General features: G+C 45.0%; 1 protein-coding gene and 1 pseudogene across 5 annotated transcripts; both read right to left on the bottom strand.

Moving 5' to 3' along the window:
* Nucleotides 1–625: 625 nt before the first annotated feature.
* On the bottom strand, nucleotides 626–121,400 carry LOC147891380 (zinc ion binding protein). Of its 5 annotated transcripts, XR_015542596.1 has the most exons (14): nucleotides 121,127–121,400; nucleotides 120,901–121,038; nucleotides 67,436–67,492; nucleotides 67,182–67,253; nucleotides 67,025–67,095; nucleotides 66,809–66,887; nucleotides 26,015–26,089; nucleotides 25,755–25,869; nucleotides 16,259–16,316; nucleotides 16,080–16,151; nucleotides 3,150–3,280; nucleotides 2,919–3,051; nucleotides 2,125–2,783; nucleotides 626–990 (listed from the first exon to the last, which is right to left on the bottom strand). XR_015542596.1 is itself a non-coding variant. In XM_087389509.1 (13 exons), exons 1-13 carry the CDS (start codon nucleotides 121,202–121,204, stop codon nucleotides 2,702–2,704), a joined length of 1,161 nt encoding a protein of 386 aa, XP_087245635.1. In that variant the 5' UTR covers nucleotides 121,205–121,400; the 3' UTR covers nucleotides 626–2,701. The 5 variants fall into 5 exon arrangements, 4 of the variants coding, with proteins under 4 accessions (XP_087245635.1, XP_087245638.1, XP_087245636.1 ...); XM_087389509.1 differs by having other exon boundaries at nucleotides 626–2,783; XM_087389512.1 differs by lacking the exon at nucleotides 120,901–121,038 and having other exon boundaries at nucleotides 626–2,783.
* LOC147891381 (uncharacterized) lies at nucleotides 56,658–61,361 on the bottom strand (annotated as a pseudogene).
* Nucleotides 121,401–144,179: the final 22,779 nt, after the last annotated feature.

Genomic DNA, 144,179 nt, shown 5'->3' on the forward strand with positions numbered 1-144,179 from the left:
CACTCCTCCATATGCCTTCCACACGCTTGGCATGTGGCCTCTCTTGTATTATTGGAACACATGGACATGAGCCGACCTCTTTACATGACTCACTCTTTCTATTTTCTAAAAACTCCATAATATCCCATACACAAATAACTCTCACCCCATACCAAGATATTTATAATTCATACCTATGGTATTTACAATGAGCCATTCCACTCATCCTCTTAATCCCATACAATATCATAGAAAATAGAAATAAGTGAGAGCCGCTAGGCTATCACTTGATACTCAAACTCTTATCAAACATAAAAAAAACAATACCAATGCCAAATTAAAAATATCAATTTTCGGCGTCACAGTATGTATTTGCCTCCAAGATAACAACACGAACTTTTCCGTAGAAAAATTTAAAATTCCTCTTTGAAAACCTTCAAACATATTGTAGGCATATACAGCAAGATGTTGATTGGCTAAACCCTAATGTACACAATAGCAATCGAAGACCGAGCAACCATAGTACGTGCAAACTAAGTTCAAGTTAGACTCAATAACAACAATATATTATATTACACAAGAACCTAACCATATAACAACAAACCATACTACACCAAAATTGAATAATTCAAACAAAATAGCACTTGCTACAAGACATTGGCCTTCAAGGCCAGGAGAGTTGAGTTGTGAGACAACAACATGCTCACTCCAAAATCTCACACACTATCTTATGAACTAGACTACTCCCAAAATCCCCACCAATTCTTTAAAAAAGAGGTGATTCTATGGATTGAAGACTACCCCACCACAACAATGGATGCCATCTGCAGCTGTGATCTTGATCATCCTTCCTTGAAGCCAGGAGACATGTGAACCTTTCAAAGTGCCATATAAAAGACAGCTCAACAAACCGGTGAAAAGCTACCACATGAGCAATAAAATCCTTGATCATTTTGATCCTTCATTCCTCCGGCCCTTGCCCCTTCAAGTTGTAGGTGACCTTCACATAAACTTCAATACAACAGGAGGTAAGGGCTTATGATTACCCAACCATGAAAAAAACTAGCTTGAACTTAAAACTTGGGAAGTCTACATATCCCTTCAAGACAATCAAGGGAATTGAAATATGATAACTTGACAAAATTCGTGACCATTTCTACTACAGATAATACTAATAAGAAACTTTACAGCTAACAAAAGGCTACTGACGCAAACAAATTCCTCTAAAAACTTGATAACAAAATCAGCCTTACAATAGGATAGCAGGATTGTACAGTGAATCAGTCTCTCTCCTCCGTATTTACAGTATCAAACCTTGTAACTTCATCCTCATGAATGGCAACAAACTCACCTATCTCTATTTGTGTCAATGTACCTAGTCTTCATGTTCTTTAGTTTTCTGCAATTTTGGTTCTAAAAGCATTGATGTTCTTGGTTGTGCCTCTTGCAGGCACCCACAATTCAGTTTGCTGGACTTAACCTTCAGACTCTTCACCTGCTTGCATAATATCATCTCCATGACCTTCCATCATACTATGTTGCCAATCCCCTCTTCCAAAAGAATAGGGATCTTTCCTTCCAAATCGACATCTATGCTCAACGTAAGGATTTTTAACGTATTTGCATATTCTACTGTAAAGTTTAATGCATATTCCAAGAAATTTCCTTCCAAATCAACATCTATGCTCAACCTAGGGATTTTTAATGTATTTGCATATTCTACTGGCAAGCTTAATACATCCTCCTAAACTTTGAATCCAGTTTTGGCTAAGTGATCAACTGCATAGTTCAAGTGTGTGCCCAAGCTACTACCGTCAACCATCTTGATTTCAAACAATTCATGCTTTACCCCACGATCTTCAAGCTCTTCATCTTCGTTATGAAAAGAATCTCTTCGATTACCCATAATTCTCCCAATCTTCTTCAAATCAAGATGATGATAATAGCTACCACCAACATCTCTTCCCAAAATACCACATACGGGTAAGCATTTGCAGCCCACTTCCAAGGTTATGAAAACTCTCATTTATGAGTGCTATTTCATCACAATCAAATCTGTTTTTAAGCTCAACCTGTTCTTAAGGCATACTCTTAAACAGCTGTAATTTTGCCCTAACTCTTGCAAGAAAATGTGATGAAAATTACCCATGAGAGAAGCAACATGCCTATATTATAAGCATCTTGTAGTGTTTGCCAAGCTTGAGATAAGCATTATCGCCATGCTAGATGGTCCCCATATCAACGGGCATCCAATAAGGAGGATCGTGCCATAGTTAGGCATTCCATTACTATGCAGCGGTAACCTTATGATGATGATTTGGTTGGTCTCCCTTGCAGTGTCTTCTATACATTAGTAACACGACATATCTTATGTTCAGGGAGTTGTATCAGTGAAATGGTAACTTTATCTGCTCTAAAATGTCCAAAGATTTTCTTATCCATTGAGAGTTCACTTGTGAGTTTCCAACATTTTTTTATATTAAAGAGAGATTCATTAACGAACAAAAAAGGAAATCTAGGGCTTGGAAATTCCTATGCTTTCCCTTTTGCGCAAGATACTCCTAGAAAATGAAATGCTCTTTCAACGTTTTGCTGGAGACCCAACCGAACATATGGCAATCCTAAAAGCCTGCTTCATTGGACTGCAGACCTGGACTGCAGACCACATCTTGAATAGAAAAAAATTTATCTACATGCAGATCTGGTAAGTCTTCCCTTCCTTCTATATCTCCATTGTTGACGTGGACTTCAAGGCGATAGGATGAGAGCAGTAAGGGCAATTCCCAAAGAGGACATCGAATGACCTGTAAAACAAGGACAAAAGAATAGCAAGGATATTGGAACAGACCTGGATGAAGAGAATGAAATGAGGAACACAAGGAAGTCAATATATGCCGCAAATCTAATCAGTAATTCAAAGGCAAGAATATGTTTCATACTGCCGAGTTGTTGTAATTGATCGTAGCCACTCAACTAGGCAGTTGCTATGAAAGGGCCTTCCACAATTGCCATTATCACATGTTCTGTCTGGGATAATTCCTTCTTTCCCAAATTTGCTGTTCATGGGGTCATCTGGCATTAAACATATAAGAAAACAGTCTGCATATGGTACTTAGAAAGGGACAGTCTGTTGACAAATTAGATCAGAATTAGTTCAGTTTACAACATACCATCTGACAGACGGAAAGCGTAACAAATTCCACAGGCAACACTGATATCTTCATGTGTAGTATCCTGGTGTGATGGAAACACCATTTGCAAAACCTCCATGAGGTTATCTGTCAAATATCTGTCCATTTTCCTGCATCCAGAGGAACTGTACTTCAGATGCAACTGTGTCCCCTGTGTCATCTCTTCCTTTTTCGGCGGAAACATAATACACGTACCATGGACACCCAATTACCAATAAGCTAAAAATTCATCGTTAATATGGGCATCAAAAGGAGGTCATGATGCAGCACAGGATCCCTCAGTTCATGTGGGAAGCATGAGAAGATGCAGACGATTTTTGTACTTTGGCAACTCTATTCTTCATAACTCAAGTCCCAAAATTATAAGACATCCCATAGTGGACTTGAAAGTAGGAACATTTTGTCATTGCACAAGTAACGAACATGTTCAGAGCAAGAACAAAACCTAGTACATAAGAACAACATTTTTCTAACAGTGGTAACCAGTTTAAAGCAATTATGTTGATCTACTTGCCAATCCATAGCATAGAAGAAATTTCAGAGAACCAGCAGGACTATTTGTCTGGAGTATGCCTGACCTTCATCATCAGAGCACTTAATGATCAAGAATGCCCCCACTTGATGTCTAAGCCTAGGAGAAGATTTGTAAAAATCCGACCACCAAAACATAGCATTTATGTGATCCATTACCATTAGCAAGTAAGAAATACTCCATAAGGTCATCATTGAGCACCTCTGTTATGCAATCTTTTGAAGACCCCATCCAAAGGAGCGCAAGCCAACTTGACCATTGGTAAGTTCCAGCCCTCAGGAATAGTTGCCTCATTACTTCTGTGGAAAATTAATCACTACACAAAGGTTCAAACCATGATCAGAACAAGGTGAACAGTATTGCAAACCTGCCAGCACCTTAGTTATTTATGGTTTAAACAAGGTGAACAATCCTGCCAGCACCTTAGTTATTTGTGGTTTGTGAACATCTCTGTTATGGTTCAATATCAGTGTCATGAATCAACTGACACTACCTTGATGCATCATCACCACAGCTTCATCCGTCACCTGAATTGGCGGCTGCCTTCCTATGGGAGCTAATGATGGTAAGTCCAAGAAAAGAAACTGGCTGTCAACCAAACCTGTTTCTGGGAAGCCCAGCTCACTGCCTAGGGTCTCTCCGAAACAGGGGCTAACAGCCAGGGTGGCGGTCTGTACATCCAGCGAATACCACTCGCAGAAAGTGTGTAAAAGATCCTGCAAGCCAAGCCTTGCAGAGACGCTCCCACCTTTCGATGGTCACACGTGAACCTGGAGTACCGCACTCCCAGATGGCGCACTACGTGAAAATGATGTCTTGCCAAAAGGCAGCTGAGGTAGCCACCAGAGGAACCTGCTGGCCTCCAAGGTCAAGACTTTTGCCTCAACTCCAACCACCAAGGTCTCTTACTCGACCATTGCAGCCCTCCCCTTATGCGAAGATGCTTATGAAGCGGAGGATCATCTCCCTGTGGAGGTACAAAATCAACCTGTGGCTGAATCGGGGCATATAATAGTGGCTGTAGCATCTGAACTACCCATTGAAAAATCTGAAGTGCAAGACAGAAAGGCATGGTGCTCTTCCACAAAGTTGGCTGTAACATCTCCCCCATCATGTGAATGAGGAGCTGATGCATCTGACACAGCCATACCTGAATCCCTTTTCTTTTCTTTAGCTATGCGCTTCTTGCATAGCTAAAGAAATGCCCTTCTTTCTAGGCTTATCTGCATCACCCTTAGCCTTATAAGAGGGCTGTCCTGAATCAGCTTTACGCTGATGTGCAGGCTGATTGGCATGTTGCTTTTGCTGCCCTTTTCCCTTGGGCTTAAACTTAGAAAGAATGGCATGCTTGCTAGCCCGTGTTGCCATATTTCTTCGTGTCTGCTCTTCCTGCAACCGAAGTCCTACCAACTCGTGAAAAGAGAGACGATTGCTGCCCCTCCTCAATGAGAAATTCAGCGAGGTGTGGAAACCAAGATAGGACTCGGGAAGAGAATTCAGAGTGGTGGTAATCATCTCTAAATCTGGAATGACTTCATCAATATTCAGCAATTGCTCCCTCAAATCCCGAAGCTTTGTGAGGTGAGTATTCATGGAATCTCCCTCATCCATATGCGCATGAGAAAGCTCTCTCTTCCGGAAGGAAACTCTGGCATCATTTCTTGCTGCGAACATACTCTCTAATATCTCCCAAGCTGCCTTTGAGGTCTTGCATGACCGAATGGAATAATGAACCTCTTGACAGAAAGAGAAATCACTGATAGAGATTGTGTATCCCTAGAATCCCATCTTTTCTACTCTACAGTGGGAGCCACTGGAGCAGCAGCTCCAATTACTTGTGTTGCATTTTGACCTCTACCCCTGCCTCCAGCTATAGGAGTGACAAGTGTAGCCACAGAATCTGGCCTTGCTTCATCTCCATTGACATAATCCCAAAGATGTCTGCCAACCAAGATGTTGTGAACCATAAAACTCCACAAGGAGTAGTTGGTGCCATCCAACTTATCCTCCTATGTGAGGACTCCAAACACCTCATTGGGGTTGTTCTCAGCCATTTTTGCCAGATAAACTCAAAAATACATCAAACTGAACAAGTAAAATCCCTTTCTGGGATGCAAAATGCACAAGTAAAATCTACCAAAGAAAATCTGCACACAATTACAAATACTGTCACAACCTATCAAAGGCTCGAAATGCACCACAATGCTCTGCTGATTGCCCAAAAATCTGCAAATAAAATCTGCAAAAATTGGCAAAAGTCTGTCACCACCTATCAAAGGCTCGAAATGCACCACAATGCTCTGCTAATTGCCCAAAAATCTGCAAAAAATGGCAAGAGTCTGCAAATTGACTCACACTGAGTCCAGAACTGCTTGCAAATCTGCCAAATGGTCTTTCAACTACCAAATTACATTTAAATGCCAAAAGCCCCAATTTCTTCAGGGAAATTGCATCCAAAAGAGGGCAAATTAACCGAAAGCCCCAATTATGCAATAATTTGCATAATTTGCAGTGCAAAACCAAAAGCCCCAAATTTTGGGGTGAAATTGAATTGAAATTGGGGCAAATCCATGAAAAGCCCCAAATTTTGCAAAATACCCAATTCACAAAATGTGCTCAAATCTGCCAAAAAATCTGCCTAGCCAAACAATGGATCCTTGCAAAATGTACCTGCAAAGAATCACTTGCAAGAGAACCTTAATGCACATGAAAGTTAAACAGGACTGCAGCACTGAGCTGCAGATCTGGCCGTACAGCTGTATGGCGACTGTACGGTATCTTGTACGACAACTTCCTTGGTACGGCCTAGTACGAAGTGCACATACGGCAGACAACCTGGTATGAACACTTGGCAGAGCAGATACAGAACGTACGACAAAGCAGGTATGGATTGGCGCAAGAGTACCGTATGACATGTACTAGCGGCTGGTCAACCGTACGATGTACAGACACCTACTGTACGGGCAGGTAGCGTCTGTTGTACGTATAAAGCTGTCTATTGTATGGGCAACATCAGCAAGGCAAGATGTACGGACGCACACAGAGTGTACGAATATGACGACCTGTACGGGTGAATGGCACGTGAGCTGCTGTACGGACGTAGGTGGTGCCGTACGGACAAGTCTGCAGTACAGCTTGTACAGAAATGGGCTTGGCTTCACCTGCTTTGATACCAAATGTGAGAACAGGAGAGCAAGAGTGAGCAAGAGAGTGAACTGAACGTAGGTCACTCAATAGTGAACTGAAATGAAGTGAAGTACAAAAGAGAGATGAGGTGTTTTGTCTAAGTGACAAAACCCTATCTAATCACTAACCATAGTTAGGGATTAGACTGTGGTTAGGGGAAAAAACCTCTATGAGGGAAAAGTGCCCCTAACCCACTTATTACATTACATTGGCCACTGCCTAGAATATAATAATAATTCTAACAAGGACGTCACCATCTTTCTTAATAGGGAGGTGAGCCTGTAGTAACTGGATTACAACAAGGAAACTCAGCAAATATGTCTTACACGGATGGAGATTGGGATATGGAGGGGCAGTCCTCTCAGGATGAGCAAGAAGAGCAATCTATGCATGAAGGAGCCTCTCAAAATGACCAAAATGTTGAGGCACAGCAAGCTGTAAAGCCTTTTGGTTGAGTGGCTCTTAGTCTAAGTGATCAAAGGAGGCTGAGGATGCACATGATGATGATGCTTTGTTTAAGGCACAGCTGATGCGTGCAATGGGAACACTTTCCCCGTAAGGGGGACCTCTGAAAGATCTGTGTGAATGCTACCACTTCCCCCCCGTACGTGGGGTGTTCCTAAGAAGCCCTCGCTACAAGAGGAGCTTCCAGGGCTCTGCGCCAGGGGTGAGGTCGCACACAACCAACTTGTCCAAGAGGGCTCTGCTCTGCATCTCCAGAGCTATGATGCCCAACCCTCCCAATGCCTGCGGCATGATCACCGTCTGCCAAGTGACTTGAGCTTTGGTATTCCTCGTGCCGTCCGATCCTGCCCAAAGGAAATTCCGAACCAAACATCGGAGCTGTTCAATGCACCCTCTGTGAAAACACCAGCAGGAGGCAATGTACTAGGCCGTGGCAAGAAGGACCTGGTTTGCCACTAAGGCACAACCCGCTAGGGAGAGTTTGGCCGAGCTTCAGTAGTAGAGAAGCTTGCACTCTCGAGGACCGGGGCAATCTGTGGCTCCGCTGTAATATCAATACCCACCTGGCATCCGAGGTATCTCACTATGTCGCCCCACGGAATCTAGCGAAAGCCAAAGGCACTCCCCCACTCTCGAATCTCCTGTGTCTCCTCAGAGCCTGTGAAGAAACCAATGGATTTTGTCCAGTTGATCCGTGCACCTGAGGCCTCACAGCAAATAGTTAGGGCTCCCCTTACTCTCTCCAAGCTCATTGTTGTGCCTCTACGTACAAGGCTATGTCATTTGCAAACTCTGAGTCTAGCAGCTCCTCCTCCTGTCTAATTGGGATCCTCAACCCTGTGAGGCCCACCACCTGCGATCTCCAAGTAGTAGCCCAATGCCTCCGCCACAACAAGGAAAAGGAAGGGAGCTAAGGGACAGCCCTGACGGACCGAGCGAGAGAGAGGAATCCGTCATGTCTCCTCTGGCCAAATGAGAAACGAAGGCTGCTAGGCTTCGTTTCTTTTCTTTTTCCCCACCTGGGTCCACTCTCCCTCTGATGGTGTCACCCATGGGGTCTGGGACTCCTGCTGCTCTTGTCTGGAGGGGTGCCATGCTCTGGTCTACTGACTCTGCCTATCCTACGGTGCTATGGGGGGAGGAGTCCATCCCTGACCACAAGGGCAGTTTCGGGCTAGATGGCCCATCTGCCTATAACAAAGACACTGTCTTGGTAGGCTGGAGATCTCTATTCTCTGACAAAGTGCACCCCTCTCGAGGGTTTCAAGGAGGATCATCTCTGGGAGGGACTCTAGGCTCTCTACCACCAATTTGATCTAGGGTACCCCGTCATGTTCTACCACTGAAGTTGCCGAATCTGAAAGGACTCCAACACCGTGCCAAACACTCTACCAATGGAGGAAAGGATGTCTCTGTATTCCTTTGGAAGTCTCAGGAAGAGGAGCGTCACAGGGAATCAAGGAACATGGTGTGTCGTGTCCATGTCCTCCACTGTGAAGCCATGGTACCAAGGGAAAAGATACACCAGATGCGGGCCAAGGAGGATGGGGCTCTGCTCCACAAGTGTCAAGGTAGTAGTAGGATAGCTCAACTGGATGAGAAAGACATCTCTTCCGTAGATGGTGTCCTGGATGTGGTCTCCTTCTAGTGTCAAGCTCGCCTCGATCCAATCTCTCACCTGTCTCCTTGTGAAGTAAGGCCCATAACTACCTTGTCCTAAAGTGACTGGATTGCATGCTGCACCTGTTGCTTATCTGCTGGAGAAAAGATAACCTTGATGGCTGTGGGATTCGAAGGTGCTGCCATTTGAGCCCTTCTAGCCAGACAAGTGTCACCACCAAGCTTACTTTCTCCAAGGTGCAAGCCAATTTACCCGAAGCTTCTCGGGAGGAAGAAGAGGGGTGGAAAAAGGGCGAAAGAAGAAACCTTAAAAGACGGTCAAGAAGCAAGGGTGGGCAGGAAATGGCACAAGAGGAGAGAAGGGTGGGGGGAGACAAGCAGACGGGGGAGGAGAGGAGAGTACATGGGGAGGGAGTAGAGGCGAAGGGGGTAAAAGCAAGAAGGAAGCAGGGCGGGGGGCAACAGATGGAGGAGGAGCGGGGGTGGAGGTGGGAAGGAAGAAGGGCGGGGGACGGAGGGCAGCCGGGGGAGGAGCGGGGGAGGAGGAGAGACTGCAGGGGTGGAGAAGGAGGCGCGGGGGGGCATGAAGAGGCGTAAGGGGCAGAAGGAGGCGTGGGAGGCGGAAGAGGAGGTGCGGGGGGACAGAAGGAGACACGAGGGGTAGGAAGAGGCACGGGGGAGCAAAGCAGCGCGACGGGAGGAGGCGTGGGGGGGCGGGCAAGGAGCGGCGAGGGAAGTTGAGGCAGGCTGGAGGGGAGGCTAGGCAGGGAGAAGCAGCTTTGGGAGTAGGGGCAGCAGCTGCATGGCTCCCTTCAGGACGTGCATCTCATGGGAAATCTTCCTCCGGCCAGCTCTAGCTGCATAGATCTTAAGAGTATGTATCATCAGATACACATTTGTTAAAAGGATGTGTCCAAGATAGCTTTCAGGACCAACTTTGGGCTGAGCGAGTTCTTGGTTATGCCATTTGGGCTTACGAATGCTCCTACCACTTTTAACCGGATGATGGAGATTATCTTCCGAGAGCACAGATCTTTTGTGGGCACTTTTTTTGATGATATGATAGTGTACTCAAAAGATGAGGCAGAGCGTAAAAGGCATTTGGCAATAGTATTTGCAAAACTCAGCAAACACATGCTGGTCATAAATGCAAAGAAAAGTAAATCCTTTATGCCTAAGATTCACTTTCAGGGATACATTGTCTCCAAGGATGGACTGCGCATGGACCTTGCTAAGATTGAAGCAATCTACAATTGGCCATAGTTGAAAATCTTGCATCAAGTACAAAGCTTTTTGGGCTGGCTTATGCTCATACTACAGGTGGTTCATACACCACTTTGCTGAAATTGCTTCACCCCTCTATGCAACGCAGAAGAAGGGAGCATCTTTCCTATAAGCTGAAAATAAATTGCAGCATTTGAGATGCTAAAGGAAAAGCTTACTTCGGATCTAGTATTGATCCTACCAGATCTCCGAAAATCTTTTGCTGTCCAAGCATATGCATGTGGAACGAATAGCCTTGGCGAGGTCATTATGCACGATGGACAGGTAGTGGCCTATGAGAGTAGGATTTTGCAAAATGATGAAAGACATCTAGGCATTTAGAAGAAGGAATTGCTTTCTGTAATTCATGCCCTTGCTACATGGAAGCACTATTTATTCAGGGCTGATTTCACACTGCAAACAGATCATCAGTCTTTGAGATATTTCCTCACTCAGACGAAGTTATCTAAGAAGCATATGCGTTGGGCCAATTCTTATCCATATTTCACTTTCAGATAATGCATAGGGAGGGAAAGAAGAATTAGTGCCTGATGCATTGTCAAGGAAACCTCAGGTTTCCACAGTAACCATTGCCTACCACAGTAACCTGAGTTGGATGCAATGAAGGACCACTATGCTCAGGATGAGGATTTCTTTTCATCTTCTTTTCATGCTCAGACAGGTGGGCAGTCCAAAGAGGCTAATTCTACTATACTTGACTTGCTGAAATGCTATGTGTCTGAGCATAAGACACAATGGGAGCAGTATCTGCCACTAGTGGAGTTTGCTTACAACAATATTGTGCATACTTCCACTGGAAAAGTTCCATTTGAGATAGTGGAAGAAGGGAGGAAAGTCCCGCCTATCTTGCATACTAAAGATAAGATTTTTGAGGCTGATAAGTATGTTGAGAGCATGGATGTGGCAGATCAGAAGATGAAGCAAGCTCTCCAAAAGATTCACAGAAGGCAGCTTATCGTCACCGCGCAGTGAACTAGTATTTAAAGAGGTGATTGGGTTCTTTTGCATTTTGAAAAGGCAAGGCTGAAAAAGAAGAGGGGCAAGGACAGCTTGCTCAACCCAAGCTGAGTATGCCATACTATGAACCTTTTCAAATTTCAGAAAAGATCAATGATGTAACTTATAGGTTAAAGCTACCAGATCATTGAAGGACTCACAATGCTTTCCATGTGAGTCTCCTTAAGCCTGTCTAGGGGGTTGTGCTTGAGGATATGCCTTTTGAGATGCAACCAGATGTTGAGGAGCTTGTAAAAAACTACACTATTTCAGTTATAGCATATCCTTGTAACATCTAGATGCAATCGAGGTCACTTGCCATGTTTTAAGAGAGGGATATAACACGAGGGTGTGAGTTTGAGCTTGCATGTGGGCAAGACCCTGGAAAACTGATTGTGCAATGCCATGGGATGTGGGTGTGCAAAGTTTCCCCTAGGGATTAGTGCTTTGGGGATGAATTTGGGGATTGGTTCAAACAAGGAGCAAAGTATCTTTGAATTCAAGTTGGTCCATTGGTTAGGTCCTAAAAATTGCTCCACTAGAGAGGGCAATGCGGGGCAAATGAGAAGGGGATGCCACATGGCATTCCCCAAGGCTTGGATTGCTTTTGGCAATGTTCTCTATGAAGGAATACAAAGAAATTTATGTAAGGCTGGTCGGGGGAAGACGGGCGGTGCACGACGAAGGAAACCAAGGTGTTCATGTCGCATGGACAGTACGGACTTCCGTGGCTATACATATCATTTGGCAAGTGCGGGTATGGATTTTCACTGCTGTACAATCAGATTGGCACGGCTGTGTACAGAATAGTCGTACGGCGTGTACGGACTAATCAATTGTCTGCGGACAAGTACGCTTGTGTTCGAATTGCAACTAATTGTATAGATGGCTAGTTGGCTAGTAAAGTTAATGTACGTCTGACGTACAATGCTGCTTTCATTGTGTATTTTTGAGTTCTGCATCGTTGGTCTATACACTCTGTCCCCCCCCCCCCAACTCACATTGCATTTTCACTCTTGGCTATGTGTGTAAACACCGATCTCGATATGTTTTTCTCATTAAAGAAGGTTTCTCCCATTAACAAGTACGATGTCCATTTCAAATCATCAAGCAGCCCTCTTAAAAGAGAAAAAGGAAATAAAGGAAGTCTTGTAGAGGAAAGGGAATCAAGCCAATAAGAAGCAAAAACCAAGAATTTTCAAGAGGGAATTAAGAAGGAAAGGGAATCCAGCCAACAAGAAGCAAAAACCAAGGATTTTCGAAAGGATTGCATCCTTCTTTAATTTATGGCAAATAACCCAAGAATAGAGCAACAATTCTACTATGCTTAATCAGAGGGAAAGATATTGGAACCTTTCTAGAACCTTTCTAGTGTTGGCTATGACAAGCAATGGAAGGAAGCAAAAAGGAGAAAAACGAGATATTGTAATAGATTGCTGCAAAACTAAGAGTGGAGGCTCAAGGGAGAGGCAACATAACAAAACCCTAGGGCTAACTGCCCTAACTGGACTAAATGTCCTAATTGACCTAGGTGGTACATGTACTAACTGTACCAATAGTCCTAACTGACTATAACCAGGCCTACAAGGCACATACCAAGGAATAAGTGGCATCTATGGATAGCCCATAGGATAGCCTACAAACCCCCCTCCATGGTATGCGCTAAAGTATCCTGGACATGGCTCAGGATACCTAAATATCTAATGTCATGGTTGCTGGAACATAAAGCACATGCTCTAGAGTAACAATACCACCAGAGACACTTGCCCAATACCTTTCACGGTATATGATGTATTATTGGCACATGTGACACTGCCCCCCTGAGATGTAAGCTCCAATGAGTTGAATAGCTTCCTGCAGGAAGTGATGTGCTTGCACGCACCACTATCAAAGAACCAGGCATCACGAATATCTGAAACTACCATACAAGCATCATGAACATCAAGATTATACTGACATGTAACCAAGAAAGCCCAATGCTAGTCTTGTGCAAAATTAGCGGACTCATGTCGATCTTCTGCACTAGAAGCACCAGATACTGCAAGACCAGACTCTTTCTTCTTCTTTTCAGATGTATGCGCTTTTTGCATTCAGAAATATCATGCCCAGGTTTCCTACAAAAATTACATCTCTTCTTCTTTTTGTTATCCCCTGAAGAAGAAACACCATGTGAATGATCAGCATGGAAATGAGAGAGGGTTTTCTAGCTGAAACCTTGCCTTTACCTTTGTGTTTGTGATGGGCAGCAAATGCTTGATCACTAGCCAGAGAAGCATTGCGATTCATACGACTTTGCTCCTCCTATAGAAAAAGAGCAACCAGCTGGTCAAATGAGAAATGATTGGCATCACCCCTTGCAACCAACCTCAATGTAAAGCCTTGATATGAATTGGGCAGCCCGTCAAGGGTATTAGAAACAAGCTAAGAATCAGGCATAATCTCACCTGATCCAAAGATGCAAGCTGATCCCATTGCTTAGCTGTCTTGCAAGACCGGATATGAGGGATAATAACCCGTTTCAGTGAAAGAGCAATCAAGGCATGTGCTTTGGCATCACGACCATCCCACTGAATTTGCTCCTGTGAAGGAGGCAAAGCACTTGTAGCAAGAGGTGTAGGTGTCCTGAAAGTAGCATTAGAACCATCACCTGAAGACCCACCGCCTGAAGAAGTAGAGGCTGTAGGTGTAGCACCAGAAGTAACAGTGCGTGTAGGCCTAGCCTTAGAACCTGAAACAATATGCTATAGATTCTTGGCAACCAAAACATGTCCCATCATGTACGAGCACATGGGATAATTGGTGCCATCAAGCTTGTCATCACGACCATCCCACTGAATTTTCTCCTGTGAAGGAGGCAAAGCACTTGTAGCAGGAGGTGTAGGTGTCCTGGAAGTAGCATTAGAACTATCACCTGAAGACCCACCACCTGAAGAAGTAGAGGCTGTAGGTGTAGCACCAGAAGTAACAGTGCGTGTAGACCTAGCCTTAGAACCTGAAACAATATGCTATAGATTCTTGGCAACCAAAACATGTCCCATCATGTATGACTACATGGGATAATTGGTGCCATCAAGCTTGGCATCACGACCATCCCACTGAATTTGCTCTTGTGAAGGAGGCAAAGCACTTGTAGTAGGAGGTGTAGGTGTCCTGGAAGTAGCATTAGAACCATCACCTGAAGACCCACCGCCTGAAGAAGTAGAGGCTGTAGGTGTACCACCAGAAGTAACAGTGCGTGTAGGCCTAGCCTCAGAACCTGAAACAATATGCTATAGATTCTTGGCAACCAAAACATGTCCCATCATGTACGACCACATGGGATAATTGGTGCCATCAAGCTTGTCATCAGCCCCAAGCATCCCAAACCAATCATCTTTGCCACCAGACATGGTGCTGAAATACAAGACAAATGCACCAACTGGCAAAGCAAATGAGAGAAAGGAAACCTCTCAGAATCAAGTAACAAAATTCTGCCCAAGCTTCAAAGCTTATGCCTGCAAGGGACTTTGCTGTCCCAAGGTGTACCTGTTGCAAGAAAAATCCCCAAAGGCAACACGATGCCTTTCCAAAATGCAAATGAAGCAGAAATTGGAAAGAACCAATGCAACAACGGCTTACCCAATGATGTAGCCCAAAAGGACAGCAGTGAAAGGCTCTAAATGCGAGCAAATGAGGGCTGGAAAGAGAATTACAGCAAAAGAAAATGCTCCCGCAAGGAGGAGAGCACCTCAAAATGAATGTAGAAGGATCCAATGGAGAGAATCTCGCAGCCCGAAGCAAAGGATAGCAGAAGGGCTCCAAATGTAGAGATTCGTGGCTGAAAATGCTTAGAACAGCAGTAGCAATATCTGTCCGTACAGGGTGTATGGATGGCCGTACAGGCGCACTTATGAGGCTGAAGCAGGAATCAATGCCGTACTACTGTACGGATTCACTTATGAGGTGGCTGCGGCTCCAAAATGCTCCGAAATAGGCAGCAGGCACTCCATAATGCAAGCTTCCTGCGAATGCTTGGAGAAGCCACAGATGCTCATAGGTGTGTAGAAGACCAGCAAACCAGAAAGAAACAGGATGCCAAACAGCTGCCAATGGCTCTAGAAGGGCTCCGGGTGACTGGAAATGGCTAGAGGGTGGATCCCTAACTTGCTTTGATACCACTGTTGGCTATGACAAGCAATGGAAGCAGAAAAGGAGCAAAACGAGATGTTGTAATAAAATGGTGCAAAACTGAGAGTGGAGGCTCAAGGGAGAGCCAACATAACAAAACCGTAGAGCTAATTGCCCTAACTGGACTAAATGTCCTAACTGACCTAGGTGGTGCATGTACTAACTCTACCAATAGTCCTAATTGACTATAGCTAGGCCTACAAGGCACATACCAAGTAATAAGTGGCATCTATGGATAGCCCATAGGATGGCCTATATCTAGATCTTGCATCCCGTCAATCAATTTTTGTGTTGGTGCAAGACATCATCACATGGCCTAAGCACATTGCATATGCATCAACGCAATGAGGTCCTCTCATGGTCTACCATTGAATTCAATGGCCCATAGGTGGCCCACCAAAAGTTGTGGGTGCTAATGAGATCATGAGGCTAGCACAAAAGTTGTTCATAAAGGAAGATGACTAGCAGAAAAGGTGCATGCTAAAGCATTGAAGATCATAAAACAACAAGCCATGGAAAGTTCTATTCCAAGTAAGATGAAAGCTTCTTAAGTCCTTCCGTTCATTATCATCCATACTCAAAACAAAATTCTACATGTAGAAGCATCACGGTTTAATCAGAGGTAACTTTTGCATGCAAATGGCTTCATTAGCAATTACCATTTCCTTATGTTACTGTTCAATCTCTTCCTTAAAGGAGCTATAGCCATGTCTGAGCCAAAAAAGCGACACCTGTTAAAACAGCAAAAAGTCCATTCAAACTACTACATTAGTTGGTTGTAGTAGCACTTCAACTTGTTTGACAGGTCCTAATGTTTGAGTTAGAACAAGACACATACTCAGGGATGGAGCGTGGTGCAAGTGGGTTAATCGTCAATGAAAGAGAGGAATGACCACCTGCATATTCCAACTTGTCATTGTAATTGTGTTACTAGCATGCAAGCTAACTATCACTACACCATCTCCATGGTAGTTCCATTCAAATATAGATTTAGAGTACAAATGAACAATCAATTGAAATAGCTAGAGCAAGTTCTTTTCTAGATTTATTGTTTAAAAGGAGCTATTTAAAAGAAGTAAAAAACACGGTAGAAACGACTTTAACTATCAAAAGAAAAGTGTAATAGTTCTAGAAAATGAAAAAAAGATGGAACAAAAATAGCTAGCCCCAAACCCAAAATTACAATACGTACAAGCACCTAGATCAACATGTAGAATCACAAAATAATTTGCAGCATTCAGAATTGACCCAAGCCAATGATGAGAAGCGGTTCGATATACTGCCTTCACGGCTGGCTGCTGCTCCTCCCCGTTCCCCTGCTGCTCCCCCTCCCTCAGCCCGTCTCTCTCTCCCCTCAGCCTGTCCCTCGCCCCCTCCCTGCTGCTCCCCCCCCTCCCCCCCTGCTGCTCCGCCCCCTCCCCCTGCCTGTCCCCCGTTCCCTCCCCCTGCCCTTCCGCCCCCTCTCCCTGCTTCCGCCCCCTCCCCCCTGCTGCTCCGCCCCCTCCCCCCTGCCTCCGCCCCCTCCCCCCTGCTGCTCCGCCCCCTCTCCCTGCCTCCGCCCCCTCCCCCCTGCTGTTCCGCCCCTTCCCCCTGTCCCGCCCCCTCCCTTGCTTGCCCCTCGCCTCCCCCCTGCTGTCCCGCCCCCTCCCTGCCTGCTCTCCCGCCCCCTCTCTTCCTCTCACTCCTGCCCTTCCCTTCTCTCCTTCCCCTCTCCTTCTTCTCCTCTCCTTTCCCTCTTAGCCCTCCCCTCCAACGCCCCCTCCCTCCCTCTCAGCTTGCCCCTCTCCCCTCTCAGCCCCAGCCCCTCTCCTCCTTCCCTCCCCTTCCCCCCTGCTTCCTCCTTGCCTCCTTTCCCCTCCCTTGCCCCCCACAGCTTTTTTGGAACAGAAGGAGCCTTTATTCTGTTCGAGTCGGCCTCCTCACCTTGATTGGCGATGGATACCCCGTCAGCCAATCCTACTCCATCTCCACCGGCCGCGAAAACTATCACTTTCTCTAAAGACGAGTTGCAGCAGCTCAAGAAGGATGTAGAGATTGAATGCTCTACCACATTGCTAGCACGCATCTTCGGGTCTCACCCTTCCAGATCCCAAGCCAGAGACTGGATGCTTGCGGCTCTCCCCCCAGACCTCACTCCTCGATTGTTAGATGTTCGCCTTCTGGGACGAGGTTTTTTCCAGGTTGTTTTTGACACTCCAGAGGCTGCGAGCACTGTGCTCAAGGCCGAGTTTTTACACCTGGGACACAGGAAAATCTTCTTTGAAGCCTTTCACCTTGGTTTCGACCCAGTAGAGGCAGATAAGAAAATCTTCTCGCTCTTCATCAGGTTCCCCGGGCTTCCCCAAGTTTACCATCGACTTCTTTCTGTTATTGGGGAGCATTTTGGCGCAGTTGCAGAGATCCCACCCCTCCCTGGGTTGCCATTGACTGCAGCAGAGGCAACCAAGACTGATGGGGTTCCTAGAGTTAGGGTCCTTTGCAAGGATCCTAACCTCAAGATGGACCACGTCATGATCCAGCGCCCGGATGGTTCCTTTTTTCGCCAGAGAGTGGAGATTTCAGGCAGGCAGGACCAGTGCAGGATTTGCAGGACCTCAGGACACTTTGTCAGGGATTGCCCCAGGAAGAAGAAAAGGCCTAAGAAGCCCTCTGGTACAGCTACCGCCTCAGGGCATCGACAGGGGGGACAGGGGGGGGGATTAGACCCGGCACTTGCCCCTCGACCTCGACAGAGGGGTGGTACAGGTCCAGCTCCTGCTCCTCGTTCTTCACGTGGCGGTCCTGCTCAGTCAGGTGCTCAGTCAGGTGGTGGTACAGGTCCAGTACTTATTCCTCGGCCTCGACAGGGGGGTGGTACAGGTCCTTCACCTGCTCCTCGACCCCCACCTCCCTCAGGCACACGCGACGCTTTACAGTGGGTTCCAGTACGTGTGCAGGTCCCTCCTTCAGTTCACGAGGGTACCTTACTAGACTCTGCTTCACCTCGAGCTGTCCTTCCTGTCTCACCTTGCACAGTTCGAGACGCTAAAGCTTCGACCTCCTCCCCAGTTGCAGCTTCTTCCTTAGATCCAGCAGTGCCAGATGTTCCTCTTGAGGACGGAGAGATCTCCGCGGCTGGGCAGACACAGGGTAGAGAGCATTCCTCACTCCCTCCCTTGGATAACACTGTTGATCCTCTTCCCTCACAAGGGATCCTTCGTACTCCGGTGTCTGGATTGCTCCACAGGAACTCGTTTTCAGCCTTGGCAGAGAGTTCAAATTTCCCAGAGGAGGACTTTGTGCCCGCTACTTTTGGGGAGCCAGTGGTTGGGTTTCCTATTGACAGGGCTTCTTCTTCAGGTGCCAGGATTCTTTCCCCTATTGACTTTCCACCACTGGGTTCCTTCCCTCCCTCCTCGAGCAGGAGGTCTTCCCCTGTTGAGGGGTTGTTTCCGCCACTAGGTCGGGTAAGGTGTTCCACTCTACATCCTCCCGTCTTTTAGGATTATCAATTGGAACATACAGGGCCTAGGTGGCGTCCCACATTGCCGCCGTAGACAGCTGATCCGGGATCAGCTTCATCCAGGTGTTACTGGGGGTCCCATTGATATATTATTTATTCAAGAGCACAAGCTGGATTATAGAGATTGTGCCAATTCAGGCAAGTTGCTTTCAGGCCATACTTTTTGGTCGCCTGCATTGGGCACTAGGGGAGGCACTTCTATTTCAGTTTCGCAGTCGGTTCTCCCCTTAGTTGTTGGGCACGGAGTCATTATCCCCTCTAGAGCTCAGTGGATTATTCTTTTGATTGAAGGGCGTAAGGTTGGCTTCCTCAACCTATATGCCTCCAACATTAGAGGGGAACGTGTCCTTATGTGGAAGACTTTGCTCTCCTAGGCCCCCATTGTGGATTCTTGGGTGATTGGAGGTGACTTTAACATGGTCGAGTTACCTTCAGACAAAAAAGGGGGTAGAGAAGGCGGACTTCACTCTTTGGAGAGAGCAGCTTGGGATGCCTTCCTTTTCCATTTCTGTGGCAGAGATACTTGGTGTGATGATGCCTTTCTTATTCAGCCACAGTCCCTCCTGTTCTCTTGGTCGAACAGGAGGCAACAGATGCCTATTCATGCACGCATTGACAGATTTTATGTAGATGACTGGGCACTAGACAGAGGTGGATCGGTATGCATTGCTGCGGGGGTTTCCACTTCAGACCACTTCCTTGTTGTTCTGGCTATCTCAGAGCCTCACTTGAGAGGCCGATCTGCCAGCATCAGGATTCCAGATGCCTTTTACACAGAGGAGGACCTTACGGAGGCAACCCTACGGATATGGTTTGCTCATGTCCAGGGTGGGCAGCCACATCCATCACATTTAGCCGCTGCCCTCTCTGGTATTAGCGACTTTTACTGCTCAGTTGCTTCTACCAGGAGACGAGATATTCTCAGACGTGAGATTGGTGTTCGCCAGCAGTTAGCAGCTTTGCAGAGGGAAGAGCAGAAACGGCCTTCAGATGCTTGGATTCAGGAGCGCCTTGCTGCAGCGAGGGCTCATCTGCAGTTATTGCTTGATCAGAGAGCAGAGTATGCCTTTCATGCACGGGAGTCCTTCTGGATTCAGATGGGTGGTAGAGTCAATAAACACTTTTTCTCTACTCTTGGCCCTAGACATAGTAGAGAGAGTGTATCTCAGCTTATTGACTCACATGGGGTTTTACAAACAGAGCCAGATGACGTCTTACGCATAGCTTCAGATTTTATGCCACCCTCCTTACTGCTGATCCTGAGACACACGATATAGAGGATGCTAGACAGGCTATTTGGCAGAGTATCCCAGTGTTGGTGAATCCGGATATGCATGTTCTACTTGACGCACCTTTCACCAACACAGAGTTCAGGATTGCACTTTCAGCCCTTCACAAGGGCAAGTGCCCAGGTTTAGATGGCCTCACCCCGTCTTTTTTCATTGCATTTTGGGATATGATTGGAGACTATATTACTTCAGCCATGCAGGCCATTTGGGACTCTGGCGAGATGCCTGAGTCGCTTACAGAGGGCCTCATCCACCTTATCCCAAAAGGAGGTAGCAGAAATTTTTTGTCCTAGTGGAGGCCTATCACACTTCTGGGGACTTGTTACAAGATTCTGGCCAAGGCTATCAGCCTCCGATTGCAGCCACTTCTCCCTGATCTTATTCATGACACTCAAACGGGATTTGTGCATGGCAGAAGTATTTTTGATAACATTTTTTCTTTCTGGGAAGCTTCAGAGTGGGCCATGCAGAGTGGCCAGAATCTTGCCATTCTACTGTTGGATTTTGAAAAAGCTTATGACAGAGTAGATTGGAGTTTTTTGGAGGGCACCCTTCTACGCTTTGAATTCACTGATGTTTGGATCAGAGGTGTTTCCTCTTTGTACAGATCAGCCCATAGCCAGGTACTTATTGGTGGGGTAAGGGGTGAGAGATTTCAGATTTCGAGATCAGTCCGTCAGGGATGCCCCCTTGCTCCTTTCCTTTTTTTATTCGTGGCCGAAGCTATGAGCATCTATGTTAGATCTCAAGCTGACATCCTTGGGCTGAGACTTCCCATCAGAAGAGAAGAGGAGCTACTTGACAGTGAGTTGGCTGATGACACAGCGATTTATTTGGATGCCTCTCCACAGACACTGACTTCTTTCAGGACAGCATTGGATTTATTTTGCTTGGCGGCAGGGGCGCAGATAAATTGGCATAAATCCAATGGCTTTTGGATCAGTGATGAGGACACTCCAGTTTGGGGGCTTGACATAGGGTTCACTTGGGTTCAGAGGGGTGTGCCTATCAGGTATTTGGGCTGCCAAGTCGGCTTGGGTATTTCTACCACGCAGCAGTTTTCTCCCGTGTTGGAGAGCATCAGAAGGAAGCTTCTCTTTTGGAGCTCAGCCAAGCTGGATCTTGCCTCTAGAGTTGTGGTGGTCAACCAGGTCCTCCTGGCCACTGCCTGGTTTATTTGTTCATGTTGGTGCCATTCTAGGGACTGCATCATTCAGCTCAGAAGACCGATCAGGAACTTTCTCTGGAGTGGGCTTGATGGCACAGCAGATGCCTTAGCCAGAGTGGCTTGGGAGACCCTCATCCTCCCTACACAGGATGGGGGTCTCAATATTATTGATCCAGATTTACAGTGCAGAGCTTTACTTTGCAAGATAGTGGTGCGAGGACTTATGCCAGGACAGGAACCGTGGAAAGACTTTCTTATCAGCAGCATACAGAGGTGCACACTTCCTCAGGAGGAGACTGGATGAGCAGTGTTAGATGGATCTTCACCACAGCACACCTCAGATCACCTTCATCCCCTCTCATGGTTGCCATTCTGAAAGCTTGGGCTTGTTTCAGAAGCTCTCTTCGGAGGATTCCTCCTTCCTCCCGGGAAGAGATTGATAGGCAGCCCATCATGTGGAACGACAGTATTTTAGATGATCGTGGCAGACCACTGGGTGCCTCACTCTACATGCAGTGGGCCAGGTGGGAGAGGGGACCTGCTTCTTCTTTGGGATCTTGGAAAGCTTTCCGTAGGCTTCCAGAAGAAACCAAGTCAAGGTTGACAGGACATCTCAGAGGGAGTGCAGGGAGGATCTTGCAGATTGAGACAGCCCTTCCAGAGGCTTGGATAGACACAGATGATATGCCTCTCACTTCCTCCACTTGGGCAGGTACTTTCTCGAGAGGCGGGGTTCCACTTCAGGTCTTAGCCTTCCGAGATGCACAGGAGGATGCTTTGGTTTTCAGTGTCCAGGATGGTGGTAGATTGCTCAGATCTACAGATGATATCTTGCTTGAGTCTGCTTTTCAGCCTATCAGGGTCGTAGGCCTTTTGATGCAGGGATCAGATTCAGAGTGGTTCTTAGACCCTGACCCCCAGTTACTCTCCACCGGGTCTTGGAGACTCTGGCTCTATGGAGGAGTTCCCATCAGGTATTTACAGTGGGACCCCGGAGAGTGGGAGTGGATTGACGCGGGGCATCGAGAGAAGACCATCCCCTTCTTTCGTTACACGGTCAGTAATGCCAGGAGATTTCAGCTCAGTAGTAGAGGCTGGAGACCCTCCAGAATTCCTCATTGGGAGACTTTTGGTATTACTGCGGATCAGCAGAGGTACTTCTGGAGGAGGCTCTGGAAATCCCACAGGAATAGAAAGATCACTATCTTCTTTTGGCTTTCTATTCATGGAGGGATTGCAGTGAACCTTTGGAGGTCCAGATTCGGAGCCAACCCTACTTGCCCTCGTTGCCTTTCTGCTTCGGAGTCTATTCAGCATTGCTTATGGGATTGCAGACAGGCGAGATTGATTTGGATGGGGATAGCCAGGATCTTCAGTCACTTTGCCCATTCCCCACTTTTTATGACTTGGGGCTCGGTGGCTTGGCTTTCTCTTACAGGACCTCAGGTTTTCTATGAGGGACTTGACTCCTCTCGGGCCATTTCGGTTCGACGTCATCGGGTTGAGTTCTGCTCGTTGGATGTGGTTCCACACCGTCCCTTTACAGCTGTACATGCCTCTGTGGATACTTCTTGGGAGATTATAGCGAGCATAGCAGCCTGGCATATCTGGAGAGCCAGATGCACAGAGGCTATGGAGGGTACTCAGGTTCATCCCTCGCACACATTGGCTAGTATCTGGACAGACATCGTACACACTCTGATGGCCGTATGGACGGGTATGCAGGGGGACTCCCGTGCAGCCTCAGCTAGGAGGGCTTCTTTCTTCAGGGAATGGAAGGATTCTCCTTTCTTCTCTGAATCTACTACAGGGTTGAGATGGCACTTTCAGCCTCAGCCTTGGTTTCTTTCCACCTCACTCTGAGGGGTTTTTTATTATCCTCATGATTTCATGATGTATTCCGCTTTGAGCTTGCTCTCGCGGGTTTTTGTTCTTACTTAATAGAAGTCTTTTTCATGGAAAAAAAAAAAATGATGAGAAGCATAGTGCTGAACCTATTGTAAAGGTGAGTGACGAACTATATAGTCAGTTCGTTAATCAACTCTTGGGGTGATTTAGGGCTACGATTATTAAATGGTCAAAACAGAGTAGTTAGATTTTAGCTCTTGGGTTAGGCCACCTATGGCTTATCCATCATCATGAAGGGTATCATAGGTCTAATTGAAGTATCTTTGCCAACATGTCACACAAGCAAACACTCAGCACCTCACAACTCTAGGACAACCAATTAGATTTAAGTATTATATCCATGCATATGTTCAATGCATTCTGGTTGGGCACACTCAAGGTGGTACCATACATATGGTGCGAGTACGAGTACATATACAATATTTTGAAAAAAAGGTATGTCAAGTATGCCACGTTTATAAATTAAAATTGTATTTTGTTAGATGAGAGAGAGAGGGAGAGAGAGAGAGAGAGAGAGTTTATTAAAGTCTTCAGAAGACCGATGGGTATATATAGAGTATGAGAAACCTGATACAAAACAAGCTGAGGGTGGAGCTACTAAACGAGTATCAACACCCATACTAAATGCTAAATGCTACATGGTCATAATAACATCAATGATAACATCATATCAATATTGATATGGCCATATCCATCATCACTACCACCACATGTCATCAAAATACAAAGTGAAATCCAGTTCAGAATCAAAGCTACAGCCCCCTCCCCTCCCCCTCAAGGAATCAAAGCTACAGTCCCCCCCCTCCCCCTCAAGGACGGTGGGCGAGTGGTAACATGAAGCCCGAGATAGATTGCCCTCGATTGTTCGTGGGCACACCCATGTGTGGTCTCTTGGCTTTGGCTCTACGTCTGACAAGGGCTATGGTGACCCTTGTCACTCGCGCTCCAACCCTGAACATGGAGGGAATGTCCCCAAGTGTAATATGTGCATCCGTCCTTTGTCAGATGTGCCGCATCACTGGCTTTGGATCACGTCCGTGTTGGAGGCCCGCGGAGCGAGAGCGTGTGTGGTCCAGCTGGAAAAACTCAGTGATCATACTCTGAGAAGAATCTACTAGTGTGCTCCCTGTCTCTGTGATCTAAGTAGGCGCTCTTGGTATCTCATTGTCTCATGAATGTAGGCGGCCAAACATCTCTGGTCTGGGAAGTGGGACAACAACCTGGAGCTATCTCTGAAGAGAAAAAAGTGGCGCCCTCAGATCTCATAGGACACGAGGCATCTAAAAATGAAATGCTCCTCTGACTCCATCTCATGTAGATCACACAAGGTGCATATGCGCCTCTCCCTGGGTACTCCCTCAGCTCAACCACTCTCGCTGCGGAGCCGATATAAAGACACCCGAGAGAGAGAGAGAGAGAGAGAGAGAGAATATACTAGCAGCTATAGTCCATAGAATTTCAATGATCAATCACCATCAACAATCTAGGAGATTCTACCATAGCTGGCTATAGATATACATACATCATACATGGAACCAAACAATATACATAGATTCAAATTGCAAACTGACCCAAACTCTTGGAAGCTGACTGCCCTCTAGGGGTATAATAGCTCTCTCAAAGAAGTCGTCAGATACCACGAAAGACTGCGGTGCCCTCTCACAACGACATAGGTAGGATGCACACAATGAACTGCTGCAAATAGAATGCCACTGACTAGCTAGAATGGATGCATCAACTGAAAATGCAGCAACTTACTGCAAACACACGATGAACCTCACATATGGCAAACCCTAGCTAAAGAGGTGAGGAGGTGAGGAGGTGAGGAGGAGAAGCTTCCTCATGGCTTCTTGCTGGGGTGCCAACCCCATCCTATGGGGCACATTGACATAATGTGCCTTAAAAACCGAACATTCCAGTCATACTATAGTATGATACAACTAACTTGTAAAGCCAGTAACCCTTGTTGGGAAAGAAAACCACACGGAGATGAGCTAAGTGCACCAGGGAACACTGCTGGACGTAAATATCAAGGTAGCAGTACTAAATCTCGTGGTTGCACTAGAAACTAGACACTCAAGTTACAAAATGCCCATCCATATTCAGGCACTATGTGTCATAACAAAGACAAGATTAGCAGCCGGCGTGTATTGGATCCCTAGCACCGGTGGTGGGAGAATTTAAAGGATCTCCTATGGTGGTATCACTCCAAGGACAGGCAAGATGAAAAACCCTATAACGAATGCCAGAATACTATGAAAGAGCTTAAAAGAAGAATTCTCACTAAGCTGTGAAAAACAGAGCAGCCCTTCTATGAAGCCTAGCCAAAAGCTGCAGAAGACCCTTACTTTTTTCAGGATCTAAGTTCTCCTTTGAGGCTAGATGTATGTTTGCATCAACTTCACTACACACACAAAACCCAAGACAAACAGCTGGAGACTTGGTGTAGTAGCATTCAGAAACATACCAAGGGCAACACGCCGAAATGTGTTTGCTCGTGAAGGATGTTCTGGCTCCATGATCCAAAACTTTTTGTCCAGGTCCTCCATTACTGCCCAGAAGTCTTGATACTTTTGAATGGCCTGATAAACATAACATTTCAAAATGCAGATGGGCAAATAAGTTTGAAGAAACATAGATATTCAATTATGCAGTCATATAATAGAGCACTATGATTACATCAATGTATTCTCGGTTCAGCAAATCCATTTGTAATATCGATCATACTTCTTTATACTGCTGCACTAAGAATTTGATGTCTGCTCCTTCCTGCCAGTCAAACTCGACGGTACAAGGTAGATCCTGCCATGGACAATCAACATTCCTAAAATAGCCTATTGCAAAAAATACTCTTAATAACCTGAGGTAATTGCATATTAATTAAAGAGTGGAGAAATTTTTATTGAATCCATGAAAATGGATATTAGTTTTGAGTTAAGAATTAGAAATTCTGTCTATGTTGACCTGACCCGAGGGCCAACAATCCGATCTGCAAGACTACTAGCAAGTTTTAAAGAGGGAAGCCCTATTAACAAATAAACTCGATGATATATGGACTCGTGATTTAGGAGCTGAACTAATCCTAAGGCTCAAAGTGCTTACTCCTTCACCAAGAACTAATTTTCATTTCTTAGTCTAGTGTACTCAACTCACATAGCTAAAGAACTAGTCGAATCTTGCAATATCTGTCCTCAAGTTGCTTAATCTGTCTACTAAAGGGAATAGATAACTGCAGCTCATCATCCTGTGTTTTGACATTCGGCTAATCATTTATACAGCAAAAGTACTCACGCAATTACATATCCTTAACATATACAAGAATACCATAGAGAAGATGACATCAAATGCAGTTGCATTGCGCCTTGCTTTTTACACAATGAGATCGTGAGCATCATATCCTGTTGCTGGGTAAAAACTGCTTACTCGGAGCTCAAGAGACCACTTTGAGGGAAAGAACAATCAATAGAAGAAGAGATACAACCCATAAGAGACCAACATGGAGTGTGCTAAACCTCTTCTTTTCTTAATTTAAGAAACAACTGCAGAAAATTTGTGAACTCTCATCGTAAGATGGCACTGGTCATTTGCCCATAGCCCTCGTACATAACTCGTCTACTCTGCTCGTATCTCTTTGGCTCCCTCTGCTCAACTTAATATCAATAGGCACATGTCTCACAATCTCATGTTATCTCCCGATCCTAAATCCAGAAGCACAGGAGGCTCCCCTATTAGATCCTTGCAGTGGGATCTAGGGGAATGGGAGTGGATAGATGCAGGGCACTGAGAGAAGAGCATCCCCTTCTTTCATTACACGGTAAAATTTGCCAGGAGATTCCAACTCAGTTGTAGACGTTGGAGGCCCTCTAGAGCTCTTCATTGGGATACTTTTCAGACCTCTATAGAGATGCAGAAAAACTTTTAGAGGAGACTTTAGAAATCCCTTAGGAATAGGAAAATCACGTTATTCATCTGGCTTACTATTCATGGAGGGATTGCAGTGAACCTGTGGAGATCCAGGCTCGGGGCTGACCCTACATGTCCTCGATGCCACTCAGCAGTTGAGTCAGTGCAGCATTGCCTTTGGGAGTGCACTCAGGCGAGGACGATTTGGAAGGGTGTTGCTAGGATACTTTGCATTTTTCATAGAGCACCCTTCTTCATGACCTCGGGATCATAAGTACCCCATTCTGTAAATAAAGATTGATCTTTGGAGCTACAGTGATTTGATTATAACCATTGTAACCATCTATAAATGAATGCATTTCATGTCCAGCAACCTGATCTATAATCAAATGAATACATTTTTTTTTCAAGAAAATTACTTCATTAAGTATGAATGAAAACTGCGAGAGCAAGCTCAAATGCGGGAGTACATCATGCAATGCATGAGGAAAAAACAGCTCAAAATGAGCTAATAAAGAACCAAGGCGGAGGTTGACAATACCATCTCAACCCTGAAGGAGACTCGGAGAAGAAAGGAGATCCTCTCCACTATAACCATCTATAATTGAATACATTTCATGTCCTACAACCTGATCTAAGATCCCATCATGGTACTGGAAATGGGCCAGGAATAGTTTGAGCAATCAATTTTTGATAATTCACACATACTCAGAGTTTACCATTTTTCTTTGACACTACCACAGTAGGAAATAATCAATCACTACGGTCAATAGCATAAATGAATCCTCCTGAAGAAGTTGATCTGATTCAGCTTTCACTTGCTTAGCATAATTCAGATTCATCCTGTATGTTTGTTGCCAGATTGGTTTGGTATCTGGAACCAAAGGAATTGTATGTTGACATAACTTAGGGGAAACTCCGTGAAGATCAGCATAATTCCAAGCAAAAACATCCTGTACCTAGTGAAAAGCTCTTTGATAATTTGGAGTTGTGTGGAAGAAAATTGCTCAGAAATAGATCTTTTTGTTCTGCAATTTGCTCAGTTTTCAGTTTCTGTTTAATATCAACAGCCACTTGGAAAGAATCAATTTCACCAACAGGAAGGATCTGCAATTCCATCAAGCATGACTCCACATCTTGGGGAAATGTTTAGGCCGATAACTACTCGGTACCTTTTGAGGGTTATTGGGTAGGCACACGTCTTTACCATCAGTTTTAATGATCATTTCATTTCATCCCCAATCGTGCAGTACCTTTGCACTCTTTAGCCAAGGCCGTCCCAACAAAATAGGATAGGCATTTTGCTCCATGGCAATAACAATAAAACTAATTGTGTAATAAATCCATCGTACAGAAATAACAACATTTTGTGGCATATCTTTGGGATCAATTGGTCGTTGATCTGCCATTCACACTCGGAATGGAGATGGCTTGAATATCTTAAACAGCTGCTTTGCAATATCTTCAGAAATAATGTTAACTCCTGAACCACCATCTACGATCACACCTAGTACTTTTTTATCCACCACAGGTGTGTTGATGACAAGAATAGTAACCAAAGAATCGACCTCCTTTGCTTGCTTTTGAGATTCCTTGATTTGCTGGGCAAAGAATTCACGACAATATGGAGCTATTTGCATCAATTCAGTAAACGTAAGGCTGATTTTCATACTATTGAATATTTTCCATGCTCGGGCTAGGTCTGCACTAGAATTTGATGAAGTGCTTGGCTCCTGTTCCACACTTTATTATTTAGACTTTGAGGACTCGCTTGGTTCAGTTGAAAGTGGTTGGAATTGCTCAAATGGTAATTCAACTGCCGATGCCTTGCCCTTCAATTTTTGGCAATTTTAGCAGCTGCCTCCTTCTGCGTCTTCCAATTAACATCTTTGTTGGATACACCACTATCTGTAGAGGTTGCAGCTAGACCCTTCAACCTGGTGACCACTTGGGCTTCCACTATGTCTGGTAACTCGGCTAAGGACGATTGTTTGGCACTCTAGATCTTCTTCCTGTTGTTCCACATTGGTTTTAAGGAACTTTAGATGTTCAGCCCAAATTAGTCAGTCAAAACGAAGATGATTACTCCACTACACAAAACATCGGATCTTTGAAGGATAGTTATTCTTCTACTTACCATTCTTACCATTGTTGTTATTTTGCTCAGGACGTGGCGGCATGCCACTTGCAGGCCAAGTATCAGTTGTTATCTGGTTGGCAAACACTTGGTGATTTTTGCCATTGAACCAACAATCAGAGTCATCATGCTCAAACTTACTGCGAGTGTTGCAATACTTGGTTTTGCAATCTTCTTCTAAGTGTCCATTCCTAGAACACTTATTGCACCATTTCTCAATACTGCCTGTCTTCCCTTGAATGTCCAATTCGTTCAGCGCTTTCTTTAGCTCGGACTTGAGCTTGTCCCTTTTTGCTGGTGTTTCTTCAGTATCATTGTTTGCATCTTTCTTCTTTACCTTTTGCCCTTAAGGCCTTTACTCTTTTCTAGAGCTATAACTCGATCAAGCAATTCCTCATATGTCTTAGTTGGATTTACTATTTTCGGCTTGCACAAGTCCACCTGAGTGCATGCCATAATCAACAAGGCTCTCATGGACTTGTCAGCTGGCCCAGTAGTCAATTGATCAATGAGAGCTCGCATCCGAAGCACAATGTCTTGGACAGAGTCACCTTTATTTTGTTTTAATTCACTCAGCTTTGTGCGAACGTCTTCCTTATTAATTTTCGTCGGAACCAACGCAGGAATGCTTCAGACATAGCATATCAATCATGGAAATACCCAATTGGAAATTGTTGAACCATCTCTGTGCATTTTTTATCAAAGTACACGAAAAATATCCATGTATTCTTCATCTGTTGTGGCACCGTTTATATGACACACCTGCCGAAAACTTGGAAGATGGCTCACTCGTCGCTGGTCAGCATGAACCTCTCTCAATGACCGTGAACTCAATCCTAGGCTTACTATACTCAATCCACTCAATTCTCCTAACTAGTAGCACGTCAATTTGTAAATTCAATTGACCGTTCCCTAGCAAGATTGCCAAATGTTGACGCTCTGGTTTGCTCACTCCCCAATGGTTAACTTACAAGTGCTCGGTGTGGGTTGCTTGTGAACTATTAACCCAACCCTATGTAGTGCTTGGATAAAGATGCTCGCTCTCGCAATCCTTGGTGAGATGTGTACATGCATGCTCGGGTGTGATGAAAGTAGATGCCAACAAAACAACTTGGAGGTCGGGGTTGCTATTGAAGGGAAAACTGTATGATGACATGTGATTGAGTTCTTAACAATAAACAGACAGAGCAACATCATATGAACAGATTGAAGGAAAAGCCAAATGTGTATTAAAGGAGTTTGTTTACAACCAAGTCGCTTGGGCTTGAACTAAGCTCTCTGTAGCAAGATCCTAACCTAGCAAGTGAGGTGAGAGGGAGAGAGTTTATGAACCACATGTCACTCGTCTCTTCTCTGCTCCCTATTACAACGCTTCTTTCTACCAAGACTACTGCAGAACAGTCTTCTATTGCTAGCATGCTTGGTTCGCTAGACTGCTAGTCGCCCCCTTAGCTCTAGGTTGCCTTTGCTTCAGACATGGGGTCACCGCTTCCTGTTGCTAATGCTCGCCATTCAGAAGTTAACTAATGAGATGCCTCCGGGTTGCCTCTTCTTTAGACTCAGGGTCACCGCTCCAAGATCCAAGAGCCAGGAGAACGGAGTCTGGATCAAGATACCACTGTGAGTCTCCACCCATATCCATGTATCCTGCAATCCTGACAGGCTGAAAAGGAGCCTCCAAGAGAATGTCCTTTGAAGATTTGTGGAGTCTGCCTCCTACATGAACCTGAAAGACAAGGGTATCCTCATGTGCATCCCGCAAGGCTATAACCTGCAGAGGGATACCTGTCCTCGTAAAAGCCCCCAACTAGGTGGACTCTGAAATAGGCAAATGGTCTATATCCATCCACTCCACGGGTATGGCTGCATCTATCTGCTGCATCCTAGGTGACTTCCTCTGAGGTGACTAACTGAACGAGCTCTCTGATCCTCTGGAAGCATCCTGAAAGCTTTCCAAGCACCCACCGTGGATGCAGGTCCCAACTCCCATCTAGACCACTGCATATAGTGTGACATGCCCAGTGATCTGCCATGCTCATCTAGTATGCAATCATTCCACATGACGGGCTGCCTATCAATTTCTTCACTAGAGGAGGGTGGAACTCTCTGAAGAGTACTTCTGAAGCTGTCCCAAGCTTTCAGAATGGCAACCATGAGAGGGGAGGTAGGAGATCTGAGATGGGCTGACGTAAAGATCCCATCTAGGACTGTCCATCCAATCTCCTCCCACTGAGACACTAAATTTATGCAACCTCCTTTTGGGATAAGATGAATGAGACCCCCCAAGAGTGAGTCCGGCATCTCACCAGCGTCCCAAACGCCCTGCAAGGCTGAGGTGATGTAATCCCCAATCTGATCCCAAAAAATAAAAAAAGAAGGTGTAAGTCTATCTGACCCTGGACAAACTACCCTTATGAAGGGTAGTAAGAGCAGTCCTGAACTCTATGTTGGTGAAGCGTGCATCAAGTGAGGCTCTCATACCTCGATCCACCAACATAGGAATATGCTACCAAATAACCTATCTAGCATCATCTCTGGCCTGTGAATCAGGATCTGCAGTCAGAAGGGAGGCATAGTAATCTAAAGCAATCTGCATGATGGCATCTGGATGTGTCTGAAGTACCTTGTCTAAGTCAACAAGCTGCGAAACACTCTCTCTACTATGTCTAGGGCCAAGAGTAGGGAAGAACTGCTTGTTGACTCTACCTCCGATCTACGTCCAAAAAGACTCTCTGGCGTGAAAGGCATACTTTGCTCTCTGATCTAAAAGTGTCTGCTGATGAGCCCTTGTTGCAGCAAGGCACTCCTGAATCCAAGCATATGTAGGCCGTTTCTACTCTTCTCTCTGAAGAGCTGCCAGCTGTTGTCGAATGGCAATCTCTCGCCTGCGAATCTCATCTCTCCTGATACTAGCAACAAAATGATAAAAGCTGCTAATGTCAGTGAGGGCTGCAGCCACATTTGACGGGGACGACTACCAACCCTGCAGGTGAGAAACCCAAATCCGTAGCACTGCTTCTGTGAGGCCCTCCTCTGCATAGAAGGCATCTGGAATCCTAATACTGGCAGAGAGGCCTCTCGCTCGAGACTCTGAAACCACCAAAACAACCGGAAAATTATCTAAAGTGGATACCCCAGCGTTGATGCATACTGTCCCACCTTTGTCCCCAGTGCCCGATCATCCACATAAAATCTGTCAATCCGTGCGTGGATAGGCATCCTTACTCTCCTATTCAACCAAGAAAAAGGAAATCAACTGGTGAAAGAAAACCCACTCCAACAGAGGGGGAAGCCCTATCCAACGGAATCCCAATAACCGGCTCCCCCAGGGTAGAGGGTACCAAACTCCTCCTCTGTCTCAAACTCTGCCAACTCTGGTTGAGACTTTCAAAGGCTATCTCACTGAATTCATAGTAGGCATTTATTTGGATGATTTTTGTGTGTACTCCACAGACAAAGATCATCTATGCTTTCTGGAAAAAGTATTTCAGCGATGCAAGCAAGCAAGTATTTCACTTAATCTAGCTAAGAGTATTTTCTATGTCCAGGTTGGTATTTTACTCGGGCATGTGGTTTCACAAGATGGTATACGAACCGAACCAGGTAAAATTTATGCCATTCAGCAATGCCAGAGCCTGAGAATATGACCCAATTACATTCTTTTGTGGGCTTATAAATTGTAATTAGTGTTTTATCAAAGATTTTTCCAAGATTGCAGCTCTATTATATGAATCAACTAAGAAGGATGCAAAGTTTGAATGGTGGACTACTCAGTTGTCTGTTGTATTTCAAGACTTCAAAAGTCCAGCTACACCCATTTTGAGGCAACCTAGATGGGATATCATTTTCCATGTGCATGTTGATGCCTCTAGATATGCATTAGGAAATATATTGGCACAACCTGATGGTTGATTGGATTACCCAGTGTATTATGCCAGTCGGTTGTTGACACCTACAGAATCTAATTAGAGTGCTACTGAGCGTGAAGCTCTAGGCATGATATTCATTGTGCAAAATTTAAGGCATTATTTGCTCGACAATCCCTTTGTTTTCTATATTCATCATCAGGCCTTGCTTTATTTAATCAATAAGACTATTATTCATTGGTCTAGGCTACCTGCACCAGAAGACACTCCAGGGGTTGTTACTGAGCTTCTTAATGCCGAGCTCTTTGCAATTGATTACTATGAAAATGAGTATGCCGAATTGATGAATTATTTGTCTCCTCGAACATTTCCTGATAGTATGCTGCGAGACAAATGAGGGCAATTAGCCTTGAGGAGAAGTGAACGCTGCCTGGGATCCTAGTAAACTCTGCCTCCCTCCAGGGATCCCTACCGTTGCTGTGCTCTGCTTTGCTGCCGGCATCTCTGCGAATGAAGCCCCACCTGCTTATTCTCCTCAAACTCTAGATTGTTGAGGTCGCCTACAACAATCCATGAGTCCACATCGGGGAGGCACTCTACCAAACATCTCCAGAAGGGCCGGTGCTGTCTGCAGAGGCTGGTACATATACATTCTGGACCCCTATTCAAAGGCCGCCTGTGTGGAGCTCCATCCATACTACCCTGTCAGATATAAGCTCACCCTCGTCAAAAATCTCTGAGGCCACTGTCTGCGAGGCTAAGATACAAACCCCTCCGCTCCTACCAATTGCAGGGGACCAAATCTCGGGCCCCCTACCCGAAAGGAGGTGATGGCTACGATATCAGCCGCGGTGAACATATGCTTATGGATCAGAAGGAGGTCAACATCTGCCTACCACTACTCTCTGCAGCTCCTACCAAAGAATCACGTACTGAGGCTGATTGCGAGCACGATCGTGAAGTCCGTGCACATTCCAACTCACCACTGTCCAACTCATGAGGAGGATGTCGAAGAGAGCAGAGCTCGCCTATGAGTGGGAGCTTGATCTAGAAAGCAAGACTTGGGGCTTGGAGGAAGAGTAGTTTGTGTGTGTGCATCTGCGGACTAGAGGAGCCACCGGCTCAACTCCCACCTTCCGCGCCCACTGCATCATGAACGAAAAGTCAGCACCGAATGCCTCTGCACATTGCAGTAATGTCCTGTGCTGCTGTGTAGGCAGGTGAATCCTCACATCATGTGGCAGCCGGATCACACCTACTGCTAAACCTGATCCTGCTCTCTGGAATGAATCCCAGCTGGAACAAGGCCAATGAGCTATGGACGTACCACAGGTCCAACCCATACGGCCCCATCCACTCGTCCATCATGCGAGACAACTGCTCCTCTATCATGTCATCGAACATCTTTGGCGTCCACTTCTCCTCTCTTGCAGAGAAAAACTCTATGTCCCAGAAGGGATGGGTGCAAGATCCGACCACACTAAATGATCCCCCTTTGCGGGACTGCAGAATCAGAACTGTCAACTCGAGAGGCATGGGGTAGGAATTTGGAATTGCAAGGTAGTTCCATGTTTCCAAATGCCAAAACTCCCTTGGCAAGGGAAGTCCAGTGCAAAGCAACGAGCCCTTAACCTGCGAGACGGGGATCTGATGCTCCCCAATTCTTGTCGTTGTGAGGCAGAGGGCCGCTGAGAGGAGACTCCCACTTGCCGCTTCGAGAGAGGGGATGGGCTAGAGGCTGGTGCCTTGCCCTTGCCCGCAAGCTAAGGGGTAGGGGAGGCATGGGAGGAAGAGGGGGTGGATGGCCTTGCTGTAGGGGGGAAGCGGGGGGGCGGGTAACGAGGGTGATGACCTCTAGGGCAGCGGGAGGGGGGGAGGGGCGAGAGGAGTAGAGGGGGGATCCGGAAGGGGGGGGAGGAGAGGGGCGGGGAAAAGGATCCGAAGGGGGTGGAGGACTAGGTGGCAGGGGGAGGCAAGGCTGAGTGTCGCTGGAGATCCTCCTCGGTCTCCTGAGGGCGTCCCTCTGGAGGAGCCTTTGCCATCAACAACCTACTACGTCGGGCTATCCGGGTGCACTATGCTCAAGGGGTCTAATGTAGAAGTAGGGACCCGCATCTTATGTACCGCTCCTGCGAACTCCCTCCCCTCCCTCGCTCCCATCTACCCCCCCCTCGCGCTGCGTGGCCCTCCCCTCCCCCTCCTCCCTCACCGTCGCCTCCCGCGCGGCCCTCCGCCCCCCTCTCCTCCCCCTCTGCCCGTCGCCCCCCCCCCGCACTCCGCTCCTTCCCTCTCCACTCTCCGCTCCCTCCCCGCTCCCCCCCCCCCGCTCCGCTCCGCTCCTCCCCTCTCCGCTCTCAGCTCCCCCACCCGCCTCCCCCCCCTCGCATTGCGCTACCACCCCCCCCGCCCCCTCCTGCCCCCCTCGCTGCGGGGCAACGCTGCCCCCCCTTTCTCCCCCTCCTTCCTCGCCTCTCCTCCCCACCCCCTCTCGTGCGGCGCTGCCACACCTTTCCCTTTCCCCCTTCCTCTCACCCTCCCTGCACTGCGCTGCCCCCCCTCTTTTTCTCCTCCTCCTTCCCTCCGCCACCCGCCCCTTCGTCACCACCTCTCCCCCCCCTGCTTCCCCGTACCTCTCCATCCCTCCCTCTTCCCTCTCCCGCCTCCGTACCACTCCCCCCACCCTCGTCTCTTCCGTTTCCTTCTCTTTCCCCCGACTTTGGAGCGTTCGCAGTTTGTCAGTGCGGTATGGCGGCCACGAGCCCGGAACCGGTGGCCCAGACGGACCCCCCCCCCTCCATCAGCCTATCGCGTAACACTTGTTGGAATTATAGATATAATTCAGCAGTGATCAATGTAATATAATAAGTTAGTTAGGGGCACTTTTCCCTCATTTAGAGGTTTTTCCCCCTAACTGCAGTTAGTTCACTAACTATGGTTAGTGACTACTAAGGTTTTGTCACTATGACAAAACCTTATCAACTCTACTGTGTGTTGTACTCTTTACACTCTATTTTGCAACTACAGCTTCTAAGCTTTCGACTCTCTCACTCTCTCTAGCTCTCACTCTCTCCATCTCCTTCATTTGGTATCAGAGCAGGTCCAAGAGCCTGGTGCTCCTTGCTCCCTCTAGTTCCAACCTCAGCCTCGACTTTCAGCCTGCGCCAATCTGTCCGTACAGTCCGTACGACTGTACGGAATTCTGACGCCGTACGATTTCGCCTGCCGTACAGCTCCGAGCTTCCGTACATCGACGTACAAATCCGTACCGTCGTCCGTGAAGTGCCGTACACCGTGGCCGTACACCGTACGCCGTCGTACATACCTGTTCACCGTACCTGCGCGCCGTACATTGCCATCCGTACCTGTCGTCGACGTACCAGCCGTACAGTGCCGTACAAACTGTACGGCATCTCCGTACTGTATTCAGTACAGTAAATCTGTACTGAATCTGCTTCAGTACAGCAGCAGGTACCTCCTTGGTTTTGTACAAGAGAATTGGTAGGTGATCTTTGGCAGGTGATCTTTGGCAGGCTAATTTTGCAGACAGCCATTGTTTGGCTAAGTATTCTGCAAGTACATTTGGGGCATTTTGCAGATTGCAGACATTGCAATCATTGGGCAAGTTTGAAGCTATAACAAGAGCAAAATTGCAGATTTGTCTGAAATTTGGGGCTTTTGTATTAAAATTGCAGATTTGGGGCTTTTAGCATTTTTACCCCTTTCTGGCTGCAATTTCTAGCCACAAATTGGGGCTTTTGTGTTTGGAGAGCATTTTTTGGAGTATTCAGTACATACTGCCTTTCTTGGAGTGTTTGGAACACTTTTGGCAGATTTTGGAGAGTGTTTTATGCTTGGACAGATTTCTGACAGCTCAAGTACAGAAATCTAAGTTGCATATACAGCCCGTGCTTGGGTGTGGTTTTTGGGAGTTGTGCATTTTATTCCCAGTAAGGGAATTCAGCTTTGTATCTGCTTCAATCCCTTTTTCAGATATGGCCCATCAAAATCAGAATGATTTTCAGTTCGGTGGTCTTTCTCAGGAAGACAAATTGGATGGTACCAACTACTCCCTCTGGAGTTTCATGGTACGTAATATTCTGATTTCTCGCAATTTATGGGATTATGTCAATGGGGATGAAATCCGACCAGCAGATATTGCACCTGCTACCCCTCCTCACCAAGGAGGTGGAAGAGGTCGTGCACAAGGTGCAGCTGCAGGACAAGTTGTTGGTGCAGCTACAGTCAATACTCCTGAGCAAAAGAGATGGGATTCACGGGATGCCTTAGCCTTGTCTTGCATCTCTCTTTCAGTGAAAAGATCAATCATTCCGCATATCCGGTCGTGTAAGACCTCCAGAGCAGCGTGGGATATTTTGGAAAGCATGTATGCAGCACGGAATGATGCCAGGGTATCTTTTTTAAAAAGAGAGTTGAGCAATACACATATGGAGGAGGGTGACTCCATGTCAGCCCACCTCACTAAGCTACAGGATCTCAGAGAGCAGTTGTTAAACATAGATGAAATTATTCCTGATTCAGAGATGATTACAACCACTCTGAATTCTCTTCCTGAGTCTTATCTCAGCTTTCATACTTCGCTGAATTTATCATTGAGGGGGGGTGCAAATCCTCTTTCTTTTCATGAGCTAATAGGACTTCTGCTTCAGGAAGAGCAGACCAGGAAAAATTTGGCTTCACGTGCAGGTGAACAAGCCATGCTCTCAAAATTCAAATCAAAAACAAAGGGACAGGCAAAAACAGCAGCAAATCAGCCTTCCAGTGGGTCAGGACAGCCTTCACAAAAGGCTAAAAGTGATGCAAGCAAGCCCAAAAAGAAGGGTTTTTGTCACTACTGCAAAAAGCCAGGTCATCACATAGCAGAATGCAGGAAAAGGATTGCAAAGGAAAAGAAAAACAGCTCAGGAATGGCTGTTTCAGATTCAGCCCCTTGTGCATCTGACAGTGGGGATGCTGCAGCCAACTTTGTTGGTCAAGATTATGCCTTTTTATCTTGCATTTCTGATTCTAGGTTGGCTGTTCCAGATGCTCGGGATAGTACAGCTTCTTGCAGTGATGATACATATGCATTTTTGACTTGCAGTTTTGACTCTCCCTCAGATGCATCTGCTTTCAGTGTTGATGAAACACTGAACACATGGTATTTTGACGGCGGTGCATCCAAGCACATCACTTCGAGGAAGTGTCTTTTTACTTCCTTGCATCCACCCCCTGTTGGTAAGAAAGTCACTTGTGCCAACAACTCCTCATATTCAGTATGTGGCACAGGAGAAGTTGAGCTCACTGCAATTGATGGCTCAATTTTCAGACTTTCTGATGTTTTATATGTGCCTGGCATAACCAAAAATCTCCTTTCAGTGTCCACTCTTAACAGAGAAGGATTTCAGGTCATCTTTGAGGATGACAAATGTGCTGTCCGGGACAGGGAAGCTAACTATGCCTTAATGTTATCTGGTACTCTGCTGCGTGGGCTTTTTCAGCTTGATATTTTTCAGAAAAGAGCAGCTCATGCTTTGGCAATTTCTACCCCTACAGTTGCCATGCAAAATGCAGAATTATGGCATGCCAGATATGGCCACATGCATTACAACAGCTTAATGACACTTCAGAAATTTTCAATGGTTGATGCATTGCCACCTCTTGAGATACCTCCTCCACATGCCTGTGAAGGGTGCATTTTAGGTAAAATGCATAGATTTCCCTTCAAGAAGGATGGTTCAGTTAAAGCTGTTCGCAAATTGCAGCTTATACACAGTGATGTCTGTGGTCCCATGAGGACTCCTTCATTGGGTGGTCATCTCTACTTTGTCACATTTATTGATGACTACTCCAATTTTACTTGGGTTTATGGGCTGAAAAAGAAATCTGAAGTGTTCACAGTGTTTAAACACTTTTCAGCCATGGTTGAAAATGAAACCGGACTCAAGATACAGACATTACGCACGGATAGAGGTGGGGAATACCTATCTGCAGAATTTGATGCTTTTCTCAAACAAAAGGGTATTGTGCATCAGCTCACAGTCAAGCTGACCCCTCAGCAAAATGGCAAAGCTGAGAGGAAAAATAGAACCCTCATGGAGATGGACAGATGTATGCTGAAAAGCAAACACATGCCTCATAAATTCTGGTTAGAGGGTTTGATGTGTGCCAATTACATTTTGAACAGGGCTCCCACTAAGGCTTTAAAAACAAAAACTCCTTTTGAGGTCTGGAATGACAGGAAGCCTTCAGTGGATCACTTCCGAGTCTTTGGATGCCTTGCCTATGCACATGTGCCAGTTGAATTTAGGCACAAATTGTCAGATAAAGCCATCAAATGCATATTTGTTGGATACAGTGCAGAAAGCAAGGGGTATCGTCTCTACAATCCTGCTACACGCAAAATCATTGTAAGTAGAGATGTGATATTTTCTGAAAATTCAGCTTACACTCAGGCTGATTTTCAAATGCCTTCACCTTCAGAAGATGTCTTTCAAGGGTTGCTACCCATTGCTTTGGGTTCCCCTGCTGATTTTTCTGATCCAAATCAGAATTTACAGCAACCTTCAAATGCTTCAGTTCCGCCAAGGGATGTCATGCCTCCTCCACAGGAAGTGCAACAAGTGGTACAGCAAGAAATTGCAGACATACATGCAGCAAAAACAGTCCCAAACTGGCTGTTACAGACTCTCCGGGAGAGTAAACTTGATGCTCCGTTACCTGGCAGGACTCGCAGTGCAGCAAGGCACATGGAAGGTGCTAATTCAGTGGAATCAGCATATGCAGGTACTCTCCTTGATGAAGAGGAGCCTGCCACATTTGAAGAGGCACAAGGTAATGTGCATTGGATGAATGCCATGCACGATGAGTTGCAGTCCATTGCAAAAAATCAGACTTGGGATGTTGTGGACTTGCCACAGGGTAAACATGCTATTGGCACACGATGGGTATTTAAAGTCAAACGGAAGCCAGATGGCTCCATTGACAGATATAAAGCCAGGCTGGTTGCTAAAGGCTATGCTCAGAAAAAGGGCATAGATTATGAGGAGACTTTTGCTCCTACATCCCGGATGACTACCATCCGATCAGTAATTGCAATGGCTGCACATTTTGAGTGGAATGTTCATCAGTTGGACATCAAAACAGCCTTCTTAAATGGGGACTTGCTGGAAGAGGTGTATGTCAAACCACCTCCGGGTTTTGGAATTACAACAAATGCACTTCAAGTCTGCAAGCTTAATAAAGCTTTATATGGGCTGAAACAGGCCCCTCGTGCATGGTATGCCAAGATACATGCCTTTTTGACCAGCAAGGGGCTGCACAATAGTCCTACTGAGAGCACCCTCTACATCAAGATGGATGGGGGGGAAATATTAGTCATCCTTCTTTATGTTGATGACTTACTGCTCACAGGGTCCAATGACGACAAAATTGCAGATTTCAAAACTGATTTGCAGACCTACTTTGATATGTCAGATTTGGGGCTGCTTCACTTTTATTTGGGGATCCAGTTCTCTCATGAGAGACGTGGCACTGTTATGTCTCAGTCCAAGTATGTTCAGAAACTTTTGGACAGATTTAACATGCAAGAGTGTAAGCCCATATCTACTCCTATGGAACCGGGGCTGAAACTCACAATGCATGATGCAGGAGAATCAGTTGATGCCACACTTTACAGTCAAGCTGTTGGATGCCTCATATATCTCTGCAATACTAGGCCTAATATTCAGTTTGCAGTATCTCAGGTGAGCAGGTACATGCACAGCCCCAAAACTATGCATTGGCAGGCAGTTAAGCGCATCTTCCGTTATTTGCAAGGCACCAAGTCTTTTGGCTTACTATTTCCCAGGGGGGGTGACTTGCAGATGCATGCCTACAGTGATTCAGATTGGGCTGGTGATTATGACACTAGGCAGTCCACTAGTGGCAATTGTTTCTTTTTGGGAAAATCTTGCATTTCATGGCTGAGCAAGAAACAATCTACAGTGGCTACCTCATCATGTGAAGCTGAGTACAGGGCAGCTTTCACAGCAACAGTTGAATGTGTCTGGCTGAGACGTTTATTTGCTGATCTTCATCTGTCTTTGGAGGGTCCTTCTCCAATTCTCACTGATAGTCAGAGTGCCATTGCAGTGGCAAAGAATCCAATGTTTCATGCTCGCACGAAGCACATTGAGGTTCACTATCAATACGTCAGAGAGAAGTTGCATGCAGGAGAGATCAGTATGATCTTTGTGTCCACACATGACAACGTTGCAGATATTTTCACCAAAGCACTACCACGTGAGAAGTTCGAGGCATTTCGCAGTGCCCTGAACTTATATCCGTTTGGTGATTGATCAGCCTTGTACATGACATTGGCACTGCAGGGGGGTGTTGGAATTATAGATATAATTCAGCAGTGATCAATGTAATATAATAAGTTAGTTAGGGGCACTTTTCCCTCATTTAGAGGTTTTTCCCCCTAACTGCAGTTAGTTCACTAACTATGGTTAGTGACTACTAAGGTTTTGTCACTATGACAAAACCTTATCAACTCTACTGTGTGTTGTACTCTTTACACTCTATTTTGCAACTACAGCTTCTAAGCTTTCGACTCTCTCACTCTCTCTAGCTCTCACTCTCTCCATCTCCTTCAACACTGACAGAGCACCAGGTCTCCTTGGTGAAGCAGGCCGCCACGGACTTCTCCCAGACATCCGTTTATGGGAGAGTCATTGGCTACTCCCCTTCACGAGCAGACATCAGGGACTGGTTGCAGTCCACCCTCTACCTTGAGGACAGCCACATTGAGGAGGTTGCACTCATGGGACGTGGTATCTTCTGGCTCAAGCTCTCCTCAGCACAGGCTTCGAGCGATATGGTCAGGCGATCCCCTTATGGTCCCATGGTATAGGGGTTTCAGTGTAGCGGACTTCCATGCCCGCTTTCGCATTCCTCGCCATCCAGTTACCCTCATCTTCCCAGGTCTCGCAACCGAGCTTCGCCCGATCATCAAGGACCTGGGGGCGCACTTTGGATGGCCTATGCAGGACACCTACGTTGATGCGGCGGCAGCCCAAGGGGTGCCACGTGTCAAAGTGGCAGTCCTAGATCCGCAGAGCATCCCCTCGGAGTTCGAGATCGAGATGGACACAGGTGTGGTGATGTAGCGCATTCTGGTCACTGGTCGCCCAAATCAGTGTCTGAGATGCCATGGCTTCGGGCACCAGGCGCGCTCTTGCCCTCGCTTCATGGGTACAGAACCTCAGAAGGCCCCCATCCAGGCAACTCAGAATCCCCCAACGACACCCCCTCCCGAAGGGGAAGGCTGGACGGAGGTCAAAAAACGGAAGGGAAACAAAGCAGGACCAAAAAAGCCTTCCCATCCACAGCAAGAGCCCCCCCCTGTGGTCACTACTCATCAACAGCCTGGTAAGGGGAAGGAGAAAGGGAAGGAGAAGATCAGCTAGCCTCCCACCCTCCTTCCCCTCCCCCCTCCTCCTCGGTCCCCCAAACCCCACCCCCTCCAGGATCCCCCCCAGCACCGGTGGTTTCCGCTCCCCTCTCTTCCTCGAGCATGATCCAGAGGGAACCCCCCTCTCCGCCTGAGCCACCTGCAGCCCCGAAGCCAACACAGACCTCCCCCGTGCCTATCCCTCCTGGCCCGACGGAGGGGAGAGGCCCTTCCCCGCAGAAGGCCAGCACCCCTCTCTCTGGTTCAGACTCCTCATCCTCGTCCCCACGCCCAAGGGCTGCTCCTAGAGCTCTACCTTTGGAGTTTTATCGAGCAGGACCTTGGGATTATCTGGATGCAGCAGGTATTGGCTCCTTCCCTGCATGCCTAGACATCAGCATCTTCTTCCTCCGCAAAGGGGCGGAGGGTAAGGTGTCCATCCTTGCCCCTCACGATGGTCCTAGCTATTCCTTCACTATCTCCAGTGAAGGGAATGAGCAATGGACGAATGAAAATGTTTGGGAGACGATACGAGATCAGTCCCAGGAGCAGGTGCAGGGATGGATCAGTAGCAGAGCAGCGGAGCTTCTTCAGCAGCAGTGGAAGGAGAGTGACGTTCGTCTGAGATGGCGCCACAGCGCCAAACGTTTCTGCCTCTTGGTCATTATTCGGCCACCTCTGGAGTGGGTCTACGCGGAAGGGCTCCGCCCGTGGAGGACCTCAGAGGTAGTGGGCTTCTACAGTATTTCCCTGGCAGAGGCGTCGAGCTGGTTAGAGAGAGCCTACCACCATGGGACGAAGGGCCTCTCCCCTCTGTTGAAGGTTTTAGAGGATGGGTCCAATGATCCGGCCTCTCCTTCGAAACCCTCACAGAAGCGCCTTCGTCTGCACACTGGACATCTTCCGACCACCTCGACATCGACCGCAAGCAGACAGCTGTTTGTGGCCCACCTTCCCTCCTCATGAGTATACGCATTATCTCTTGGAAAGTCAATGGGTTCCACTCATCAGGAACCCGCGGCCCCAAGAAGATGGTGCTCAGACAGAAACTCCAGCCAGCCTTGGTGGGAAGGGTAGATGTGCTCCTATTGCAGGAACACAAGCTTTCGGCTTCTCAGACCAGTATTTGTGGGAAGGTCCTCACAGGACGCTCCCACACCTACTAGGAACCTTCGATTGGCGAGCAGGGGAGGAGGGGGGGTGTTTGTAGTTCAGCATGTGTGTGGTTTTGGCACTCTGATCCCAGGACGTGCGCTTTGGGTGGGCTTGAATATTGAGGGATCCCATATCGGCATCCTCAATATCTATGCCCCGACCGATCTCAGACGGAGAGCCGTTTTTTGGAGATCCTTGACAGATTTGTTGCCAGAGATGGATTCTTGGATTGTAGGAGGGGACTTCAACACCTTGAGACCCTAGAGGATCAGCAGGGACGGGGCCCTGAGTTCCTCGGTATAGCTCAGGCAGAGCAGGCAGATTGGGACTCCTTCCTATTCGCAGTGGGAGGTCGGGACAGCTAGAGGGAGCCTTCCTTTCGTAGATGGATAGGGAGTCTGGACTCCTCTTGGGGTTACAGGAGGGAGGGAGGCAGACTTCTGGAGCGGCTGGACCGTTTCTATGTCAGCGATTGGGCGCTTGGCAGAGGTGGAGAGTCGGGAGTGGTCCCAGGGACGACACTCTCAGACCATGCCCTAGTCATCCTAGTCCTGGACTCAGCCTCTCACTCCTCACCTCCACGCTCATGCCGGATCCCAGACTCCATCTACTCTAGAGCAGCGGTTCGCAGCAGGATAGTGGACCTGTGGGAGCAGGACTGGGACCCCACGGGGGATATGGCAGCACAGGTAGCTCAGGCGCTTGCTGAGTCTAGCCTCATCTGTCACCAGGAGGCGATTCAGGTCACGCAGCAGTGTTGGGCGAAGGCGAGGGGTCTCAAACGAGATCTCGCCTCGATTAAGCGGATGCAACAGTCTTCTCCAAGCTCTGAGGAGCTCAGACAGCAGGAGGTTCGGCGGGCCCGAGCCATGCTAGAGGAGATCACCCAGCGACGCTTAGAGTTCTCGTTTCATGCTTCCAAGTCCTTCTGGGCTAGAAAAGGCGACAGGATGTGCAGAGAGTTCTTCAGGACTCATGGTCAGAGGTCAACAGGGGAATAGCTCCGATCTCTTAGAGCGCAGGGGATGGTAGTGTCAGGACAGATCCAGACGAGGTTCGGGACTTGGCGACAGATTTCTACAGATCATTGTTCCAGCAGAAGCCCCCAGACCCTCGTGGCCGCCTTTGCAGGGAGGAGGTGTGGAGGTCTACACCGCGGCTCGTGCAGCCTAGCATGAGTGACTCCCTTCTCGCCCCTTTCACCGTGGCGGAGATGCAGGATGCGGTGAGCGCTATTGATGGGCAGAAATGCCCAGGTGAGGATGGCCTCTCCAGAGCTTTCTTCACGAGAGAGATCCCATGTCCCTTAGGCGCTCTGGGCGCGTGGGCCCGCGCGCTCGCTCCGGGTTTGGAGGGACGTCTATAGCCAGCTGAGCCCAGGCGAGCTGGCAGCAGCAGTAGGTACGGCACGTGAGATCCAGGCTCGACGAGCGGAGATCGATGCTGCCATTCCTGCAGGTTGAAGGATTCCCATGGTCACTGGACAGCTCCTCCTGGGAGATGAGAGGTGGCTAGGACAGTTCACTCCACGGGGCATTCCTTTGGTGGTTGCAGGCCTTTTCTCGAACTCCTCGATCCACTTCTTCTTCGTCGTCGATGATAGCCGCCTATGGAGCAGAGAGGCAGTGATCGACCCCCAGCTTCCCTGGCAGCGCCTTCGCATCGTAGGGCTGCAAGGGAAAACGTGGCATATAGACCCTCTGATTATGCAGGACCAGGACTGGAGACTCTGGATATGGGAGGGCCGTTCCTTAACAGAGGTGGAGTGGGACCCAGGGGAGTGACGCTGGCCACCATTGGAGACCTCAGAGAACCCTACCCCCTTCTTCTCTTACAGTGCACGTACTGGTAGGCGTGCTCTTGGGGCTCTCCAGCACGGGCTAGCCACACAGGCACATAGTTGGTATGCCCAGGGGATATCTCTGGTCTTTCTTCGCACTTTTTGGAAGGCTCTTTGGGCAAGCTGGCGGCCGAGGAAGATCTCTTACTTTCTTTGGATGGTGGCACACAAGGGGCTACCAGTTGGCAGCTGGCTGAGGCAGATGGGGCAGGAGGGGCACTGCCAGATGTGTTTTCAGGAGGAGTCGTCCCTGAAGCACTGCCTTTGGAGCTGCTCGCATGCGCAGACAGTTTGGAAGGGAGTCATGAGGATCTTAGCGAGGGCTGCACCCGAGCTAGGACCGATCACTTGGGGAGCCGTTTGCTGGTGCAGCACTGAGATGGGACATCACTTGGCTTATGAGTTCTCTAGGCAGGATCCCGTCTTCTTCATCACGCAGGCCACCTGGGCATACATGGACAGCTTCCCTTGGCATCTGACAGAGACAGATGCAGGAGCGATAACTCGGCACCCAGTTTGGGAGATCATAGGGAGCATTACAGGCTGGCATATCTGGACTTCCAGATGCGCGCAGACTGTAGGAGATCACGCTTCTTCTACTACCTAGACCCTAGCAGACATTTGGAGCACGATCATTCACACGCTCAAGGGTCAGTGGGATCAGATTCAGGGGGAGTCCCGGGCAGGGAAGGAAAAGAGACGGCGCTTCCTTCGCGACTGGGACCACCGGGAGTTATTCTTCCAGCACTCTGCTCAGAGTCTTTAGTGGCATTACGCCCCCCCACCGTGGCTCTTTGTCCACTCTCCGATGATTATGCCTTGAGAGGCTTGAAATTAGCATTTTGGCTCCTCAGGCTGTATCCATTTTGTGATTGCAGCCTGCTGGCCTTTAGGCCCTCTTGTACTCTCGCTTTCAAGTAATATAACTAGCACTACTTTTTGCGCAAAAAAGAAGTAGGGACCCGCTCTGCCTGCTGGGGGGTCCGACCTGAAGGTGAACCATCCACAACTATTGATGCTGCTGTAGCCGGTGGGGACTCCAACATTGTGCCAAAAAAAAAGATGACAGGATGGATCTGTACTCCCTCGGGAGCCCCAAGAAGTGGAGCGTCATCGGGAAGCGGGGGACATGATGTGTCATGTCCATATCCTCCACCGTGAAGCCGTGAAGCTATGATACCAAGGAATAACATAGACCAAGTGTGGACACAGGAAAATAGGACTTTGCTCCACGAGGGCCTATGAGGTGGCTTGAGAGCTCAGCTTAAGGATAAATACTCCCCGCCCATAGATATTGACTTCCAGATGCTAAGCTCGCCTGAAGCCACTCCCAAATTTGCCTTGTCGAGGGTGTCACACCGACGATCCGATCGACCACTGCTCTATCCTGAAGAGACCGAACTGCATGCTAAACCTGTTGCTTGTCTGAGGGGGCAAGAAGAATCTTCACAGCTTTGGGAGTCGAGGATGCTGCCATGAAAGCTCTGTGGGGGTTAAAGGTCACTGTGCCTTTACCCCGGTTATGTACAATACTCAAACACATATATAAATGAATGAAAAAGAAGATTAGGGGATTCTGCACCCACCAAAACTTGGGTGGCTCTCTGTTTCTCTCTCTCCCTCTTCCGTTCTTGCTTCTGTTGAGAGCACTCTCAACTGGTATCAGAGCCCGGGTGATCTAGCTGAGCGTGCGTGAATGCTTAAAGCTCAGCAGCTCTGTGGGAGGAAGGAGAAGCTCTGTGGGAAGCTTTGTGGGTGACTTTACTTGCATCCGAGTGTGCAGAGACCTTGGAGGAAGCTTTGGAAAAGTCACTTTGGCTTTGCGAAGTGGTTTTGAGAGGCTGTTAAGTGTTTTCAAAGAAAAAGTCGTTTTTTGAGCTTTTCCCTGTTCCGTTCGATGACAGAGACTCCATATTGACTTGTAGAGGCAACTATTGCTTGCTTTTGGTGTCCACTTCACTTCAGGAGCTTGGAAACACCTTCATTCTTAAATCTGGGATCATTTCATTGGATTTCTGACTCACTGTGTCAGTTTCTGCGTTTTTCTGCCCGGGTGTTGGAACTCAAGTTTGGAGCAACCATTTGCAAATCTGTAAGTTTCGGTGGACTCAGGAGGTCCTAAAACTTCTATGTTGCTCATCATTCGCACTCCGGTGGAGTTTACAAACAGCTCTGTTTCCAAAAACGTTTTTCAGTCCGTATGTTGGACCTAGTGATTGAGACCACGGTTTCCAAAACCGTCTGTCCCATTGCGTTCCGGACGCCCAAAAACCCCTACCTGTCAGTTCTTACGCGATTCGGTGGAGGATTTTCAGAGTTATAGATCTCTGTGTATTCGATTTCGTCTCTCTGTTATGCATTTTTTCATTCGAAGGTTTTGAAACCTTAGATTTATGCCACATGGCAGTGGATAAGTGTTGACTCCCATTTCTCACTCATCGGTTGGGATTTTGGAGTTCCGACAGAAGAGAGATATTTGTAGATTTTCTTGCTTAGTCCGATTATGCAATGGCGCCCATGTTTTGAGGCATCTCAGGTTCTATTTTCAGTAGCGGTCATTACCGTGGGACCGTGATTTCTTGAGCATACCTTATGCAGATCACTCTAGTTGCAGTTTGAGCAGTGTGCGCTCATTCGTGGTGTGCATTGGGTTGCAGTGGATGATTTATAGGCCATTTGGATGCATTGTGATCCTTATTGAATGCGCTGATAGGCCTAGATTGCCTTGTGGGATGCTATTTTTATGGACGCTTTGCACATGGATGCTATATTATGCTGAGGGACAGCTTTGACACATTGCAGGTGATGCACTGATAGTGTTATGCTCTCTTGGATGAGATATTATTGATGCATATGCCCATGGACGGTGTTTATGCTTGAGTCATTTGGCACTTATTGGCATTTTGGATTGCCATTATAGTTGGCATTTTCTTTTGGGCCAGATTTGCTCATATGGATGCATAGTACATGCACATGAGCCAGCTGCATCTTTTGATGCTTTTGAGTTTTGGTGATATTTCAGTCTATTGTGGCATACACATTTGGGTGCACCTCGTATTTGGTGTGATTCTCTCTTGCAGGCACTAGCATTTGGGAATTCGCTTTATTTGCATCATGGCATCCTCTTCCATGTCTGAAAGAACAAATAAGGGATGTGCTTATTCAAAAGAAGCAGATTAAAGCCTTAGCAGGGATTGAAGCTAAGCCTGGAAATATGTCTGAGGATGATTGGAATGAGTTGGATGCATTAGCAAAATCTACTATTAGACTTCATCTTGCAGAGTCAGTTTATTTCACAGTAGTAAATGAGCAGACTACGGAAGATTTGTGGAAGAAACTGTGTGCCACTTATGAAAAGGAAACTACCTCTAATAAAGTTTACCTCATGAAGAGGTTGTTTGAGCTACAGATGAAGGAAGGGGTCTCCATTGCTTCTCACTTGAATGAATTCAATATTATTTTCAGCCAGCTTCAGGCTCAGAAGATGAATTTTGATGCGGAGACTAAGGCAATATTTCTCTTATGTTCATTGCCATTCTCATGGGATACCTTCCGTACAGCTGTCAGTAACTCTGCACCTGGTGGAGTACTGAAATTTGATGATGTTGTGGGTAGCTTGTTGGCCGAGGAGATTAGACGGAAGTCTATGGACGGCAACAAGCAGGATGCAGCCTTAAATGTGCAAAGGGGCAGATCACAGTTCAGGGGGAAGTCTCGTAGCAAATCCAGGGCAGGGAACATTGAGCGTTACCACTGTGGCAAGAAGGGCCATATGAAAAAGGATTGCTACAAGCTGAAAAGAGAGCAAAAGGATAAGAAAAAGAATGCAAATTGGGGTGCAAATCAAAAGGAAGAGAGTCCAAGGGAGGACAAAGGAAAAGTGAAGATCGAGGAGATCAATGCAGTCACACATGATAGTGACAATGACGTTCTCTTCATGTCTAGTTTATATGCAGAGTTGCTTACCACTTCAGATGATGCATATTCCCATGATTGGATTTTGGATTCTGGTGCTTCATTCCATGTTACTCCCCAAAGGGAATGGTTCTCCACTTATGACAGTGGAAAGACAGGTTGTGTGCATCTTGGAAATGACTATGCATGTGACATAGTGGGAGTAGGTGACATAAAGTTTTCTTTTGCAAATGGGTCTGCATTTATTTTGAAACATGTGAGACATGTGCCTAAGTTGACCAAGAGTCTTATTTCAGTGGGTCAGCTAGATGATGCTGGTTTTCACACCACTTTTGGCTTTCAGAGTTGGAAAATTCAGAAGGACTCTATGCTTTTGGCCAGGGGTGCCAAGTGTGGGACTTTGTATCCCTTACATGTATCAGGGGTATTTGATCATGTTGTTGCAATAACCGAGCAGCCAAGCACTTCTTTGTGGCATTGCAGGTTGGGGCACATGAGCCAGAATGGAATGAAACTCTTATGCCGTTTGGGTTATGTACCGCATTTGAGTTTCTCTGATTTTGAATTTTGTGAGCACTATCTCTATGGGAAGCAGACTAAATCAGCCCATAAAAGAAGGGGAAAGAAAGAGTTTGAAAAGCTTGATTTGATGCATTCAGACGTATGTGGTCCCATGTCTACATGGTCATTAGGCGGCGTTGAATACTATGTGACATTCATTGATGATGCAACTAGGAAAGTGTGGGCTTATGCTATAGCTCGAAAGCGTGATGTGTTCCAGGTATTTCAGAAATGGCTGGCCTTGGTTGAGAATCAGTCAGGTAGAACGCTTAAATGCCTACGGACTGACAATGGTGGAGAGTATCTCTCTCATGACTTTCAGCATTTCTGTGATACACGTGGGATTAAGAGGGAGCTCACATCCCCTCGTACTCCAGAGCAAAATCCAGTTGCATAAAAGATGAACTATACCATTCAAGAAAGGTTGCAATGCATGCTTTCCAATGCAAGTCTTTCTGGTGGTTTTTGGGCTGAGGCAATGAAGACTACAATGCATGTGATCAATAGATCACCTAGTAAGAGTTTGGATGGTGGTATTCCTGAAGAGGCATGGAGTGGCAAGAAGCCCTCTTACTCTCATTTGCGTATATTTGGGTGTGAGGCATATGCACATGTGCCAAAGGAGCTTCGAAAGAAGCTAGATCCTAAGTCTAGGAAATGCATCTTTCTGGGTTATGGTGAAAGTGGAGAGATGGGCTATCGTCTCTGGGATCCAGAAGCAAAGAAGATCATACGCAGCCATGATGTAGTCTTCAATGAGAAGAAGACGCATAAGGCACCCATGAGGGATGTCGAAATGAGGAGAATCACTTTCCAGGATGTGAATCCACCTGCATATGTTGATAGACAGAAAGCTGTCCATGCACCAAATGTGCAAGAAATGGTACCACCAAGTACTCCCACAGGTATACAATCAAGGGTAGATGATGGATCATCTATTGGTGGAAATGATGAGCCAAATGTGGCTGATATGCAGGTGGGACAGCAAGCTGAAATGCCCTTGAGAAGATCATCTAGAGTGTCTAGACTTCCTGATAGGTTTGTTCCAGGGGTAGACTATGTGATGCTTACTGATTGCGGGGAGCCTTCTTGCTATAGAGAGGCTATGATGCGCGAGGATCAACGCAAGTGGGAGTATGCTATGCAATCAGAGATGAGTTCACTTATGAAGAATAAGACTTGCGACTTGGTTTCTTTGCCACATGGAAAGAAAGCATTGCCATGTAAATGGGTCTACAAAATGAAGATCACAGGTGATGATGTGCCTAGGTACAAGGCCCGTTTGGTCGCTAAAGACTAGTGGCATCAGAGGATATGGAGCTTATGCAGATGGATGTCAAGACAGCTTTCTTGCATGGGGATTTGCATGAGGAAATTTACATGGTGCAGCCGGAAGGATTTGAAGAAAAGGGCAAAGAGCATTTAGTTTGCAAGCTGAAGAAGAGTCTCTATGGTCTTAAGCAAGCGCCTAGAGAATGGTATCAGAAGTTTGATGCTTTCATTCGGTCCCAGGGTTTTAGAAGGAGTGAAATTGATCACTGCCTCTACACTAAAAGAGCTAAGGATAATAGCCTGATAATCTTGGCACTATATGTGGATGATATGCTATTGGCTAGCAAGAATACTTATGAGCTAGATGCATTAAAGGCCAAGTTGCATGAGGCCTTTGATATGAAGGATTTGGGACTTGTAGGTCATATTCTTGGTATGTGCATCATGCGTGATCGGAGTAGGAAACTCCTTTGGCTTTCACAAAAAGAGTATGTTACAAAAGTATTGCAATGTTTCAATATGGAGGGGGGGAAGGCAGTGAGTACTCCATTGCCTCCATATGTGAAATTGAGTCATACAGATAGTCCCAAATCAGATGAGGAAAGGGCCATGATGGCCAAGGTTCCTTATGCATCAGCAGTTGGGAGTCTTATGTATGCTATGATAGCTACTGGACTAGACATTGCATTTGCAGTGGGAGTTGTTAGCCGGTATATGGCTAATCCAGGAAAGAGGCATTGGGAGGCAGTTAAGTGCATCATGAGGTACATGAAGGGTACCAAGGAGATGTGCATCTGCTTTGGTAGAGGAGACATGCGTGTACTGAGTTACACAGATTCAGACTATGTAGGGCATGTGGATAGTAGGAGATCCACTTCTGGTTATGTGTTCAAATTTGCAGGTGGTGCAGTGTCGTGGATGTCTTGCGCACAGAAGTGCGTTGCTTTGTCTACCATAGAGGCTGAGTATGTTGCAGCCACAGAGGGTTGCAAGGAGGCTATATGGCTTGATCGGTTAGTGGGAGATTTGGGGATTCATACAGGTGTACCGACATTGCATAGTGATTCCATGAGTGCTATTCAGCTAGCACGGAATCCGGTCTTTCATGCAAAGACCAAACACATTGAGGTCAGGTACCATTTCATCAGGGAGGTACTTGAGGACAAGTGCATAGAGCTTGTCAAGGTTCATACAGATGATAACCCTGCAGATATGCTGACGAAGAGTCTACCTAGTCAGCGGTTTGAGTATTGTCGTTTATTGATGGGCATTGGATAGTATGCTCACTGGTTGTTCTCCCTTAAAGGCACATTGTCCTTTAAGTGGGAGGTTGTGGGGGTTAAAGGTCACTGTGCCTTTACCCCGGTTATGTACAATACTCAAACACATATATAAATAAATGAAAAAGAAGATTAGGGGGTTCTGCACCCACCAAAACTTGTGTGGCTCTCTGTTTCTCTCTCTCCCTCTTCCGTTCTTGCTTCCGTTGAGAGCACTCTCAAGCTCCTCTGGCTACACCAAGTGGTCACCATCAAGACTCTATTCCCAAAGAACAAGCACTAACACTCTACTGCCTTGAAAAGAAAGAGAAAAACCAAAGAGAGACAACTTGCCAATGAGCTACAAGCTGTGTGGGCTGCAAGTGTAGCCCAAAAAGAAAAATAATCCTAGTGAACCCCTCCCTCGAACTTGGGGTGCTCGTCCTCGAACAACCTCCACTCGCAAGAAGAATCCGGCTACTCCCTCTCGATGACTGCCACACCTTTGAATGACCTCAGGGGGCCGTTCTTGAGCTCAAACCTGGCCAAATAGTCGAGGGGGCTGGCTGAGAGCCAAAGAAAGCGTAGTGATTGATAAAAGTGAAATACGTGAAGAATACTTGACCCATGAACCAGAAGGGTGGATAGGGAAGCGAAGGTAGAGCGCTAGGGCAGCACTTTCAGCAGCGTAGCAACATGGAAGAGCCCTAGCGGCAGGTTGAGATAAGGTGTCCAGCAAGAGAGAGAGGAGATGGCAACGAACTGGAGTAGTAGCAGCAGCTTGGAAGAGCTAGATGGCCGCCAAGGGGTGTGGGGAGAGGATTTTCTTTTTTTGGAGGGATGTCTTCTAAAGTCTAGAAAAATACCATAAACAGCTCAGCTTGTTTCTTAGTTGCTTTCTTAAACCTTATGGCCGATATCTCCCATGTAGTGCAAGAAACTTTTCCACAAATATCTATTTCTATTTCTTTTCTTTTTTTTTAAATTAAAGAAATGCAGGTTTATATTATCATGTCGAAAATAGAAACAGTTGTTTTTACGTCAAAAGTTCTCAGCCCCATATCAAGGGTACGTAGTACTGTGAGAAGAAGCAGGGAATTTCCTTTATCAAAAGAAGTAGTGCTGAGCTGGGCCAGGCGGTAGGTACGTCAGTTCATCTCTTCCTTCAGGACACCGTGAGTAACAACCCTGATAACAATAGTACCCGGAATATGCATGTAGGGGCAAGACCGTCTACGCTTCTGAGCCTTACCCACGATTTCTCTGTGTGGTCATTGCATGGACTGGAGGAACTGCTCTCTTGACAAATTCTCGTTGCACACTTTAACAGGGTTAGTACGTGAGACAAGTCTCTTGAAGAGGGGGCAAGGTGAGCTTCAGTGGGTGGCACACATGGCGTTGCGGTGATCTCGTCGTATAAAGAAAAAGGAATAACAAATGATGTTGTATTTTCGCTTAGAGTTTGCTCTAGCGAGTTTCTTTCTTACTTAATAGAAGTCTCTTTTTTGCAAAAAAAAAATCCATGGTTTGTCGGGAATTGTGTGATCAAGGGCTTGCTCTATGATCATGTGTGTGTGTGTGTGTGTAGCACACTAAGTGCTATGATGTGTCTAGACTTGACGTAAGTGATGATGTAATGCAAAGGCCCCCACCTGAGGAGGTGCCTTAGATTTAGGAGTCCCTATGATGTAGGACAGATTGCCTATGATGTAGGAGAGGTTACGATCTAGGCCACCCTCTCTCTCACTTTATAAAAGAGAGGATATCCTCTCAAACTAATGGAACAATTTTGCTCTTGGTTCCCACACTCTCCTCCATGATGTCCATCTTCTCTCCCACTCCCCAACATGTGGTATCAGAGCCTCCTTGAGCCCTTTTCAATTGCCACCTAAGTATAGTTGCAACAGTGGAGCTGATAGGGGCGAGGGCAGCGTCCTGAGTGGGGGCAAGAGGTTGCATTCCTTGAGAAGCCAAATTGCTCTATTCTTGGTGTCGCATCTCCTCTCTTTCTTTCGCCTCTCTCTATACGAGATTATGTAGTTGCGCCACAAGCGTGTTCTCCTCTTTTGCCAAGTTGTCCTCTCTCTGGACGTACACTTGTAGCTGGGAGAATTCTCTGCAAATTATCACTTCGCTCCTAGTTGCATACATAGATTTAGAAAAAAATCTGTAGCATTAACAGTGTTATCGTTAAAAACTTTTGCGCATCGAGTAAACCAATTGACCATAGCGCAGAAGCACAGATAGCATTCCAGTTGGGGTGAACTTTGCTAGGCGAGATAAAATTCCTCCTCACAGATTTTATTTAGCTTTACCTTGCTTCAATCACAAGGAAAATGGGACCATGTACTCTCGATTCCTTGTGCCCTCTATAATCATTGGGGAGTGGAGTTGAATGAGGGACCCCCATGGAATACATTAAAGTGAGAAGATCCACATCCCACATGGAGACTCCGTTAGTGGGATATCCCTACATCATTAGATATATGGTCATGAAGAGGAGTAATACAGGTACAATGGAGGGATGCACTTACCCATAGGAACCACTAAGGACCACTTTGTCCACATCCTTCACATGGTACTAGGTGATAATGAAGAATGTGAGGAAGGACATCCCATGAGGACCACACCTTGAGCTATGGACCGAGCAAGAAGCATAGATACTAGGACTTCAATAGAAGAGTTGGACCATTATGCCATGAAGAGGTGATGGAGTGGTAGTTTTGGAGTGTCGCCCAGTAGCAGGTATGCAAAGTTGAATGGGAGACTGGTGTGTTGTAACTGTGCTAAAGACCACAGAGTTCTAGAGAGTCTACAGTTAAGGAAGAGGTGTGGAATCTCCTCCTGTGCACACCTACATCTCTTGCAAATTCCGTCACCGTGACCTATCCTCTGCGCTCGACTGGCTGTCCAAACTCCTTTGTGCAAGATTAACCAAAGAAGGCAGGACTGTTTCTCTGAGATGCTTTTATCCCACACCTTTTCAAATCTCTTCTTCTCTTTTTCTATTTCCTCTTTATGTTTGACACTAATGACTGGTTTCCACAATCAATTTCAGCTCGAACTCAAGTAATCCAATCCATGCCAATGATGACACTATACTTACTCAAGTCTAAAATCTGAAAATCATTTTCACCCGAGACTTCTCCAATTTGGAAATCGAGGTTCTCTTCTACTCTTCTCAAAAACTCTCTTGCCACTAGTCATCTCAATAGGTCTATTAGGGAGCTCAACAAGATTCCATTCCAAATCTTTTACCACTTGGGGGATAGGAAACAATGGCTACTTCCGGAATCCATTGCAAATTCATAATCATCCCCGTGGATCATTCCTTTCATCCAAATAAGTGAAGCTTGAGTATGGGCCATTCATAAATCTTTCGTGAATCTTAAATTTGCATAGATAAGCATGGAGAAGTACCTTCAACAAAGTCTTCAATTGTCACAGCCTTTGTCTCCGCCTTTGGATGGATTGCCTTTGGTGCGCTCAAATGTGTTCTATGTCCCAAGGTTGACCTTGTGGCTGAATTTTAGGCTGATTGGAAGGGCGTTGGGAATTCTAAATTTGACCAGATGTATCCATCTTTGAGGCTGAACTTTCACTTGGTTTCGCACCTTGTTCTAAACCAACGTTACCATGTCCCCTTCTATCTGCTTGTCCCAAAAATTTATTCCCTCTGCTCATCACTTTGGAGTTTGTAGACTATGCATCTGCTCATCACTTTCAGCCTTTCTAATAGGATACGTAAAATTCATCAGCACCAACCTTTTACCAAAAACGGAATCTAAGGATTCAATCCTTCCACAAGATTACTTGTCCAAGATGCATCATCCATTTCGGGTGTATATTTTTTGAGTTTTAAAAATTTATCTCAATACTCCTCCACTATCATTCCTCTCTACTTCAACACAAGAAAAACCATCGTTTTATTCATCTTAAATTGAAGAGAAAAATACCTTTCTTCTGTGTATTTTTTAATTTTGACCATGTGATCAGATGTACTACCGATCCTTGACTTATTGCGACCTTTTACCACCAAAGCTTTGTTGATCCTTTGAGTTGAAGAATTACCACCTTTGCCTTTCCCACTTCATCAACTCTCAAAGCAAAATAGTCTTCGAGGTCCTCCATCCAGGCTTCCATGTCCTCTCCCGGCTTGCCAATACCATCAAATTCAAAAAGCTTTGCCTTTTGAAAATTTGGTTCAAAGCTTCATCCGTGGGGTCTTCAGATTCTAAAAAATTTCTTTCGACCTCATGTGGCTCTCTGAGAACTGAACCTCTGGGCCCCTTATATAGACTCGGGCCCAATGAGCCAAAAATAGCGAAGACCTCTAATTGGTTCGTACCCTTGCCACTCAACCCGAGAATCAAGCCTACCTAGCCCTACGCCCCAGGCTACCTAAGCTAGTCTTGTGTACCCCAGTACACGTTAGATATCAATCCGTGCACATGACATACTTTCCCTCCTCTAAGAACTCACCCCTGAGTTCGCTAAAAAACCCAGGAATGTCCTCTAGAGGTTCTGTAATGTCTCCCATGTTGCATCCTCCTCAACACGATCCTTCCACTTGATCTTGTATTCCGTGATAGTTCTATTACGAATCTATCTTTCACGAAATTCAAGAATACTCTTAGGTTCATGACACGTGTAGAATAAAAGTCAAATCTGTAACTTCTATTATTTCTTGAGGAGAAACAAGTTGATCATCTGCACCCAGTAACTGTTTCAATGTATCGACATGAAACACTGGATGTACTTTACCATCAAGAGGCAATTCTAGTTTATATGCAACTGGTCCGATTTTTTTAACAACCTTGAACGGACCACAGTATCTGGGGGATAATTTCAGAACCAAACAAGTACTTAGGCTCTTGGATTCCTTGGAAATACGCAAATATACCATGGTTCCTTCAGAGAACTCTTTGGGTGAACGATGTCTATTAGCATAAATCTGTCCCGATCTTGGGCACTTCTAATAGACTCCTTGGCAAATTGCAACATTTCTTGCATGTCTTGCAAGAATGTCTTTACAGCATCATTTTGAATTCCCTTGAACCCAACCATAACTGGTGACTTAGGTTGAAACCCGTACACAAGCATAAAAGGACTGTAACCAATACTCGAATGCTTTGCACTGAATTCTATCATGGGGAGATAATCTTCCCATGAAGACTCTCTTAGAAACATATGCCCGAAGAATATCTTCAACCAATTGGTTGACCTTCTCTGTACTGCCATCAGATTGTGCATGATCTGAGGAACAAGTGTCCAGAAGTTACTTGTAAACTTCGAGTCGCTGACTATGTCAGAAGACAAACCATACAGCTTAAACAAGTGGTCCACAAACTCGTGAGCCAGCTGAACAGCTGAGATGGTTGTTCTAGTGGGTAAGAATGTAGCCATTTTTGTCAGATGGTCTATGACCCAAATGGAGTCATGACCCTTGCGCGTTCTAGGCAATCCGGTAATAAAATCCATGGAAATACTTTCCCATTTATTACCCAGGATTTGCAACGGCTGTAATAAACCTGCGCTTCTAAGACGTTCTGCCTTAGTAACCTGACAAACCTGCCAACCTACCACATAGTTTTCAATAAATGCACGCATCTTAGGCCAATAAAAGGTATGTTTCACAAGAGACAGAGTCCGATGTATACCCGGATGTCCAGCACTAGGAGCATCATGACACTCCCAAAGAATCTTGGATCGAAGATCCGAAACATCTGGCACGCATATCTTTCCATTCCGAAATAGCAAGCCGTTCCTAATCATCCACTGACCTCCCGCCGCATGTACCGTAGGTGGCACAATCCTTGAGTCCTGGACTTTCTGCCAATAAGAACTGAAATGACTATCAGTTGCACAAAGCCCACTTAAGGATTGAAATAGGTCTGAGAATATTTCGTAAATGAATTAGCATTTACAAACTTGACTCGACTTAAGGCTCCGCCACACTATTCATCGAACCCTTTCGATAACATATTTCAAAATCAATCTAGCCTTTCTTCCCCTCAATTCAGACCCGTCACACACATGCTTGATTGACTGATGATCTGTCAATACAAGAAACTTCGAACCATACAAGTAGTGTCTCCAAACCTTTAGAGCATACACAACTATATAGAGTTCTTTTTCTAGTGTGGACCAACGATATTGGGTGTCGTCTAGCTTTTGACTCTCAAAAGCTACAGGTTTGCCCTCTTGGAATAAAGCTGCCCCAATCGCAAAATCACTCGCATCGGTCTCTGAATCACAAGTCCGGGTAGGATCGGGTAATGCAAGAACAGGTGCTTCCTTGATAGTTGACGTCAAGGTTTCAAAATCCTTGTTCAATGCATCATTCCAAGAGATCGACAGGGTAGATCTGCGTCCACGACCTTTCAATATGTTGGTCAGGGGTGCCGTGATGTTCGAATAATCACGCATAGACTTCCATAGAAAAACCATGAATCCTAGGAAAGAACAAAGTTGTTTCACAGTCTGAGGGATAGGCCATTCCAAAACGTTCTGGATACGATCCAGATCAATGCTAATACCTTCAGAAGAAATCTTGTGTCCTAAGTAAATGATCTCCTTCATAAAGAAGTCACATTTACTCATCTTGGCATAGAGCTTATGCTGTCTTAGTATAGCTAAGACAATCCGGAGGTGTCTAATTTGATCCTCTAGCGTTCGGCTATATACCAAGATGTCATCTAAGAACACGACAACGAATTTGCCCAAAAAATCTCAGAACAAATCGCTCATCATTTGCTGCAAGGTAGCAGGAGCATTGGTCAAACCAAAAGGTAATACGAGAAACTCGTAGTGGCCATATCTAGTTCGGAATGCGGTTCTATCTATGTGTTTAGCATAGATACGGATTTGGTGATAACCCGTATGCAAATCAATCTTAGTGAAGTACTTCGCTCCGACCAAACGATCTATCAAATCATCGAAATGAGGAAGAGGGTATTGATTCTTAATTGTCACTTTATTCAATCGTTTATAATCTTTACACATTCTCCACGAACCATCTTTCTTCTTTCTTAAGAGGACAGGTGCTCCCCAAGGTGATTTACTTGGGCGAATATAGCCCATATTCAGATAATCTTATAGCTATGAAGCTAACTCATCCTCCTCAAGCTGGCTCATCCTATAAGGTGGAATACTAATAGGTTGAGTCCCAGGTACTAAATCTATGCGATGGTCTACTGCCCGTTTTGGCGATAAACCTTCCGACAGTTGAGCAGGGAATAAATCCATGAAATCATCCAACAACGTTCTCAATTCACGGTGTTCAAACACACTTAAATCATTTTTGTTAATAACAAAAACAACAAATGAAGAAAGCGGAATCAAAACATACTGATACACATCATAATAAGAACTATTTATTATATTCCGAAGCTGCATTGCAGATACAATGAGTCCCTGAGAAGAGGGGATGTTATCACACTGAATACAAAATTGGGTGTCCTTATCCAAAAAAGAGAGTGTATGCTCTTTCCATCCAATCCAAATATCGTGGGTTTTAAACCATTCTATTCCAATTAACAAGTCCACATGTTCCAAGTGCATGACATAGCACGTAAGAGCAATTGTGTAGTCTTGAATCCGGATAGAAAGTGGGCAAGAAAGTAGGCAAGTAAGTGGGCAAGTAAGTGGGCAAGAAAGTGGGCAACTAATGACATTTACAGAAATACATGTCATCGAAACTTGGTTAGCTCCCTTGGCTTTGGTACCTTGTCCCGCATGGAGCTTCAATCCCAGTGCTTGCATCTGGTTCTTGCGCTTAGGACAATCATTCCGAGTGTGGCCCTGCTCCTCGCCTATGAAGCAACGTCCTTCTTTCTTCAACTTCAATGTGCGTAGGAAACGGGCACGACCATTCTTCGTCTGAGTCAAGTTCTTCTTGGAGGCGTTGTCTATAGACTTCGACTCCCCAGTACTAGTTGTAGACTGGAAGAACTTCCTTTTGTTCTTCCCACTCATGTCGGCAATGGTGGTTCCCTTTGCACTGGCCATGGTATCATCATAGATGCGCGCATAGTTCATGGCCTCTTGCAAAGTGGTACACTTGTTCTTCTTAATCTGAAGCTTGTACGAGTCAGGCAAACCATCCACAAAGAAACCTAACTAGGTAACTGGATCCATCTTTGTAGCTTTGGTCTGCAAATCATGAAACCTCTAAAGATAGACCTCAAAAGTCAAATTCAGCTTAGACATATCGAGGGCCTTCAGCTTGCCTATGATATCGTAATCTTCCTCCTCCTTCAGCAACTCTTTCTTGAAGACCTCTTTGAATTCTATCCATGTTGCAGGCTTGGGTCGGAGTTCCTTCCACCACAATAAAGCCTTCCCTGACATATACCCTGCTGCAAGCTGCATCTTCTTGTCATCTAGGTAAGGGTGAAACTGAAAGTGTAATTGCCACTTGTGTAACCAAGTGTCAATCACCTCCTTGGTACGGGACTTCTGATCTCCGGGATAAAGATCTGGAGTGATATTCGGACCTAACACTGAAGCCAAAGCATCCACATGCATGAGCGCCTGAACAATGCTAGTCAAAAGTGAGAGTGAAGTCTGAATCCCTTTAAATTGCTTTGTCAACCCCGTTTGATTCGCATTAACTTGCTCGAACTTTTCATCGAGAGTGGTGGTGAATTCATTGAAGGCAATCTTCATAATCAAATCATCGTAGAGGCCCTGGTCATCATCTGCATGGTAATTCATATATTGATCATCCATAGCGAGCCTGGGGTCTACTGAATCAGCCATGAAGGAAGTGGAGTAGGGGAAGCTCTGAAGGCCAAAGGAAAAGGAAAGGGAATTGTGAGGAAAGGAGTAGAGCAGCGGAGACGGAATCCAAGAGCACGCAACGAGCAACGAATTGCCACGGGATTGCCTCAGGAGGGAGAAATAGTGAAGCAGAGGGTTAGCGGGCTGACAAACTGGAAGGCGATGAGAGGGGGGCCGTTCCGTACTGAGAACTACAGCGAACCAGCCCACGCTGACAGCTTCTACTCGGAGATGGCGGGTGAATAGCTAGCTGCGCGCACTCATGGGGCTTCGAGTTGGAGCGTGAGAGATGGCCGCTTGAGACAAGAGCGCCATAATCCAGGGCTTATAGTAGCTTGCACGCCTAAAAAGCACACCCCTACTTTCAGTAGGGCCTTTGCTTTTATTAGCTTTCCCAGCCTGAATTGCATCCAAACAAGTCTCGAGAGACTGGCATCTGCTGCGCACCTCTTCCTGCTTCCGCCATCAACACCCGTTCCCTAGTGTTCATCCCAAAGGATGCATGCAACCTTTCATCCCGTCCTAGCTCCTAGCTTTCCCTCTGGCATCTCGCTCCACCCTCATCCCTTGCGCCATCCTCTACAACTAACGATCCACTCCAAAGCTCTTCCCTACCAACTGACCTTTCTCTCAGCCTCTCTTCCACTCCACCCTACTTCCTTCAAATTCACCCCTCTCTCTCTCTCTCTCTCTCTCTCGTTCCTTCTTTCCCAATCCAAGTAACCACAACCCTTAAGCGATGAACCAACAAGCACTTGTAGGGCATGAACATGAATTTCGAAATTGAGGCATACCTAGAGAAAATCACGTCCTAGATTTCTCGTAACAGAGATTCCTACCTTAGGAGTTGGCTCTGATACCAACTGACACATCCCTAGCACTCCTGAAACCTCTGGTCTACAAGCAAACACAAGAACACACCAAACATGAGGAATCTGAGCAAGCTGTTCACCACCCAACCATGACATCTAAGGGATGCGATCCCGAATCAAGAGATGTCCCCTCCAAGCCACGAGCTGAGCTATGGGCACGAACTCCCAACCAGATCCTAACCAGCCTGGTGTCCCATACCACCAGGTGGCGCCTAGAGGCCTGGGATCTGCTGCTGGGCCTTGGGCTACGCTAAGATGTAGGTGCACGTCCGCGACTTCAATCCAAGATCAGACCTAGCACCTGGGAACGAGACTTGCTCCCATTGGCTCTCTGGGCCCCTTATATAGACATGGGCCCAATGCCTTGCTACTCAACCCGAGAATTAAACATACCTAGCCCTAAGCCTCCCCATGCTACCTGAGCTAGTCTTGTGTACCCCAGTACACGTCAGATACCAATCCGTGCACATGATAGAGTCACAGCTGGTAGCTGCTCATAGTTCTAGGTATAGGAGTCATTTGCAGGTTTTGTATTGCCAACAAACCGGATACGAGTGAGGCTCTTTGTGTCAGAATATATCAGTATACTATGTCGCCTCTATTCGAATTTCGGCATCTATGTGGTGGATTTAATTGTATGATCATATTGCAAAAAATTATCAACAATTGTAGCTCCAAAAGCTAACATATCCTTCCCTAGCCGAACTTCGAGTCTTCGAATGGACGTGTACAATGAACTTCGATCAGAAATTCAAGTTGGTTCATGATACTCATATTCATCATCCTCTCTCCTACAATTTCATTCCAACCTATGGTGCTCTTCCTACAATTCGTTTTCTTTTTCAGGATTAACTCTCTCGAGATTTGGCTGTCCCTGAGAACAATATTCCGATGTTCCATCTTCTTGACAGCGGATCCAAGTTCATGCACCCTCTTTGCCAATCTTTCCATTTTCAAGATTGAGTCTTTAAAAGGATTACCAAAAAGTGAGCGAGCCGGAAAAAGCGAGCGATACAAAATAATTAAAGATTTATAAATCACCTATTTGAGTAGCTTAAAAATATATAATTTATTCAAATATGTTTCCTCAATGATAGAAGATTAAATATGTATATAACTTTAAAGATACTAACATTAATTTCACATCCCCCATAAGAGAGTTGGTATGTTTCATTGCCAAGTCATCATTAGTATCAAAGACAAACCCTACTGCAATCAAGTTCTCTCTTTCCACCATAGTAATTAAGATCATCAATGCAACCTTCCACACAAGTTGGGTGTTTCCAAGAACACCTTGAATGGATTAGTCTGCATTCCATGCATATGTAAATGCTTAGCTTTTTAAACTCTACTCACTCTTGGAACAAAATCCATGTTGCTTTGTAACTGTAAAAAAATCCCTCCGCAATGATTCACTCTTACATCTCACTAATCCAACCAGTGCAACAAATTGACCACAAATTCATATTTTGGTATGTGACAGTTTACTAGATGGTGCAAAAAGGCATGATAATCATTTAAATCATGCCTTGCCATTTGATTTGATATGGAGCATGACCCCATTTGGACTTGTAAATCAAAAGATACAGGGATGTGAAAATTTTATCTTTTGGACCAAAATCCGTGTTTTGACCCAAAAGATGACATTTTCTTCTTTCTTTATTCATGAAAAAGACTTCTGTTAAGTATGAAAGAAACCCGCGCAAGCGAGCTCGAAGCGGAAATACATCATGCTAGGCATGAGGAGAACAAAACAGCTCAGAAGAAACCAAGGTTAAAGCTGAAAATTTCACCTCAATCTTACTCTGGTCTCTGAAAAAAAAGGGGAACCTCTCCATCCCCCAAGTACGTCCCTCTTGGCAAAGGCTTCCTGAGAGGACCCCTATATGTTCGTCCGATTGGCCATAAGTATGTGAGCTGTATCATCCCATATACTGGCCAGGGTGTGCGAAGGGTGGACCTATGATCCGTCTAAGGCCTCTATGCATCTGCCCCTCCAAATCTCCCAAACAGTGTCCACATTAGCATGTACCGGTCTGTAGTGGGAGATAGGGACATCCTCCAGTGAGCAAGGCTCGACCAGGTGTCGTCAAATCAAGATGCTCCAAGAAGCATCTTGCCACTCATAGAAGATATGAGCACCCGACAAAGAGAGCCGAGCCACTGATCCCCAAGTCATGAAGAAACGTGAAGAAGCAAAAGTACTGAAGATCTTGGCAGCCCCCAGCCATATGACTGTCGCATGTATGCAGTCCCATAAGCAATGATGAAGTGACTCCTCAGCAGACGAGCACCTAGGACAAGTGAGTTTGCCTCGAACCAGGACCTCCACCTATTCATTGTAATTTCTCCATGAGTAGAAAGCCAAAAAAATAAAGTGATCTTTCTATTCCTGCGGGATCTCCAGAGCCTCCTCCAAAAGACTCTCTGCAAATCAGCTGAAACTTGATAGCTCTCCCAATAAGGGGCTCTCGAAGGCCTCCAACCTTTACAGCTGATCTGAAACCTCTTGGCATTACTTACCATATAATCAAAGAAGGGGAGGCTCTTCTCTTGGTTTCCAGCATCAATCCATTCCCACTCTCCGAGGTCCCACTATAGATACCTTATGGGGACTCCTCCATATAGCCACAACCTCCATGACCCCGAAAGAGTAAGATAAGGCCTTGGATCTATATGCCATGTAGAGTCCTTACCCTGTTCCACATAGCCTAAGATCCTAACAAGCTGAAAGGGCATACCCAAAGGGATATCATCTTAAGAAAGGAAGAGTCTGCCACCTAAATGTACATCAAAGACTAAGGCATCCTCCTATGCTCCCAAGAAAGCAATGACCTGAAGAGGAATTCATGTCCTCGAGAAAGCCCCCATCCACAAAGACCAAACGATTGGCCTGTCATCTGTATCCACCCAATCACGGGGCAAGGCTGCATCTATCTGTTGAATCCTCCCTCTAATTCCTCTTAAGTGACCAATCAACTGTTTTTGCTATTTACAATCTTCTGAAAGCTTTCCAAGAACCTACGGAGGCGGTAGGGCCTCTCTCCCACCTAGACCACTGCATATAATGTGACAAACCAAGCTGCCTACCATGCTCACCAAGTACATTGTCATTCCACATGATCAGTTGCCTATCAATCTCTTCAAGAGAGGGGGGGGGAGCTCTCCGAACTGAACTTTTGAAGCTGGCCCCAAGCCTTCAGAATAGAGACCATAAGTGGGGATGAGGGAGATCTGAGACGGGCTGATGTAAAAATCCACCTATAAAGAAGTTTTTCCACGGCTCATCCGTAGGCAAAAAACCTCTCACCACAAACTTGCAAACCTGGGTCTATGATGTTGACACCCCCCTCTTGCGTGGTAAGGATGAAGGTCTCCCAAGCCACCCTAGTAATAGTGTCTGTTGCGCCATCTAGCCCACTCCATAAAAAATTCCTTATAGGCCTTATGAGCTGAGAGATGCAACCCTAGAGCTGCACCAATACGAGCAAACATACCAAGCCGTGGCCAGCAAAGCCTGGTTAACAACCACCACCCTGGATGCAAGATCCAGCCTGACTAAACTCCTAAAAAGGAGCTTCCTCCTAATGCACTCCAACACAGGAACAAACTGTTGTGAAACGCAAACATGTACGAGAAGATATATAATTTTGAAGAAAGTCTGCACGAGAAAGTTGTAGACTTTTCAGCAGGCTACAGTTTTGGGATACTATAATTCCACATGGTTCAATTGTTTAGATAGTGAAACAGTGGTAAAAAGATCATGGAAAAGCACTTTGGATTTTTGCTAAGATGCAGGTTTGAGACCCAAAACGGTAGAATTTGGAAAATAGAGAATCGAAAGCCAGTTGAAATTCGTCTAATGGATTATCTTCAGATTCTTCACCATTTAGGAGATACGGGTCTTAAAGATGGCTGATTTTTCCAGCATCTCTTTTTTCTTTTTTTAAGATATAAATCAAGATTATGGATCTTACGTTTAGAGAAAAGACCAATCAGTTTCTAACCTCTCAGCTTTTGGAAGAAAGATTAATGCATTTGGGATTGAGAACAAGGTTTCAAGGCACAGATTTCAAGATTGACATTGTGATTTGTTTCTACTTTTGACTGAGGTTGAGGTTGAAATTGTGATTGAGATTGAGATTGAGATATTGGAGATAGAAGCTCCCAAGGGTCTCTTTTTTGGTGCCAAGGGGCCCTGAAAAAGTGGAATCTTGTGACTATTTGTTTGAAAGAAATTCCACCAAGAGAAAAACTATGGCAGAGATGCATTTTCCTGACACTTATAATCTTGTTACTATGTACAGAGGCATATTGTTGAATTTTACCAAAATTATGAAATGGGAAGAAACATATGAGCCTTCACAAAACAATTTTCCTAACACATATAATCTTGTCACTATGTGCAAATTCATATGCTTGAAGTTTACCAAAAAACAAAATGGGAAGAACATACAAGGCTTCACAAAACACTTTTTTATGTTCTAGACAAAGCAGATGTCCAAAACTAAGCAGCTGACTCACAGCTGAAGCCATTGGCTGCACTTTCGGATAACCAGCGGGCAGTATCACCTCCACAATGTGCTCTCGACCAGCCTCATCACTGAAAAATACAAGAAAGGAGCAGCTGTATTTTTTTTCCCCCAGTTTTTCCATACGAGAGAAGCTTCACAAATTGCATGTTGACATTCAAAACTTTAAGGCTGATATGCAACCGAGATGCAATCACAGAAATCTTACAAAATCCGAAAATGTAACTGATTTAGATCTGGTCCAACATGTGCAAGATAATTCCAGCCATTGGCATCTATCTGCCAACACAAAACAATAAGAGTTTTTCAAAAGCCGTCCTCACTAAGAAAACTCATAGAATTATCTATTTACACATGGAACTTACCTCATTAAGAAGGCTTCTGTAAAATTTGGTACGTGGTAAAGAAGCTTCTGGGAAAACAAAGCTAATGCTTTCCTGAAATTCCAATTGTATGACCCTGAGGTAAATTAGTACACTCAACTACTAGTGATGAGAAAGGAAACTCTTTGCTGAAACCAGATGTATCATAAAGCCATTGAAGCTCAGAACGCAAAGCTTAAAAGACAATGATACTCTTGGAAAAACATATAAACTGATGAAGAAAAGAATTATCTTACAAGAGTGTCCTTCAGTTCCAATATAAAAGTCGGTAAATCCACGTTTTCATTTAGACGCTGTCAAGACAGTGAAGTGCATGGATCAATTACGGAAAGCCTTCTTTTAAAAATCCCATGAACCTTGAATTCAGCTCATTAACATCAGTAAAAGACTGTGAACCACACAAGTGAACTAGGACAGAAAAGGACATGCTACAGCTTTCAGAGTTTCGAATTTAAACATGGAAATACTATATATACCTTTAAGACTAGAATAAGTCCAATCATACAAATTTAGATTTTTTGTTGTTCTAAAGATAAAAAATCTACACAGAAAATAAAAGAGAAAATGAAAGAGAAGAAAAAAGAGGTAAACAAAAACTTTTATGAAAAACAAAAGGAAGACATACTTAGCAAGCAAAGCAACACGTATGTCGTCATCAGTGCCCAAGCATAAGCAGCTATACTGGGTTTCTAAAGACCCGCGGAGTCTAAAACATTAACTATTTCAAAGAGTAACAAAGCTTTGGACTCATTAAAAAGAGGAGAATAACAGAAACCATGAAGAAAAAAATCAAAGGTTCACACAGTAATATAAAATAGAAAAGCATACAATCGAAATGAACAAAGCCTGCAAAAATGATGACACCCAAGTTTTATAAATTGGAGTCTAAATGTAGTATCTGCTGTTAAATAAAGGTATGAATAATCTGAAAATTTACAAGGATTCAAAGCCTAAAACAAAAGAATTGCATGTGCTACATCACCCCTCAGTTTCTTCTCTCCAAACTGATGCATCCAATTCATATTGGCACTTGAGGTTTCTAGTATCACTGTCACCTTCTAGATTGTTCGAAGATGAGGAGTTCTCCTCCACTTGTGGATCTCAGTGCCGAAAGAGTATGCCAACCTCCTAGCACCCCTGGCCTCGTTGCCCTTCCCGCCTCATTGTGCCTTGGCCACCCGGTTACCACTATCCTATAACTTGACACTTCTGTTGGAAAGCTGAAAGGAAAGCAAAGAGTGGACACAAACTCAGAATACTTGCATTACTTGCTTGTAGAATGAAGAAGAGTGAGGTCCTTAAGTAGGCACCTCATACATGCTCACTGACATCACTGATGACTACAGAGCTCCACAATCATCTCCTCAATCTGCTCCTAGATTCTCTCAATCATCCTATGTGGCTCTCCACCAAGCTGAAAGGAAAGCAAAGAGTGGACACAAACTCAGAATACTTGCATTACTTGCTTGTAGAATGAAGAAGAGTGAGGTCCTTAAGTAGGCACCTCATACATGCTCACTGACATCACTGATGACTACAGAGCTCCACAATCATCTCCTCAATCTGCTCCTAGATTCTCTCAATCATCCTATGTGGCTCTCCACCACCTAACTGTGCTTGTGGGCACCTAACTGTGCCTCTAGCACTCACACATAGAAACATAAGGTGTGCCTGAGGCATACACCTTGAGATATCCCAACAAACCCCCCCTCAAGGGAATGCCTCAGGCTATGTCAAGGATACATCTAGGCTCATAGTTTCTCATGCCATCTCATGGTGGTCAAGGATAAATCTATGGCTAGGTTCTCATGCTAGCAAGGGTTCCCTTGGGTGTAAGGTAAACAAAAGGGATACAAAAAGACCTTCCAATGGTTATCTCCCCTGCATGTACATGCACACAATGTCTGCAGGAGGTACCATGGAGCAAAACATACACATGGCCTACATCATAAGGTGACCAAAGGTGTTTACAAAACACACAAAACACAATAGTTTATTTCATTCATTTTGGAGGACTATCCAGGCTGAGTACCTTGACATAAAGAGAGATCTGGAGCATACATAGAGATGATTTAAAAAGATGATTTAAAATGCATAATCTTCATGGGATGCCTCATCTTGTGGAGGCAAAATATCCATGTCAAGGCAAGGTCTTACCACATGGGCAGTGTCTAGTGCCTTATAAGATGGTACTATGATAGAACAAGTGGATCTGGAAATCATATCCTTCAAGAGAACAATTATCTTGTCATCTCCATAGTTGTGTAGAGAAGCATATCTTAGGTATCTGACCTTCATCTTTTTCTTGTACTTGGAGTCAAATAAAAGTGCCATGAGAGGGTAGATCTCTGGCTTTGTAGTTGCTTCCTTTTTGGCAGCCATTGTTTTGGCAATCTTCAACAAGGAAGTCAGGTTGACATTTTCATCCTTTGTAGCATAACAAGACATTGCTTTATGTTTTGGCTTTTCACATATTTTGCATAAGCAAGCCATGAGAGGGTCTAACCCAGGTATTGGGCAGTGTCTTCTCTCTTACAGGGCTTAGAATAACAACTAAAATGCTTCAAAATATAAGCATTTAATGTAGCAAAGTCTTGTGACCAAATTTCAAACAATGATGCTTCTTCTTACATGCTTCATAGAGGTGGCTAAAATGAATACTTTCCAATCAAAACCAGGTCTAGCAATTCAAAACAAAACTGAAGCCACACTTGTACTGAAGTTATTGAAAGTTTCAAAAAACCAGAAATGCTAGAGTAGCATTTTATGTAGCATCATCTTCAAAAACTTGTCCAAAACTGTCAAAACTAAAAGGCTGAACTTGGAGGGCTTGTAGCTCACTCTTCAAAGCAAGGAAAAGAGTGCTTTCTGAAGCAAAAGAAAGCTCATATACCAGAGAGAGTCCAGCACAGAGGTTGGACGAAATGGTGCGCACTTTTGCCCGGGAGAGTTGCTACAGGCTGAACCTGAGTTTTGACGATTTCTCCCTCGTTACTGAACCAAATGACCTGAAAAATGGCTCAAAATCTTCGTCTTGAGGTCGCCCATCTACTCCTAAGAGGGCTCAGGCAATGGCGGAGTAGGCAGGGAGTATTGAGCAATAGAAGAAATTCGCTGTTTGGAGAATGGCAGCCACCACAGACGTTTTTTCTTCAATTGCTTGCAGGTGGAAGTTCGCCCATACTAGAGGAGTTTCCAGCTCAGAGGGTTTGGGCAATGGTCGTTTGTAGGTGGAGAACCAAGCTCTCAAAGATTTTGGGAAGAAAGAGGAAAATGGAGAAGAAGAAGATGAAGAAGAAGATGATGATGTGGCAGAAATGGGCTCAAGGGGGATCAAAGGGCTCTGATACCATGTTGGAAAGCTGAAAGGAAAGCAAAGAGTGGACACAAACTCAGAATACTTGCATTACTTGCTTGTAGAATGAAGAAGAGTGAGGTCCTTAAGTAGGCACCTCATACATGCTCACTGACATCACTGATGACTACAGAGCTCCACAATCATCTCCTCAATCTGCTCCTAGATTCTCTCAATCATCCTATGTGGCTCTCCACCACCTAACTGTGCTTGTGGGCACCTAACTGTGCCTCTAGCACTCACACATAGAAACATAAGGTGTGCCTGAGGCATACACCTTGAGATATCCCAACAACTTCTTGGTCTGATCTGTGAGCAGGTATTCCCCTTCACTGCTTTTGACTTTCAGGGCTTCCCTTGCCACTTTTCTGCTCCTCATCTGAAGGCTTGCAGCAGGCACCTGTAGCCTTCCCAACCCAAAGAACACTAGCAAGTATGTCTCTTGATCAATGCGCGCTCTCAATGGACTGACGGATATGAAGAATTCCAGCCTCTTACTCCAAAGTGTCTCCAAGGACGTAGGTCCCCATCATCCATTGATGTCCTCACATAAGCTGTCAAACAGAATAGTGAGTTTTCCTTTCTCAACCGTCTTCCACATTATATCCAATGGCCCTGTGATTAATTTCCTCAATATGGCCTTGGCTACAAAAAAGAACAGTTATGATGTTCTAACTTGGCTCTGCAAGTCACATCATGCCTCAAATTGCTACCTCTTCCATACTTTTCCCAAGTCCACTTGTACATCTATTATATTTTTTATGTTAGAAATCGACCAACAGAGGGTACGCACAGCCGAAGATTGATAGAATAGCTCAAGAGCTCACACAGTGTGTGTGGTGTATGGAATCACAAACTTCTTAACTTTATGTGCTTCAAATAGATGTGCAGACTAGTAAACAGACAATGATCCAGCCAGTTATAGAAACCACCAAAACAATATGTTTCCGTCCAAAGCTATGGACATAATACAAAAGATAGATCTAGAGTCCCACCAAGATGTGGTCCTCTGATCTTACCACAAGGTACTACTATCTGCCGGATATTGTTAGATTCACTGAACCCACGTGCTCCACCTCGAGCAAATGTAAATCTCCATCCGAAGACCTCAGCACCTTGCTGCCCTAGAAGACAGCTTAGGCTCCAGCCCTAGATGAGCTCAGTCCGCAGCAACTCTTACCCTTGCTTTGCCTCCTGGATGTAGGCCCAAAGGTGAGGCTGGTGCTCCTCCTCCTACTCCCATGTGTGCTGTCCTGCTGGATGTATGAATTGAGACCCAATGGCCTCCTTTTATAGGGCCCAAGCCCCTCAAAACTACCGACCAGTCTGCTGCTCCTGGCCGACTCAGCATGGTCCCCAACCAACTCCACTCCCCCCCATATTTGGGGCCGTGTGCTGGGCCTGGACAACCTTTGTCCTTCCCCCCACCAGCCTGTCGGGCTATAAATAGGTGACCAGGTTGGGGGGTCTGCCAGCTTATTTGCTGGCCTCTGCTACCCCGCCCTGACACATGGCATTGCGCCACCCTTGTGCCTCAGATAGAGGCCTATTGCAGGCCCTGCCATCTAGGCACCTTTGTCCTCTCCAGGTCCTGCCCTTGTTCAGGCCATATCCAGCCCCTGGATCCATAACTCCAGCTCCGTATTTACTGTGTCCCAGGCCTCCCTACAGCTCCGTACTGTAGCTGACATCAGATCCTTTTGTCCTAGGTCTCCCTCCCCCATGCTCTCCTCATTTGGGGGCTTACAAATGGGAAGGTGACCTTTCCAACACCCCCTCTCACCGACACATCTCGACCCAATGCCAATACATCGATGACATTGCCCTGGCAGCTCCTATGATGGAACCAACTGGAACAATCTGGTGTCAATTCCGGTTCTTGGCTTTTCAACCAGTGGCTCATGTTCCTCCAGATCCAGTCCTGCATAAGCAAACCATCCTGGTACACAGGTCCATCCAAGGTAGCCCCAGATGGCACCACCACCTTCAGTCACGTTCCCGCCTTCAAACTCGAGCAATCCAAATGCCACCATCTTCCAATTGTCCCCCTCGTAATGAGTGAACAACCTGGAGTCTTCAACGGACCATGCTCTCAGGGTTTGTTTCAACCCGTCCTTCCTATAGCAAGGTCCGCAACAAAAGAATCATCTCGAGAAATGAAATCCCAAGAACATCTCTAGATAACCTGGACCACGAACTCTCACTGAGATCTCAAGCAAGTACTCTTCTGGCTTCAGTACACTTTGTCCATAAGCATCTTCCAACAAACTACGTCCAAGATTTGAAGAAGCACCCTCACCACCCCTTCTGCCTTCGAAGAAAGCCCATTCCTTCCAATCTCGTATTACCTGAGACATATGAAGAGCAGATTCTCTCCATAGCATGCTATAAGGAATAAATTAATGACATCAAGTTCATACAGAACATTGGGCTGCTTGTGTGTTGGGTCTGAAAGCAAACCATGCACCTCATGGAGGCACATACCAATAACCTGTGTAATCTTGTACTGCCCCCTTCTGAATGACAGCAACCATCTGAACCTGAAACCCTATGTAATCCTATACTGCCCCCTTCTGAATGATAGCAACCATCTGAACCTGAAACCCTAGGGCACTCCATGGAATCCACCCTCGTGTCAATATCAACAGCCAGGAGTCCAAGCACTCCATGCTGTCCTTTACCTTCACAAAGGTCTCTGACTTCCCGTCAGCCCACATCTCAATGTCAAACATCTTCACTGTGACTTCTAGGTCAGCATATCTGACCTCAGTAACACATGGAGATGTCACCAAGAACAGTTCTTCGATTACCACATTAGCTTTGGCTTTTGTATCACCATCTGAATCAGAGTCCAAACTCCTTCTTGTTCTTCTAATCTGCCTTCTTCTTTGTGCAACCCTTTGCAAAATGGCATGGCTCGTCACAATAGAAACATTTTTTTCTTGGCTTCCTCTTCTTGGAAGTGTCCTCTTCATCTCCAGAGAATCATCCTCTTTGGGCTTGCCACCGTTAGGCCTTTGCCAACTTTATCCTTTGCTAGCAACGCCCAGTCATTGTTGTTGTTATAGAGCTTCTCCCTAGCTTCTTCCTAGAGCAGTAATGGACCCAACTCCTCAAAAGTTAGAGGTTTGACCCTCTATCCTGCTGTCACAGTCGTATCGAAGCTCTTGAAACTCCGTGGTAGCCTCCTAAGTACACCATCAAGGCCAACTGGTCGAAGCCTCCCACTGGCCTCCTTTTATAGGGCCCAAGGCAAATACTGACTAGTATGCTACTCTAGCAGAATAAGCATAGTCCCCAACCGACTCCACCCCATATTTGGGGCTGTGTGCAAGACCATGTGGCCGACCTTTGTCCTTCCACTCACCAGCCTAAATAGGTGACCAGGTTGGGGGGTTTTCCAGCCTATTTGCTGGCCTCTGCTCCCCTGCCCTAACATGTGGCATTGCGCCACCCTTGTGCCTCAGATAGAGGCCTATTGCAGGCCCTTTACCAGGCCCAAAGGCCCTGCCATGTAGGCACCTTTGTCCTCTGCAGGTCCTGCCCTTGTTCAGGCCATATCCAGCCCCTAGATCCATAACTCCAGCTCCGTACTTGCTGTCCCAGGCCTCCCTACAGCTCCGTACTATAGCTCTCTCGCCCTAGATCTCTCTCCCCCATGCTCTCCTCATTTGGTGGCTTACAGATGGGGAGGTGACCTTTCCAACAGTCTACACGTGGAGATTTCATTGGTATCAGAGCTTGGCTCGCCTTCTTTCTGAAGGGGGTGACGATCTAAAGCTATAAAGGCTAGCGTAGCAATTTTATGCTGAAGCACTTGGCTGTTTGACGACGTTGCTAGATATGGCGCTGAGTTTTATCACCCGTTGTATCACGGATTATATTGGCAAAGGTGTAGATATTGCAGCAACCACCATCGACCAAAGTTTCCACGAACTTCTGTAATTCTAGGGCTTGAAAGCCACCATCGTTTGTCACGTGCTCAATAGGGCGGTTGTCTATTTTGATGGGTGTCACCGATGCTGCCAGACGTTTCTTTTTCTTGGTGATGTGAGTGCTCTAAAGCATCGCATACTTCACTGGCCCAACGTACTATGTGAGAGCGTGATGGAAGCTGAAGGTCGCATTGCTTTAGGCGATGCTCGTCATACTTTGGCCAGAGAAAAAGGCGCACACAGAGGCTCTCTGGACGCTTGGCAATGGCGCAATGATAGGCATGCAAAGGTTCTTGTTTTTTGCCATTGATTCTCTGCGCTGCACATAGAATCTCCCACGACAGACGATGCCGGCCAGCCAGCCAAGGACACAGACGTGGCCTGTGTAGGTTGCTGACGTGGCATGCAGCCTGAGGGGTGCTGATGTGGCGGCCACACGTGTGTGGCGACATGTCAGGCTTGCAGAGCTGACGTGGCAGGGTTATTGACACGCGGCAGCCAGTTGGCAGACCTATGGTTAGTGTAACCCTGATCAAGTTAACTGCAGGTAATTTACCATGGTTTGGTTGACCTGGGTCAAGGGTTCAGTCAATTTAACCTAACTAGACCAATCTGGTTAGAGGTCTAGTCACAGACTAACCAGACCAGAACCAGTCAGTCTAGTTAGTGTAACCAACCGGTTACCCATCCAGTTACTGTCCAAAGAAAAAAAAAGACAATTGCAGAGACTGTTTCTGTTAGCAGTTTTCACCTACCTGTCAGACTTCTACTGTCAGAAAAGCAGCAGAAACACAGTAAAATCAGAGATTTGCAGAAAAAGAATATGCATGCCTTTGAGCAGTGAAAAGAGGGAAAAACAGATGCTTTTTGAAGTCATTTGCAGCAGCCATAAAAGGGGCACACAGCTTTGAGTTTATGCCTTGAGTTGACGGCCCGGCACTGGCATAAGTTGTGAATGCAAGACACCTCTTGTTGAGGTAATTTTTCTCTTTGAAAAGCAAAGGCTGCGTGCATCAATTGCATACATAGTGCGTGAGAGCTTGCAGATCTCAGACAAATTATAGAAAGATGGCTCAATCACCTATCCAGTGGGATTCACAAGATAGATATGCACATCCAAGACAGAGAAGTGTGCAGCAAACTCAGCAAGAATTTGAGCAAATGGTACGCATTTGTATGCAGGAGATGGAAAAACTCAAAAGGAATCCAAGAGCTCAGCATTTGTTTCAAGCAAAAACTATGCCTGATGTAGCTTATGATGTGCCAATGCTAGAGGCACACTCTAGTGTACAGCCTGAGAGAGAGGGATCTCATAGGGGACGGTCTCATAGCAGGAAGAGATCGAGGCATCATCACCGATCTCAAGCCCTTCACCGTCTACCTCAAGCTCAACTTCTATATCTTCTTCTTCATCAGATAAACCATCCAGGAAAAGAAGGAAACACAAGAAGTCTAGGAAGAGCAAGTCTTCCAAGACCAAGGAATTCAAAGATGGAGGTAAATCTGTCAAGTTTATGACCTATAATGGACAATATGGTCATACAGACAAAGCATTGCATTTCATTAGGCAGTTTGATGCTACATTCGGTACATAAAACTTTTCAGAATCCTCCAAGTTGAGAATGGTCAGTTTGCACTTGACAGTGACAGCTACTGCATGGAGTGCACGAACCACAGATGGGTCAGTCCCAAAGAGGTGGAAGGGCTTCAAGAAAGCCTTCTACCAGCAGTTCATGCCTAAACAGTTCAAAGATCATGTCCTTCAAGATTGGGACAGTTTACATATGGATGCAAGGGATAAAATGGACGTGTACAATCAAAAGTTTTGGGATTGCAGGTTTCTCCCTTCAAAAAGATCTCCAAAAGAACCCAAATGAGAAAGTACAGAGCAGATCTCAGTTCAAAAATTCAAGCAGTGGTGAATGCTTTGACGGCAAAGAACATTCAAGACGTTATGCATTCAGCTTCATTAGCTAGTCTCGTGCAGATACAAGATCCAGCCACAGTGTCATCCTTGCATGCAGGAGGCACTGAAAGGAAGAAACCTGATTTTTCAAAATCAGAAAAGAAAGAGTATCCCAAGGTTGACAAGAAAGGGTTTCAGCCTCAAAAGCTGAGGGGTACTCAGCTTTCAAAGTCATATAAAGGCAAATCAACATTCACTCCTGAACAGATAGCTGAATTCCGCAGAGATGGAAAATGCTTTAGAATTTGGGAAAGAGGGGCATATGGCTGCCCAGTGCCCTGAGAAGCCTTCGGGTTCTAAGGAGCAGAAAAAGCCACAAGTACCAACGAGACCAATGGTGGGAGCAGTCCCAGATGTTTTGGGTAGTACCTTAGACCCAAAGGAAAAAGAGCTTTTGCTATCATGGGGAAAGGTAAGAGATCAGCAAGCATTAATCCTATTTGAGCCAGAGTCTACAGACAATTTCATATCCGAAGATTTAGCCCTGAGACTAGGGATTAAAACTGAAGAGCTAGGCAGAGCTCTTGATTCTGATCAAATGTTCCAGAGAAATCCAATGCAAGTTACTCCTTTGATTGGAAAGTTTCGTGTCCATGTGCAGAGTTATATAGATCAGGAGAACTTCTTAATTTCTCCTCTCAAGTAGCATGATGTTGTACTTGGTACACCGTGGTTCCATCAAAAGGGAGTAAAGATAGAATACCCTGAGAGGGTGCTGAGTTTTATCCATAGGGAAAAAACCTGTGTTTAGTTGCCAGGAATAAAGGGGAAACTATCCCCATTGTATCTTATGTTACATGTGGTAAAGCAATAAAGTCTGCAATTTTCGCGTACATGGTTTTTGTAAAAGAAAAAGAAAATGATATGCATGCTGAAATGAATGATGCAGACAAAGATAAATTTCAGTTTCTTGTGAGCTTTAAAGATTGTTTTTCAGATGCTTTGTCAAGGGAGTTACCCCCAGAGAGACCAGAAGATCATTAGATAGAGTTAATGCTTGGTAGTGAGCCACCAAATAGACCACCTTATAGAGTCAGTGCGACTCAGAGAGAGGAGATTATGGCTCAGGTGCAGGACTTGCTGTCCAAAGGGTTGATTCAACCCAGCTCATCTCCTTTTTACTCACCGGTACTTTTAGTACAGAAGAAAGATGGTTCTTTTCGAATGTGCATTGATTACCGTGCATTGAATAAGATGACCATCAAAAATAGATCTTCGATACCACGCATAGATGATGTGCTTGACCAGCTCAGAGGGGCAACAATTTTCAGCAGGATAGACTTAAAGAGTGGTTATCATCAAGTTAGAATACAACCACAAAATGTGCATAAGACAGTTTTTCGCACTACATTTGGGTTGTATGAATATGTAGTGATGCCTTTTGGGTTGACAAATGCTCAAGCCACATTCAATAGAATGATGAATCGCATCTTCCGAAAGTACAGGCACTTCACGGGTACTTTTTTTGATCATATCTAGTCTTTTCAAAGACAAAAGAGGAGCACAGGGAACATCTTGCTTTGGTGTTTCAAGAAATTCGAAATCATCAGCTTTTTGCCAATAGCAAGAAAAGTGAATTCTTTTTGGAAGAGATCCATTCTTTGGGGCACATAATATCCAAGAATGGGATACAAATGGATCCGGCAAAGATCCGAGCCATCCAAGAATGGCCAGACCTGAAAACTGTGCATGAAGTCCGTAGTTTTTTGGGACTCTGCTCCCATTACAGAAAATTCATCAGGCATTTTGCTGATATTGCAGCTCTACTACATCACCTTACCAAGAAAAATGCAGCCTTCACATGGGAAATGTCACAGAAGAAAGCATTCAATACACTCAAGGAGAAGTTGACTACAAAGCCTATTCTTGTAGTCCAGGATCTTTATCAACCTTTTGATGTTGATTGCGATGCTTGTGGAGAGTGTGTTGGGGCTGCATTACATCAAAATGGAAATGTAGTTGCATACGAGAGCCGAAGATTGCGTGATGCTGAGAGATATCTGGAAATCTATGAAAAAGAATTATTGAATGTAGTTCATGCTGTGAATACATGGAAGCATTACCTTTTGGGTGCAGATTTTATTGTTAAAACAGATCATCAAAGTTTGAGATATTTTCTAACTCAGACAAAACTTTCCTAGAAGCATATGAAATGGGCAAATATGCTGTCAATGTATCATTTTCAAATTGTCTATACTCTAGGAGTTCAGAACAAAGTGGTAGATGCCTTGTCCCGAAGACCCCAGGTCAACAATGTGACTATTGCTTATCATCACGACCTCGAAGGCATGAGGGAGCAAGATGCTAATGATGCTGATTGCCTACTTATGCCTCTTCCCGTGCCTCAAGCACCGTGGGAAAGTATTACAATGGACTTCAATCTTGATTTGCCAAGATCAGAGTCAGGGAATAATGGGATTTGGACTATCATTGATAGATTCAGCAAGCAAGCTCATTTCATTCCGGTTCGTAAAACCATAAAGGCAGATCATATGGCTAAGCTTTTCATGGCATAGATCTTTAAGCACCATGGTATGCCTAAGTCCATTGTCAGTGATCGAGATCCCAAAATGACCAGTCTATTCTGGAGAGCTTTATTTAATAATATGGGGACGAATCTGAATTTTTCTTCTTCTTTCCATCCCTAGACAGATGGTCAACGTGAAGTAGCAGATTCTACAGCATTAGATATGCTGAAATGCTACGTGGGTGACCAAGGTTCAGATTGGGAAAAGTACCTACCATTGGTAGAGTTCGCTTACAATAATACAGTACACAGCTCTACAAGGAAAGCCCCCTTTGAGATCATCTATGGGAAGGTGATTCTGCCACCTATCCTAAGGACCAAAAATGAAATATTTGCAGCTGATCAGTTTGTGAGAGACCTCCAGACAGCTTACAGCCAAGTCCGGACAGCAATTAAAAGGTCTCAAGAGAAGCATAAAAGAGCTACAAATAAGCATAGGAGACGGTTAGATCTCAAAGAACAGGATTGGGTACTTTTAAAGTTCGAGAAAGCTAGGCTCCACAAGTTTAAAGGCAAACAGAAAGTGTATGCAAAGTTATCTCCCAGATACTATGGCCCTTTCAGGGTTACAGAAAGAATAAATGAGGTTGCATACAGGTTAGCATTGCCAGAGCATTGGAGGATTCACAATGCATTCCATGTGAGTCTTCTAAAGAAATTTCGGGGGCCAGAGCCTACAGAGGCAATATCAGAGAATCCACCAGAAGTGGATGAGCTGGAGGAGGTCCTTCAGCCAGAGCAGATTGTGTACCATACTGTATGCAAAGACCCTCGGGGCAAGGAATTTTACACGTACCTTGTAAAATTCAAGAATTATACGGCATTGGATGCCAAGTGGATGGATGAAGACATGTTGTCCGATCATCCACAGCTTTTGGATGTTTACAAGGAATCTTTTCAATTGAGGTCAATTGAATAGAAGCCGAGGGGATGTCACCACAATGTAAATATCCTAAGTCAAAGTACAGTTGACCATTTATTTGATCATAATTTAAAAAATTTCCATCTAGGTTAATTATGGTCAAAAGAGTTCTTCTATTGGTCAAAGAATTGACAACAGTCAAAGATACTTGACTTCAGTCAAGTAAGCCTGATTTTCGATTAGGAAGGCTTGGTTTATATCAAGAAGGTTAACTGCGGGGTTAACCAAGATGTGCCAACTTCGGTTGGAGAGACTTGACTATAATTAAGGCGCCTCGACCCTTGGTCAAAGCCCCTTAATTATGATCAAGAGCGTTGACTCCGGTCAACCAGAGAATAAATATATTTATATATTTGTTATGTGTGCACATGTGTTTAGTGGGGATGCCCACCGTGACTAGAATTAGTCCACACTGTATTATTTGCATGCAAAGCGCTAACAATTAATGGGTGCCATGGTGGTGCGCTTTAATTAATTGTTGTAGGTACTAGGAAGGGTTATTTTTCCCAAGCGCTATGGAGCCTAACAAGCATCTAGGAGGCTATTCGTGTGACCAAGTGCTTGGAAGACTCCAGAGTGGCATGTACTTAGGAAAGTAATTTAGAATTTGACAAGTGGCTTGTTGCCAAGAAAGAGAGCTAAGAGCTCATGTCATTTTATTCGCATTTTGAAATTTGTAACAGCAGCTTCCATGCTGAACTCATGTACTCCAATTCTCTCTGATGATAAAAGCCTTCGGGGAGGTCCAGCCCGACAATTGTCCTAGGCCCTAGTGTATCTATAGAGAGAGGGAGGGAGAGAGAGAGAGAGAGAGAGAGAGAGAGAGAGAGAGAGAGAGCTTATGAGAGTGTATTTGCTGTCTTTTATGAAGGAGGTTTCATAATAAGAGAATATTGCACATTGGGGGACTACCAAAGCATTGTCTTGGGTGTTTTGATGATGAGCAGGTACACACAGAAGAAGAGAAATTTGCATGCCTCAAGAAAGGGGTACCACAAATAGAGTGGGTGTAAATGACATCAGTTGTATCTCCCAAAAGGAGACACAATTGCAAGTTAATTTCAATGAGAGGGCAAGATGAGTTAAGATTCTCCGACAAACAAACAAGCTGAAAGGTACACGGGTATGGATATCTGAAGAGCTCACCCCGACTCAGCTCAAACAAAGGAATGCTGAACTTACTAAAATGAAGGATGCACGCAACGCGGGAAAATGGGCAGTTTATCGTGATGGAATGGTTCTAATTAGAGACTTCAAACCTAAACCTAAAGACCCTCAGTCTTAAACTGATGTAATGCAGGCTACTTTTGAAATAAGACTAGAACTTAGATGTGTGCTCAATAATCTCGAGCTGAGATGCCATGAGCACTCCTCGACTCTCTAAGTTTCAAAGATGTAGTAGCTACTCTTTTTTTGGTGTGTACTGTCTCATAGTCCTGTGAGGGCTTTGAAGACATTAATATAATTTCTTCCTCTCTCTCTCTCTCTCTCTCTCTCTCTCTCATAGAATAGCTAAGGTCAAGGCTGCTAGGAAGTATGGAAAATGGGCAGTATATCGTGGAGGAATAGCAATCATTAAGGAGTTTAAATCTAAGCCAAAAGACTCTCAATCTTAAACTGATGTATTGCTGGTTATGTTTTTCCAAGTTATAATGTAGGTACTCTCAATAATTGGACCTGCTCTTTGCACTCCCTGGAGCTGCCATGTGCCCTCCCTACAGAGATGTACTAGAGAGGTTTTTTTAATGTCCCATAGACCTGTTGGTCTTCAGTGGACGTTAATAGACTTTCTTTCTTTCTTTTGTTCTTTCTTTTCTCTATCTCTATGCTTAGCAACATACATACATACATACATACATATGTATGTATGTATGTATGTATGTATGTATGTATGTATATGTATATGTATATGTATGTATGTATGTATGTATGTATGTATATGTATATGTATATGTATATGTATACATATACATATACATATACATATCCTCCCAGGTTTCTCCCCCTCCGTCCGTACGTCCGTACGGACTCTCTCGGCGTGCAGGCCCGTACAGTTTGCCGTCTTTCCGTACGTATGTACGTTTCTTGTCAGCCCTTCTGTACGACGCGACACCTTCAGTGCACTCAGCTTCCCCGTACCACCCTGCTTCTTCCCATACAGTTTCGTACATTTTCGTGAGCACTCCTTTGTCCGTACAGAATCTCCATATAGCTTTCCCGCTGTTCCGTACAGTTCACCCCGTGTACGATCCTCCGTACAGGTTTTTCCGTACAGCAACCCTTCGTCTGTACAGTACTTTCCGTATAGTTCTTCATGTTGTTCCGTACAGCCTATCCCGTACAAGGCCTTCCGTACAGCTTTTCCGTATAGCCTCTGCCGTACTCTTCCGCACCTTCTCCCTGTGCCTTTCCGTACATTTTCTCTGTCTGCCTTGTCTTTCACTCTATTTCTTCCTTGCTTTGCCATATCTCAATCATGGCTTCAGATTCCGATGTTTGTACATATGCTAGAAAAGAAAGATCTGCAGATGCCAAGCGTCGTCCTTCTCAGCCTGCATCATAGGATGATGAGCTTACTATGGAAGCTCAATATGTGTTTGATACACTTAAGGATGACTTTCAGCAGTCACGACAGGAATGGGGCAAACCAGTTCCGGAGGTCACATACAAATTGAAATTGCCCTCCCTTGTGAATCCTCTCAGGAAGCTATCTCAAACCGCGGTAATTATTTTCTTTCCAGGAAGATCAGTGATGTTGCGCAATGGATCAAGTCTATCCTTGGAGGATGTTTTGTAGAGGGTGTCTATTTTGCCTCCAGAGGCTTTTATGAGGTGCATTTATCAGATGCTTTGTGCAAGCAGAGGCTCCTTCAGCTTTCTCCCCTCTTCTAGGGAAGCAGATGGTACATGCCATGCCTTGGTCCCCAAACAAGGATTACCAAAGTCTTATACGCCATCATTGTCCTGTATGGGTTGAGGTTGTTAACTTCCCGGATTATATGCATGAAGAATTGCCTAGCCTGGCCGCTTCATTGGGACAGGTCATTTGTCCTCCACGCCCCATGGGAAATCGTAACAGATTTTGCATCCTCTGGGACACTGACACACCTACCCCTCCTTCTATTGCAGTGGAAGTTGAGGGCGTGCAATTGGGGAAAAAGTTTTTTGACTTGAAATGGGGTGTATTTGCAGGCGCTTGCTTTGCTTGCCACAAGTTTGGGCATCTAGCCTCTGAATGCCCAATGGTTCTGCATCAACCCCCTCCTCATGCCTTGCCGCCTCAAACAAGGGAAAAGAATGAGAATTTGCAAGCCAAGGCAGCAAATCGAAATGGAGCAAAGAATGCTAAACCAGTTAATCAGGTGCAATCACTTGTTGGAAAAGGGAAAGAAAAAGAAAAAGAGAAGATGAAGGAATCTGTGGGGACAGATCGGGATGGTTTTCAACAGCCTAAGAAGGTGGTTGTATTGAAGCAACGCCCCTTTCAATCTCGGCAATGGGATGCTTCCTCTCCCTTACCAGGACAGGCTTCTACTTCAGCTCCTGTCCTTCAAAATTGGATGGGGGTTTTGAAGAAGGGTATCCCCATATGTGATTCTGAAGAAGGGGAGAATGCCGTATCATGAAAGTCTGCAACCCATGCAGGCAGAGGCTTTGCCTCTCTCACATCTTGTTTCATACTTATACTTTCCTGTATATATCTCTTTCATGCATCAAACACTTAAGTGCTTTACATACAATGTACAGAGCCTCTGCAATGTCTCAAAGTGGAGGCTTTTCTGGAATTATGTACATAAAATGCAGCCAGATATTGTTTGTTTGCAAGAGCATAATCAACACTCTAAGGCTGGTCATCATGATCACTTTGGCGGCTATGATATATATTATGCTGGTACCACTACCTATTCAGGTGTATGCATAATGGTCAGACATGAGCTAGAGCCTCACTTAGCATTCAATGATAGCAGTGGCCGATGGATAGTCATACAAGGTAATGTCAATAGTGACATTCTTGAGCTTGCATCAGTTTATGCCTCCCAGACCTCTGCCATGAGGGCTTCTCTATGGGATTCTTTAAGCAAATATCCATGGAGATCCAATGCATTTATCTGTGGAGATTTTAACAATTCTCCTCTGCTGAGAGATAACACCACTTCAAGATCTCATATGCTTTCATCGGAAAGACAGAAATGGGATAGCATGCTTCTTTCTGTGCAGGCTGAAGATTTATGGCTGCTTCTACAAGGGTCAGTGCCCGGATATACTTTTCATCATAATGCATTTACCACATACTGGGCAAGGCTTGACAGATGGTATTTGTTCTATCCACAACAATATGCAGATTTTAGCCTTCATCTCCTCATAGATTTCTCATTGGGCTTGTCAGATCACGCCCCATTATGGTTAAATCTGCAATTTGGTATGCCACTGGATGATTTGCCGACTCTCTCCAGCAGATTACTGCATGTTAATCAGGCTTATCTTCGACATCAATATTTCCAGCAAATGATCAGATTTGCAATTCATCCCTTGCTTTTGCATGCTCAGGAGGACATGAATTCTGCTTGGGACAGCTTTGTCTCTCGTATACAGAATGTGATTAGGGAGTATGGAAACTGGCACATGGCTACATGGAGGAATGAGGTCAAATGGGCAAAAAGGACAGCACAACAGTTGACTGAACTTTCACATTTAAGGCCTCTCTCTGAATCAGAAAATGATTCCCTCTCACAAGCCCGGATCAAACTGACTGATAATGATCAACGGAAATTGCACAAATGGCAGATTAGAGCAAGAATGAAGCCCCTCATGGATAAGGGCTGCTCATCAAAAGCCTTCTTCCAGGGCCTGCATGCCACTCGAAAGAAAAACTCATGTCTAAGGGTAAGGAAGCTAGATGGCTCTTGGACGCACTCTTTCTCTGATCTCCAAGATGAATGCCAAAATTACTTCCAGACACTGTTCTCTACCCCTCGCTCCCCATCAAATCAAATGACTGATGTGAGGACTGAATTTCTTCAATATGTTTCTGGGATAGTGGAAATGGATGATGCTCTTTTATTTGAGAGACCTTTTACTGACACGGAACTTGATAATGCATTGTCCCATCTCGGCAAATACAAGTCCCCTGGCTGGGATGGTCTTACGGTGGAATTTTATATTTCTTTTTGGGATGATTTGAAAGATGTTCTCTTACAAATGATCAATGTTGCCTGGCAAGAAAATCAATTGCCGCACCTTTGGAAGCATGGCATAATCAAACTTGTGCCAAAAAAAAATCTCTGTGATCATATGTCAGATTGGAGGCCTATTACTTTGATGCCTGTAGTTTACAAACTCATTGCCAAAATGATTGTGTATAGGCTTCATGGGATACTGAATGCGGGCCTTCATCCTCATCAGTATGGGTTTGTGCCGCGAAGACAAATCCATGACAATATCTCCAATGCATTGACTGCAATTAAATATGCTAAGTACTCGAATCAAGATGTGCTCATATTGCAGGTAGATATCACTAAGGCATTTGACACTGTACAATGGGATTTTATCTCTCAAACCATGACAAAGTTGGGCTTTGGTCCCAAGATAGCAAATGCAATTTATTGGCTTTATTCTGGCTCTACTTCCCAGTGCATTCTCGGAAGTCATCTATCTCGGTCATGGATATTAGGTAGATCAGTCAGACAAGGCTGCCCCCTTAGTGCTCTTTTCTATGCCATTGCGACTCATCCCCTCCTGATGTATCTTGATCATCTTACAAGCACAAGACAGATGACTGGTCTTAAAATCGCTCGGGCTGCATCTTTTTTGGCACAGGCATATGCTGATGATTCCTTCTTTATGCCACAGAACTCTCCTCGGGAAGTCCGCATGCTTATGACCACATTATCATTGTATGGATTAGCAGCGGGATTGCATGTCAACTTTGACAAATCCAAATTGCTTCTTCTGAAACAATGTGACTGGCATTCTATTCTCTGGCCTAGTCAGATAGTGCATTCCAAAGATGTAGTCAGGCATTTGGGATATCCTATAGGATGGCATATCACCAGGAAGCAGCAGCTAAAATGGATCTTCCAAAGACTTCAACATAAATTGAAATATTGGAAAATTTCTACTTGGCCACTTCATGTTAGGCTCAGAATAGTACAGTCTATTGTAATGTCTTATGTTCAGTTCTTTTTGCCTTTGCTACATTGGTCCTCTAGAGATATCTCAGCATTTATGTCTCAAGCTATGGAGCTGTTATGGAAGACAGAAACTGCTGTGAAAGCATTGAGACTGCTGAAGATGGAAATGGTGTGCTCCCCTAGGATGCATGGAGGACTTAATGTGCTAAATATCAGATATCATGTACTTGCAAGGAAGGCAACTATGCTCCATACCTTTTTCCGTCAAAAACAGCCATGGACTTGTATGATAGCATCCATGTGTGTCAACATGAGAACAACTGCTTATGGCCATTGGACTACTGATCATTGGGAGGTTGTCATTGGGAGATTTGTAGGGAAGATTCCTGGATGCCCTTTCTCTACTGCTCTGATACTAGACTGGAAACAAGTGCTTTCTAAAGTCAAATGGGCTCCTGATAATCATTCGGGGACAAACTCAATGAGGAAAGAAAGTATTCATTGGAGTGCCATCTTTGACATTCCACTTGCTTTACCGGAACCGGTTCGGGCATATAATCTCATGAAATTGGGAATTAGATACATCAATGATGTGGTAGATGATCACGGCCATGTCTTATCTTTTCCTCAGGCCACTGCCTCTTATGCATTGGGAATGCATCACAGATTGATATGGAAGAAAATTGCTGATCTCTTGCACCCTTTTCTACCTATTCCCCCTGTGGCTGACACAGACAGGCTTATGGATTGGCAATTGTACCCCTCTGCTACATGCTCTCGTCCTATTCCTCTGCCTGTTTTGACCTCCATCAAAGTCTACAAGCTTCTTCAGCCTGCCCCTTGGATTCGTCAATATGCTAATACTCTGTGGCATATCAGGCAGCCCCTTTCATGGTGGCGGAAGAATCTCCGACTATTATGGAGGTGTAAAATGCCTTTGAAACAAAGACTTTTTCTTTGGAGATGCATGACCGGCACATTGTCAGTGGGAATCACACTTGCCAAACGTCACATTGCCCCACCCACCTGCTTACGGTGTCACGCTCCTTCAGAGACTGTCCCTCATTTGCTTTGGCATTGCCCGTCTACTCGGAACCTCCTTGGGAAAATTTCAGATCATCTTCGCCTCCGTTTCCCGAGTCACATATTTGGGAAACATTTTTGGTTATTTGGCAGATTTAGGAGGTCTTTATCTCAATACTCACTCTTTCTCTCATGGCTGAGATATTGGGCTCTTTGGACAATCTGGGAAGAGCATAATTTGGCATACTTGGGCCGCCAGTTTCAAAAGTCATATGAATCTTTTAGAGCTTCATTGCAGCAATCTTTATATGATGCCTGCCATGAGGGTGATATACATGCATCTTGCATTGAGCTTTTCTTTTAATGCTTCTAATCTGGAGACTTTCCCTCCTGTAAAATTATGACAATATAAATACAATGCACTCGATTTTACCAAAAAAAAAAGTATGTGTATGAATACACCGTAAGCATGTGGGTGGTGCAATGTGACGTTTGGCAAGTGTGATTCCCACTGACAATGTGCCGGTGTCATGCATCTCCAAAGAAAAAGTCTTTGTTTCAAAGGCATTTTACACCTCCATAATAGTCGGAGATTCTTCCGCCACCATGAAAGGGGCTACCTGATGGGGCAGGCTGAAGAAGCTTGTAGGCTTTGATGGAGGTCAAAACAGGAAGAGGAATAGGATGAGAGCATGTAGCAGAGGGGTGCAAAATTGCCAATCCATAAGCCTGTCTGTGTCAGCCACAGGAGGAATAGGTAGAAAAGGATGCAAGAGATCAGCAATTTTCTTCCATATCAACCTATGATGCATTCCCAATGCATAAGAGGCAGTGGCCTGAGGAAAAGATAAGACATAGCCCTGATCATCTACTACATCATTGATGTATCTAATTCCCAATTACATGAGATTATATGCCCGAACAGGTTCCTGTAAAGCAAGTGGAATGTCAAAGATGGCACTCCAATGAATACTTTCTTTCCTCATTGAGTTTGTCCCCGAGCGATTAAATGACAACCTCCCAATGATCAGCAGTCCAATGGCCATAAGCAGATGTCCTCATGTTGACACACATGGATGCTATCATACAAGTCCATGGCTGTTGTTGACGGAAAAAAGTATGGAACATGGTCGCCTTCCTTGCAAGTACATGATATCTGATATTGAGAACATTAAGTCCTCCATGCATCCTAGGAGAGCACACCATTTCCCTCATTTGCTTTGGCACTGCCCGTCTTCTCGGAATCTCCTTGGGAAAATTTCAAATCATCTTCGCCTCCGTTTCCCGAGTCACAAATTTGGGAAACATTTTTGGTTATTTGGCAGATTTAGGAGGTCTTTATCTCAATACTCACTATTTCTCTCATGGGTGAGATATTGGGCTCTTTGGACAATCTGGGATGAGCATAATTTGGCATACTTGGGCCACCAGATTCACAAGTCATATGAATCTTTCAGAGCCTCATTGCGGCAATCTTTATATGATGCCTGCCATGAGGGTGATATACATGCTTCTTGCATAGAGCTTTTCTTTTTATGCTTCTGATCTTTGGGATACTCTCCATTTCGGAGACTTCCCATTTTTGTAAAGTTATGAGAATATAAATACAATGCACTCGATTTTACCCCCAAAAAAAAAAAAAAAAAAGTATGTGTATGAATATAAATACACTGCACTAGATTTTACTATTAAAAAAAAGTAAGTGTATGTGTATGTATATGTATGTATATACATATATTATGTATATGTATATGTATATGTATATACATATATATGTATAGTCAACTAGGGAGAGCACTCCCACACCTGCAGAAGGGGAAGCTCTATCTCACGTTGAGCTGAACAAGGTGCTCCCCAAGGGTAGAGGATACAAACTACTACTCTAACTCAAAACTCTACCATGTCTGTCAAAAGTGCAAAAGAATTCCTGAATGATGCTCCTAGCGCACGTGTGCGGAGGATCCCTGCAGATGAAGGAGTAGAAGTGATAATCCCCTTGCCTTTGTCAAGAGGTGAAGAAGTATGAGGAAGCGAGAAAGGGGGCTGCTATTGATGATGGAGCTCGACCAAAAAAGTAGCATTAGCCTGAAGTAAGGCACGGGGGACTTGTATTTGCCGAGGTGGAACAAGGCATTATCAAGTTCTGTATCAGTAAAAGGTCTCTCCAAGGTAAGAGCATCATCCATTTCCACTATTTCAGAAACATATTGGAGGAATTCAGTCCTCGCATCAGTCATTTGATTTGATGGGGAACCAGGAGCAGAAAATAATTTCTGAAAATAATTTTGGCATTCATCTTGGAGATCAGAGAAATAGTGCGTCCAAGAGCCATCTAGCTTCCTTACCCTTAGACATGAGTTTTTCTTTCAAGTAGCATGCAGGCCCTAGAAAAAGGCTTTTGATGAGCAGCCCTCATCCATGAGGGGCTTCATTCTTGCTCTAATCTGCCATTTGTGCAATTTCCTCTGATCATTAGTAGTCAATTTAGTCCGAGCATGTGAAAGGAAATCATTTTCTGATTCAGAGAGAGGCCTTAAATGTGAAAATTCAGTCAATTGCTGTGCTGTCCTTTTTGCCCATTTAACCTCATTCCTCCATTTAGTCATATGCCAGTTCCCATACTCCCTAATGACATTCTGTATACGAGAGACAAAGCTGTCCCGAGCATAATCCATGTCCTCCTGGGCATGCAAAGGCAAGGGATGAATTGCAAGTCTGATCATTTGCTGGAAATAGCGATGTCTGAAATAAGCCTGATTGACATGCAATAATCTACTGGAAAGGGGTGGCAAATCATCCAGTGGCATACCAAGGTGCAGATTCATCCATAATGGGGCATGATCTGACAAGCCCAATGAGAAATCTACGAAGAGATGAGGGCTAAAATCTGCATATTGTTGTGGGTAAAACAAATACCATCTGTCAAGCCTTGCCCAGTATGTGGTAAGTGCATTATGATGAAAAGTATATCCAGGCACTGACCCTTGGAGAAGCAGCCATAAATCTTCAGCCTGCACAGAAAGAAGCATGCTATCCCATTTCTGCCTTTCCAATGATAGCATATGAGATCTTGAAGTGGTGTTATCGCTTGGCATAGGGGAGTTATTAAAATCTCCACAAATGAATGCATTAGATCTCCATGGATATTTGCTTAAAGAATCCCATAAAGAAGCCCTCAAGGCAGAAGTCTGGGAGGCATAGACTGATGCAAACTCAAGAATATCACCATTGATATTACATTGTATGACCATCCATCTGCCACTGCTGTCATTGAAGGCTAACTGAGGCTCCAGCTCATGTCTAACCATTATGCATACCCCTGAGTAGGTAGTGGTACCAGCATAGTATATGTCATACCCGCCAAAATAATCATGATGACCAACCTTAGAGTGTTGATTATGCTCTTGCAAACAAACAATATCTGGCTGCATTTTATATACATAATTCCATAAAAGCCTCCACTTTGAGACATTGCAGAGGCTCTGTACATTGTATGTAAAGCATTTAAGCGTCTGATGCATGAAAGAGGTATATACAATAAAGTATAAATATAGAACAAGATGTCAGAGAGGCAAAGCCTCTGCCTGCATGGGCTGCATTCCCTCATGATCCATGAATGAAATAGCATTCTCCCCTTCTTCAAAATCACATATGGGGATGCCCTTCTTCAAAACCCCCACCCAATTTTGAAGGACAGGAGCTGAAGTGGAAGCCTGGCCTGGTGAGGGAGAGGAAGCATCCCATTGACGAGATTGAAAGGGGCGTTGCTTCAATACAACCACCTTCTGAGGTGGTTGAAAACCATCCCAATCAGTTCCCACAGATTCCTTCATCTTCTATTTTTCTTTTTCTTTTCCTTTTCCAGCAAGTGATTGCACTTGATTAATTGATTTGGCATTCTTTGCTCCATTTCTATTTGCTGTCTTAGCTTGCAAATTCTCATTCTTTTCCCGTGTCTGGGGCAGCAAAGCATTAGGAGGGGGTTGATGCAGAACCATTGGGCATTCAGAGGCTAGATGCCCAAACTTGTGGCAGGCAAAACAAGCTCCTGCAAACACACCCCATGTCAATTCAAAATACTTTTTTCCCAATTGCACTCCCTCAACTTCCATTGCAATAGAAGGAGGGGTAGGTGTATCAGTGTCCCAAAGAATGCAGAACCTGTTACGGTTTCATATAGGGCGTGGAGGACAAATGACCTGTCCCAAAGAAGCAGTCAGGCCATGCAATTCTTCATGCATATAATCCGGGAAGTTAACAACCTCAACCCATACAGGACAATGATGTCGTATAAGACTTTGAGAATCCTTGTTTGGGGACCAAGGCATAGCACGTACCATCTGCTTCCCATAAAAGAGGGGAGAAAGCTCAAGTAGCCTCTGCTTGCACAAAGCATCTGATAAATGCACCTCATAAAAGCCTCTAGATGAAAAATAGACTCCCTCTACAAAGCATCCTCCAAGGATGGACTTGATCCACTGTGCAACATCACTGGCTGCTGGGATTCTTCCTGGAAAGAAAATTATTACCGTAGTTTGAGATAGTTTCCTGAGAGGATTCACGAGGGATGGTAATTTCAACTTATATGTGACCTCTAGAACTGGTTTGCCCCATTCCTGTCGTGACTGCTGAAAATCATCCTTAAGTGTATCAAACACGTATTGAGCTTCCATAGTAAGTTCATCATCTTGTCATGCAGGCTGTGAAGGACGACGCTTGGCATCTGCGGGTCTTTCTTTTCTAGCATATGTACAAGCATCTGAACCTGAAGCCATGATTGAAATACGGCAAGGAAAGAAAGACGGTACGGAGAAGTATAGAGTGAAAGATTAAACTAGAGAGAACCGTACGGAAAAGCAGAGGAGGGAAACCCAGAACTGTACGGAATAGACTTTACGGAATACCAACGGGATTGTACGGAAAAGACTGTACGGTCAAGGATGGACTGTACGGAAAAACCAACGGGACTGTACGGAAGAGGTTGGATTGTACGGAAAGGCTGACTTGGCACTGAAAGGACTGCATTGTACGGAGAGACTGAGAAGACTGTACAGACGTACGGAATGCAGACGTCAGCAGAGGATTCTGGTGAGGCAGACAGGAAACGGACCTGCGTGCAGATCTGCGCAGAGGTAAGGCGAATCTATCCTAGCTGCCTATACGGCCATACGGAAACCATACGGCGACCGTACACGTGCATGGACAGAAGGGGGGCCTGCAAGGAGTCCTGGGCGAGAGGCTGGAGAGCAGAGGCCGCACGGAATCTCTCTCACGTCTCTCTCTCACACACACACCGACACACACACCGACACACACACCACACACACACACACCACTCACACACACACACACACACACACTTTTTTTTTAAAGTAATATCCAGTGCACTGTATTTATATGCTCATAAATTTACAAGATGGGAAGTCTCCAAAATGGAGAGTATCCCAAAGATCAGAAACATAAAAAGAAAAGCTCTATGCAAGAAGCATCTATATCACCCTCATGGTAGGCATCATACAAGGATTGCCGCAATGAGGCAAGGAAAGATTCATATGACTTGTGAATCTGCCGACCCAAGTATGCCAAATTATGCTCACTCCAGATTGTCGAAAGAGCCCAATATCTCACCCAAGAGAGAAATAGTGAGTATTGAGACAAAGACCTCATAAATCTGCCAAATAGCCAAAAATGTTTCCCAAATCTCTGACTCGAGAAACGGAGCCGAAGATGATCTGAAATTCTCCCTAGGAGGTTCCTAGAACACACGCACTGCCAAAGCAAATGAGGGACAGTCTTTGAAGGAGCTAAACATCTTAAACATGTGCATGGTGCAATGCGACGTTTGGCAAGTGTGACTCCCACTGACAATGTGCCTGAGTCTTTGTTTCAAAGGCATTTTACACTTCCATAATATCTAGAGATTCTTCCGCCACCATGATAGGGGCTTCCTGATATGCCACAGAGTATTAGCATATTGTTGAATCCATGGAGCAGGCTGAAGAAGCCTGTAGGCTTTGATGGAGGTCAAGGCAGGCAGAGGAACAAGATGAGAGCATGTAGTAGAGGGTTGCAATTGCCAATCCATAAGCCTGTCTGTGTCAGCCACAGGAGGAACAGGTAGAAAAGGATGTAACAAATCAGCAATTTTCTTCCATATCAACCTATGGTGCATTCCCAATGCATAGGAAGCAATGGCCTGAGGAAAAGATAAGACATAGCCCTGATTATCTACCACATCATGTATGTATCTAATTCCCAATTTCATGAGATTGTATGTCCAAACAGGTTCCTGTAAAGCGAGTGGAATGTCAAAGATGGCACTCCAATGAATACTTTCTTTCCTCATTGAGTTTATCCCCGAGCAATTATCAGGAGCCCATTTGACCTAAGAAAGTACTTGTTTCCAATCAAGTATCAGAGCAGTAGAGGAAGGACAGCCAGGTATCTTCCCTACAAATCTCCCAATGACAACCTCCCAATGACCAGTAGTCCAATGACCATAAGCAGAAGTCCTCATGTTGACACACATGGATGCTATCATACAAGTCCATGGCTGTTGTTGGCGGAAAAAAGTATGGAGCATAGTCACCTTCCTTGCCAGTACATGATATCTTATATTGAGGACATTAAGTCCACCATGCATCCTAGGAGAGCACCATTTCCATCTTCATCAGTCTCAATGCTTTCACAACAATTTTTGTCCTCCATAACATCTCCATAGCTTGAGACATAAAGGCTGAAATATCTCTGGAGAACCAATGCAGCAAAGGCAAAAAGAACTAGACATAGGACATTACAATGGACTGTACTATTCTGAGCCTAACATGAAGTGGCCAAGTAGAAATTTTCCAGTATTCCAGTTTATGTTGAAGTCTTTGGAAGATCCATTTTAACTGCTGCTTCCTGGTGATATGCCATCCTATAGGATATCCCAAATGTCTTACTACATCTTTGGAATGCACCACCTGACCTGGCCAGAGAATAGAATGCCAGTCACATTGTTTCAGGGGAAGCAATTTAGATTTGTCAAAATTGACATGCAATCCCGCTGCCAATCCATACAATGATAGAGTGGTCATAAGCATGTGAACTTCCCGGGGAGAATTTTGTGGCATAAAGAAGGAATCATCAGCATATGCTTGTGCCAAAAAAGATGCAGCCCCAGGGATTTTAAGACCAGTCATCTGTCCTGTGTTTGTAAGATGATCAAGATACATTAAGAGGGGATGGGTCGCAATGGCATAGAAGAGAGCACTAAGAGGGCAGCCCTGTCTTACTAATCTACCCAATGTCCATGACCGAGATAGATGATCCCCAAGAATGCACTGAGAAGTAGAGCCACAATAAAGCCTGTAAATTGCATTTGCTATCTTGGGACCAAAGCCCAACTTTGTCATGATTTGAGAGATAAAATCCCATTGAACAGTGTCAAATGCCTTAGCAATATCTACCTACAATATGAGCACATCTTGATGCGAGTACTTAGCATATTCAATTGCAGTCAATGCACTGGAAATATTGTCATGAATTTGTCTTCGCGGCACAAACCCATACTGATGAGGATGAAGGCCCGCATTCACTATCCCGTGAAGCCTATACACAGTCATTTTGGCAATGAGTTTGTAAACTATAGGCATCAAAGTAATAGGCCTCCAATCTGACATATGGTCACACAGATGTTTTTTGGGCACAAGTTTGACTATGCCATGCTTCCAAGAGTGCGGCAACTGATTTTCTTGCCAGGCAACATTGATCATTTGCAAGAGGACTTCTTTCAAATCATCCCAAAAGGAAATATAAAATTCAACCGTAAGGCCATCCCAGCCAGGGGACTTGTATTTACTGAGGTGGAACAATGCATTATCAAGTTCTCTGTCAGTAAAAGGTCTCTCCAAGATAAGAGCATCATCCATTTCCACTATTTCATAAACATATTGGAGGAATTCAGTCCTAGCATCAGTCATTTGATCGGATGGGGAACCAAGAGCAGAGAACAATTTCTGGAAGTAGTTTTGGCATTCATCTTGGAGATCAAAGAAAGAGTGTGTCCAGGAGCCATCGAGCTTCCTTACCCTTAGACATGAGTTTTTCTTTAGAGTAGCATGCAGGCCCTGGAAAAAGGCTTTTGATGAGCAGCCCTTATCCATGAGGGGCTTCATTCTTGCCCTGATCTGGCATTTGTGCGATTTCCTCTGATCATTAATAGTCAATTTAATCTGAGCATGTGAGAGGGTATCATTTTCTGAATCAGAGAGAGGCCTTAACTGAGAAAATTCAGTCAATTGTTGTGCTGTCCTTTTTGCCCATTTAACCTCATTCCTCCATTCAGTCATATGCCATTTGCCATACTCCCTAATGACATTATGCATACGAGAGACAAAACTGTCCCAAGCATAATTCATGTCCTCCTGGGCATGCAAAGGCAAGGGATGAATTGCAAATCGGATCATTTGCTGAAAATAGTGATGTTGGAAATAATCCTGATTAACATGCAATAATTTACTCAAAAGGGGTGGCAAATCATCCAGAGGCATGCCAAGCTGCAAATTCATTCACAATGGGGCATGATCTGACAAGCCCAATTAGAAATCTATAAAGAGATGAGGGCTAAACTCTGCAAATTGTTGTGGGTAAAACAAATACCATCTGTCAAGCCTTGCCCAGTATGTTGTAAGTGCATTATGATGAAAAGTATATCCTATAAAGAAAGTACTTGGAGACAAATAAAACAATATTGAAGACTAATGATAGCTGAAGAAGAAATATATATCACAAACGGAACTCAGTACAAGAGAAGATATGAGAGAGAAGCTCTGGAGGGAGCAAACATCAATCCTCCAGGGAAGGCAACTGTAGTGGACTTCTGCACTAGCTCCACAAGTTGGAACTGAACCAAATCTGAGACAGCAAACTGATGCAAGGGTTGCTGCAGATTTGGAATAAAAAGAACATTATCTGGAGCAGAAGTTGGGGGCAGATCTGGAGCAGAAGTTGGGGGCAGATCTGGAGCTGGAAGGAGTGACAGATCTGGAGCAGGAAGGAGGCAGATTTGGAGCTGGAAGGAGAGACAGATCTGGTGCAGGAAGAAGACAGATCTGGAACTGAAAAAGAGGCAGAAGTGGAGGCAGCAGAGGAGGTAGCCAGGAGGCAGAAGTGGAGGCAGCAGAGGAGGCAGTCAGGAGGCAGAAGTGGAGGCAGCAGAGGAGGCAGCCAGGAGGCAGAAGTGGAGGCAGCAGAAGCTCAGGGTGTGCAGGGACCTCAGGAGCATAAGATGGTGAGGAGCACCTAGGCCCCCCCCCCTTTAAATAGGGAAGGGCCAGTCGGTCAACCAGTCTGGTCGGCCAGCTGGTCGGCCCAGATCTGACCGACCTGGTCAGTCTGGTCGGCCAGATATTGACCGACCAGGTCAGCCTGGTCGGCCAGTTTTGGTCGGCCAGAATGGGGCCAGTTGTGGCCTCCGATCCTGGGCTCTTCAGGGGCCTGTTTTTGACAGGGCTTTGGTTGTTGATTTTTGTCCGGGTTTTGGTTGTTGATTTGTGTCCTGACGGAGATTCACCTCTGGTGTTTTTACCTGTAAGTGATCGGACCTTTGCGCCAGTTTGGCCTTTGATTATCCTGTCCTCTAGAATTGGAGATTGCCTGGCTTAACATATCCACGCACTGACCCTTGGAGTAGCAACCATAAATCTTCAGCCTGCACAGATACAAGCATGCTGTCCCATTTCTGCCTTTCCAATGATAGCATATGAGATCTTGAAGTGGTGTTATCTCTTGGTATGGGGGGAATTATTGAAATCTCCACAGATGAATGCATTGGATCTCCATGGATATCTGCATAAAGAATCCCATAATGAAGCCCTCATGGCAGAGGTCTGGGAGGCATAAACTGATGCAAACTCAAGAATATCACCATTGACATTACATTGTATGACCATCCATCTGCCACTGCTGTCATTAAAGGCCAACTGAGGTTCCAGCTCATGTCTAACCAATATGCATACACCTGAGTAGGTAGTGGTACCAGCATACACCTGAGTAGGTAGTGGTACCAGCATACACCTGAGTATGCATACACCTGAGTAGGTAGTGGTACCAGCATAATATATATCATAGCCGCCAAAATAATCATGATGACCAACCATGGAGTGTTGATTATGTTCTTGCAAACAAACAATATCTGCCTGCATTTTATGTACATAATTCCATAAAAGAAGTAACAAAATAAAACAAGACATCAGAGAGGCAAAGCCTCTGCCTGCATGGGCTGCATTCCTTCATGATCCATGAAAGACACAGCATTTTCCCCTTCTTCTGAATCACATATGGGGATGCCCTTCTTCAGTACCCCCACCCAATTTTGAAGGATAGGAGCTGAAGTAGAAGCCTGTCCAGGTGAGGGAGAAGAAGCATCCCATTGACGAGATTGAAGGGGGCGCTGCTTCAATACAACCACCTTCTTAGCACCTGATTGATTGGTTTAGCATTCTTTGCTCCATTTCTATTTGTTGTCTTAGCTTGCAAATTCTCATTTTTGTCCCGTGTTTGGGGTGGCAAGGCATTGGGAGGGGGCTGATGCAGAACCATCGGGCATTCAGAGGCTAGATGCCCAAACTTGTGGCAGGCAAAACAAGCTCCTGCAAACACGCCCCACTTGAATTCAAAATACTTTTTTCCCGATTGCACTCCCTCAACTTCCACTGCAATAGAAGGAGGGGTAGGTGTATCAGTGTCCCAGAGAATGCAGAACCTGTTACGGTTTCCCATGGGCCGTGGAGGACAAATGACCTGTCCCAAAGAAGCACCCAGGCCAGGAAACTCTTCACGCATATAATCCGGGAAGTTAACAACCTCAACCCATACAGGACAATGATGTCATATAAGACTTTGATAATCCTTGTTTGGGGACCAGGGCATAGCATGTACCATCTGCTTCCCATAAAACAGGGGAGAGAACTCAAGTAGCCTCTGCTTGCACGAAGCATCTGATAAATGCACTTCATAGAAGCCTCTGGAAGCAAAATACACTCCCTCTACAAAGCATCCTCCAAGGATGGACTTAATCCACTGTGCGACATCACTAGCCGCTGGGATTCTTTCTGAAAAGAAAATTATGACCGCAGTTTGAGACAACTTCCTGAGAGGATTGACGAGAGACGGCAATTTCAATTTGTACGTGACCCCCCATTCTTGTCGTGACTGCTATAAGTCATCCTTAAGGGTGTCAAACACGTACTGAGCTTCCACAATAAGTTCATCATCTTGCGATGCAGGCTCAGATAGGCGACGCTTGGAATCTGCGGGTCTTTCTTTTCGAGCATATGTACAAACTTCCAAATCTGAGGCCATGATGGAACTGTGGCAAGACAAGAAGGAAAAAAGGAAAGAACAAACACCGGACTGTACGGATAAGTACAGGAAATAGCAGATGTGTACGGACCTGAGGACGGGACTGTATGGAAACTGTACGGCGACCGTACAGGTGTACGAAGACTATACGACGGACGAAAAGATAGCATACGGAAAACTGTACGGCGACAGCGTACGGGACTGTACGGAAAGGCAAGCGGGACGACATCATACGGAATCTATACGGCAACCGTACAGGTGTACGGAAACGTTGACGAGGCTGAAAGGCAGAGGTTTCACCACAATGCACACACAAAACGAGGAGCTGCAGGGGGCTGAGTACGAGGTGGAAAAGAAACCAGAGGAGCTCTAAAGAGGTGGCTGATAGCAGTGGACCATAGGCAGCAGTAGGGGCAAGTCGAGATCACCAACAGAGCCTGGAATCAGCGCCATGGCTAGAGCACACACACACATGCAGGCACGCACGCACTCTATCTATCCATCCACACACACCAAGAGAGAAATAGTGAGTATTGAGACAAAGACCTCATAAATCTGCCAAACAACCAGAAATGTTTCCCAAATCTGTGACTTGTGAAACGGAGTCGAAGATGATCTGAAATTCTTCCGATGAGGTTTGTAGAACACTGGCAGTGCCAAAGCAAATGAGGGACAGTCTCTGAAGGAGCCTGACATCGTAAACATGTGGATGGTGCAATGCGACGTTTGGCAAGTGTGACTCCCACTGACAATGTGCCTGTCATGCATCTCCAAAGAAAAAGTCTTTGTTTCAAAGGCATTTTACACTTCCATAATATCTGGAGATTCTTCCGCCACCATGAGAGGGGCTTCCTGATATGCCACAGAGTATTAGCATATTGCTGAATCCATGGAGCAGGCTGAAGAAGCCTGTAGGCTTTGATGGAGGTCAAGGCAGGTAGAGGAACAGGATGAGAGCATGTAGCAGAGGGTTGCAATTGCCAATCCATAAGCCTGTCTGTGTCAGCCACAGGGGGAACAGGTAGAAAAGGATGTAACAAATCAGCAATTTTCTTCCATATCAACCTATGGTGCATTCCCAATGCATAGGAAGCAGTGGCCTGAAGAAAGATAAGACATAGCCCTGATTATCTACTACATCATGTATATATCTAATTCCCAATTTCATGAGATTGTATGCCCGAACAAGTTCCTGTAAAGCTAGTGGAATGTCAAAGATGGCACTCCAATGAATACTTTCTTTCCTCATTGAGTTTGTCCCCGAGCAATTGTTAGGAGCCCATTTGACCTTAGAAAGTACTTGTTTCTAGTCAAGTATCAGAGCAGTAGAGAAAGGACAGCCAGGTATCTTCCCTACAAATCTCCCAATGAAAACTTCCCAATGATCTGTAGTCCAATGACCATAAGCAGAAGTCCTCATGTTGACACACATGGATGCTATCATACAAGTCCATGGCTGTTGTTGGCGGAAAAAAGTATGGAGCATAGTCGCCTTCCTTGCAAGTACATGATATCTTATATTGAGGACATTAAGTCCACCATGAATCCTAGGAGAGCACACCATTTCCATCTTCATCAGTCTCAATGCTTTCACAGCAGTTTTTGTCCTCCATAACATCTCCATAGCTTGAGACATAAAGGCTGAAATATCTCTGGATGACCAATGTAGCAAAGGCAAAAAGAACTGAACATAGGACATTACAATGGACTGTACTATTCTGAGCCTGACATGAAGTGGCCAAGTAGAAATTTTCCAGTATTCCACTTTATGTTGAAGTCTTTGGAAGATCCATTTTAATTGCTGCTTCCTAGTGATATGCCATCCTATAGGATATCCCAAATGTCTGACTACATCTTTGGAATGCACCACCTTACCTGGCCAAAGAATAGAATGCCAGTCACATTGTTTCAGGGGAAGCAATTTGGATTTGTCAAAATTGACATGCAATCCCGCTGCCAATCCATACAATGATAGAGTGGTCATAAGCATGTGAACTTCCCGGGGAGAATTCTGTGGCATAAAGAAGCACTCATCAGCATATGCTTGTGCCAAAAAAGATGCAGCCCCAGGGATTTTAAGAACAGTCATCTGTCATGTGTTTGTAAGATGATCAAGATACATTAAGAGGGGATGGGTCGCAATGGCATAGAAGAGAGCACTAAGAGGGCAGCCCTGTCTAACTGATCTACCCAATGTCCATGACCGAGATAGATGACCCCCAAGAATGCACTGAGAAGTAGAGCCAAAATAAAGCCAGTAAATTGCATTTGCTATTTTTGGACCAAAGCCCAACTTTGTCATGATTTGAGAGAAAAAATCCCATTGAACAGTGTCAAATGCCTTAGCAATATCTACCTGCAATATGAGCACATCTTGATACGAGTACTTGGCATATTCAATTGCAGTCAATACATTGGAGATATTGTCATGGATTTGTCTTCGCGGCACAAACCCATACTGATGAGGATGAAGGCCCGCATTCAGTATCCACACACACACACACACTTTTTTTTGTGAAGAAATCTTTTATTGCTGTAAAATAATTACATTCATAGCTACTTTGAAACTGAAGTAACTATTACTCAACTAAAGATCTCAGTATAAGTTGTATACATATCCTGATCAATCAAACGAGTCTGAACACAATCATAAAATGATTGCTGCAGAGATCGTTTGAAAAAGATAAAGGATGAAAAAAGGGGATCACCAAAGACTCTATGATTTCTGTCCATCCATAAAGTCCATAGTGCCCAGTAGCGTACCCATATAAAAAATAAATCAAAACCCTGTCTCAGTGGATGAAAACCAAACAACCAGAAAAGCCTGCCAACAAGGGACGACACTTTCCGACCACGCGCCTGTGCTCTTATCATTAGACTCGGCAGCTCAGTCCCTTCCTCCCCGTTCGTGCCGGATTCCCGACTCCATCTTCTCGAGGGAGGACGTGCGCAGTAGTATCGGTAGCCTTTGGGACAGAGATTGGGGCGAGTGCGTGGATCTGGTTGATTCGGTGGCGCAGGCTTTGCAGGAGTCCAGCCAGATTTGCCAGCTCGCAGCCCTTCATGTTCGACAGGAGTGGTGGGGCAAAGAGAGAGCTCTTCGTAGGGACCTCGCTTCCATTCAGCGACTCCAGCAGGCAGCCCCGGGCTCGGAGGAGCTTCGGATCCAGGCCCTTCGAGCCAGAGCCCTTCTTGAGGAGACTCTCCAGCGCCGCTCAGAGTTTTCCTATCACGCCTCCCTCTCATTCTGGGCTCGGAAGGGCGACCGGATGTGTAGGGAGTTCTTCAGGACGCATGGCCAGAGAGCAGCAGGTGATCAGCCAGGTGATCAGCTACGGAGTCTTAGGACAGCGGAGGGGCACATCGTTACCGATCCGGGTGAGGTCTTGGGGTTGGCTACCGACTTCTACAGGACTCTTTTCCAGCAGCAGCAGCTTGCCCCTCGCACTCGACGTTCCCGCGAGGAGGTGTGGAGGCATATTCCAGCCCTGGTTCAGCCCAGCATGTAGGCGACGTTGTTGGCACCGTTCACTACTGATGAGATGTTGGAGGCCTTGATGGCCATCGATGGGCAAAAATGCCCTGGCGAGGATGGGCTATCTCGCGCTTTCTTCACCTCCTTTTGGGATCAGATCCATCAGCCCCTCCTAGCAGCCCTCCAGAGGATTTTCAGCAGCGGATATATGCCTGAGAGCCTCTCCTCGGGACTGATTTGCCTCATCCCGAAGGGAGGAGATCGTCAGGAGATCCATCAGTGGCGACCGATCACTCTCCTCACCACTGCCTACAAAATACTTGCCAAGATGATCAGCGCCAGAGTTCGGCCTCTACTTCTTGACCTCATTCATGACACTCAGACAGGCTTTGTCCAGGATCGCAGTATCCTGGATAATGTCTTCACATTCTCAGAGGCGGCGGAGTGGGCTCAGCACAGTGGGTCACATTTAGCCATCCTACTTCTCGACTTTGAGAAGGCCTACGATCGAGTGGACTGGTCCTTCCTGAAGGGTACTCTGGAGCGACTGGGGTTCCCAGCAGGATGGATTCAAGGTATTTCAGCGTTATACAGGACAGCTTCCAGCAGGGTCATTATCAGCGGCAGGATGGGAGAGCGATTTCGTTTGGAGAGATCAGTGCGTCAGGGTTGCCCCCTTGCTCCTTACCTGTTTCTATTCTTCGCCGAGGCCATGACATATTACCTTTGAGCGAGGTCGGGGTGTTCGCCTTCCCATCAAGGAGGACACGGAGCTCCTGGATTCGGAGTATGCAGATGACACAGCACTGTATGTTCAGGATGATGAGATGATGCTGGAGAGGGTGAGGCTGGCCCTAGAGGTCTTCTGTTCGGCAGCCGGTGCGAAAATCAATTGGAACAAATCAGTTGGTTTTCTCACAAATCCCGGGGCGTGCTCACAGTGGGGGAGGTTTTTGGGTTTCAAATGGATCCCGCAGGGACAGACAGCTAGATATCTCGGCTTTCAGGTCGGCCTGGATATCACGCCAGCTCAGCAGTTTCTCCCAGTGCTAGATTCCATTCGACGGAAGCTGGCTTTCTGGAGCACTGCTAAGCTCTCTCTGGCAGGTCGTGCTCTTGTAGTCAACCAGGTTCTCCTAGCTACGGCATGATATGTGGCCTCTTGTTGGTGTTTCTCGAGATCCAACATGGCACAGCTTAGGAGGTTGGTCCGGAATTTCCTGTGGTCTGGGGGGGACGGCCTCAGAGATACCAGAGCCAGGGTTGCCTGGCAGACAGTCATTCTTCCGCAGGCTAAGGGTGGCTTGGGGGTCATCGATCCTGAGCTTCAGAGTCAGGCCCTGTTGGGCAAGTTGGTTATCCGCGGTTTGACCCCGGGGGGGCAAACGTGGAAGATGCTACTTCAGCAGGGGGTCGGTTCTTGTGTCCCGCGCCGAGGTGGAGAGTGGCTACCGTCCCTCAGGTGGATCTTCACTTCTGCCCCGCTCACTCAGCCCCGCTCCCCACTCGTTTGTAGCCTTCTCATGGTTTGGAGGTGGCTCCGCTTCAGTCTCATTCAGTCCCCTCCTAGCTGTCAGGAGGAGATCGATCGCCAGCCGCTCATCTGGAACGATCAGGTCAGAGATGTCGAGGGCCTTCAGCTGGGGGAGAGATCACACATCAGGTGGGACGGTTGGATGGGGGGGCCAGCCCGGTCCCTTCGAGTTTGGAGGGACACGTACAGACACTTGGAGACCGCGGCTCTAGCAGTCGCAGCTAGAGGTGCCCGTGGAGCTCAGGCGAGACGCACGGAGATAGACGGAGCGATTCCAGCCGGTTGGTTGGTTCCACCCGAGATTCAGATCCTCATGCCTGGTGATGACCGTTGGCTGGGACAGTTCACCCCCCGTGGCATCCCACTGGTGGTTGCAGGTCAGATGGACGACACCTCTGTTTCCTTCTTCGCGGTTATGGGGGACGGCCGACTCAGGAGAGAGGATGTGTTCATCGACCCCCTACTCCCATGGCAGAGGGTTCGGGTCGTAGGCCTCATGGGGAAGGTTTGGCGGACCGATCCCAGTATAGAGCAGGATCAGCTGCAGTTATGGCGACTCTAGCACTGGGAGGGGCGAGCCTTGTCAGAGCTTGATTGGGATCCAAGAGAGTGGAGATGGCCAGAGATTGTGACAAGTCAGGGGCTGACCTCTTTCTTCGCCTACAGCACGACATTGGGCAGGAGAGTTCTCGAGAGGATGCAGAGCCGCCCGCCCACCTAGCGGCCCAGTTGGTATGCTCAGGGTATCTCCAGGCTATTTTTGCAGGCCTTCTGGAAGGCCTTGTGGGAGAGCTGGCGACCGCGGAAGATCTCCTACTTCCTTTGGCTTCTCGCCCACAAAGGTCTTCCAGTGGGGAGCTGGTTGCGGCAGGTTGGTCAGGATGGACGTTGTCACATCTGTCATGAGGACGAGGAGTCACCAAAACACTGCCTGTGGAGTTGCACTCGCGCCCAGGAAGTGTGGAGGTGGACCTTCGGGATCCTTACTCGCGCAGCACCGGAGTTAGGTTTGATCACTTGGGGCTTCTGCTGGTGCAGCACCGCACCTGGCTTTCATCAGTTGTTCGAGGCATGTCCGCAGGACCCCACGTTCCTTATCACACAAGGGACTTGGGGGCCGCTCGAGAGCACCCCACGTTCCTTATCACACAAGGGACTTGGGGGCAAGGGACTTGGGGGCCGCTCGAGAGCATTCCGCCGCACCTGGCAGAGGCTGACACAGCATCTCAGGAGAGGCAGCCAGTCTGAGAGATTATTAGCAGCATCGCAGGATGGCACATTTGGACCTCGCGCTGCGCGCAGATCCTCGGTGGCACCTCCCTTTCGACTGCCCAGGTCATGACCGACATCTGGAGTGAGATTATACACACCCTCAGAGGCCAGTGGGACCAGATACAGGGAGACTCCCGGGCTGGCCGGGAGAAGCGGAGACGTTTCCTCCGTGATTGGGACACACAGGGCCTCTTCTTCGAGCATACTTCGCAGGGCCTTCAGTGGCGCTATTCACCACCTCTCTGACTGTTCATTCACACTCGCCTGATCCCTCCGTGAGAGAGAGCTTTACTTTTTTGTTTCCTTTTTGGGCTGCGTCCGATTTGTGAACGCAGCCCCGTCAGTTGCAAAGCTGACCTCATGTATCTTGTTTTTGAAGTAATATAATCAGCACTGTTTTTTCGGCAAAAAAAAGAAAAGCCTGCCAAAAGTAGCAGTAGGAAATCTCACTCGAAGCCTCTGTCAGATGAGAGCAATGAAGGTGCAAGTATGTGGATAGAACCAAAAAATGTGTAGCACAGATTCAGTGGGGTGTAAGCATCTATGACAAACAGCCGGAGCAATATGTCTGTGTGCAAGTAGCTGGCCAGATGGAAAAATGCCAAGCAGGACTCGCCAAAGAAAAAGCTGTTGTCGAAGAGGGACATTGTAATGCCAAAGGAGACGCAGCCTTTTGCTCCACCACTTTAGTGGGCGATCCATATGCCAAACAGTATTTGCTCTGTCAGAAATCCAAGGCGGAAGTAATAGCACTTTATACAGTGATGGCACTGTAATATGTGAGAACTTCAAGGGACGGGCTGAAGAGTAAGAAGAGCGTAAAATCCAATCCTCAAGCCTGTTCTAAAGTTCCATGCGAGGTACTGGCAAAAACGGTTGAAGCATTGCTGAAATCGATGCCAGAGAGGACGATAATGAGCTCCAAAACCGTATTTGCTGGCAGCCATGGAAAAGGATAAAAGTGTGCCATCATCCTGAAGTACATCTACCACATAAGTGATGCCTTTGAAGGAGAGAAAGTAAGAACGTCTTGGTTCTTGAATGGCCACAGAAGGGTGGAATACTTTAGACCAATAAATATTCTCAGCCCTCAAGGAGTTTCCCGACAAAGAGTCTCGGCCATGCCATTCCAAGTGGGATAAGCTATGTTTCCAATCAAGAAGGAGGCGAGAAACAAAAGGGCAGCCTCTGATCTTGCCTTGGATAGAGCCAAATATGAAATCCCACGGAGTGGGCTGCCAATGCCCAAATGCAGAAGTATGAATATGTAATAAGAGAGAGTGGATCATTAAAGCCCACGGCTGATCTCCTTGCATAAACTGCAACATCATTTTTCCTCTGTGAGCAAGTAAATGCATGTGAATATTGAGAATGTTCAGACCCCCGTGCATCTTTGGAGAACATAGACGATGCATAGAGAGTAATCTGAGACTTTTCTTGCCATTTTTAGCACACCAGAAAATTTCCATGATAGATGACATAAAGGAGTTCAGCTCTTCCTTAGTGAACATAATGAGAGGCAGATAAAACTGTATGTATGCTATCAAAATGGATTGTGCAATTCGCAAACGAACATGTAGTGGCCAAGTTGCAAGCTTCCAATATTCAAGTTTTGCCCTCAACTTTGTCAACACCCAATCAGTTTGTTGGGAACGGGTGAGTTCCCAACTAGAGGATAGCCGAGATGTCGAATAAATTGAGAGGCGGGGACAATTTCCCCAGGCCACAGAAGACTATGCCATTCCTGTTCATGCAACGGCAACAATTTTGATTTCTGAAAATTGACCCGAAGACCAGCAGCCAATCCATATGTAGAAAGATCCTGCATAATCATGGACAGATCACTCCGAGTATTTTTTGGAGTAAAGAATGAATCATCAGCATATGCTTGAGCGATCATGCTACGACTGCCAGTAATCTCCAAACCATGCAACTGGTCAGTGTCCAAACGGTGGTCCAGATATTGAAGCATCGGATGAGTGGCTATTGCAAAAAGTAAGGCACTTAGGGGACATCCTTGCCTAACAGAACAGCCAAGAGTCCAGGATGTAGAAATATCCCCTGAAAGTATGCAGGCAGCTTTACTATCTTGATATAGCCAAGTGAAACTTAATGCATTTTTGTGCCAAATCCCAATGCGTGCATAGTCGATGAAATAAAATCCCATTTAACCGTGTCAAAGGCTTTGGCAATATCAACTTGCAATAATAAAACATCTTGCTGCGTGTATTTGGCATATTCAATTCCAACATAGGCATTAGCAATGTTATCTGTGATATGCCTACGCAGGACAACACACACACACACACACACTTTTTTTTTTGTGAAACCAAGAAAATTATATTATGAAACATTCATTTACATCAGGGCAGTGCTCAAAAGAGAGCCAAAGCCCTATCCATCAGAAGCAGTAAAAGAAAAGCTGAATACAAGAAACATCCAAATCTTCCTCATGTAAGGCATCATATAAAGACTGCCGCAATGAGGCTCGGAAGAACTCATAAGGATGCTGAAGGGGAGAATTCAGATATGCTTGATTGCGCTGCAGCTAGAGGGTCCATAAGGCCCAGTATCTGATCCAGTGAAAGAACTGTGACAAAGAAGCTGATAGTTTGCCATACATCCAGAAAAACCTGTAGAACCTGTGTGCTGGAAATCTGAGAGATAAGAAATAGGAGATTCTGTCTAGAAGGTCTCTGGAATATGAACAAAACCACAATAAATGCGGAATACTCTCAGAAGTAAGGTGACACCTTGGACAAAGAGGTGAAGCTATCTGTCTTTGAGCCAATTTCACTCCCACTGGAAGAATACCAACAATACATCTCCATAGAAAGAGTCTTTGCTTCAATGGCATTTTCAACTTCCATATCAATTGCAATTTTCCTTTCCACCAAGCTAATGACTTGTTCAAATGCCATAGAGAATTAGCATGATGGGCAATCCAAAGAGGAGGTAATATCAATCGATAAGCCTGTATAGAAGTCAATAAATGCAAAGGCCTAGAGGATATGCTTGGACTTGAAGACTGAAGGTGCCAATCTTGAAGCCTATCTCTGATATTCAATGTCGGAATCGGAACCAGAGGGAGTAAGAGATCAGCAATAGATTTCCAAATAGGTCTATGATGCATCCCCAGATTGTATTGTCGACATGCTACTGGAAAAGTGAGAATATTTCCTTGCATATCTACCACGTCATCAATGAACCGGATACCCAATTTCATAAGATTGTAAGCTCTGATGGGTTGTTGAACAGCAAGGGGAGAGGAAAACACAGCACTCCAATGAATACTTTCCATTCTAAGTGAGGAAGCTATAGAAGCAGGATGGGGAGACCATTTGATGTCAGAGAGTACTTGCTTCCAATCCTGAATCAATGAATTAGAAAATGGACAACCAGGGATTTAACCTTGAAATTTGCCAAGTACTACTTCCGATGGATCAACTAGCCAATGTCCATAAGGATTTGTGCTCATCTGACCACACAAAATTGCCAACATGATAGACCAAGGCTGCTCTTGTTGAAAAAATGTCTTGAGCATAGTGATCTTTCTTGCCAACACATGAAATTTGATGTTTATTATATTCAAACCACCATGCATTCTTGGTGAGCAAAGCAAGTCCATTTTGAGCAACCGTAAAGCTTTTTTATGGAGCTTAGTTTTCCAAAAAATCTCCATGGCTTGAGACATAAAGGAAGTGAGATCTCGAGATGACCAATGTAATAGAGGAAGGTAGAACTAGACATAAGCTAGAACAATAGTACACACACACACACACACCACACACACACACACACATACACATACACATACATATACATATACATAAATATGTATTTATATACATATACATATACATACATATATATGTATATATATACATATACATATATATACATACACATACATACATACATACATGTTTTACATACATATACATACATGTATGTATGTATGTATGTGTATGTGTATGTATATGTATATGTATATGTATATGTATATACATACATATGTATGTATATACATACATATGTATATACATATACATATACATATATATAATCTCTCTCTCTCTCTCTCTCACACACACACACACACCCCGCAGAGAGTCTAGAGAGCGAGGAGACCGCGTCCCCCACCACAACGCGAGACAGCGAGACAAACACAGATACGAGACGTCTTCTTTTTCTCTCTCTCTCTCTCTCTCACACACACATACACACAGTGAATAGCAAACGCACTGTTGGAGCATGATGACACAGAGCTATGTTAAAGCTCTTCAAAGTGCAATGATAGTCTACATGGCAGGTTCACCACCCAAGAATACTTCCGAGGTCTTGACTCACCTCAATAAAATTTGTATGGCTTTGATTGAGAAAGTAGATAGCCTCAAGACCACCAATGTGGCACTGTTGGCAAAAAAAGCGCACACTGACAAAACATTGAACGAAATCAAGAAACAAGGAGGGCGTATGCAAGAGGACTGGAAGAAGGAGAAAAGCAATAAAGATGAATGGGAGAAGGAGAAAGAAACATGGGAAGCGGAAAAGAACAGTCTCAATGACAAAACGCAAGCCATGGGGACAGAATTACAGCAGTTGAGGGACATGCAATGCAATGGAAGTGCTGAAATCTGAGAATGAAAAGCTCAAGAAGGAGATCACAGCCTTGCAAACTACCATTCAAGGGAAGCATGCTGAGTTCACACAGCAAATCACTAAGGGAAATGTAGATATGCTAGAATGGAAGAATGTGGTTAAGAAGGGTGCAGCAGCCCCCAAGAAAGAGATCATCTCTGAAGCTTTGGAGGAAGAGAAAAGAAGGAACAGCAAGGCTTTAAATGTCTTAGTCAGAGGTTAAACAGTTGGACACCCCCATGTCAGATGCCAAGATTAAATTCACCAAAATGGGAGTCAACCTCACATGCGAGACAGCATCGAGGGTTGGTAAAGTTGAGGCCCCAACAAGACCCCTTGTAATGAAACTCCAAACAACTGTGGACCATAGTCACATGAAAACGTGTTTTGTCCTGTCGAAACGCAACAAAACATTTCAAAACAGGACGAAACACTTTGCATGAAACATTGTTTTTGCCCAAATCCAGAAATATTTTTTAAAACAATTTTTTTCCATTTTTTCAATGATTCAATGTTCATATATCTAGATTCTAGAATACATTTTCTTTTCAATCCTTAAAGTTTGATTTATCTGAAGTTGAAACTTGAGAATCGAGATTGAAAGCTTGAAATAAATTTGAAGAATGTGTTGGTGTTTTATATATCCTTTTTGGGTGTCTTGACTTATATTCCTCTATGTTAACTCTTAACTTGAGTATAACATATCTTAGTAGCCAATAGCCTTGAATATATATATTATCATTTCAAAACCTGTCCGTTTCGTCTGACAACACGAAACGAAACGAAACAAAACCTGTCGAAACGGCAAAACAGACGAAACGTTTCTTGTGACTATGCCAGTGTGGACAGGTCAACCTCATGAGCATGAGGGCAACCTTGAAGGGGACCAAAATATACTTGGATGATGACCTCACACTGCTGCAGCAGGAACATCGGAGAGAGGGAAAGGTTCGGGTTATGGCAGCAAGAGACGCAGGTAAATGGGCTGCCTACAGGGATGGAAAAGCGATTATCAGAGAGAGAGCACACAAGGGAGAAAGGAAGGAAGAGAAGAAGGAGAAATAGACAGCACATGACGGTGTCAAACCCAAAGGAAGAGGGCACAAGGGGGCTTGAAAATGGCGGTTTGGAACTATAATGGCATCCTTTGGTCCGACCAAGGAGGTTTCCTGGAGACGTACACTGACAGGGACATAGTTTTCTATACCGAGACACACGTGAGCCCAGAGAGAGGGCTGCCCACCGTGACAGGATACACATGGGAGTCTGCCCATAGGAAGGAACTGAGGAGGGATAGTGGAGTACGAGGCTCTGGGGGTGTAGCTGTCCTCTTCAAATCGGCTCTCACGCCACTCCTTTCAGTGGTTAGGAAAGAGGAACATACACGGCACATGTGGATAAGAGTCCAAATACTAGTGGCACGACCAATCTTTATTGTGGTGTGCTACTTTCCTCCGGATACATCATTCTATGCACGTGAGGTTGCCACAAAAGGGAACAGCCTCTATGAGAGTAAACATGATGATGTCACAGAGTTCTCTAGATAGGGTGACACCCTCCTCCTTGGTGACTTCAATGCACGCACAAGGGTCAACTAGGTGGGACTACTTGACTTTGCATCCGATTCCCTCAAAGTACCAGAGTTAGATACAGCTGAGCTGGGGATAGTGAGACACCTACTTGTGATGGGAGCAGTATATGCTATGATCATATACAATGGCCTTCATCTGGTGGACTCACTTGTTTCCCACATGGGGGGGGACAAGCATAGTGGACTACCTGATGGGCTCCCTTGCCTTCGCATCTCAGATTCACGACTTTGTAGTACCCCCTCCCCCACTCGATGCTGATCACTCATACCTGACATTCTGTATTTCCACTACCAAGCCAGTCACAGAGAGAGTCCTCCATGGGCCCACTCAGACCCATGTTCACTTTGACCGGACTCTCGATCCAGTTTACGTGAGTCACTTAGCTCGAGAGCTTCCGACCCTACATGGAGCGGAGGTAGACTTTGCTCAGGTTTCAGCCACTTTGGCTTCAGTGGTACATGAGGCTACCATCATATCTTTCCCTATGACTCAACCCACACATGCCCCGGCTGGGAAGATGCCTCAGAACCCCTAGTACGACGAATGTAAGGAGATGAGAGCTCACCTCACACGCGAGCAAGCCCTGGGACACCTGACCTCATTTGAGGCGCATCGCATCTCACGTCAGATGACACGACGTAAGAAGCAGACTTTTCTCACTCACAGGATTGATGAGGTGGTCGGATCCTTTCGAGGGGGAGACCCAATTATCGGCTGGGGACTCCTATCAGAGGGGAAACAGCCCATGCCCATCACGAACCCAGAGATTTAGCACAGATATGCATGCTCCTTATACAACATCCCAAGTCAGATGCCACTAGAGATGTCCTCTATGCCCAGACCCACTACTTGTCACTTGTTCACTGCGCAGAACATGAGGAATGCCCTCCTTCATTTGCACAACTGGAGAGCACCAGACAGTGAGGGGCTACATACAGAGCACTTCGCACATGGACAAGAGGTCTTGGCCCCGGTTCTAGCGCAACTGTTCAACCATGCAGTATGTCACGGATTCCCACCTACTTGGAGCACTACCACCATTGTACCGATACATAAGGCAGGGGACCCCATGGATACTAGGAACTACCGCACTCTCATCATTGGCCACATGGATCGATACTGGAGAGGGCGATCAGTAGTTATTAGAGGGCCATGGACAGCGGGCTCTTGGGCAGCAGGCAGGCTTCCAGAGACAGCACTCCACGCTCGACCATTGTTAGAAAATACCCAACAGAGGGTACACGCAGCGGAAGACTTATAGTAATGCCCAGGAGCTCACACAGTGTGCGGTGTGGGTGTGGAATCACAAACTTCTTTACTTATGTGCATTCAATAAGTGTGCAGACTCATCAATAGACAATGAACCAAACTAGATAGAGAAACCACCAAATAATATATTTCCGTCCACAACTATGGACACAATACAAGAGAGACAGATCCAGAGTCCCACCAATGGTGTGGTCCTCTGATCTTACCACAAAGTCCTCCTATCTGCTGGCTATCTCTAGACTAGAGTCCGCGTGCTCCATCTCGAGCGTTAGTAGACTTTCCGTCCAGAATGATCCTCTCCACCTTGCTGTCTGGAAACCAGCCTAGGTGGGCAGGGGGCTGCTGCTCCTTCTGCTGGTGGACTGGCTGCTCCAGATGATGATAGTGATCTCAGCACCTTGCTGCCCTAGATGACAGCCAAGGTCCCAGCCCTTTCCTGGCTAAGTCTGCAGCCCTTCAAGCACCTCTCTATCCTCCTGAATGTAGGTCCAGAGGGTGGCTGCCTGCTGCTCCTTTCTGCTCTGGATCTGCTGGACGCTGGATGCTAAATGCCCTGCCAAAGGGCTCCTTTTATAGGCCCCAAAGGGGCTGGTAAAAAAACCGACCAGCCTGGTACAGACTGGCCGACCAGACTGGCCGACCAGTCTGTGGCTGGTCCAGCCCTATAAGGCACACAACCCAGGGTTTTCTGGCCCAAACTTCCACGGCCCTTTGGCCCTCCTTGCAAGGGCAGATGCCCTATAAATACAGGGTCCAGCCCAGCCTTTGCTCCCCCGCCTTGCCACGTGGCCCTGCGCCACTGTCTGCCTCCATGTGAGGCCTGTTCCAGCCTGCTGTGCTGGCCTGCCAGGTTTCTTTCCAGACCCCAAAGCACTGCTGTTCCTGCTGCTGTCATTGCGCCTTGTCCAGGGCTTGCTGCAGGTCGAGATCCTGCCTGCAACCCTTGCCATCCGGGTCGCCTATTCCGTGACTGCATCCTGCCATGAAGGCTCCTTGAGCTGCCTCTGCCAGGCCCTTCACTAGCACCTGGGTGCCATGCTTTTGTGCTTAGGTTCACCCCCCCCATGCTCTCCTCATATGGGGGCTTACAGATGGGGAGGTGACCTTTCCAACACCCCCTCTCACCGACACATCTCAGCCCAATGCCAACACGTCGATGAAATGCTCCAGTAACTCCCTGGTCGTAGTCCTCTGGAACCTTTCGGTGTCGAAATCTTTTCCTGGCTTTTCATCCAGTGGCTCCTGCTCCACCAGGTCCGGTTCCGCTTCCGCACACCATCCTGGTACACAGGTCCATCTCTGATAGCACCTCCTGGTACCACCTCCTTCAGTCGCATTCCCGCCTCTGAACTCGAGCAATCCAGCCGTCACGATCTTCCAGTCGTCCCCCTCATAATGAGTGAGCAACCTGGAGTCTTCCAGGCACCATGCTCTGAGGGTCTGTTTCAACCCGTCCTTCCTTTGGCAAGATCTGCAACCAATGAATATTTCCAGATAACCTGGACCATGAACTCTCGCTGAGTTCTCAAGCAGGTATTCAGTACTCTTTGTCCACCACCTTCTAGCAATCTGCGTCCAAGATTTAAAGAAGCACCAATACTTCCCCTTCTGCCTTCGAAGAAGGCCAATTTCTTCCAATCTCTAATCACCTGAGACAAATGAAGAGCAGAATCTCTCCACAGCATGCTATAAAGGCTCAAATGCAGAATATCAAATACATACCAGACTGATGTACTGCCTGAATGTTCGCTCTGAAAGCAAACCCTGTACCTCAATGAGGCACCTGCCAAGATCCTGTGTAATCCTGTACTGTCCCCTTCTGAACTCCAGCATCCATCTGACCATGAGACCCCAGGGCTTTCCATGGAATCCACCCTCGTGTCAGTGTCAACAGCTACACACCTTGAAGGTACCAAGCACTCCATACTGTCCTTCACCTTCACAAAGGCATCGGACTCCTCGTCGACCCACATCTCTATGTCAGACATCCTTACTGTGACTTCTGGATCAACATATCTGACCTCGGTAACACTCGGTGATGTCACCAGGAACAATTCTTCGATTACCACATTAGCTTTGGCTTTTCCCTCTGAATCTGAGTCAGACTCCTGTTTGTTTTTCTGATCCGCCTTTTTCTTTCTGCAGTCCTTTGCAAAATGTCCGGGCATATCACAATAGAAACACTTCTTCTTGTGCTTTCTCTTTGAAGTCCCCTCGTCGTCAGAGTCGTTTTTATTGGACTTGCCACCGTTAGGCTTGCCCTTTCCTTTGCCAGCGGAATCCTTCACCAGCATCGCCTTGTCATCTTTGTCCTCGTTGTAGAGCTTCTCCTGAGCTTCTTCTTGTAGAAGTAATGGACACAACTCCTCAAACGTAAGAGGTTTGGTCCTCTGTCCTGCTGTCACAGCTGTAACAAAGCTCTTGAAACTCCGAGGCAATCTCCTCAGTACCATCAAGGCCAGATGGCATGAGTCTGTCTTCTGACCAATTGCTGCCAGCTGATCCTGCACCACCTTGACCTTCGTCAAATGGCTATGTACCGTATCGCCTTCTTCCATATCAAGATTGTAGAGTTGATGCTGAAGAAGCACGATCCGGGAGGTATTATCTGTCTCGTACAGATCCTTCAGGGTGGCCCACGCCTCTACTGACGTCTCGGCCAGCTGGATATGCGGAAGAACGGAGTCCGCCGTAGTCCCTATGATTATTGCCAGGGCATGGGCATCTCTTTCTTCCCAAGCTTCAAGCTCTTCTCTGTCTACTGCCATGAGTACCTTCCCTTTACTGTCCACCATGTCTTCCGGCTTCGACTCCTTTCCCGTGGTCAGCTTCCACAACTTCCGAGCCACTAAATGACTCCGGATCTTCACTTTCCAGATCGGGTAATTAGTCCCGTCCAGGTTCCCAGACTCTCCAAAGTTAGGGATAGTGAAAGAGAGAAAACTGGAGGAGGAGGAAGGGAAAGCAGGGGCTAAAGAGGCTGTAGATGTCGACATCTCTGCTGTATATACCACACAGCAAAGTCAACCAAACTCAATTCAGTAAACCAGAACTCTGAACGCACCTGACTGAACCTGAGTCACCCTCCTTCTCGCAAGGGCACAATCCTCCAGTCGTGGAAGTCGATTCCCTAGAGCTTCTGAATCAGGGTCGTCCTTCAGCAAGGTCCCTGCCTTCAGGCTCCCACACCTGTGAGCCTCCTACTTGGGCTCTGATACCATGTTAGAAAATACCCAACAGAGGGTACACGCAGCGGAAGACTTATAGTAATGCCCAGGAGCTCACACAGTGTGCGGTGTGGGTGTGGAATCACAAACTTCTTTACTTATGTGCACTCAATAGGTGTGCAGACTCATCAATAGACAATGAACCAAACTAGATAGAGAAACCACCAAATAATATATTTCCGTCCACAACTATGGACACAATACAAGAGAGACAGATCCAGAGTCCCACCAATGGTGTGGTCCTCTGATCTTACCACAAAGTCCTTCTCCTATCTGCTGGCTATCTCTAGACTAGAGTCCGCGTGCTCCACCTCGAGCGTTAGTAGACTTTCCGTCCAGAATGATCCTCTCCACCTTGCTGTCTGGAAACCAGCCTAGGTGGGCAGCCTCCTGCAAGCTAAGTCTGCAGCACAAGGTACTTCTTTCTCCTCCTGACTGTAGGCCCAAAGGTAGCCCTGCTGCTGCTCCTTCTGCTGGTGGACTGGCTGCTCCAGATGATGATAGTGATCTCAGCACCTTGCTGCCCTAGATGACAGCCAAGGTCCCAGCCCTTTCCTGGCTAAGTCTGCAGCCCTTCAAGCACCTCTCTATCCTCCTGAATGTAGGTCCAGAGGGTGGCTGCCTGCTGCTCCTTTCTGCTCTGGATCTGCTGGACGCTGGATGCTAAATGCCCTGCCAAAGGGCTCCTTTTATAGGCCCCAAAGGGGCTGGTAAAAAAACCGACCAGCCTGGTACAGACTGGCCGACCAGACTGGCCGACCAGTCTGTGGCTGGTCCAGCCCTATAAGGCACACAACCCAGGGTTTTCTGGACCAAACTTCCAGGGCCCTTTGGCCCTCCTTGCAAGGGCAGATGCCCTATAAATACAGGGTCCAGCCCAGCCTTTGCTCCATAGGGGTGAAGCAGGGTTGCCCCCTCTCACCGACTCTCTTTGGGCTATACATTGATGAAATCACATCCTTTGTTGATCACTTAAGAGGAGAGGGCTCCTTATTGGCTGATTTGATGGTACAGATACCAGATGACATAGTCCTCATTTCGTCCTCAACCGAGGGATTGCAAAAACACTTGGAGGCCTTGGAGATGTTCTGCACAGAGAGGGACCTGACAGTCAACCTTGGGAAAACCAAGGTTATGATCTTCAACACATCCCAAGCAGTGCCTCATCGACATCGACGTCGACATAGTTTCACTTACCGAGGGGAGCCAGTGGAGATAGTGCAATCCTACATGTACCTAGGGGCAGTATTCACGGGACTAGGCTTCATGATGACCCATGCCGCCAGAGCACGACTCACATGAGGGAAGGGTGCCCTAGCCTAATTAGAGAGATAGTGCTTCCAGGCGCATTTCCACGATCCACCGACGAAGGGCTGGCTTTTTTACACTCTCGTGAGACCGACTGCCATGTATGCAGCACCTTTTTGGGGGAGTGACCTTTCAGCTACTAACTGGAAGGGATTTAAGAGGCTACAGGTGATCATGGGATCTAGGATGATTCGGCGTAAGCCTTCAATATCATACAGGCAGAGTTCACCATGACACCTCTCTAGGTGGACGCCCTCTTCCATACCGTGACGTTTCTCCACAGAGTTTGGGCCTACCTCAGTGGAGATTATCGAGACTAGCACTGGAGTCATCCCAACTGGCAGAGAGAGGCTTTGATACAGCATGGTATGCACGGGTGTCCACATAGTTTGATAGCCACGATATCCAGATGGATAGGCTCCCCCCCTTTAAGTACAGCATGGATGCAGCACTGGAGCTCCTTCCACATGATCAGATTAACCGTATCATATGATTAGACCTTCTCCGCATCACACATCTCGGGCTAGGGGGGGGATCAGTAGTTCCCCATCAAGACCCAATTCTATCATGACCACTTTTTGAGGATATCGGAACCATCAGGCCCCAGTACCTCGAGGATAGCAGAGTCTCACACGCCTTGCGGGTTGCTATCGGACAGATACGAGTCTCGTCCCACCAGTTGCGGATCGAGGTTGGGAGAGCAGCCGGCATACCTAGAAAGCAGCGGGTCTGTAGACTGCACGATGTGGGAGGTCAAGACAGAGGAGCATTTTCTATGTGTTTGTCCGGCCTACTATGAGATCCAAGGGCAATACCACTGTTTCTTTCAAGAGGGGCTCGGCTTTGGACCACTCACACGACTGATACATTTCCCCGACCAGGTTGCATTGGGCTCTACCTGATTGAAATGCAGAGACATAGAGATTCCCTTGTGCAGCAAGCCAGGATCAGCTACAATCGATGCCTCAGGACACCGAGCTAGAACGAGCATAGACATGCATCACTAATTTTTACGCATCCAAGCAGCTAGCACCAGATGAGATCGAGGGGGAGGAGCTCGAAGAGACGAGAGCACTATGGATCAACAGTGAGAACCATCACCAAGATGTGGCTGGACAAGAGACGCGCAGACCACACACGACACGTGGGGCGACCAGAGCATGCACGATTGAGGTTTGACCTATCTCAGCCCTCCTTAGAGGGGACCGCCAAAGACGAGGCATTACTCTCGATGTAGCTTGTCGGATACAGAGATCCAGGAGAGAGTGCCCCCACCACCGCGGGAGACAGCCGGATAGACACAGACACATGAGCTCTTTGCATCACATTAGAGGGCGATCGCGGAGCCGGGTTATATAGAGCCTCCACATGTACTTGGAGCTTTGGTTCTGAGCAGTACTTGATTGCTCTTTTTTTCCTACTATATTTTGCACTCGCTTTTTGCATTCTTAGCACTTAGCACTCACCAAGGACCTTAGTGAGCCCTTTGCTTCAGCCCACAGTGGCTTGTATGGGTTACATATATCTTGTATCTTGTCTCATAGACCCGTGAGGTCTCTTGAAGACGTTAATACACCTTCTTTATTTCTTTCTTTCTCTCTTTGCACATAGGATAAGAAATAAAAAATCCAAAATAACAAATACACCCATAGACCTACCATTGCTTTATCTTTTGTAGTAGACGAGTCTTTGCCTGAGTACTCAGTCTAGGGTTCTAGGCTTGAGGCTGCTTATTAGACATGTGAGAAGTCGTTTGCCAGTGAATTGGCAAATGATACAGCAACCTATTTGGATGCCTCCCCTCAGAGTCTTACTTCCCCCAGATTGGCCTTCGATACTTTCGTCTTTCAACAGATGCTTTGCTTATTTGGCACAAATCCAATGGTTTGACCTAAAAATTTGTACTCCTATTACATTGTATATATATGAAGAAAATGAATTGCTTTTGAGCTCAACTTGCTATTCTATTCTATTCTGCAACTTTCTCGCATAGTCAGGAATCAAGAGGAAGTTATATAAGTATAGGAACCAAGTTGCCATCTTGGTTGGGCCCTCCGTGATGCCAATGGACACTCTTACAATTACATAACTTCGCTATGTACTCAAGTGCAAAAAATATTTCTTTAAGGAATCTCTAAGACCACAAATGAATTCCATCATAAAATACCACAACACCAGCATTCAAGTAGCATTCAAGTAGCAAATGAAGCAAACACCCCCCTCCTTGAAAGGAAACTATTGGGATACAAACACCAAATCAATCAAAGAAAGAATAAACTCCAAGGAAAAAAGAGTAACCTTCAATAACTCCGCTTCTTTGAGCAAGACCATTGACATAAAATCGGTCTTTGAATTAAACATAACTTTGAAGCTTTATCTTTAGTACGAGGGCGAGGTGCACCTATCAGCCCTTAGATCATCCCAAAAAGGAGGAGGTATGCTTAAGGTAGTGTGTAAATGAGGCCACATTACATTAATCCTAGTAGAGAGCGAGATAAAACTTCTTACAAGATTCTTGATAATCTTAAATCTTCAGTTGCATATTAGGAGCTTTTTTTTGCATTTGATTCAGTAACTCCATAAGACTTGAGGATAGGTGATTTCTGTCATTATACATGAACAAGTGGGTAGAAATTCAATTACAACCCCTAACAAAAGATCATAGCATTTGCTCAGCATTTGGTTGGCGCTTTCAAATTAAACGTCTAACTGTAAATACTCCCGGCTCATCCTCGAGTTTTACTTGCATTTGGTCAGCCACGTGCTCCTCTGGATGGTGGCGCCAAGGATCGCATTATGTTAACTGACTCTTCAACAAGTTTTTCTTGTGGTGAGTTTTACTTGGTGTTCTCCCATTAGGACAGCTTCTTCCTCGTTGTCATATTGTCCCTGCCACTTAATATGACCCTGCCACTAGTGAACGATGTCAGTCTTCGCGGGAGTTTGTGCCGCATATCTTTTGGCATTGCCCTGAATCTTATAACTCCTTGTTGTTGCTAACGCAAAGGCTTCAGGGTCCTTTTCCCAATGCTTGTTTTGACAAATGTTTCTAAATGTTTGGTTTTCACCCAGTAAGGTTGGTCTATGATATTCTTCGTTATTGGGCACTATGAACTCTATGGAAGGACCGTAACTATCGAGTCTTTGGTGATCCCTCTTGGGCTAAGTATCAGTTCTTCTAAGCATCCTTAAGGCAACCTTTTTACAATTGCCTACATGTGTGGGATTAGATTATCCTAGCTTCTTGTTGTATAATGACATCTTTTGATGCTTTGTAGCTAGTTCTCCCTTTTCTTGGTAATGTTCTATGTAATATAGTGACAAATAGATTTCATCAAGAAAACTAAAAAGAGTGTAGGCATGTGTGTATGTCCGTGTGCGTACGTGTATGTGTGAGCGTGCATGTGTTTGTCTTTGTGTGCATGTCTACATGTGTGTATATGTGTATGCATATGCATGTGAATATGTGAGGTGTGTGCATGTATACGTGGGCGGCGGGCCGTTGGTAGTCCAAGAGTCCAAGGTGGTATTCCAAGAGCCGATGTTGGTAGTCCAAAGAGCCTGTGGTAGTCTAAGAGTCCAAGAGTGGTAGTCCAAGAGCTTGTGGTGGTTCATGAGTCCTAAAAGTCCAGGAGAGTCCAAGGGTGGCACATGGCAACATTTCCTAAGCTCTTCATCTCCAAGCTGCCACATGACAAAAACCTCTCTATGGTTTAATAGGTAGAAGAGATTAGATGATATTATGTCTAATTTGACTAATGCACGTATGCTGATGCTGAAGCGCATAGAATCACAAGACTAGATCAGCATGTCATTAAAACTGAAGCTCAACTGCCACACAAAGTTGGCAAGTTCCAAGAATACAACGGCTCTTCTTGAGAAGTCCTTGAGGAGGTCAGCCCCCTATAGAAAGAGTACGGCTGAAGAACATGCTACCAAATATACATTAGAATTTATCTAAGAGGTTATAGCCTGCATGTGAACGCAAGAAAATATGTTTGGAGATCCAAAGTTCAACAGGCAAGTAAGATGCTGTCATAACAGGAAAAGTCCTTAACCTTTACCCCAAGGGCTCCTAATACTGGTACCATTAGAGATCCTTGTGATAGATCTAGCTGAAAATGTGGCTTCATGCAAGACAAGAAGTATAGCACGCCCCCAAAGACCAAGATACTGACCTGTTGCAGGACAGCATCTAAATCCGCCCGAAGGTTTCGAATTTCTGAGTCACACTGAATTTTGACATTCCTAAGTGACACGTTTCCTGACCGTGTTGGTGGTGGCACGTTTTGAAAAGTAAACGCAAACTCTTGCCCCTGCCACCATAGTGATGCTTGCTTGACGTAATGTCTAGTCCACAAGAAACATCTACGAGCAGGACCAAAAACCAATCGTATTCCTTACGTGTATGGGCAAGCTGGTGTAGAAGGAGGTAAGGTCAGTGTTGAGGGGCAGCAGGAGCAGCTCATCGGTCGTCATCATGCCTAATCGTGCTTATTAGACCATCTGCAGTGTTACAAGTAAGCTTTGCTCATTAGACTGAGAGAAAGGCCTGCAAAGGAGGTTCCTTCAGGTTTTTGGTCGTAGCTTGCTCTTATCCTAGATCTCCTGCTTCTCTTATCTCTTTCTTCTCCATACCATGGATACACAAGGCATGCAATTTGCAATGCTCCACAGAAGTTAAATGGTTGTTGGCTTCTACGGTCAATTTTTTTTGAAGTTTTCTTGAATTGAATAATGTCTTCTTTAGAGGAGTGCTATAGAGCACAATTGGACTCCTTTTGTGAATTTGTGGTGAATTCTTTTTGAAGTTGTTTCAAATCGCCATTTATGAGATCGTGTTAAAAAATTGCCTTTCAATTAGCCCAATGCTCTAAAAAGATAATTTGCTTTCTGTTTTTCAATCAAAACAATTGCTTTATAACGATACTAAGAGGCACTGCCCATGTGCACTCTTTTTTTTTTAATAAGTAAAAGGAGGCCTATGTATTAGATTTTATTTGGCAATTTGATGTGTGTGTGTGTTTCCTTTGGAGGGTGTACTAGTAGAAACCCTCTATACGATATACGTTCAAGGGGGATATTTGCATCCCTACTTACATGTGCGTCCTTCTCGAGGGTGCACTAATAGAAAACCTGTATACGATGTACGTTCAGGTGGGATATTTGAATCCTTGCTTACATATGGATCCTTTTGTTATTACTAGTATATTGTAAGGATTAAGTTTAATCATATTCTATTGCTTCTTAATCAAATTCGAATGTGTGTGTTTCCGCTTAAGGGTATACTAGTAAAAAACATGTATACGATGTAGGTCCAAGGCAGATATTTGAATCCCTACTTATGGTCCTCTTGTGATTTGTTGCCTTTATTATTATTTGCATTACATGCAGTATTTCTTTAGATTTTTTATTAAAAGATTTATAATCTTTATAAGATGATAATTATTTTCTTGTTTTAGATATTCTCTCAAACAAAAGAATAATGTAGGAAAATATTAAATTGATAATACGTTGCTTGTTGAATTCTATATCAGTTTCTATCTTTCCATTTATTATTTCTATTACATTTAATGTTCTTCAATCCTTCTTTTTAGCAAGAATCTTGTACAAAATAGGCATAGATCAAGCAATCAATAGATGTATTCTTCATTTTGAAAAATAAGATGTACTATTAAAAGCCCATTAAGGAATTTTAATAGGTCATTTTAAAAAAATATTAAGATAATGCAATACTGCATTAATAATTGAACAAGATGAAGTATAAGAATTAAATAATTTTCTAGAATTGTTCATTTTTTAAATATAATGCTTGCAATCGTGTAAGAACATCGTCCTCTCAAAGTTTGCATAATCTACTAGTATTGGATAACTATACAAAACTGATGTATGACAAAATATGAAGAGGGGAGAGGAGAAGAGTGGAGATGAGGAGAGAGGGCACAGCTAGACAGCACACCACAAATGACTAACTGTACACTAGATTTAGTTGAAAAGATAGAATATATACAAACCCTTTTAGGGTTAGGGTTAGGGGATCTAACCCTTTCCTTTATAGCACTCTATAAGGTTAGTGCTATGCACATATGATCACGTGATGGTGCTATGCACACATGATCACATGATGTTGAGCGTGAACTCTCAACACCTTCCCTCAAGATCAACATCATGAAGTAGGCCTTCCCTCAAGATGATGATTCTGGGGAATCGAAGAAGGACTGAGCATTACATTCCATCACACCCCTTTAATGGGAATGTCCTTCCTCTGCGTCAAACCAAGAGCTAATCGGTGTTTCTCGAAGAGCTCTTTACCGAGTGGTTTGGTAAAGATGTCTGCAACATTCTCTTTGCTATCACAATGATGCTGTGTGATGTCACCAAGTAACACTCTTTCTTTGATGAAGTGCTCTCTGACATCAATGTGCTTTGTTCTGGAGTGATATACTGGATTTTTGGCCAATGCTTGAGCCGATTAATTATCACAGTATATTGTTGTTGGCTTTGACTCATCAAAGTAATCTGTTTCTGGCAATAGTCTTCTGAGCCATATAGCCTCACATGCACTAGTAAGTGCTCTATATTCTACTTCAGTTGAAGACAAAGAAACAGTTGGCTGTTTGTTTGACAACCATGATATAGCACCTTGACCAAGGAAAAATGCATATCCCTGTGTCGATCTCCTGGTCTCATGATCTCCGGCATAGTCACTGTCATAGTATCCATGCAACCGTGGGTGACTTCCTCTGTCTTCTATCCCAAACTGTCTTGTACCTCTGATGTATCTCAAGACTCTTTTGGCTGCATTCCAGTGAGACTGTTTTGGATTTGCCATAAACTGTGCTAGTGAGCTTACTACATAACAAATATCTGGCCGTGTGATTGTCAGATATCTAAGAGATCCAATGAGCTACCTGTAGTATCTGTCATTGACTGTAGGCTTTTCTGAATCTTTAGTAAGTTTCAAACTCTGTTCCATGGGAGTGGCTGCAATCTTGCAATTTGCCATATAAAACTTCTTCAGGAGACTGTCAACATACTTGAGCTGACTCATGAATGTGCTATCTGAATTTCTCCAGAACTCAATTCCAAGACAATAGTGCATAAGTCCAAGATCTTTCATGTCGAACTCTGCGGATAAGTCTTGTTTCAATTTTCTGATGAAGCTATCCTTGCTTCCTATCACAATCAGATCATCTACGTACAAAAGTGCAATAGTAATGTCTTCCCCTTGAACTTTGTAGTAGAGAGTATGATCTGCATTGGATTTCATGTATCCTAGATCAGTAAAATACTTGTAAATTCTATTGTACCAACTTTTGGGTACTTGTTTTAAGCCGTAGAGACTTTTCTTGAGATGGCAAACCTTATTCTCCTTTCCTGGTTCAACATAACCTGCTGGCTGTTGCATGTAGACTTCCTCGTCTAGATAACCATTGAGAAATGCATTCTTGACATCGAGCTGGTACACATTCCATCTGCTAAGTATCGCTAGTGACATCAAGAATCGTATGGAATCCATCTTTGCTACTGGAGCATAAGTCTCATCATAGTCTTGACCATATTGTTGTGCAAACCCTTTTGCAACTAGTCTGGCTTTATATCTCTGAATACTTCCATCTAGATTGTACTTCACTTTGTATACCCATTTGTTTGCTATGGCCTTCTTTCCTGGTGGAAGGTCGCATAATTCCCAAGTATTATTCTTATACAAAGCATCCATTTCTTCATTCATAGCAGTTTGCCATTCTAGCTTGTCTATTGCATCTTCGAAGTACACTGGCTCTTCTGTAGCCATGATGGTAGTCATAAGAGCATATTTGGTGGTTTCCACCTGAATTGCTTTGCCTTTTTGAGCATATGTCAATCTGGCTGGAGGTCTGCTCTCCCTAGCAGACCGTCTGAGCTGTTGTGGCTCTGCTTGGGGTGTTGCTGGAAATTCTTGCTCTTCTTCATCAACATGTTCTATAGATGACTATGAAGTCGATGCTTCTATCTCCTCTGTAGGTGAGGTTTTCCATTCTGATTCCTCATCAAAGATTACATCTCTGGAGATAATGACTTTGCGGTTGATGGGATCATACAATTTATATGCTTTGCTTTCTTCACTGTAGCCAACCATGATGCATTTGCGTGACTTCGCATCCAATTTTCTGCGATGATCATCATGTATGTCAGCATATGCTATGCAACCAAATATGTGAAGATGCCCAATGTGTGGCTTGTTCTAATGAATGCTTCATAAGGAGTCATACCCTGTATCGGTTCAGTAGGAAGCCGATTAAGCAAGTAGTTTGCTGTAGCTATTACTTCTGCCCAATACTGATTCGAAAGATGCTTTTCACTAAGCATTGCTCTAGTACTGTCTACTAAAGTCCCATTCTTCCTTTCAGCTCTTGCATTCTGCTGGGGAGTATCTGCACATGTGAATTGTCTTCGAATGCCATGATTTCTGCAAAAGTTCATGAATGCTGAAGACATGTATTCACCTCCTCTGTCTGATCTCATGACCTTGATCTTTCTACCTATTTGGTTTTCTACCATGGCTTTGAATTCTTGAAATCTAGAAAGCACTTAAGATTTCTCTTTCAAAAAGTAGACCCAACAATATCTGCTGTAGTAGTCAATGAAAGTCAAGTAGTAAAGTGAACCATTGATGCTGTGGGTTTGGGCATAACCCCATACATCTGTATGTATCAAATCAAGAATACCTCGTGCACGAGAGGTACTTCTGACAAAGTTGGTTCACTTTTCTTTGCTGAAGCAGCATGCTTCGCAAACTTTTCCAAGAAACTGTAGCTTTAAAATCCCAATTGCCATATTTTGATTCCTGAGATCTAACAAGTACTTGAAATTGACATGACCATATCTCTTGTGCCATTTTGCAGATAGTGGCATCTATTGCATTTGAGCTGACATGGCATGCTTATCTGGTACTGTAGCTAGCATTCTGTATAAGCGTCCTTCCTTGACACCTTTTGCTACTAGCTGACATCTTTTGGATTTATCTCTGATAGTGCATTCATCACCATCGAAGATGACTTTGTAATTGTGTTCCGTCATTTGATCTACTGACAAAAGGTTCTTACTGAGCTTCAGAACCTAGAGCACATCTTTCACTAATCCTTTTGTACCAGTGAAATTGTTTATAGGGATAACACGTGTCCCTTGAACTGCATTCGGTGTATTGTCTGTTGTGTAGATGACATTCTTCTGACCTTCTAATGGCTTCATTTCTGTGAACCATTCCTGATGATTTGTCATATGAGATGATGCACCGCTATCGATGTACTGAGGATCTTGTTCAACTTGGTCAACTTGATAGCTGAAATCCTCTTTGGGATTGAAATCAGTGTCTAGGTACACTAGGTACACTGTATCAGTCTAATGCAATTTCTCGCTTGCAAGAAACATATTTCCATGTTCATTTGCAAAATGACTGTGACTAGAATGTCCACCACGATGATTGCCTCTGCCTCGAGAATTTCCTCGATTACTGCTGGATTGACTGCCTTGGTTGTACTGCTTCTTGCGGCAATCTCTTTCGTAGTGTCCAAACTTGTGACAATAGTTGCACTAAATGTTTGACACATTGGTGGATGCATTCCCTCGTCCTTGAAATCTTCCTCAGTTGGAATGATTTCCTCTTTGCTGATTCTAATGTTGCTGAGGATGATGCTGATGCTAATTTTGTTGATGCTGACTTTGATTTTGTTGCTGATGATGACCACTTTTCTGATATGATCTACCTCTGCCTTTGCCTTTGCCTCTGCTTTTATCTAAAGCTATGAATGCTTGATCATTAGAATGACCTTTATGTGCTTGAATGGCCTGAGTCCTGAGTTCTTCACCAAGTAGAACTGACTGAAGTTCTTCCAGTGTTGGAATTTACTGTTGGATGGCAATACTCTGGACTAGATTCTCGTATCCCTCTCCTAGTCCATTGAGAATGACTTGAACCATTTCTGCGAAGTGAGAGTGCTCTCAACGGAAGCAAGAACGGAAGAAGGAGAGAGAGAGACAGAGAGCCACACAAGTTTTGGTGGGTGCAGAATCACCCTAATCTTCTTTTTCATTCATTTATATATGTGTTTGAGTATTGTACATAACCGGGGTAAAGGCACAGTGACCTTTAACCCCCATAACCTCCCACTTAAAGGACAATGTGCCTTTAAGGGAGAACAACCAGTGAGCATACTATCCAATGCCCATCAATGCACGACAATACTCAAACCGCTGACTAGGTAGACTCTTCGTCAGCATATCAGCAGGGTTATCATCTATATGAACCTTGACAAGCTCTATGCGCTTGTCCTCAAGTACCTCCCTGATGAAATGGTACCTGACCTCAATGTGTTTGGTCTTTGCATGAAAGATCGGATTCCGTGCTAGCTGAATAGCACTCATGGAATCACTATGCAATGTCGGTACACCTGTATGAATCCCCAAATCTCCCACTAGCTAATCAAGCCATATAGCCTCCTTGCAACCCTCTGTGGCTGCAACATACTCAGCCTCTGTGGTAGACAAAGCAATGCACTTCTGTGCGTGAGACATCCACGACACTGCACCACCTGCAAAGGTGAACACATAACTAGAAGTGGATCTCCTACTATCCACATGCCCTGCATAGTCTGAATCTGTGTACCCAAGTACACGCATGTCTCCTTTACCAAAGCAGATGCACATCTCCTTGGTACCCTTCATGTACCTCATGATGCACTTAACTACCTCCCAATGCCTCTTTCCTGGATTAGCCATATACCGGCTAACAACTCCCACTGCAAATGCAATGTCTAGTCTAGTAGCTATCATAGCATACATAAGACTCCCAACCGCTGATGCATAAGGAACCTTGGCCATCATGGCCCTTTCCTCGTCTGATTTGGGACTATCTCTATGACTCAGTTTCACATAGAAGTGGATCTCCTACTATCCACATGCCCTGCATAGTCTGAATCTGTGTACCCAAGTACACACATGTCTCCTTTACCAAAGCAGATGCACATCTCCTTGGTACCCTTCATGTACCTCATGATGCACTTAACTGCCTCCCAATGCCTCTTTCCTAGATTAGCCATATACCGGCTAACAACTCCCACTGCAAATGCAATGTCTGGTCTAATAGCTATCATAGCATACATAAGACTCCCAACCACTGATGCATAAGGAACCTTGGCCATCATGGCCCTTTCCTCATCTGATTTGGGACTATCTGTATGACTCAGTTTCACATATGGAGGCAATGGAGTACTCACTGCCTTCCCCCCCCTCCATATTGAAGCGCTGCAATACTTTTGTAACATACTTTTTTGTGAAAGCCAAAGGAGTTTCCTACTCCGATCACGCGTGATGCGCATACCAAGAATATGACCTGCAAGTCCCGAATCCTTCATATCAAAGGCCTCATGCAACTTGGCCTTTAATGCATCTAGCTCATAAGTATTCTTGCTAGCCAATAGCATATTGTCCACATATAGTGCCAGGATTATCAGTCTACTATCCTTAGCCCTTTTAGTGTAGAGGCAGTGATCAATTTCACTCCTTCTAAAACCCTGGGACCGAATGAAAGCATCAAACTTCTGATACCATTATCTAGGCGCTTGCTTAAGACCATAGAGACTCTTCTTCAGCTTGCAAACTAAATGCTCTTTGCCCTTTTCTTCAAAGCCTTCTGGCTGCACCATGTAAATTTCCTCATGCAAATCCCCATGCAAGAAAGTTGTCTTGACATCCATTTGCATAAGCTCCATATCCTCTGATGCCACTAGTCCAAGCATGCATCTAAGTGTGGTCATCTTCACAACCGGAGAGAATATCTCATCAAAGTCCACACCCTTCTCTTGCTTGAACCCTTAAGCAACCAAACGGGCCTTGTACCTAGGCACATCATCACCTGTGACCTTCATTTTGTAGACCCATTTACATGGCAAGGCTTTCTTTCCATGTGGCAAAGAAACCAAGTCCCAAGTCTTATTCTTCATAAGTGAACTCATCTCTGATTGCATAGCATACTCCCACTTGTGTTGATCTTCTCGCATCATAGCCTCTTTGTAGCAAGAAGGCTCCCCGCAATTAGTAAGCACCACATAGTCTACCCCTCGAACAAACTTATCAGGCGATCTAGACACTCTAGAAGATCTTCTCAAGGGGATTTCAGCTTGCTGTCCGACCTGCATAAATATCAGCCACATTTGGCTCATCATTTCCACCAATAGATGATCCATCATCTACCCTTGATTGTATACCTGTGGGAGTACTTGGTGGTACCATTTCTTGCACATTTGGTGCATGGACTACTTGCTGTCTATCAACATATGCAGGTGGATTCACATCCTGGAAAGTGATTCTCCTCATTTCCACATCCCTCATGGGTGCCTTATGCATCTTTTTCTCATTGAAGACTACATCATGGCCGCGTATGATCTTCTTTGCTTCTGGATCCTAGAGACGATAGCCCATCTCTCCACTTTCACCATAACCCAGAAAGATGTATTTCCTAGACTTAGGATCTAGCTTCTTTCGAAGCTCTTTTGGCACATGTGTATATGCCTCACACCCAAATATACGCAAATGAGAGTAAGAGGGCTTCTTGCCACTCCATGCCTCTTCAGGAATACCACCATCCAAACTCTTACTAGGTGATCTATTGATCACATGCACTGCAGTCTTCATTGCCTCAGCCCAAAAACCACCAGAAAGACTTGCATTGGAAAGCATGCATTGCAACCTTTCTTGAATGGTATGGTTCATCTTTTCTGCAACTGGATTTTGCTCTGAAGTACGAGGGGATGTGAGCCCCCTCTTAATCCCACGTGTATCAGAGAAATGCTGAAAGTCATGAGAGAGATACTCTCCACCATTGTCAATCCGTCGGCATTTAAGTGTTCTACCTGACTGATTCTCAACCAAGGCCAGCCATTTCTAAAATACCTGGAATACATCACTCTTCCTAGCTATAGCATAAGCCCACACTTTCCTAGTTGCATCATCAATGAATGTCACATAGCATTCAGCCCCGCCTAATGACCGTGCAGGCATGGGACCACATATGTCTGAATGCACCAAATCAAGGTTTTCAAACTCTTTCTTTCCCCTTCTTTTATGGGCTGATTTAGTCTGCTTCCCATAGAGACAGTGCTCACAAAATTCAAAATCAGAGAAACTCAAATGCGGTACATAACCCAACCGGCATAAGAGTTACATTCCATTCTGGCTCATGTGCCCCAACCTGCAATGCCACAAAGAAGTGCTTGGCTGCTCGGTTATTGCAACAACATGATCAAATACCCCTGATACATGTAAGGGATACAAAGTCCCACACTTGGCACCCCTGGCCAAAAGCATAGAGCCCTTCTGAATTTTCCAACTCTGAAAGCCAAAAGTGGTGTGAAAACCAGCATCATCTAGTTGACCCACTGAAATAAGACTCTTGGTCAGCTTAGGCACATGTCTCACATGTTTCAAAACAAATGCAGACCCATTTGCAACAGAAAACTTTATGTCACGTGCTCCCAATATGTCACATGCATAGTCATTTCCAAGATGCACACAACCTGTCTTTCCACTGTCATAAGTGGAGAACCATTCCTTATGGGGGGTAACATGGAATGAAGCACCAGAATCCAAAATCCAATCCTGGGAATATGCATCATCTGAAGTGGTAAGAAACTCTGTAGATAAACTAGACATGAAGAGAACGCCATTGTCAATATCATGTGTGACTGCATTGATCTCCTCGATCTTCACTTTTCCTTTGTCCTCCCTTGGACTCTCTTCCTTTTGATTTGCACCCCAATTTGCATTCTTTTTCTTATCCTTTTGCTCTCTTTTCAGCTTGTAGCAATCCTTTTTCATATGGCCCTTCTTGCCACAGTGGTAACACTCAATGTTCCGTGCCCTGGATTTGCTACGAGACTTCCCTCTTTCTTGGGACTTCCCCCTGAACTGTGATCTGCCCCTTTGCACATTTAAGGCTGCATCCTGCTTGTTGCCATCCATAGACTTTTGTCTAATCTCCTCGGCCAACAAGCTACCCACAACATCATCAAATTTCAGTACTCCACTAGGTGCAAAGTTACTGACAGCTGTACGGAAGGTATCCCATGAGGATGGCAATGAACATAAGAGAAATATTGCCTTAGTCTCCGCATCAAAATTCATATTCTGAGCCTGAAGCTGGCTGAAAATAATATTGAATTCATTCAAGTGAGAAGCAATGGAGACCCCTTCCTTCATCTGCAGCTCAAACAACCTCTTCATGAGGTAAACTTTATTAGAGGCAGTTTCCTTCTCATAAGTGGCACATAGTTTCTTCCACAAATCTTCCGTAGTCTGCTCATTTACTACTGTGAAATAAACTGACTCTGCAAGATGAAGTCTAATAGTAGACTTTGCTAATGCATCCAACTATTCCAATCATCCTCAGACATATTTGCAGGCTTAGCTTCAATCCCTGCCAAGGGTTTAATCTGCTTCTTTTGAATAAGCACATCCCTTATTTGTTCTTTCCACAAAGAAAAGTTTGTCCCATCAAACTTTTTAATGCTCAAAAGCTCCTTTTCAGACATGGAAGAGGATGCCATGATGCAAATGAAAGAAAATCCCAAATGCTAGTGCCTGCAAGAGAGAATCACACCAAATACCAGGTGCACCCAAATGTGTATGCCACAATAGAGTGAAATATCACCAAAAACTCAAAGCTCAAAGCATCAAAAGATGCATCTGACTCATTGGCATATACTATGCATCCATATGAGCAAATCTAGCCCAAAAGAAAATGCCAATAAGTGCCAAATGACTCAAGCATAAACACCGTCCATTGGCATATGCATCAATAATATCTCATCCAAGAGAGCATAGCACTATTAGTGCATCACCTGCAATGTGTCAAAGCTGTCCCTCAGCATAAAATAGCATCCATGTGCAAAGCGTCCATAAAAAATAGCATCCCACAAGGTAATTTGGGCCTATCAGTGCATCTAATAAGGACCGTAATGCATCCAAATGGCCTATAAATCATCCACTGCAACCCAATGCATACCACGAATGAGCGCACACTGCTCAAACCTGCAACCAGAGTGATCTGCATAAGGTATGTTCAAGAAATCATAGTCCCATGGTAATGACCGCTACTGAAAATAGAGCCTGAGATGCCTCAAAACATGGGCGCCATTGCATAATCGGAATCAACAAGAAAATCTGCAAATATCTCTCTTCTACCAGAACTCCAAAATCCCAACTGATGAGTGAGAAATGGGAGTCAACACTTATCCACTGCCATGTGGCATAAATCTAAGGTTTCAAAACCTTAGAATGAAAAATGCATAACAGAGAGACGAAATCGAATACACAGAGATCTATAACTCTGAAAATCCTCCACTGAATTCCACAAGAACTGACAGGTAGGGGTTTTCGGGCGTCTGGAACGCAATGGGATAGACGGTTACCGACCGTGAAGGAGCGCTGGAGAGCTGCATATGCAACTTATGGTGGAGTTCGCACAGTCCTCCGATTGCGATTCTGTCGATGCCAGGCTTCCTAAAAATTTGCAATTGTGCTACCTATAACCTCACATCGAGATTTCCTCCCTGCAGATTTGGGTCTTATTTTGGTGCCACAGCCATTCTTGGCACTTGCAGGTTCCAGTCTTGGCATAGTTCTTTGCCATTGTCTCTAGCTCATCTGGGAGCTGTTGGGGAGCCTCTGGATGGCATGTTTGATGCAGTTGTATGCCTGGGAGATAGCCGGTGTTGCATTTGAGGTCTTGGAGCTGAGCATTGGCTGATTTTGGTCTCTTTGCGGGATATTTTGCAGAAGTAGGCCTTGTGGACATTGTGTGGGATATGTGCTTGTGCACTATGCAGCTTCTTTTGGTTGTAGTTGAGCTTTGTTAGCTTGTGTTTTCCTGTGCATTTGGGTCCTTGTACGGACATACTCTGGTGCATCTTAGTCCTTGTGAACATTCCGTTACAGTTAGTCAGTGGGTTGCATATCTTTTTTGTAGATACATCACTTTGGCAGTGGCAGTGACACATGCTTTGATAGTGGTACATGCCTGGTTGAGATGCATTGACAGTTTGTTGGATGCATGGTTATTTGCCTATGTTGGATACATACGGTGGTACGGTGATGTATAGAGATCCTGTCAAATGAGCATTGTTTGGAGCTGTTTTCAGGGCTGATTTGATACCGTATTCGGGGCTGATTTTATGGCATTGTGTTTGCCATTGGTCAGGACATTACAATTGCTGCTGTTGCTGTTTTTTATGACAAAACAATCATTTTCAGGACTGAATATCTCTTTCCTGGTGTGGAATTGCACTTTGTGCCGAACTGGAAAGTTGTAGTTCATAGAACATGCTACAACTTTACTTTTGGAAGCAAGTTGATCCGGTATAAGCTACATGAGTTACAGCCTCTGCAAAACCACAAAAAGTTGCAGTCTACTGTCTATTTGTGACCAATGTGCAGGAAGCTGTTTTTCAGGTGAGAATATCTGAGAATCCACAAGGATTTGGCTCTTGAGGTCAACTAATAAGTTGTAGATCTTTCTACCAGCTACAACTTTGCTGTTTACAGCTTTGGCATCCGATCTTTCAGTGAAAAGATATCGCTGTTCAAAAACAGGGACAGCGTGTTATTTTGCCCAAAGTGGCTGTGAGGTATTGTTGTAGGAATTTCTCTTGCACAACAGTGAATTGGGAACTCACAGTAAATTACAGAAAGTGATTGGAATCGCACTTCAGTCCAAGGGCATTATTGGCATTTTGGCAAGTCACTTTGGCACATTTGGCAAGTGGTGAATGCTTGATTTTGTTGCCAAACAATTGCGCGCTTGAGGTGATGCAGTAAATGCCATTTCGATGCATTATGGATTTGCATTGGTGGATGCTACACTGATGTTTATGGATAGTTGAGCTGGGCTCCTATTGCCATTAGTTGAGCAGGCATTGCTCATCTGGTTCAGTGCATTTCTTACTTGGATTGCTAGGCATTGGCAGGTTACTGGGCTGCATACATACTTGTTTATGCCTCTTTATGGCTGAGTGCTTTTGAGCATTGGATCAGCCAGTTTATTTGGAGACTTGATTGGTCTGGACAACACTATATTTTTTGGTCATTTGGGTTGCCTATTGCACTATACTGCTCTTTGGTTGTGACCTATTGTGCCACAGATATGGCATCTACAGCTGGTAGTGCCCTCTTTAATATTGAGAGGTTGGATGGATCAAACTTTCAGTATTGGAAAGAGCAGATTTATGATGTGTTAGTGCAGAAGAGGTAGCATAAGCCCATTCAATGCAAAGGTGTCAAGCCTAATAGCATTAAACAGAGTGATTGGGATGACATGGATGAGCAAGCATGCTCTATCATTCAGTCATCACTCTCGAAGTCAGTCTACTTGCAGGTACATGATGGTGTACAGGGTGTAGACTGCCATGCATATGAGTTCTATACTCGTATATGCCGGATGTATGACCATGATAGTGTTATGTTACAGCATGATGGGCTGAAATACAGCCTTGATATGCACTCCAAAGGTCGATCAATTGGTAGAAACAGGTCATGTTCAAGGGGGAATTCCAAGAGCAAGTCTAGCTCTCGGACTTAGATGTTTCTATTGTGGAAAGTATGGCCACATGAAAAAGTATTGTTGGAAATGGCTAAGAAAATACAAGAAGAAGAGCAAGGTTAAGAATGACAGGAAGAAGGAGAAGAAGCATGTTGAGCTTCAAGGTGTGGATGCCAAGGTTTCCACTGACAGTAGTAGTGATGAAGGCATTCTTTTGTCTAAGTCTAACACCTCCTTCTTGGCCACTGATGTACCCATTCTTGGTGATTGGATGTTAGATCCATGTGCTTCATGTCATATGACCCCTCATAGGTCATGGTTCAGTGCATATCAGGAATGCATTGTGAAGAATGGTTTGATGGGCATTGATCATTCTATGGATGTCTATGGTTATGGGGATATCCACCTTGTTATGCCTAGTGGCTCTATTCTTGTTCTACAGAGGGTTAGACATATACCAGGACTTGCTACGAGCAAGATCAGTACTGGACAGTTCGTTGAGGCAGGTTATCATGTCTCTTTGGGTGATCATGCATGGAAGATTGCTAGAGGCAATCTGGTTATGGCTAGGGGATCACGGGTTGGATTCTCTTATGCATTGCATGTATCACGTGTCCAGGATAAGATGCTTATGATTAGTAAGCAGCCATCAGTTAGTTTATGGTATGCCAGACTTGGACATATGTCTACTGCAGGTATGGAAGCCCTTACAACATTGAGATACATTCCTGTTATGGATGTCTCTCAAATTTTATGTCATGATTGTGATGATGATCAACAGTCAGGATCCTCCTTTGTGAGGAAGACAGTCAGTGAGAGGTATCTTGAGCCATTGCAGTTGGTTCATAGTGCAGTTTGTTGGCCTATGCCTACCGTTTCACTGGGTGGCGCCTCTTACTTTGTGACATTTATTGATGCTGCTACAAAGTACATATGGGTATATCCGATTCGGCAGAAGCATGATGTATATGATACATTTCAGCGCTTCTTGGGTAATGCTGAAAATCAGTCAGGAAAGAAGCTATTGAGCTTGATGACTGATGGTGATGCAGAGTTTACCTCTTCTAGATTTCAGCATCTATGTGATACACTTGGTATCAGGAGGGTGTTGACCACTCCTCATCTTTCTGCTCATGATGCCTTAGCAGAAGGCATAAATCGGATTCTATTGGACAGGATAGGTAGCATGCTACGATATGCAGGTCTTACCGAATGCTATTGGGCTGAGGCATGTAAGACAGCTGCATACTTGCTTAACAGGTCACCCAGGAGATCTCTGAATGGTAGAGTGCCATTTGACTTCTTGACAGGCAAGGCACCATGTTATGAGCATTTACGTGTGTTTGGCTGCGAGGCTTATGCTCATGGTTCCCGATCGAGGAGATGTATCTTCCTTGGATACAGTGAGTCCAGTAGGGACTACAGGTTATGGGATTCTTCAACTAGAGAGTTGATACGCAGCCATAATGTCTATTTCAGAGAGGATGCTATGTTTAGACAGCCCAGGACTGTGGATAGCAGGAGAGTGGTGTTCCAGGAGGGTGTAAGTGCACTGATACCTCCGAATTCTTTGCAGGGGCAGCCCATATCCCTTGGAGTGGGAGGTTTTTCCCACGGTGAGCAGGTTATAAAGTTGGGACAGCCACGATTACTTCGTGATTTTGGTCAGAGACGATCAGATGTCTCGAGTATTCCACAGGTTTATACTCCTATGGAGATTGTTGATGCATCTTCTATGGACAGTTATAGTTTACTCCCAGGATGCGGAGTGCCTCTTGCAGATGAGGATGAGGCTATGCATGGTGAGGAGGATACCTTGGCTAATGATGCCCGGTATGATCCATTGGCTGGTTATGCCAGGATAGATGTGGTTTCTGCCGTTATTGACTCGGGTCATATTGCACATGGGCAGGAATCATTGATATGTTTACTTCGTAAGTGCCTCCATGGCCAGAAGCAATCCCCTCAAGCTTGGCTTCATAGGTTTGATACCGTTATGAGAGCTCAGGATGTGATGCGCAGTGAGATAGGTTATGGTCTCAGTATTCAGGAGGTTGCTATCCTTCTGAGGTTACTTGCCATATGGTTCCTTATGGACAGGGATGCTTTGCAGTGGGAGCTGCATGGTCTTGATGATGTTTGTCAGATCCTTGGTTGTTTCAGTATGGAGAGGGGGAAGTTACTGAGTACTCCATTGCCTGTATTGGCTCCATACTTGAAACACAGTAGGTTTGACGATCACAGATCAGTTGAGCAGCAAGTTATGGTTGATATGGCAGCCATAGTACTTCATGCATCCATGACTGTGTTGAGACTTGGTTCTCACATGTTTGCCATTGGGGCTACACTTCCAGTTCTTGCTTCCGTTGCAGTGGGAGTTGGTAGCATGATTATGGTAGATTTTGGCAGTAGGGAAGTGGTTGTGGACATCAGGTCCTTATGCTTCCAAGAGCAGCATGCAGGTGATGCAGGTTGGTGGGTAGACCAGCAGAGGTCTATTGTAGGGCATGTGCTTATGGTCACAGGTGGTACAGAGACATTTTCTTTACACAGTGACAGTTCAGGTGCTATGGACTTAGCACAGGAGCACGTGGTGGTGAGAGTTCACTCTCCCAGTGAGATCTAGCATGAGATCTTGGTTGACAGGCATCTACAGCTTGTCATTTTCTATCCTGCAAACCTAATGTCTGCTAGCAGCTTATCCTCTATGCACTTTGCACATTGTAAAGTGCCGATGGGCATAGGATGACGGTGTGGTCATCTTGTTTTTCAGCCTATGGCTGATTGTATTATGTGTGTACTATACTCCCTTAAAGGCACACTGCCTTTAAGTGGGAGGTTGTTGGGGTAAAGGGCAATGCGCCCACCCACTTGTACAGTGCCCATGTATACTCATATATATATATGAAAGAGGAATAAGCTAGAGTAGCTTTTGCTCCACCACTTTTGGTGTCTCCCTATCCCTTTGTGTGTGCTCTCCTCTCCCATAGAAGCTGTGAGCCTGAGATCATCGCTGAAGTCAGCCCGTGAAGAGGTCGTCACTGAAGAATTGAGTCTCCAAGGTCGAGGCTTTGTTGTAAGAGGTTCAGTCGGTGAAGACCATCGAAGGCATTGCTACATAAGGTCATGGAAGTCGGATCCCATTTGAGGTCGATGATCAGGTGCCACCCGTAGAGTCAACCGTTGCTATGAATGTGGCTGAGCACTACATTTAGAGATGACTGGCTGTGGGATTTTGGAGCACCTTGCTGAGTCCAATAGAGCTTTGCTGTGTAGAGGAAGTCGGCCGTTTCAGTGCTGTAGAAGGCGTCAAAGCCCATGGAGGAGAGGCATATGAAGGTACCTTGGATGCAGTTGTGACTGATATGGCTGTATAGAGGTAGGTCGATGAAGCGGTGTAGAGGCTTAGGATGACCCACTTGAGGCTTTTGATGGGTTGCAAGGTAGCCGAGCTAGTGGGTCATTGGAGATGGCTTTGCAGATAGAGCAAAGAGTTGTAGAGGACAAGACTAATCGAGACGGCTTCAAGTCACCCTTAGCTTTTCTCTCAAGCTTTTCTCTTTTCTCTCAAAATTAGTAGAGCTTCGGGCTCTTTCTCTCAAACAATAGGATGTCTATTCTCTCCCTCTAAGAAGAAGAAGAACAACAACTCCTCACAGATTTGTCTCACAAACTAGATCTGTAAAAGACACGAACTTTCACAAGAGAACGAAAATTCTCTCAAATCTCAAACTCTCTCACAAGAAGGATGGCGCCTCAGCGCAAGGCAGAACCATGCTCTGATACCATGACAAAATATGAAGAGGGGAGAGGAGAAGAGTGGAGATGAGGAGAGAGGGTACAGCTAGAGAGCACACCACAAATGACTAAGTGTACACTAGATTTAATTTAAAAAATAAAATATATACAAACCCTTTTAGGGTTAGGGTTAGGGGATCTAACCCTTTCCTTTATAGCACTCTATAAGGTTAGTGCTATGCACATATGATCATGTGATGGTGCTATGCATGCATGATCACATGATGTTGAGCGTGAACTCTCAACAATGCAGTGTTTAGAGACATATCTCTAGATTTCATCTATGAAAAATAAGTGTACATTCAGATAAAGGTCATATCATTTCAATTTTTTCAATGCTATGCATATGTGGCCTACTGAAGGTTTGTTTCATAGTAGCATATTTATTTGGATCGTCCTTTGTAAAGTTCATTCGAATATAGGCCGCATCATTTAATCCTTTTCTATGTATATGTATGTGGCTTAGTCAAGGTTTGTTTCATAGTAACATGTTTGTTTAGTGTGAAAGATTCAATATATGATTGCCATTAAGCCTAGTGCACACAAGATCAATAGAAGAACTAAGGAGGCTCAAAGCACACTAGATAAGACATGAGAGGGAGATAGCAAATCTATATCTCTTGCAATGTGTGTACTCAACAATACATGATAGGCTTCTTATATAGAGAGAGCCTTTAGAATAGTCAAACCATGTGGGATCCTCTCATCCACATCTCTCCTTGTGGATATCCTCAATCCACATCTCCACATCATGTAGTCCACATCCTAGGGTGGCTACTTTAATTCTTTCCTATACCATATCTTAGCCCTTTAATCTATGTGCTCATGGCACCACAACTCTCAACACCTCCCCTTGGTGCCATAATCCTTTGGCTACTCCAAGGTGGTCAGATGTGAGTTACATTCCATCACCTCCCCTTAGTGCTTGCATTGCTACTTAAGGTGGTAAAGTGTGGTTTACATGTCAATACCTCCCCTGGGTGCTTTCATAGCTACTCTCAGGTGGTCAGGTTTGATTACAAACATATAGGCAAGGTTGGCAAGGGTTTTTGCTTTTCAATGCTTCATGTCGATGGCGTTTGCTTCTTCGCTTGACGTAGCTTGATGCATGATGCTTTGTTCTTCCATGTGCCTTAATGCTTTATGTGTGGATGCCATGCTTCGTGCTATGGTCATCTCATGCACTTGTGCTTTTGGCATGCTTATGATAGCAATGTGTGCATTCATGCTTTGATTTGTCATTTGTTGCAAAGGTCTTACCAATTGATTTCTTTCAATATTGGCAGTGTCTAATTGCTAACAATGATTCTTATCTGACAGGCATGTAGAGCTCAAAAAGACGATCACTTTTCCTTTTTGGAGCATGTGCAAATTCTTCCTGGATTGGAAGTTACAGCTTGTCAAATGTTTTGTGAAGAAGAGGGGCCTTGATGATGTGGCACATGGATTCACATGTAGAATTCAAACTGTGCTTAACAAGAGGTTGTGTGCTTAGAAGGGGATGCGTCAATTTTACGAGCAAAAACCTATGAGCAGGTTTATCCGAGCGTGTTTTTCAAGAGATTTTTAAAAATGTTTTTCTTTAGGAAACATGGTTTTTACACTTTTATTTTCACTAGAACTAGATCTCTTTATCATAAAAATATACAGACTAGTCACTCATTCATTTTTACACAACATAATTTTCTTATTTAGAGACATCCCTTTGTACCCCTGTTATTACCTTAAAAAAGTGTTGATTCCTTTAAGAAACATTCCTCATAATCACTCTCAATGTAATAATACTATGCATATATAATTACTTATTAACACATTTATATCATATGGCAATATCTTTTTAGTGTTTTTATAGCATATTTATGGACATGTTTCTAAAGAAGTTTAAATTACTATAAATAAGTATTAACTTGGGCTTATATATCACTCTCATAACATACATGTAATATTTAATACTATATATGAAAGATTTTCCAAAATATAACTCCATAGATGTGCTCAAATGGGGTGTTCCGATCAATTTGAGTGGTTGAATGACTATATTTGGACATTGGATATGAAAGTTATGTCACTTTTAAAAGTGCTGTCCAAGGTAGTTTCGCCAGCGAAACTACCTTGGGAGACTTGCTTCAAAGGGGTTTCGCTGGCGAAACTACCTAGATGGCTTGCTTCAATGAGTTTTCTTTAAAGAAACTCTTTCATGAAGATAGGTTGAGAGAGGGTTTTCAATGTCACCCCCTATTAAGTAAAAGTTGTAAGAAGGATCATAAGGAAATTTTCATAGAGAAGTCTACTCTACATGTGGGTTTCTTCAAAAGCCATCCCATTATGCTCTCACCATTCCTACAGATTCACTTAAAGATTTCTGTATAAAATAGGCATTGCTATAATACTTTGCATATTTCTAAGTGAAACTATGTTTTCTTCTGATCGTTTTTTGCCATATTTATGCATAGTTGGAAGCTTTTTTTTTCCTTCGCTCGGACGCTCGGAAGATTTTGCTCAGAAAATGCTCATCCCCCTTAGAAGGCACTGCTGATTGTACATGCTGATGTGGCACTCTGCCATGTGTAAGTATTCTGAACCAAATGAGTTAACCCAAGGTTATCCAACTTAACTATGGTTCAATTACCCCACTAACTGAACCACACTAACCATGGTTATATTTAATCTAACTACAGTTAAACCCTATCTTGACACGTGTCAGTCAATGGAAAGAAGCCTTTGGAATTTTTGATGGAGATTTCCGTCGACTGTGCTCCAGGCTACATTGTCGATGGCGATGTCTCTTCATTGATGGAGAAGTGTGCTTGTACTATGTCATTGGCATTGGTAGCTAGCAACCGTAGATGGCGCAGGGAGCACTCGTTCATTAGCAGGAGCTTGGAGAGGCTAGAACCTTGTAAGAGCTCATCCGTTGCACACTGAAAGAGCTTGGCTATTGCAGGAGTGCCTTGCAGGAGCCGTTTGGTCCTTGTAAGAGATGGAGCTATTGATGCATCGCCTGCTGCCTAGTGGCTAGATGTTTGAGCATCGAAGGCTTTGTGATGAGAGGTGCTAAGACATAGAAGTGTCGGGCATTGAGAGCAAGCCATGATGGTGTTTGGAGCTATATGTCAGTGCTGAAGCATGGCATGGAGAGACTCGTATATTTGCAGGTCACTCGTGAGGTTGGACATCATTGGTCGAAGGTGAAGGCCTGTGGTGCTGGAGTGCTAGTCAGATCCTGAATGCAGTCTGCATTGCTAGTCGTGATGGAGGCTGAGCACTATGGAGGCACTGTAGGAGTCGATGATGACGACAGAGGCTTGGTTCCTATTGTTGGAAGCCTTGCTGCAATGGAGCGGCTGATTGTTGGGACTGAGGCGCTGCTGCCGTCTGACTCTGCCATGTCATAGATGATAACGCCGCCTGTGGCTAGTTGCTTTGTGCCTTGCTTATTACAAGAGATGGCTAGAGCCAGACGTTGCTTGGCGCTATGGATGGCTGGCGAGAGGCTTCGGCTATCACAGAGGGCCGTTGTAGAAGGCGAGGCTATCTGCACTGAATCTAAGCGTAGATCGTGTGCTAGTCGCTAAAGGTCATCTTCGTTGGAGGTCGCTCTAGCCAAACCAGAGGTTATGGCTCTAGTAGTCGAGAAGTCTATCAGGAATTCGGATTCAGAGGAAGCTTGAGCCAACAACCCAAAATTGCAGATCTTTAGCATGCAGTCGTTGCAATTCACAAGGATATTGCAAATACTTCAACCCTCTCTCTCTTTCTCCGTTAGTCAAGGATCACAGATTAGAAGAGCAATGCAACATTTCTTCTTTCCTCAAAGGAGAAAGTAGAATCCAATCCTAGCGCAACAACTCTCTCTAAGCTTTGGTCTTTCTATATGATGGTGTTCCCCCTTCTCCCTTGAGATCAAGCCAAGCTTCCTCTTTCCACAGACCTCTATCTCAAAACTTGGGTTTGCACATCTCTCTCTCTCTCTCTCGCTCTCGCTATCTCATGGACTTAATGTCAAAAATTCTCCCTAACATGAAGATAAGAGTGTGCCACTCACGCTAAACTACCTAGGCTTGTGGGCAACCTATGCTCTAATACCATGTGAAAGATCTAATATATGATTGCCACTAAGCCTAGTGCACACAAGATCAACAGAAGAACTAAGGAGGCTCAAAGCACACTAGATAAGACATGAGAGGGAGATAGCAAATCTATATCTCGTGCAATGTGTGTACTCAACAATACATGATAGGCTTCTTATATAGAGAGAGCCTTTAGAATAGTCAAACCATGTGGGATCCTCTCATCCACATCTCTCCTTGTGGATATCCTCAATCCACATCTCCACATCATGTAGTCCACATCCTAGGGTGGCTACTTTAATTCTTTCCTATACCATACCTTAGCCCTTTAATCTATGTGCTCATGGCACCACAACTCTCAACATTTAGATCATCCTTTGTCAAGTTCATTCCAAGTTTGAATAAGAGTACCACAACATGCGATTCAAGTAAAAGACTTTCCATTATAGTGGTATTGCACAATCAACAATAAATCTAGACACATGCCCAAATAGGCAACATACCATATAACAATTTAAAGTTTGTTGATCATAGACTGCTTAGAAGGACTTGTCCAATTGATGGATAAATCACATTCTATTCCAAACCAATGAAATCTTAAGGGAACTCTAATATTTGACTAATCATTGCATTTGGCTTGGCACAAACCAACTGATATAATGAAACTACAACTTGAGGGCTTTCATAAGTCCACATGGATTGCTTCCACATTTGTTAGACTATAAAGCAAACAACGACCAAATGAAATGCATTCTCCATAGTAGCATTAAGCCCTTTAGACAATCTATCAGACTTGTTTATCATGAGCTTTCTATAGTTGGTCCATAATGTTTCATATATGATTATTCACATCATGCCACCTATAGGTCAATGCTCATATTAGATTTGTAGAATTAGGTTTTACATTAGGAATAGTGAGAAGAGAAGAGCTTCCTACTGAGTGGAATTGTTTTTCATAGGATAGCTATTCACTATTTGTTCAAAGATTTGTCATACAGACCCATGGTTGTTTGTCTTAAAATTTATACTAAGCAATAGATCTAAATAGTAGTCAATAATATTAAAATTTGCTATTAACTAGTAGTCTCTTGTTTTTGGATTTTTATGACCAGTTGTCATGTAGTGCTAGGACTATATTCCCTTAGTACACCACTCCCTTAGTTCCACTAAATTCCCGACTCTCTTAAGACAACAATTACACTCCCTTAGTTTAAGCTACGTACCCCCACTAGACTAGTGCTAGCTAGACTTGCTAGCTAGTAGTTGTTATAATTTAAGAAGAGAGCTAAAGAGAAATGTGGAAAGAAACATCAAGGCAAGATGTCACAAAGAAAAACAAAGTTTCTATTGGTCACAAAGAGAATACAAGTCATGTAGATGTCTCACACACTCATTTACAAGACCGTAAATAGGCAAATGGAAGAGTCCACTTATCCTTCACTAAGCACTCAACCAAGTGATTACAATGTGTTGCCACATAGTATTCACGTGTGTCTCAAGCCTAGCATATGACTAGAGCCTTAGACATCCTATCAAGGGTAACTCTCACATAGAATTGCTACATAGAATCACTAAGTATGGATGCTATGATCATCCATTTCTCAACACTCTCTCTTGATCAAGCATCTATGCATATCACACAGGGTGTGCTTGACCAAAGAACCACTAAGATTCACTAAGGACTTGTTTGATCACAAAGAAATGTAAAATCACATAGTTTTACAATATACTATCAGAAATAGCAAGGTTGGCTTCATGGTTAGATGAGGCATCATTATCTTGTTTAAACTAGAACATCAACACTTTACAGTGGGAACTGAACATATACACAAATAAGTCATAATGCTATAAAGAATTCCCACAATGAATAATCCCAAAAAAATAAATCGTACAATCTTTGAGTCAACATTGCTTTAAAAAAAAAACCATGTACTCACAACCAATAAATACCTAAACATTTATGCACACTTACCAAATTCAATAATCTAGTTCCTATCACTTATACAAGAGAAACAAG

The sequence above is a fragment of the Dipteris shenzhenensis genome, chromosome 18 (genome assembly GCF_047967505.1).
Source record: "Dipteris shenzhenensis isolate YYH24624 ecotype China chromosome 18, Dip_SZ_1.0, whole genome shotgun sequence".
Taxonomy (NCBI): domain Eukaryota; kingdom Viridiplantae; phylum Streptophyta; class Polypodiopsida; order Gleicheniales; family Dipteridaceae; genus Dipteris; species Dipteris shenzhenensis.

What these genes read in the sequence shown, in the direction of transcription:
- LOC147891380 (XM_087389509.1), bottom strand. Translation starts at nt 121,204, where the DNA reads ATGATGACGACCGATGAGCTGCTCCTGCTGCCCCTCAACACTGACCTT. An exon ending in CAGTTACATTTTCGGATTTT is followed by an intron (nt 66,888 to 67,024) that starts GTAAGATTTCTG and finishes TGTATTTTTCAG; the next exon opens with TGATGAGGCTGGTCGAGAGC. An exon ending in TGCAGCCAATGGCTTCAGCT is followed by an intron (nt 26,090 to 66,808) that starts GTGAGTCAGCTG and finishes TGTCCATGGCAG; the next exon opens with GATCTACCTTGTACCGTCGA.